The 141115-nt window shown below is 44.9% G+C and overlaps 1 protein-coding gene across 1 annotated transcript; it reads left to right on the forward strand.

Annotated features, from left to right (window-relative positions):
* Window positions 1-29954: 29954 nt before the first annotated feature.
* On the forward strand, window positions 29955-118037 carry AK4 (adenylate kinase 4; the record flags this gene model as incomplete). Its single annotated transcript, XM_080691180.1, has 5 exons — window positions 29955-30099; window positions 77337-77456; window positions 109604-109776; window positions 115658-115776; window positions 117923-118037. 5 exons carry the CDS (start codon window positions 29955-29957, stop codon window positions 118035-118037), a joined length of 672 nt encoding a protein of 223 aa, XP_080547306.1.
* Window positions 118038-141115: the final 23078 nt, after the last annotated feature.

The following is a 141115-nucleotide window of genomic DNA, read 5'->3' on the forward strand; positions in this document are numbered from 1 at the left end:
AGGATCTGGCTAAATTGCTGAGGCTGTCCTTAAACCGTCAGTCCTCTCAAGCACTAGGATTACAGGCATGCACCACCATGCCTGGCTATACAAATTGTAACCACACTTTTTTTTTTTTTTTTTTTGCAGGTCTGGGGATGGAACCTGGGGCATTTGACCTCCGAGCTACACCCCCTCCCCTATTTTTTTATTCTTTATTTTGAAACAGGGTCTCACTAAGTTGCAGAGGGCCTCACTAAATAGCTGAGGCTGTCCGTGAACCACGATCCTCTGGTCTCAGCCTCCCAAATGCGGGGATTACAAGCGTGCACCACCATGCCTGGCCAACATCATCATTTCAAATAAAATATACTTAAGTCACATAACAGAAAAAAAAATGCTAAGCCAGGAGTGGTGCATGCTTGTAATCCCCGCACTTGGGAGGCTGAGTCAGGAGGCTCGCACAGGTTCGAAGCCAGCCTTAGCTACTTAGTGAGGCTCTCAGCAACTTAGTGAGACCCTGTTTGCAAATAAAATAGAAAATAGGCCTGAGAGTATAGCCCAGAGGTAGAAAGTCTCTGGGTTCCACCCGCAGTACCACCAAGAGAGAGAGAGAGAGAGAGAGAGAGAGAGAGAGAGAGAGCGCGAGAGAGCGAGAGAGAGAGAGAGAGAGAGAGAGAGAGAGAGAGAGAGAGAGAGAAAGAAATGTGGCGCTGTACTTTTAGCTCATTTTGATTTATGGAAAAAGTCACCTAACGCAATTCAGCTGAATGATCAAAAGAGGGCAGTTGGGAGAAACCGGGTCCAGTAAGACACTGGGTTCTGGGCGGGGGTCGGGCCCAGTAAGACGCTGGGTTCTGGGCGGGGGGTCGCGCGCGGTGCACACCAGCCCGGGCCGGGTCGCGGGACCCTGGGCCCCGGGCCAAAATGTGCATAGCACACCAGACCCCTAGAGAAATGGGGCCCAGTAAGACGCTGGGTTCTGGGCGGGGGTCGCGTGGGGGGCACGCCAGATGGGGCCCGGGTCGCGGGACTCTGGGCCCCGGGCCGAACTGCGCGTAGTATGCCAGACCCCTGGAGAAACCGGGCCCAGTAAGATGCTGGGTTCTGGGCGGGGGTCGCGCGTGGCACACACCAGCCGGGGCCCGGGTCGCGGGACTCTGGGCCCCGGGCCAAACTGCGAGTAGCATGCCAGACCCCTGGAGAAACCGGGCCCAGAACAGAAAAAGATAAAGAAAAATATCAGAGAGGAGGTAAGAAAGCCATTATGGATGCCAGGACACTGGAGATGCAGACAAAACTTATCTAAATGCACTGGAACTTATGGAAAAATTCGCCGTGAAAGAGGACTGCTATTTCTCTATATTGTTAAGAATCTCAGACATCACCTGTAAGGAGAGAGTTTAGTGGAGACCAACTCTTTGTTCTCCGCGATGGTGGTGGAGACTTGTATTCAGGAGAAGCAGAAACCGGATCCTACCAACTTTATTTTTTTGGAGAAATTACACCAAATGTCAAATACTACCATCATGCATGCTTAGGAACACTGGACAACATTCAGAGTGGAAAAAGAGCCTGGGAAGGATTTGAAACGGTGGAGGCAGTGGCAATGCCAGTGGCCAATACTCAGGGGAGGCAGAGATCTGATACATTACACCTGGAACCTTTGAAATAATAACCACAGAGACAGTGATCGGAACCTGCTGAGGGGTTAGGCGGGCACGGGGGCCAGTGGCCGACATCGGAGCTGCTATGAGGCAAGGCCACTACTGAGGCCTCCGTGGCCAGGATTGGAAACTGCCGAGGGGTTTGACCGATGCTGGGGCCAGCGAGGCCGGCATTGGAGCCTGCCATGAGGCAAGGCTTGTGCTGGGGCCTCCGAGGTCGGGTCCGGAACCTGCTGAGGGGTTAGGCCGGTGCTGGGGCCAGCGAGGCCGGCATCGGAGCCTACCGTGAGGCAAGGCCGGTACTGGGGCCTCCAAGGCCAGGATAAGAGCCTGCCGAGGGGTTAGGCCGGAGCTGGGGTCAGCGAGGCCGGCATTGGAGCCTGCCATGAGGCAAGGCCGGTACTGGGGCTTCCGAGGCTGGGATAAGAGCCTGTCGAGGGACAGGCCGGTGCTGGGGCCAGCGAGGCCGGCATCGCAGCCTGCCGTGAGGCAAGGCCGGTGCTGGGGCCTCCGAGGCTGGGATAAGAGCCTGCCGAGGGGTTAGGCCGGTGCTGGGGCCAGCGAGGCCGGCATCGCAGCCTGCCGTGAGGCAAGGCCGGTGCTGGGGCCTCCGAGGCTGGGATAAGAGCCTGCCGAGGGGTTAGGCCGGTGCTGAGGCCAGCGAGGCCGGCATCGGAGCCTGTCGTGAGGCAAGGCCGGTGCTGGGGCCTCCGCGGTTAGGATAAGAGCCTGCCGAGGGGTTAGGCCGGTGTTGGGGCCAGCGAGGCCGGGATCGGAGCCTGCCTTGAGGCAAGGCCCGTACTGGGGCCTCCGAGGCCAGGATAAGAGCCTGCCGAGGGGTTAGGCCGGTACGGGGGCCAGCTAGGCCGGTATCGGAGCCTGCCGTGAGGCAAGGCCGGTACTGGGACCTCCGAGGCCGGGATAAGAGCCTGCCGAGGGGTTAGGCCGGTGCTGGGGCCAGTGAGGCCAGCATCGGAGCCTGCCGTGAGGCAAGGCTGGTACTGGGGCCTCCGAGGCCAGGATAACAACCTGCCAAAGGGCTAGACTGGTGCTGGGGCCAGCGAGGCCGGCATCGGAGCCTGCCGTGAGGCGAGGCCAGCATCGGAGCCTGCCGTGAGACATGGCCAGTGCTGGGGCCTCCTAGGCCGGGAATGGAACCTGCCGAGGGGTTAGGCCGGTGCTGGGGCCAACGAGGCCGGCATTGGAGCCTGCCGTGAGGCTAGGCCGGTGCTGGGGCCTCCGAGGCCAGGATTGGAATCCTGCCAAGGGGTTAGGCCGGTGCAAGGGCCAATGGCCAGCATCGGAGCCTGGCGTGAGGCAAGTTCACCCCTGCGGCCTCTGAGGCCGGGACCAAAGCCAGCTTAGTGGTTAGACCGGTGCAGGGGCCAGCGAGACCAGAACTGGGGCCTCCCATGAGGCAAGGCCGCTGCTTGAGCCAGCGAGGTCTGGATCAGTCCACTGAATAGCCAGGCCACTACTGGGACCATCAAGAGTGGAATCAGTACTTGCAACGCAGCATGCACAGAGAAATATCGCAGAAAATATAAATCAGACGCTTCTCTTAATCAGAAATAACTAGGAGGAAAAGGGCAACAGGAAGAGGTTGAGCTATAGAAAGGGCCCTATAGTGAAGCAACTAATGTGACCAATTAGAGGGTATGCAATACTGGAGGACAGAGCCTCTTTAAAACGCAGGAGGTACATAAACAAATGTATCAAAGTAAATCACCAAAGAAGTGTGGGATGGAGGGAGGGGGAGGGAATGGGATGGGGACTGGAGGAGGGCTAATTGGATAATGTGTGCTTGTATATCCTCTCAAGTCTTGTACTCCAATGTGATTGATATATGACTACAATGCACCAATTTAAAAAATAAATTAATAAAAAAAAGAGGGCAGTTGTCAAAGAAAAAAAATAGAGACATAGTTTTACAGATTCCCACAGTCAATGATACCTCCCCTTGATGAGTGTGGGGTTGCACGCTGGAATGATCCGATGGAGCAGTAGTGGCTTCAGGTACAATTGGGAGCCATTGGATAAAATAAAGACTTGGTAGAAACAAACAAACAAAAAAAAGAATAGAAAAAGTCACCTAACACCTAAATGGCAGAGTCAGCTTTCACCGTCAAATCAACAGACCAAATCAAGCTTTTTTTTTTTTCTGTCAGAAACATCTGACTACATTTTCCTAGTCAAATAAACATGTTAAAACATGTCCCCATGACAACCATCTCACTTCTGCATTCAGAGAGAGAGAGAGAGAACTTTGATGAGTATTTGTTCATAAAGTGTCATTCTCTTTAATGTTTTCAACCAATTCCTGTCTGTCTGTCTGTCTGTCTGTCTGTCTGTTTTCTTGCATCACAAGACCATCAGAAGTGAGCTTCTTATAAGGTGTGGTGGAGCACACCTATTATCCCAGTACTTGGGAAACTGAGATAAGAGAATTGCAAGTTCACAGCCAGCCTCAGCAATAGAGTGAGGCACTCAGCAACTTAGTGAGACTCTATTTCCAAATAAAATATAAAATAGAACTGGGTGTCACTTAGAAGTAGAATACCCTAAGCCAGGTGTGGTGGCACACACTTGTAATCCCAGCATTCCGAAGGCTGAAACAGGAGGATTGTGGACAGCCTCAGCTACTTAGTGAGGCCCTCTGCAACTTAGTGAGATCCTGTTTTAAGATAAAGAATAAAGCCGGGCATGGTGGCACACACACGCTTGTAATCCCAGTGCTTGGGAGGCTGAAACAGGAGGATTGCACAGATTTGAAGCCAGCCTCAACTACTGCGTGAGGCTCTCAGCAACTTAGTAAGACCCTGTTTCCAAATAAAATATAAAATAGTTCTGGGAATATAGCATGGAGGTAGAAAGCCCTGGGTTACACTCCCAGTACCACAAAAAGAAAGAAAGAAAGAAGGAAAGAAAGAAAGAAAGAAAGAGAGTCTGATAACAGTATTTCTTCCTCTCCCCCACCCCCCAGTGCTGGGAATTGAACCCAGGGATGCTCTACTCTGAACTATATCCCCAGTGCCCCCTTTTATTGATTGATTGATTGATTGATTGATTGATGGTCTACACTCCCAGACCTATTTTATATTTTATTTGGAAACGGGGTCTCTTAAACCAGCCGAGGCTGGCTTTGAACCTGCGCGATCCTCCTGTCTCAGCCTTCCAAGCATGGGGAATACAAGCATGCCACACCAGGCTTCCTTTTATTATTTTTAAAAACAGGCTCTTATGCCAGTTGTGGTGATGCATGTTTGCAATCTCAGTACTTGGGAGGCAGAGACAGGAGGATTGCAGATTTGAGGCCAGCTTCAGAAACTTAATGAGGCTCTCAGCAACTTAGCAAGACCGTGTTTCCAAATAAAAAATAAAATAGAAGCTGGGTGTAGTGGCACACAGTTGTAATCCCAGCATTTGGGAGGCTGAGACAGGAGGATCAGGGTTTGCAGACAGTGCAGCTACTTAGTGAGGCCCTTTGCAACCCTGTTTCAAAATAAAGAATAAAATAGGGCTGGGGATATAACTCAGTGGTAGAATGCCCCTGGGTTCCATTCCCAGTACTACATACAAATAAATAAATAAATAAATAAATAAATAAATAAATAAATAAATAAATAAATAAATCTGGGGGTAGAGTCCAAAGGTAGAAGTCCCTGGGTCCCGCCCCTAGTACTAGAAAATAAACAAACTCTGTCTCCCACTAATAATATTTTGGTACTGGGGATGGAAACCAGGGGCATTCTACCTCTGAGCTATACCTCTAGTCTTATTTTTAATTTAATTTTATTGTGGTATTGGGGAGTGGAACCCAGGGGCTTTCTACTTCCAGGCTACACCCCAGCCCTATTTTTTATACTTTATTTGGAAACAGGGTCTCACTAAGTTGCTGAGAGCCTCACTAAGTAGCTGAGGCTGGCTTCCAACCTGTGCGATCCTACAGTCTCAGCCTCCCAAACTGGGATTACAAGTGTGCGCCACCATGCTTGGCCTATTTTTTATTCTTTATTTGGAAATAAAGGGTCCCACTGAGTTGCAAAGGGCCTCACTAAGTAGTAGCTGAGGCTCTCTGTGAACTGCCATCCTCCTGTCTCAGCCTCCCAAATGCTAAGATTAGAAGCCTGTGCCACTACTCCCGGCTCCACTAATAGAATTTTGAGAGCTTGTTTAGAGCTTCTAGCAGGGGAGCGCAGCTACTCGTATACCCTTGACCTAAGACCTGTCCTCCTCTATTCGGGGAAGGTCCTCTTCAACCCAGCGCGTGCAGCTTCAGGAGGGACGCACAGGGAGCGATGAGGGAGGAAGGGACACCCGCCTAGCCAGCCAGATCAGCTGAATCAACCCTGGTGATCAATGGGGTGACAGATGTCGCAGTCAGATCTCCCTCATATCCCACTAATAGAATTTTGTCATGGGAAATGTTCTTGAGAAAAAAATGCCATAAGCTGAGTGTGGTGGCACCCGCTTGTAATCCCCGCGCTTGGGAGGCTGAGACAGGAGGATCGCACAGGTTCGAAGCCAGCCTCAGCTACTTGGTGAGGCTCTCAGCAACTAAGTGAGATCCTGTTTCCAAATAAAATATAAAATAGGTCTGGGAGTATAGCCTGGAGGTAGAAAGCCTCTGGGTTCCACCCCAGTACCACACACACACACCAAAAAAAAAAAAAAAAAAAAAAAAAAATTAAAAAATGCCATAAACTAGGCTGCTCAATTTGGCAGAAATAGTGGCCTGGGTGTCAGCTGGGACAGAGGACAAAGTCTCATCTACGATTTATTTGACTTGGGAAGTTTACTTAACCTTTTTGATCCTCAATGTCTTTACCTGGAACCTGAAGTCAAATATTCTCACCCTCTTCTCCCCAAACTGGACTGTAAATTCCATGAAGACTCACAATAAGCCTGGCGTGATGGTGCACGCTTGTAATCCCAGCATTTGGGAGGCTGAGACCGGAGGATCACGGTTAGCAGACTGCTTCGGCTACTCAGTGAGGCCCTCTGCAACTCAGCGAGACCCTGTTTCAAAATAAAGAATAAAAAATAGGGCAGGGTCAAAAATAGCTCAAAGGTCAAATGCCCCTGGGTTCTATCCCCAAACCCGTAAAAAAAAAAAAAAGACACATTGATAGTTAGTGTTTACTGAACGCTGCCCACATGTCTCTTGCAGTGCAGACTCTTCCACTGCTTTGCAAACCCAGACGCTTGCACTAGTTGTCAGCGATGCACTGCTACTCAGGAGGGGATTCACGCCGGGCAGTGGGTTCTCGGTGTCCACTCCTACACATGTGCTCTGGACTGTTGGCCTTATTCATCCCGTATCCCCAGGTCCTGGAAGAGCAACTGACACGTGGCTGCCAAAATTAAGTGCTGGATGAATGAATCTGTACTTTCTTGCAGTACTGTTGTAGGGAAGAAAGGAGTAGTATTTATTGGGTTTCTTCCAAGTCTCAGGCTCTTCTCTGGGCACTATCCAGCTTAACCCATTCACTCCCAAGTTTTCAATTATGCAAATATTTCAGCGAAGGAATTTGACACAGGTGCATTAAAATAGACCAGAAATAGCCAGATGTGATGATGCATGCCTGTAATCCCAGTACATGGGAGACTGAGATAGAAGGATCACATGTTGGAAACCAGCTTGAGCAATATACTGAGACCTTATCTAAAAATAAATAAGCCTGGCGTGGTGGCACACGCTTGTAATCCCCGCACTTGGGAGGTGGAGATAGGAGGATCATGCGGGTTCAAAGCCAGCCTCACTGGCTTAAGAGACCCTGCTTCCAAATTAAAAAAAAAAAATTATATATATATATATATATATATATATATATATATATATATATATATATATATAGTCTGGGAGTGTAGCCCGGAGGTAGAAGGGTTTCTAGGAATCCAGTACCACCAAAAAAGAAAAGAGCAGAAATAGCCAGGCATGATGATGCATGCCTGTAATCTCAGTACATGGGAGACTGAGCTAGAAGGATCTCATGTTGGAAACCAACCTCAGCAATATAGTGAGATCTTATCTAAAAATAAATAAACAAGTTGGGCATGGTGCTGCACTCTTGGCTTGTAATCCCAGTACTTGCGAGGCTGAGACAGAAGGATCTCATAGGTTCAAAGCCAGCCTCAGATACTTAGGCTCTCAGCAACTTATTGAGACCCTGTCTCCAAATAAAGTATAAAATAGGTCTGGGAGTATAGCCCAGAGGTAGAAAAGCCCCTGGGTTCTATCCCTAATACCACACACACACAAAAATAATAGGGCTGGGGGTGTAGCTTGGAGGAAGAATGCCCCTAGGTCCCATCCCCAGTACTGCAAAATAATAATAATAATAATAATAATAATAATAATAATAATAATATTGGTCTGGGGGTGTAGCTCAGAGGTAGAATGCCCTGCAATGCTCAGTGTATGTGAGCACACACACAATGTAAGACAGAAAGAATTATCTAGAGTTTATATAACCTTTATATACATTTGAATATATATGTGCTTTCATATATATTCAAATGTATATTTGTGTGTGTATATATGTATATATAGTCAAACTCTCTAATCATCCATGGATTACTTTTCTTAAAAGAATAAAACTTGCTGGGCGTGGTGGTGCACGCTTGTAATCCCTGCGCTTGGGAGGCGGAGACAGGAGGATCGAGCAGGTTCGAAGCCAGATGCGCTGGCTTAAGAGACCCTGTTTCCAAATAAAAATATAAAAAATAGGTCTGGGAGTGTAGCCCGGAGGTAGAAGGGTTTCCAGGAACCCCAGTACCACAAAATAAATAAATAAATAAATAAATAAATAAATAAATAAATAAATACTAAAATAGGGCTGGGGTATAGTTCAAAGGTAGAATACCCAGTACTTCAAAAAAAAAAAAAGAAAAGAAAGAAAAAGAAACAAGGTCTCCCTCCACGTTGCTAAGGGTCTTAGTAAGTTGCTGAGACTGGCCTCAAACCTATGATCTTCCTGTTTCAGCCTCCCAAGCTCTGGGATTAGAGGCTTGCACTACCAGGCCTGGCTCTCTGGCCTTTTTTGTATCACTATATATTCACCTATTGGGTGATCTTCATCATGGTTTTGGATTCAACGACCACTCCCAGGCCTAACCCACACTTTTTTTCTAAGTTCCAAACTCAGTTTTGATCACTTGCACACCTCTGCTTGGAAACATCACAGAAAGCCCAAACTCAATATGTGTAAAAATGTGCTCAAGCCAGGCGTGGTGGTGGCTCACCCTTGTAATCGCTGTACTTGGGTGGCTGAGACTGGAGAATCACAGGTTCAAGGCCAGGCTCAGCTACTCAGTGAGGCCCTCTGCAACTCTGTGAGAAATTGGGCGTGGTGGCGCATGCTTGTAATCCCAGCATTCGGGAGGCTGAGACCTGGAGGATCGCGGTTCGCGGACAGCCTCAGCTACTTAGTGAGGCCCTCTGCAACTCAGTGAGACCCGGTTTCAAAATAAAGAATAAAAAATAGGGCAGGGGGTGTAGCCCGGAGGTCAAATGCCCCTGGGTTCCATCCCCAGACCTGCAAAAAAAAAAAAAAAAAAAAAAAACAGAATAAAGAATAAGCCGGGCGTGGTGGGGCATACTTGTAATCTCCGTACTTGGGAGGCAGAGACAGGAGGATTGTGCAGGTTCGAAGCCAGCCGCGTGCGCTGGCTTAGGAGACCCTGTTTCCAAATAAATACGTAAAAATTGGTCTGGGAGTGTAGCTCGGAGGTAGAAGGGCTTCCAGGAACCCCAGTACCACCAAAAAAAAAGAAAAAAAAAAAAAAAGAAAAAAGAATAGAGAATAAAAAGAGGGCTGGGGATGTAGCTTGGAAATTGAATGCCCTGGGCTCAATCCTCAGTACCATTAAAAAAAAAAAAAGATGTGCATATTGTATTTTCTACTAAGTCAGTGTCGCTTATCATAGTCCACACCTAAATTAGAGGAATAACTTATTTGCCTAAGCCAGAAACCGGAAAGTCCCAAGATTCCCCCACTTCCTGCCCCTCTGTGTTTGGAGAGCCATAGGCAAAGCTGACTCTTTGTGCCATCTGCTTAGCTCCAACAGCCACTGCCTCATACTCTAGAGGCTCCCATACTCTCTCTCCCTCCCTTCCTTCCTTCATTACTGGGGATCCAACCCACCGGCCTTCTTCTTCCAAGCTACACTAGCTCTTTTAACTATTTATTTTTATTTGGAAACAGAGTCTCACTAAGTTGCCTAGGTTGTCCTTGAACCTGTGATCCTCCTGCCTCAACCTCCCAAAGACTGGATACAAGTGTGAGCTATCATTTTTAGCTTCCCAATTTGTCTCCCTGATTCCAGGATCTTATCCTAACTCTATCTTCTGCACTAACCATAGAATAATCTTTCTGGGTTTTTTTTTTTTTTGTCTTTCTTTCTTTCTTTCTTTCTTCCTTCCTTTCTTTTTTTTTTTTTTTTTTTTTTTTTTTTTGTCGGTCTGAGGATGGAACCCAGGGGCATCCAACCTCTGAACTACACCCCCTGCCCTATTTTTTATTCCTTATTTTGAAACAGAGTTTCACTAAGTTGCGGAGGGGGCTCACTAAGTAGCTGAGACTGTCCAGGATCCTCCTGCCTCAGCCTCCCGAATGCTGGGATTACAAGCCTGTGCCACCACACCCGGTTTAGAATAATCTTTCTGAAGTGACCCTGCCACTTCTATACTTAAAATTCTCCCCATTTCTACTAGATCAGAATCCATGTGTTCTCAGCAAAGAACACATATTTTTTGTTTTGTACTTTTTTGGTATTGGGTATTGAATTCAGGGGCATTCTATCTCCAAGCTATACCCCCAGCCTTATTTATTTATGTATTTATGTATTTATGTATTTATTTATTTTTTGGTGGTAATGGGGTTCCTGGAAACCCTTCTCTGGGCTACATTCCCAGACCTATTTTATATTTTATTTGGAAACAGGGCCTATTAAGCTAGCGAGGCTGGCTTCGAACCTGCGCTATCCTCCTGTCTCCACCTCCCAAACCAGGGGATTACAAACCTGCGCCATCACGCCCATTCCCCAGCCCTATGTTTTATTCTTTAGTTTGAAACCGGGTCTCACTAAGTTGCAAAGGACCTCACTAAATAGCTGAGGCTGTTGGCGAACCGTGATCCTCCAGTCTCAGCCTCTCAAGTACTGGGATTACAAGGGTACACCACCAAGCCTGATTTAAGGGCCAGATTTTATAGGACCATGTGGCTGGGCGTGGTGGTGCATGCTTGTAATCCCAGCATTCAGAAGGCTGAGCCCGGCATGGTGGCGCATGCTTGTAATCCCAGCATTTGGGAGGCTGATACAGGAGGATTGCACAGGATCGAAGCCAGCCTCAGCTATTTAGTGAGGCTCTCAACAACTTAGTGAGACCCTGTTTCCAAATAAAATATAAAATAGGTCTGGGAGTATAGCCCGGAGGTAGAAAGCCCCTGGGTTCCACCCTCAGTACCACCAAAAAAAAAAAAAAAAAATAGGGCATGGGGTGTCACTCGGAGGCCAAATGCCTTTGGGTTCCATCCCCACACCTGCAAAAAATAAAAATAAAATAAATAAATAAATAAATAAATAAATAAATAATAAGAAGGCTGAGACTGGAGGACCACAGTTCGCGACCAGCCTCAGCTATCAAGCCAACAGCCCAAGCTATTGCCTTGCTCAGTGTTGCCCTAGGATCTGCACACGTTTTTGCCATTCCCTCATACATCTACACTGACTTATTTCTCTTCCTCCTCATGTGCAGGCTCTTGGAAGCTAGCATCTGCACCTTTTGTCTTTGTCCCCAGAGCCTAGCTCGATGTATAGCACAAAGGAAGCATTCAATGAGTGTGTTGTTGTAGGAAGGGAGGAAAGAAAGAAACAAACACAACTGTGTTAAGGAGGGATGTGGAAACTAGGAACAAGATGAGACCAGAACCAAAGGGTAGAACAGATCGGATGATCTGAGGCAACTTCCAGCCTCGATGAGTCCTGAGCTAGGAAAACTCAACATTCATAATAAAATAGGACTCTTTTTTTTCAGTACCGGAATTGAACTCACTGAGCTATACCCCCTATCTACCCCCTGCGCTTTTAATTAATTGTGTGTGTGTGTGTGTGTGTGTGTGTGTGTGTGTGTGTGTGTGGTACTGGGGGTGGAACCCAGGGGCTTTTCTACCTCCGGGCTATTTTATTCTGTATTTGGAAACAGGGTCTCACTAAGTTGCTGAGGCTGGCTTTGGACCTGGGCTGTGGGTTCTTTGTTTATTTTTTTTGTGGTCCTAGGAATTGAATTTAGGGGCATTCTACCTCCAAGCTATCCCCTGGACCTATTTGTATTGTTGTTGTTTTCTTTTCTTTTTTTGATTTTCCTTAGACCTATTTTTGTATGTTTCTGAGTGGTACTAGAGATGGAACTCAGTGTTATTCTACCTCCAAGCGACACCCCCAGCCCTAGTTTTTATTTTTTATTTTGAAACAGAGTCTCACTGAGGTTGCAAAGGGTGTCACTAAGTAGCTGAGGCTGTCCTTAAACCATGATCCTTCTGTCTCAGCCTCCCAAATGCTGGGATTACAAGCATGCACCACCATGCCTGGCTATCCTTAGAACTATTTTTAATTCTTTATTTTGAAACAGGGTCTTACTAAATTGCAGAGGGCCTCTCTAAGTAGCTGAGGACGGCTACTAATCTTAGGATCCTCCTGTCTCAACCTCCCAAGCACTGGGATTAGAAGCATGGGCCACCATGCCTGGCCATACCTGTGGGTTCTGCATCCATAGATTCAAGTAACCTTGGATTGAAAAAATTTTTTTTTATCTGAGCCAGGAGTGGTAGCCCATGCCTGTGATTCCAGTACTTGAAGACTGAGACAGAGGTATTGCAGGTTCAAGACCACGTCAGCAGGTTAAAACCCTTGGTAATTTAGTGGGACTCTTTTACTCTTTTTGTTTTGTTTTGCAGTACTTGGGGATTAAACCCAGGGGCATTCCATCTCCGAGCTACACACTCAGCATTATTATTATTATTTTTATTCTTTATTTGAAACAGGATCTCACTAAGTAACTGAGGCTGGCCATGAACCTGTGATTCTCCTGTCTCAGCCTCACAAGTACTGGGATTACAAGCCTGCACTATCACGCGGGGCTTGGGACCCTGTTTCAAAACAAAAAAATAAAAATAAAAATAAAAAGGGCTGGGGTATAGTTCAGAGGTGGAATGCCCATGGGTTCAATCAACATTACCACCACTACAAAAAAAAAAAAAAAATCGGTACTGAACATGTGCAAACCTTTTTTGTGTGTGTGATACTGGGGATTAAACCCAAGAACAGTCTACCTCTGAGCTACATCCCCAGCCCTATTTTATTTTTATTTTGAAACAGGTTCTCACTAGGTTAATAAAAGTCTCACTATTTCCCGAGGCTGACCTTGCACCTGCAGTCTTCCTGTCTCAGCCTCTCAAGTGTTGGGATTACAAGCATGCACCACTGTGCCTAGATTGCAAACTTGTTTTGTCATTATTCCCTAAACAATACAGTATAATAACTATTTAAACAGCATGTACATTGCATGAGGTGTTATAAGTACTTTACAGATGATTTAAAATATATAGGGGAAGGAGGTATATAGGCTATAGGCTAATGTTTTACATTTTTATATAAGGAATCTGAGAATCTTCAGAATTTGGTTTCACAGACTCTCATAGATACTAAGGACTGTACATACCTTTAAAAGAATGATGTAAGTTTTAATGAAAAATGTCAGCATTTATATGGCTGGAAATTATACCCCTTGCAACATTTTACATTTACGATGTAGAAATTCTAACAGCCAACGTCAAAATGTGTCAGGGTACATGTTCTAAAATTGTTTTCAGAGGCACAAAACTTCAAAGGCTTTATATGCAAAAAGAATTCCCCATACCCACCCCTCCTCCATACCCAGTCCTCCTCTCTTGTGTTTTCTGGCTCCGTGAGAGGTGCCAATTCACTCACCCACAAATGTCAGAAACTGGAGCATCATCTTTACCCTCCCTCCCTCCCTCCCTCCCTCCCTCCCTCCCTCCTTTCCTTCCTCTCTTACTTGAGATTGAAGCCAGGGGCAATCTATCACTGAGCTACATCCCAAGCCTCCCCTCCCTTTTTCTTTTTTTCTGGTACTGAAGATCAAACCCAAGGGAACTCTACCTCTGAGCTATATTCCAGCCCCTTTAATTTTTTTTAAATTTTGAAACAGAGCCGGACGTGGTGGCACATGCTTGTAACCCCAGCGCTTGGGAGGCTGAGACAGGAGGATCACATGGGTTTGAAGCCAGCCTCAGCTACTTAGTGAGGCTCTCAGCAACTCAGTGAGACCCTGTTTCCAAATAAAATATAAAATAGGTCTGGGAGTATAGCCCGGAGGTTAAAAAAAAAAAAAAAGCCCCTGGGTTCCACCCCCAGTACCACCAAAAAAATAAAAAATAAATTTTGAAACAGGGTCTTGCTAAGTTGCTGAGGCTGGTCTTAAACCTGTGATCCTTCGTTTCAGCTTTCAAGTACTGAAATTGCAGGTGTGTGCACCAAGCCTGGCTCCCTTCCCTCTCTTACTTTCCATCTAACCCATTTATGTTGTTTCTTAGGCAAAGCTCACGTTTATCTTTCTTCTATCGCCACTGCCACTGACTGATTTCAAGCTGAGAGTCTCAATTTCAAGCTGAGAGTCTCAATAAGTTGCTAAGGCTTTTTTTTTTTTTTTTTTTTTTTGCGGGTCTGGGGATGGAACCCGGGGACATTTGACCTCCGAGCTTTACCCCCTGCCCTAGTTTTTGTTTTGTTTTGTTTTTTTTTTTTTGGTGGTACTGGGGTTCCTGGAAGCCCTTCTACCTCCGGGCTACACTCCCAGACCTATTTTTACATTTTTTTAAATTTGGAAACAGGGTCTCCTAAGCCAGGGCGCGCGGCTGGCTTCAAACCTACGCGATCCTCCTGTCTCTGCCTCCCAAGCACGGGGATTACAAGCCTGCGCCACCACGCCTGGCTCTGCCCTAGTTTTTTTTATTTTTTAATTTGCAACGGGGTCTCACTGAGTTGGGGAGGGCCTCACTAAGTAGCTGAGGCTGTCAGCAAACAGCGATCCTCCAGTCTCAGCCTCCCGAATGCTGCGATTACAAGCGTGCGTCACCACGCCTGGCGCTAAGGCTGATCTTGAACCTAAGATACTTCTGTCTCAGCCTCCCAAGTACTGGGATTACAGGCATGTGCTTCCATGCCCAGCTAGAAAAAGAAAATTTAATCACTTCTGTGTTGCAACAGAGTCCTTAAGAATGGATTCATGATATAATGCAGGTTATAGTCTATTTTTATTTTTGAGGTTCTAGGAATTGAATTCAAAGATGTTTTTACCTCCAAGCCACACCCACAGCCATCACTTATTTATGTTTTTATTATTATTTGTGGTACTGAGAACGGAAACCAGGGCTACATTCTACCTCCGAGCTACACCCCCGAGCCCTAGTTTTTATTCTTTATTTTGAAACAGGGTCTCACTGAGTAGCAAAGGGCCTCACTAAGTAGCTGAGGCAGACCGCGAATTGCGATCTTTCTGTTTCCCCCTTCTGAATGCTGGGATTACAAGCATGTGCCACCATGCCCGGCTTATTTATGTTATTTTGGTACTAGGGGGCATTCTATCTCCATGTTACATCCCTGGTCCCTGTTAAGTTGGGTCCTGCACTCATGTGACTTTGTGTCACATGACCTCTGCAGGGCAAGGGAGGGGCTGAAACCCCCGTGAGAATTGGGCGTTCCCGCGAGTAAACCCTCATCTCTTGAGATGCATACCTTGGAAAGGAGAGCCCGCGTCCTCAAGCTTCGGACAGGCGCGCGGGCCCCACAGTGCCTCGCCCTGATCCCCGGGAGAGCCGTGCCATTAAAACTTTACATGCCATGTGTACCGGACCTCTCTCGTGTTTTTCACACTCCGCCGTACTCACTTATTTTTATTTTACTCGCATTTAATTTTTTATTTTACTTATCATTTGGTGCCGAAACCCGGGAGAACTCTTGGGTTCCTCCCCATTTTTTCTTTTTTTTTCGTTTTTTTCGTTTTTTTCTCTTTTTCTTTTTACTCTCTTTTTGAGCCCCGGACTCTCCGACCCGCCAGCAGCTCGACTGTGAGGTCCCACACCAGCACTCCGCTTGCAGGCGTTGCTCCCACCACTGCTGCCGCTGCCGCCCCGTGCCTGCCCGGACCCGTAAGCCTTCTTCCCCAGCCCCGCGCTCTTCGGGAGAGCCGGCGGCCTTCTTCCCGCCCCGGGCTCTGCTGAGAGTCTGCGGCCATCTTTCCGGCCCCGAGCTCTGCTGAGAGCTCACGGCCATCTTTTCGGCCCCGCGCTCTGCTGAGAGCCGGCGGCCTTCTTCCCGCCCCGGGCTCTGCTGAGAGCTCGCGGCCATCTTTCCAGCCCCGCACTCTGCTGAGAGTCTGCGGCCATCATTCCAGCCCTGTGCTCTGCTGAGAGCCAGTGACCATCTTTTCCCGCCCACGTGCTCTCTTCTGGAGCGCCGATGGCAATCTTCCACTGCCACTGCGGCCGCAGCCACCACTGCCGGGGCGTGCAGGCTCTGCCGGCCGCCAGGCTGCCAGTTCCACCCGCCCGGAGCCAGGCTCCTTGGGTGATGCTGGCACCTGTTCTACTTGCTGACCTCCTGCACGGGCCAGGACCTCTGCCTGCCGCTTGGACCTCCTAAAACCGCCGTTCCCGCCTGCCCACGCCGCCCGCCGCTGGAATGGGACCACGCCGCCCGCGGACTGCGCCACACTGCGCGCCTATGTCTTCTCCGCGCCTGGCGTTGCTTAGACCCGCCTGCCGGGGCCGCCTGCCTCCTCCATCTAGGTGGCCGCCACTCTGCTAAACAGCCCCCAGCCCGCCAAGTCCAGCCCGCGCTCCAGCTGGTTCCTCCACTCGGACTCGCGCCCTGGCGCCCTTCACCCTGTGCCTGCCCACCCCTGCTGCCTGGGCCTGGCCATTCCGGTAAGCAGCCACATGGAATTACTGGGGGGGGGGCACCAGCTTTGGCCCGCCATCTTGGACACGTGGAATCACTGGGGGGCCACCATCTTGGCCCCACCATCTTTAACCCCTCCCACCTCATGGCCTCACTGGAGGCCTCGCCATCCTTAACCCCTCCCACCTCATGGCCTCACTGGAGGCCTCGCCATCCTTAACCCCTCCCACCTCATGGCCTCACTGGAGGCCTCGCCATCCTTAACCCCTCCCACCTCATGGCCTCACTGGAGGCCTCGCCATCCTTAACCCCTCCCACCTCATGGCCTCACTGGAGGCCTCGCCATCCTTAACCCCTCCCACCTCATGGCCTCACTGGAGGCCTCGCCATCCTTAACCCCTCCCACCTCATGGCCTCACTGGAGGCCTCGCCATCTTTAACCCCTCCCACCTCATGGCCTCACTGGAGGCCTCACAATCTTTAATCCCTCCCACTTTCCACTCCTAACCAATCCTAGGAGTCGGCGGCCATCTTTCTGGCCCAAGCCAGGCAGCTTGGCACTTGCTCTGCCTGCCAACCACCTGCGTGGGCCAGGACCTCTGCCTGCCACTTGTACCTCCTAAAGCACCGTTCCAGCTTGGTTCTCCGGTCACCGTCAGGACCTCTGGCCGGTTTGCCCCACCCGCCCCGAGCCAGGCTCACTGGCGGTGCTCCTCGGGGCCCAGCCTCAGCGTCTGGCATGTGCCTGGAAGCCATTTTGTCTCCACGCCGCGGGCCCGGCAAGCCATGCCGCCTGCGCACCCCCACTGATCCCACCTGCGCCAGCCGCCAGTGCCGTCCACACCAGCCACCGGCATCCGCGCGCCCTGGCTCCACCGCGCCCCCAGCAGCTTCTCAGCGCTTCTGTCACAGCCAGCGCTGGCCGACATCACTATACTCCGGTAAACTGCCTCCTTCCCTTGGTTAGCGGGTTCCGGACTTGGGTCTTCCGGTCCACTGGGACCTTAAAATCCAAGCGCTTGGTGACCCATTGTGCCCCGGTCCACTGGGACCACCCTGCGGATGACCAGGTCATCCTCCGGTTTTGAGAAGGAATGAAGACGTTCTTCCCTATCTCTTAACCTCTGTTTCCGAACGATTGAGCAGGGAAATCGGGGACGCCCATTTCCTGTTCTTCGTTTCCGCCCGTGAACCAATTATGGGGAGTCAAACCTTTATACTAGCAGATGCCCTGAGAGCCTGTCTGCCTTGATACGAGTTGGGAAATAGGTTGCGGTAGCCCAGGAACAGTTAGAAACTTTTCTAAGTGGTCTGGTATCCCTCCAAATGCTCTCCCCCATCAGCTTCCATTTATTTTCCCGCCAGCTGCCATTTTGTGATGGCTCATAGTCGCTGCCTGGTGATGTCACAGTCGCCATCTTGGCCCGCGCCAGACTGCAATTTTGCTGGGCGGCCCGCGTGGGCGCGCCCTAGGTGCTGTGGGAAACGCCGGGGCTGGGGCGACACCCTCTGCCCGTGGGGTGTCTGCGTTGCCATTCTTGCCGGACACCAGCCCCGGGACGCGCTCTTTGTGAGTATAGGTCCGTCACAGCTGACAGAACCTTAACATAGCATCTAAGTTTTAATTCCAGAGAGAAACAGGCGGAAATGGAGCGTACACTCCGACTTTGCCAAAAAGCAGATCCCTGGTAGCTGCCCTTCAGCTGGCGGTGGCGGCTCAGCCCTCTGGAGCGCCACCTAGGTGTGGAGGACTGCAACAACAACTACCTCCAGGAGCCTGCCTCAAGTGGGGCGAAGCCACGCCCACCAATCAGACTGTGCCCGGCGTGTGGCCAGGAGGGCCACTGGAACAGTGCCCTAGGAAAAGGTTGAGCCCCAGGTGCCTCAACACAGGGGGAGCACCTTTCCAGACCAGGCCCCGCCGCTGGCCCTACTCAGCCTGGCTGAAGACTGATGGCTCCTGGATCCCTCAACCTCCATCCTCTTTGCCAGCTCAGGGTAGCTCTCCAGGTACTGAGTAAGCCAGTCTCCTTTTTGGTCGCCTGCTCAATCTCATGATTTGTTTTTTTCTTTAATAGCCCTTGCCTGTTCAAGCCTCCTCAAGCGCACATCACTAAGCTGTCCAGGGTAACCTCCAATTCGCACTGCAGCTATGCACCCACCTGCACCCCCTTCTGGGGGACTGGACTCCCAACTCCTCCCGGCCTGGGGCCCCTGACGACGCCCCTTGACAGCAGGAAGAAGCTAGAGGGTCCAACGTCATCCATTATCCCTACCATCAAAAGGCCGGGATGTTAAGTTGGGTCCTGCACTCATGTGACTTTGTGTCACATGACCTCTGCAGGGCAAGGGAGGGGCTGAAACCCCCGCGAGAATTGGGCGTTCCCGCGAGTAAACCCTCATCTCTTGAGATGCATACCTTGAAAAGGAGAGCCCGCGTCCTCAAGCTTCGGACAGGCGCGCGGGCCCCACAGTGCCTCGCCCTGATCCCCGGGAGAGCCGTGCCATTAAAACTTTACATGCCATGTGTACCGGACCTCTCTCGTGTTTTTCACACTCCGCCGTACTCACTTATTTTTATTTTACTCGCATTTAATTTTTTATTTTACTTATCAGTCCCCTTTTCTAAACTTTTTTGAAGTGATTTTGGTAGGTTACTAAGGGTCTTGCTAAGTTGCTGAGGCTGGCCTTGAACCTATGATCCTTCTGTCTCAGCCTTTTCAAGTATTAAGATTCGAAGTGTGTACCACCACACAGGGCTTATTTTTTATTTTAAACAGGGGTTTCAGTAAATTTCTGAGGCTGGCCTTGAACCTATGATACTCCTGTCTCAGCCTCCAAGTAGTGGAGTTTCAGGAAAGTGCCATCAACCTGGCTAGTTATAATCTTTCTTTCTTTCTTTTTTTTTTTTTTTTTTGGACTGGAGATGGAACCCACGGCATTGTACATCTGAGCCACACACACCCAGCCCTATTTATTTTTTTATTCTTTATTTTGAAACAGGGTCTCACTGAGTTGCAAAGGACCTCACTAAGTAGCTGAGGCTATCCTCGAACTGCCATCCTCTTGTCTTGGCCTTGCTCATGCTGGGATTACAAACTTGCGCCGCCACACATCTGGCTTTAGTTATAATCTTTTTTTCTTTTTTCATGGTACTGAGGTTGGAACCCAGAGGCTTTCTACCTCCAGACTATACTCCCAGACATATTTTATTTGGAAACAGGGTCTCACTAAGTTGCTGAGAGCCTCATTAAGCATCTGAGGGTGGCTTCGAACCTGTGCAATCCTCCTGTCTCAGTCTTCTGGGTGTGGGGATTACAAGCGTGCGCCACCACGCCCGGCCTAGTTATAATCCTTATTGCCCTTGTCAGAAGCCCAAATTTGTAAAGCTTCCACAGGTGGGATCCCCTTTACCCACTGAGCCCTGATGAGTTAGACCTGGACAGAACTAACTTGCTACTAGAGTTCTAGGTCAGAAAGCTTCCTTGGAACATATAACATATTAGGTCTGCCCACCTGCCCCCCAAACCAAACACAAAAGGCAGTGGTGAAGAGTATGAAGGAATCTTCCATTGGTGAAACTACATCAGGAGGGTAAGGGGACTCATGTCCTTGTCCCTGTCTTCCAGGGAGGGACAATGACTTTGAGGTTTCAGAGAGGGAGAGGGAGAGAGAGAGAGAGAGAAGAGAAGAGGAGAGGAGAGGAGAGGAGAGGAGAGGAGAGGAGAGGAGAGGAGAGGAGAGGAGAGGGGAGAAGAGAAGGGAAGAGTTAGGAATTTGCATAGCTGGAGGCTTTTCACAGCTGCAAAAGCCAGACTTCCTGCCCAGGTATAGTCTGGTCCAACCCTATCTCAAATTGGTCAGCTGGGACCTTGTCTGCATAAGAAAGTTGCACCACTTGTAATCTCTGTTCTTTGGAGGTGTGGAATGGGAAGACCACAGGTTCAAGGACAGTCTTGGCAATTAGAAACCTAGAGAGACCTTGTTTCAAAACAAAAGGGAAAAAGGGCTGGGAGTGTAGCCTTCAGGATAGAATGCCCCTGGGTTCAATTTCCAGTAACACAAAGGCACAAAAAAAAAAAAAAAAAAAAAAAAGAAAAGAAAAGAAAAGAAAAAGTTGCTGCTGCCTGGGGTACCTTGGACATGGGGTTATAAGATGTTTATAGATCAGACCTTATTCCTGGAATCTAAGATGACTCAGATCACAGGAGAGGGATGCAAACTAGAGGCAGAGATGCCAAGTTGGACACTTGCAAGCAAGCGAAGAGCCTATGTGTTTGTTACAAGCTGGAGTTGGTGGCACACACCTGTAAGCCTAGTACATTGGAGGCTGAGACAGAAGGATCACAGGTGAGGGTTAGGGCCAGAAAATTAACAAGACCCTGTTTCAAAATTTAAAAACAAAAAGGGGTGGGGCCAGGCCTGGTGGCCTATGCTTGTAATCCCAGCATTTGGGAAGCTGAGACAGGAGGATTGTGGTTTGAAGACAGCCTCAGCTACTTAGTGAGGCCCTTTGCAACTCAGGGAGACCCTGTTTCAAAAACAAAGAACAAAAAATAGGCTGGGTGTGTAGCTTGGAGGCAGAATGTCCCAGGGTTCCATTCCCAGCACAAACTCAATTCAGTTCCAAATCCCTTCATCCAGTTTGGGTAGGAGAAAAAAGGCCAGATAGCTGACCTTGAACAGAGGAAAGACACACCCAAGCACTTTATTCTTTATTTTATTTATTTATTTTTTTTGTATTACTGGGGGTGGAACCCAGAGGCTTTCTACCTCCGAGCTACACTCCCAGACCTTTTTTATATTTTATTTGGAAACAGGGTCTCACTCAGTTGCTGGAAGCCTCACTGAGTAGCTGAGGCTGGCTTTGAACCTGTGCGATCCTCCTGTTTCAGCCTCCCAAGCGCGGGGATTACAAGTGTGCGCCACCACGCCCAGCTTACACCCAAGCACTTTAGATCTTCCCTCAAGCCTACTAACCCAAGGCAACCTCTAGAAAGAGTTTTGCTTTTAAACATGTGTGGGAAGAGTGGGTGAAAAGTGTCTTTGTTTTCTAGTGTTTCACAGTGGAAAAACCAAAGGTTGGAGTTCAATAGTTTCATCCCCTTGGAGTACCCTATTGTATACAGTTATTCTGGAAGGAAGGCTTTTTTTTTTTTTTTTTTTTTTTGGTATTAGAGATCGAACCCAGGGGTGCTCAGCCACTGAGCTGCATCCCCAACGCTTGTGTGTGTGTGTGTGTGTGCATGCATGCACGCGTGTGTGTAGTGCTGGGGATTGATCCTAGAGGCATTCTACTCCCTATCTACACCCCAAGCCCTATTTTTATTTTGAAACAAGGTTTCACTAGGTTGATGAGAGTCTCATTACTTGCTGAGGCTGTTCTCAAACCTGCGATCCTCCTGTCTCAGTCTCCCAAGTACTGGGATTATAAGCTTGCACCACCATGCCTGTTATCTCAACCCTTTATAATTTTTTGAGACAGGGTCTCTCTAAATTGTCCAGACTGGCTTTAAGCTTCTGATCTTCCTGTTTCAGCCTCCTGAGCTGCCAGGATCATAGGCATGTGTCACCTCGTCTGGCTTCTAAGAGGGATTTGCAAGTTATTTGTTACCCACGTAGAATAATGTGTCATACCAGGTAAATATGAAGAATGTTCATTGTTTCTCCCAGTTCTTTTTTTTAACTGCTTGGGGACTCATTTCCTTCTCTTTTCTTTTTGGTCTGAGAGAGGTGACTCACAAATGCTGCTGTTTCTTTTCAATATTGCTAAGAGGTTATTACGGATTAATAACCATGCAGGCTGGTAAAAATGGGCTAAAATGATTCTTTTACTTGTTAGAGCATATTTTGGTCACAAGTAATATCATGTCAATCTTTTTTTTTTTTTTTGAGGGTCTGGGGATGGAACTGAAACGGGGGTTCTTCTTCGGTGAGCGAAGAATGACACCCAAGAATGACACCCAAGAATGACACCCGCAGACCTCAGGAAGGGAAGTAAAAGGTTTATTGGAAACAGCAGGGAATGGGGCAAGGGTGGCTGAACACCCCCAAAGGGGCTGGAACTCTGGGTCCAGCAGCTGCCTTCAGGACAATACTTGAGAGTAGCCCAAGCCGAATTGCCTTCAGGTGCAGGCTGCTTTCTTCCGGAGTCCACGCGATCTGCCAGAAAAGAGGTACAGGTCACCCCTAGGGGCCTGGCCAGCCATGATGTCCAGCAGAGGCCTTCAGGTCACTACTCGAGAGTCACCCGAGCCACGTGCCCTCAGATGCACTCTGCCTTCTCTCATGGCCAACACGACCTGCAAGAGAGAGAACAGCTCCCCAAAAGGGGAGGGGGTCCTGAGCGGGAAAGTCCCCGCTTTTGCCAATGCTGTCCAATGCCTGACCACTTGCAAGTCCATTTGTGGTTAGGGTGACTTTTGGGATTCCAAGGAGAATTTGCATAGGACATTTGCAAGTCCTTTGAAGGGTCTCCTTTCAGGAATGCCAGACTTGTTCGGTGGGTTTGTTGATTAGGAAACTCAGGGTGGCTTTGTGAAGCTCTGGCCTTCTTATCTCCTGAGCCTTTGGAATTTCAGGCATTTGTCGCCCCTCAGGAAACTCAGGAAATTAACTTTTTTCTACCAAGGCCTTTTCCCTATCTGCCTATTTCCTTTCTGTCTCCTCAGAACCCAGGGGCATTCAACCTCCAAATACACAAGCTACACCCCCGCCCTATTTTTTATTCTTTATTTTGAAACAGGGTCTAAGTTGCAGAGGGTCTCACTAAATAGCTGAGGCTGTCTCTTAACCACGATTCTCTTATCTCAGCCTCCCAAATGCTGGGATTACAAGTGTGCTCCACCACGCCCAGCTTATTTATTTTGGGGTAGTAGGGAATTGAACCCAGGGGTATTCTACCTGCAAACTACACCCCCAGTGCTATTTTTTAGGGAAAAAAATATTTTGGTGGTACTAGAAATGGAACCAGGGGCTTTCTACCTCTGGGCTACACTCCCATATCTATTTTTAAAATTTTATTAGAGCCGGGTGTGGTGGCACACGCTTGTAATCCCTGCGCTTGGGAGGCTGAGACAGGAGGATCACACAGGTTCCAAGCCAGCCTCAGCTACTTAGTGAGGTTCTCAGCAAACTTAGTGAGACCCTGTTTCCAAATAAAATATAAAATAGGTCTGGGAGTATAGCCTGGAGGTAGAAAGCCTCTGGGTTCCACCCCCAGTTCCACCCCCAAAAATCTTTTTTTATTAGAAACAGGGTCTTACCAAGTTGCCGAGAGCCTCACTAATTACCTGAGGCTGGCTTGGAACCTGTGTTCCTCCTGTCTCAGCCTCCCAAGAGCTGGGATTACAAGTGTGCACCATCACGCCTGGCCTTTTGTATTATATTTTGAAACAGGGTCTAAGTTGTCTAGGCTAGCCTCCAATTGACAATCTTCCTCCAGACTAGCTGAGATAACAGGCATGTGTCACCAGTATCTCAGTTGTTACAGCAGCAGAAAGCTGACTGACACACTCCTGTTCACAGTGGCTGCATCTTGCTCTTTATGGCCTCTAACCAGCTTGGGATTGAATATAGCCCTTACAGCACATTGAGCAAAAGCTGTTGAAAGAATAACTACTGCCGGGTGTGGTGAAGCACGCTTGTAATCCCCACGCTTGGGAGGCGGAGACAGGAGGATCGCGCAGGTTCGAAGCCAGCCGCGCGCGCTGGCTTAGGAGACCCTGTTTCCAAAATGAAAATGTAAAAAAATAGGTCTGGGAGTGTAGCCCGGAGGTAGAAGGGCTTCCAGGAACCCCAGTACCACCAAAAAAAAAAAAAAAAAAAAAAAAAAGACTAACTACTGACTGACCACTGAATAAATGAGTGGATAAAGATATTTCCCTCTGTGCTTTCTGTGAAGCTTCTCTGAACAGACGAGAGAAAAATTACTGCTCAAGATGCCAAAATTCCAACCAGGCGCAGTGGTGCATATCTGTATAGGTTTGAAGGCAGCCTCAGCTACTGAGTGAGGCTCTCAGCAACTTACTGAGACCCTGTTTCCAAATAAAATATCAAGTAGGTCTGGGAGGATAGCCCGGAGGTAGAAAAGCCCCTGGGTTTCACCCATAGTACCACACACACAAAAAAATAATAAATTAAAAAAAAATAGGGCTGGGAGTATAGCTCAGAGGTAGAATGCCCCGGGGTTCCACCCCTAGTACCAATAAATAAATAAATAAGAAAAAAACATAGGGCTGGGGGGTGTAGCTCAGAGGTAGAATGCCCCTGGGTTCCATCCCGAGTCACATGCAAAAAAAAATTATTAATTAAAAAAATTAAAAAGGGCTGGAGATACACATCAGCACTAAAACACCCTGGGTTCAGCCTCCAGAAATGCAAAACAAAAACAAAAATCCAAATACAACAATTCCAAACCTCTCATTTACAGAATAACTTCGAAACACCTGGCAGCCTACTATGTGCTTTGTTATACAGTTATTTATTTTTACAGTTCAGGAACTAAGCTCAGGAAGGACAAATATTTGATCCAGGGTTAATAATGGATAGTGTTTGTAATTGAATACTAATGATTTGCACTGTGCTAAGCCTTTTTTGCATCTGGTCTCATTAACGCTTCTCCACAGGCCTGTGAGGTGGGTATTGTTTCCCTGTTACAGATAAACTAAGGCTCACAGAGACCACAGCATTAGTGAATGATGCTGTTGCATTTGATTCCACCTGTGTGTGACTCCAACTAATCCTGTTTCTTTCTCTTTTGTACTCCTCTAATTCAGCAGCTGAGCCAGGGGACCTGGGATGGCTGTGCCCAGGGGTGGTCCACTGAGGGCTCTTTGGTGAAATGCTATGTTCTAAACTTGGCTGGATTTCTCTAGTGTGTTTACCTTTGTCAAACTTTTTTTCTGTTACCTAATGCAAGCATAAAGTCCTAAGACCATGTGGGTGGCTAACACTGTTCCAGGATACTGTAAGGTGAGGTTGGTAAACACATTTCAAAAGTAGGCAAAAAGCCGGATGTGGTGGTGCATGCCTGTGAAATTCTTTCTATAAAAATTATGCATAGGCTGGACATGACACACGCTTATAATCCCAGTACTTGGGAGGCTGAGACAGGAGGATCGCAGGTTCACAGCCAGCCTCAGCTACTTAGAGAGGCTCTTTGCAACTAAGTGAGACCCTGTTTTAAAATAAAATGTAAAACATGCCGGGTGTGGTGGCACACGCTTATAATCCCCGCGCTTGGGAGGCTGAAACAGGAGGATCGCACATTTTCAAAGCCAACCTCAGCTACTTAGTGAGGCTCTCAGCAACTTAGTGAGACCCTGTTTCCAAATAAAATATAAAAAAAGGTCTGGGAGTATAGCCCGGAGGTAGAAAGCCTCTGGGCTCCACTCCCAGTAACACCAAAAAAAAAAAAAAAAAAGTAAAACAGTGCTGGGGTGTAGCTTGAAGGTAGAATGTTCCTGGGTTCAATCCCCAGTACCACAAAAAATAAAAACAAAAGTAGGCGAAAGGAGGAGATAAGGCAAGGCAGGGCTGTGGTTCGTCTAGTTTTCTTCCTTTCCTCTTCCTTCCTCTCCCATCCTTCCTTCTTTTTTTGGGAGAACAAGGGAAGGATTGAACCCAGGAGCACTTTACTACTGATCTATATTCCCAGAGCTTTTATATTTTTCTCTTTCTTTCTTTAGTACTAGAGATGGAGACCAGGGGCATCCTACGTCCGATTTTTTATTCTTTATTTTGAAGAGTTTCACTAAGTTGCAAAAGGCCTAAGTAGCTGAAGCTGCCTGCAAACCCTGATCTTCTTGTCTCAGCTTCCCATATGCCGGGATTACAAGTATGCACCACCACCCCTGGCCTTTTTGTATATTTTTTTGAGTCAAGGTCTAAGTTGTCCCACCTGTTTGAAACTTGCAATCCTCCTGCTTCAGCCTCGAGTAATTGTGGTTATTGGGTGTGCCACTCTGCCTGGCCAGAATCCATTCTTGATGCATATAAGATCTTCTGGATTTACTGAACCCAACCTCACTGTAGAGGGCAGTGTTTTGGTCAGCATTCTTTGTGCTTTGACCCACAACCCTTAAGACCACAACTTAGAGGAAGGAACTTTATTTGCTCATAGTTCCAGAGATTTCAGGGGTTCAGTCCAGGTTAGGCCAAGTTATATCTGCAGAGCTCAGGGCTTACTGACAGGAGGTAGGGAGACAGACAGAGAGAGAAGGGAGGGAGGAACACAAGAGTTCTTCTCTCATATCAGAGAGCCGGGCTCAGATTCAAGAGAGAGCAAGCAAGGGGATTCACGGACATAAGCACAGTCCCCAAGGCCACACTTCTGGTGATCCACCTCCTTCAAACACAGCCCACTTGCTTAGGTTACGATCCAATAAATTCATTATAATGGATTTATCCACTGACGATAGTGCAGTTTCATGATTTTATCAACTCTAAACATCAATACATGAATTCTTTTTTTTTTTTTTTTTTTTTTTTTTTTTGTGGGGCTGGGGCTGGAACCCAGGGGCATTCAACCTCTGAGCTACAGCCCCTGCCCTGTTTTTTATTCTTTATTTTGAAACCGGGTCTCACTGAGTTGCAGAGGGCCTCACTAAGTAGCTGAGGCTGTCTGCGAGCCGCCATCCTCCGGCCTCAGCCTCCCAAATGCTGGGATTACAAGCGTGAGCCAAAACGCCTGGCTAATACATGAATTCTTTCAAGGCAACATTCTATATCTAAACCCTAACAGCCATGCTCAGTAATGTATAGTACATATACTATACATATGTATTATACATAGCAATATATATGTCTATATATACCTATATATGTGTATGCATATATATGTAGAGAGAAAGATGCATTTGATATGAGATCTCAGTATATTACTCAGACTGGTCTGAAGTCCTGGGCTCAAGTGGTTGTCCTTCCTGGGCTTCTGCTGAGGGGACTACAGCCCTGTGTCACCATTTTCAGCTCAGCAGTAGTTTATTTTTTTTAAAATTTTTTTAAATTTGAGGGTCTGGGGATGGAACTCAGCGGCATTTGACCTCCAAGCTATACCCTTTGCCCTATATTTTATTCCTTATGTTGAAACAGGGTCTCACTAAGTTATGGAAGGCCTCACTAAGTAGCTGAGGCTGTCTGGAACCGCAATCCTCTGGTCTCAGTCTCCCAAATGCTGAGATTACAAACGGGGGCCACTAGGCCAGTTTCAGCAATATGTTTTAACAATTCCTTCAGGTCAGTCATCCTTCCTTACTTCCTGCGGCCCTGCAAAGAAGAATCTGCTCTGTTTATACAGCATATGCCAGGAAGAAGAGGGGAGATGTACGCATCCTCACACACTCAGGCCCTTCTCTGTTTCCCAGTGAAGGGCTGAAGGGGCTGAGTTAAGGTCTCAGCACATATTTTAGGAGATGAGTCTCTGTAACCAGTGCTGGCATAGGGGTTGGTGTCCTGGGTGGCAATTCTGTGAGTGGTAGATAAAACAGGAGAAAAAGGTGGGAGCAGGATTTTTTTTTTTTTTTTTTTTTTTTTTTTTTGTGGGCCTGGGGATGGAACCCAGGGACATTCTATCTCTGAGCTATACCCCTTGCCTATTTTTTTTTTTATTCTTTATTTTGAAACTGGGTCCCACTGAGTTGCAGAGGGCCTCACTAAGTAGCTGAGGCTGATCGCGAACCCCGATCCTCCCATCCTCCTGTCTCAGCCTCCCAAATGCTGGAATTACAAGCGTGCGCCACCACGCACGCCCGGCTCATGGAGCAGGATATTATGTCAGCCTCTGTCTCCTGGCCCCAAACAGTGGCCAGGAATCTAGGGGTTCTTCTCCACGCTGACCCCACTGCCTGTGTGAGGGGTGCGGACCGCATGCAAAGCTTCTAGAAGGCACCTCTGAGTCCGACTGGGCAATGTTGTGTCTCCCCTCTCCCCCAGGAGTGGGGAAATAATAGAAACTGATTTTTCACTTAGCAATATTTCCAACAACTGCGTGGAAAACGAAATGGCAAGGAAGACAGAGACATAAAGGCGATTATCACGGTAGTTGAGAGGGGAAAACGAGGGCCAGGTGTAAAGTGGGAATTGGGTTCAGAGAAAACCGTTTGGGATACGCGGGGGAGGGGCACAGACAGCTAGCTTTAGGGTTTGGTGAGGTGTGGGTGCGGGGCCCACATCCTGGACGCGGAAGTCCCGGAGTCCGCAGACTCTGAGACTGTGATACACGTGTGGCAGTGACAGCTCCCTTCCCGCTTCCTCCAGGCTCCTGGGCTTTGGAGTCAGTCGGTCAAGAGTTCAAGATTTCCGCTGGAATTTAACCGCTATCAGCCCAGGATTACGACCACCTGTTCACAGCTCTATGCTGAGCGCGCCAAATGGTGTCTGGCATATCACGGGCGCTCACAAAACACTGCAGAATGTATGAATCGATGAATCAAAGGTCCCACTCCAAACCTCATCCGGACCTAGGAAAGTGGCTGAGTGATGAAATCGCATAGCCTCTAACTTGGCGTACAGCAGGCGCTCAACAAGTTGTAATTTTCCTTCCCCTCCCGACAGATCACGTCCCTGGGCTTCTCTCGCGAGCGCGGTCTCCACCTCCCTTCGCCCCGCGGGGGTCTCGGGGGCGCGGGGCGCGGGTCCCGGGCTTACGTAAGGAGCGAGTCCCGCGCTGCGGCGGGGCTGGGAGCCCGGGCGGGCGGAGGCGGCGCCGCCCAGCAGGATCCGGGCTGGAAGTCCCTGGCTGCGCCGCTGCCAGCCGAGGTGTGTGTTTATTTGCTTTGGGCGGAGAGGCGCCGGGCTCGGGCTCCGCGCGCCCCGCGGCTGGGGAGCGCATCTGCCAACCCGGGCGGAGCGGGGCCCCTCGGATTGCGCGCGGGCGGCGGGGACCTCAGGGAAGGTGACAGCCGCCGGGGAGGGGCCGCGGGGACCCCAGGCCGCCCACGTGCGGGGGCCGACCGGGCTCGGCTCGGGACGCGGCTGCGCTCGGAGGCACCCCCAGCCCAGCGCCCCTGGCTCGTAGGAGACCGGCTGGGGCGGGGGGATGCCCCGCCGCCCGCTCCCTCCTGGGACCAGCGTGGGGAGTGAGATCCAGGGGAGGGTCGAGATGCGACCTGCAGGGCGGGGGCACCCGAGTGCTCCCTAATCGCAGGCTGGGGGCGGAGGGCGGGGCTGCGGGAGGGTTGTCTTAAAAGTCTCCGCTTCCCCCTGCAGGGGCGGCAGGCGAGTCCCCGCGCGAGCGAAGGGCGCCGGAGGCAGGGGCCGAGAAACAAAGTTCCCCGGGCTGCGGTCCGGGCTGCCGGTGGGGCCGCCCTCCTGCTCGCCGAGGTTATGGCTTCCAAACTCCTGCGCGCGGTCATCCTCGGGCCGCCGGGCTCGGGCAAAGGCACCGTGTGCCAGAGGATCGCCCAGAACTTTGGCCTCCAGCATCTCTCCAGCGGCCACTTCTTGCGGGAGAACCTCAAGGCCAACACCGGTAAGGGGCTGCGGGGGGCGAGGTGTGTGGGTGAGCCCGGCGGGGCTGGGCTAGGCTGGGGAGAGACGGCCGGAGGGGGCCGGGTCTCCGCGGCCCCCGGTGCCCTTCCCCCGCCCGCGTGTGGCGGTGCAGGCTCGTACGTGCCGGCGTGCATGCAACCGGAGGCCCGCGGCCGCGCGGCTTAACCGCGCCCGGGGAGGAGGCCGAGACTCGCCGGGAGGATGGAAGGAGGTGCTCACAGCCCCCCTCTGCACCCCGCTCCTCCTGCCTGGGAGAAAAGCCTGTACCCACCGGGCCGAGGGAGCCTGAGCCAGGCAGCAAATCTTGAGGTTCGCCCTCCCGCTGCCTCCTTCGGCAGAGCGGGTTGCCAGCTCCTCTCCCCTGGGTCCCCGGTGAGCCGCGCGTCGGCTCCTTAACCCCGGCTCCGGGGGCCGAGCGCCGCCCACCTGTGGGAGTCCCGCGCGGCTCTGCGCTCCGGGGAACCTGTGGCGCCGGGGCTCGCAGCCTGGCGACCCTGCAGCCCCTCTGCTCCGCCTTGGGCCTGGGGGCTGAACCTGGGGTGGCTGTGAAAGGCCTGTGTGTTCGCTGCTGCTGAGCTAAACTCTCCCCATCAACCCTCCCTCCTCCCCAAGCCCGGGCCTGGCCGCCAGGAGACCAGTGGAAGATTCGCTCTGATAAATTACATTTTGAATCTAGCCTTCCTGGAAATGGCTCCTCGAGAAGGCCTGTCTCAGCTGGCGAGGCTGGGGAGATGGATCGCCTCATCCCTTAGGCTGTCAGTGTTCCGTGGGCCCCCTTAAAGCCTCTCCTCACCGCACCAGTACCGAAGCATTGGCTTTGGAAGGCGAGAGGGAGCATCTGGGGGTGCTGCGAGGTGCAGGACCCTTCTGCGCAGCCCATGGGTCATCTTTAGCGACTCCCTCTTGGAAACGTGTTGTTGCGAACCGGGTCTTGGATTCCCAATATTGTAAAGCTCCTCGCTGTCCAAGGTGGTTATTGCCCATTATGGGCTAATTTTCCCGGGACCTGCATTTCAGAAGCACAGATTAGTGAGCTGAGGTGGTTGGAGGACCTGGCTGAAAAAGAGAAGGGAAGCTTAAAAGCAGGGAATTAAGTATCTCCCGGGCAGTGTATTCCTTCCCTCTTAAGCGGGTTGTACAGGCTAGCTTTTATTGTGAGTCTCGACAACACTCTTCCCCTCACCCCCAAGACTCAGATGGGAGCCTTATGTGTAGCAGATTGCACTTTCAATTTTCTCCTGTGGATATTGTTACCTCAAGTGGGCCTGTTTAATTTTAATACCACATTCAAATGCGTCTTATTCTTTGTGTTTGGAATGCGGGTTCGGGGTGGGTGGGAGCAGCCTGAGGGTTCTGGTGAGGCTGCTTTGTGGTGGGGACGTTGAAACTGTGACAAAGCGCCCATTTCATAGCATCCTTTATACCTGGCTTAGTGGCTGGTTTCCTCCTTTGTGGCATGAAGAGCTTCACACTGCACCTGCTGACGATGGATTAGTGTTTTTTAAAGTGCCTGCGATACGAAAAGGGCTGCTTCTGTACTTTCTTAGGGGTTGTGAAAACTCTCCACTTGGCTGTTTTCCCTTGTTCTCATTGTTTTTTTTTTTTTTTTTTTTGTGAAACTAGGGATTGAACCCAGGGCATTCTGCCTCCAAGCTACACCCCCAGACGTGTGTGTGTGTGTGTGTGTGTGTGTGTGTGTGTGTGTGTGTACGTTGTGCTGGGAATTAAACCCAGGGGCATATACCCCCAGCCCCAATTTTTTTCCCCTCTGTGGGTCTGGGGATGGAGCTGAGAGGCATTTGACCTCAGAGCTACAACCCCTGCCCTATTTTTTATTTTGAAACAGGATCTCACTAAGTTGCGGAGGGCTTCATTAAGTAGCTGAGGCTGTCCACAAACTGGGGTCCTCAGGTCGCAGCCTCCTGAATGCTGGGATTACAAGCGTGTGCCACCACACCTGGCTCCCAGCCCAATTTTTTTTTTTTTTTTGGTGGTACTGGGGTTCCTGGAAGCCCTTCTACCTCCGGGCTACACTCCCAGACCTATTTTTACATTTTTATTTGGAAACAGGGTCTCCTAAGCCAGCGCGCGCGGCTGGCTTCGAACCTGCGCGATCCTCCTGTCTCTGCCTCCCAAGTGCGCGGGGATTACAGGTGTGCGCCACCACGCCAGGCCTCAGCCCAATTTTTTATTCTTTATTTTGAAACAGGGTCTAAGTTGTGAAGGGTGTCAGCTGAAGAACCTGGATCTTCCTGTCTCAGCCTCTCAAGTACTGATATTAAAAGTGTGCCACACCTGGCTCATTTTTTTAATGGCTTTAACTTTGTTCTGAACTTTAGTCTGTTTCTTTCTTTCTTTCTTTCTTTCTTTCTTTCTTTCTTTCTTTCTTTCTTTCTTTCTTTTTTGAGTAGCTGAGGCTGGCCAAAAATCTGTGATCCTCCTGTCTCAGCCTCCCAAATACTGGAATTACAAGTGTATGCCACCATGCCCGCTTGGCTTTTTTTTTCATGTACCAATTTAAACACTACCAAAAAAAGCCGAGTGTGGTGACGCGTTGCTTGTAATTCCAGCATTTGGGAGGCTGAGACCAGAAGATCATGGTAATCTCAGTTACTGAGATTGCCTGTAATCTCAGTTATTGGAAAGCTGAGACAGGAGAATCGCAGGTTTGAGCAAAACCTCAAGTAGTGACTCTTTCTAGGTGCTGCCTATGGAGGTGGCAGCCATCTCCCACTTGGCAGAATGGCTCACCTAACAGCTCTTGTGAGGTCTAAGATTGTCAAAAAAAAGGACCGAGAAGTTCATCCAGCACCAGTCAGATATATCAAAATTAAGTGTAACTGGCAGAAACCCAGAGGGTTTTTTTTTTTTTTTTTTTTTTTTTGTGGTACTGGCGATGGAACCCAGGGGCATTCTACTTTCAAACTACATCCTCAGCCCTATTTTTTATTCTTTATTTTGAATATAGGGTCTCATTAAGTTGCAAAGGGCCTAAGTAATTGAGGCTGTCTGTCAGCAAACCACAGTCCTCCCATCTCAGCCTCCCAAATACTGGGATTACAAGCGTGCGCCATCACACCTGGCAACCCAGAGGTATTGACAACAGGGTGCGGAGAAGATTCAGGGGCCAGATCTTGATGCCCAAGTTGGTTATGGGAAACAAAACAAAGCACATGCTTCCCAGTGGCTTCTGGAAGTTCCTAATCCATAAGTTAAGGAGCTGGAAGTCCCCTGATGTGAAGCAAATCTGACTGCGAAATTGCTCACAGTGTCTCCTCCAAGAGCTGCAAAGCCATTGTGGAAAGAGCGGCCAAGATAGCCATCAGTCACCAACCCCAGTGCCAGGCTGTGCAGCCGAGAAAACCAAGACGCCTCACCCTCACAAGCATGCTTTTTGCATGTGTGCTTAAAAAATCCACAAAAACTAAAAACAAAAGAACAAACCCGAAAAACAAGTAGTGGACTCTCAATCTAGCAAGACCTTGTTTCAAAAAAGAAGAAAAGAAAGCTGGGTGTGGTGGTACATGCTTTTATTTATTTATTTGTGGTACTGGGGTGAAACGCAGGGGCTTTCTACTTCCAGCTATACCCCCGACCTATTTTATATTTTATTTGGAAACGGTCTGACTAAATTGCTGAGAGCCTCACTAAGTAACTGAGGCTGGCTTTGAATCTGTGCAATCCTCCTGTCTCAGCCTCCCAAGTGCTGGGATTACAAGTGTGTGCTACCACACTCGGCTTGGTGCATGCTGTGTGTGTGTGTGTGTGTGTGTGTGTGTGTGTGTGTGTGTGTGTGTGTGGTACTGGGGATGGAACCCTTTCTACCTCTGGGCTACACTCCCAGACCTATATTTTTTTATTTGGAAACAGGGTCTCTTATTAAGCCAGTGAGGCTGGCTTCGAACCTGGGCTGGCTTCGAACCTGGCGATCCTCCTGTCTCCGCCTCCCAAGCTCAGGGATTACAAGTCTGTGCCACCATGCCCGGCATGGTGCATGCTTTTAATCCCACTACTAGGGAAGCTGAGACAGAAGGATCGCTGGTTCCCGGCCAGCCTCAGCTACTTAGGCCTTCCAAAATACTGAGACCCTGTTTCAAAATAAAAAAATAAAAATAGGGCTGGGGGTGTAGCCTAGAGGTAGAATGGCCCAAAAAAGGGGGGAGGGCGAGTGGTGTAGTTTGGACGTAGGAAGCTCCTGAGTCCAATCTCCAGTACAAGAAAAAAATTAGCTTGTGCTTGTTTTCAGTGGATGTGGACAGTTGATGATCTTATTTTTCACATTCAGGGGTCTAAATTGGGTTGGGCACAGTGGCATACACCTGTAGTCCCAGCACTTGGGAGGCTGAGGGTGACTTAATCTTAGAGGTCCATTGCCTGGTAAATAAAATATTCTGCAGTATTTCTTTTCCTGTTTGTTACCTGCTGTTTGCCTCTGGCTAATTTCCTGGTGGAGAAGCACAGCAGCCTTCTGTGTCTGCTTCTAGAGCTGAAGGTTGGAAGGAGATGATGAAGTAGAACAAAACCTCAGGAAATAGAACCTTTGTGGGTTCTGAATTGGAAAGTAGCTCGGGCCATCTGCTGCAGCCCGTAGCTGGCATGCTCCTTATGGCTTGGCCGATGGCTCCTCTTCCTGCAGCCATGGCCTGGTGAAAGGCTGCCCTTCAGGAAAGGGCTGCTCTCTGACTTCAGTGCTTCCACGAAGTGTGTCTTGCTCACACGCCCTGGCAGAATCCCTCTCTTTCCCCTGTACATGCCTTATTGTGTCGCTGCTGTCGCATCTAGTTATGATGCACAGTGATGATTGTCCGGGGCACTCAGGAGGTATTCACCCAGTAGCTGCTGTATATCAGGCAGAGTTCTAGGTGCTGAGGGGCATTAGCATAGAGGCGTTTTCACATGCTGGCCACGTGCTCTATGGCTGAGCTGAGTGATACCCCACCCCAGTAGCATTGTTTAAGCCAGTCTTTTGCTTCTTATTATCCGGTCCACCTGTGCTATGGTTAGTTTCCACTCTAAAACTGGGATCCAGTAAACTACCTAGTGAGTTCCATGGGATTCAGAGATCTGTGTTGAAGCGTGGGCCACCGATTCTGTCCGCATCCTCCCCAGAAGTCAAACAGCCCACAGCACGCTGCTATTCTGTTTAGTTAGCTCTGATCTGTGGAAGTAGTTTGTACTTAGGACAGATCTGAGATTAGTTTCATGATAGCTGTCAACCTGAGGCCCTTCCAAGGCTGCCTGGAGCTAGGCAGGCTGAGGCTTATCAAATACCTCATTTGAAGGTCCACCCTCAGATCTTTGGCTGAATTTTCCTTAACACAATGGATGGCGAAAGAGAAGGGAGTTGTCTTAGAGTGCCAGGGCCCCAGACTTTGTCACTGGGAATATTAGCTTTTTTCCGTGTGTGTGTGTGTGTGTGTGTGCGCGCGCGCGTGCGTGCGCACACACACACACATGAATGGGTATACTGAATACACACATGACTTGCACTTTTTTTTTTGCGGTACTGGGGATGGAACCCAGGGGCATTCTACCTCAGAGCTACACCCCAGCCCTATTTTTTTATTCTTTATTTTGAAGCAGTGTCTCACTGAGCTGCAAAGGGCCTCACTAAATAGCTGAGGCTGTCCTCGAACCATGATCCTCCTGTTTCAGCTTCCCAAATGCTGGGATTATAAGCGTCCACCACCACTCCCAGTTGGCTTGTACTCTTATTTTTTTTTTTTAATTTTTTTTTTTTTTTTTTTTTTTTGTGGTGGTACTGGGGGTGTAACCCAGAGGCTTTCTACCTCCAGGCGCCACCACGCCCGGCTTGGCTTGTACTCTTGCAAGTCCTGTTAAAAGTTCTGGTATGCTGTGCATGGTGGCGCACACCTGTAATCCCAGTATGTGGGAGGATGAGACGAGAGGATTGCAAGTTCAAAGCCAGCCTCAGCAATGTAGCGAGGTGTTCAGTAACCTAGTGAGACCCTGTTTCCAAATAAAATTGGGCTCAGGGTGTAGCGTGGAGGTAGAATGCCTTGGTTCAATCCCCAGTACCACACACACACAAAAAAGTTTTGATATTTGGGCTAGGAATATATAGCTCAGTGGTAGAGTGATTGCCTAGAATTGTGAGGCCCCGAGTTTGATCTGCAAAAAAAGATGAAAAGAAATCAAAGTCTGAATCTAACATCTAGTGAAAGCTTCTCTTATTGGGTCAAATCTGAAGGACATGAGACTCCCGCTATAAGGGTTGGACAAATAGTATAAAGAAGTTATGCTGTTCTATACTAGATCTGTATCAAGTGCAGGAAGACTGGCAGTTGCCCATTTAGATACATCTTGGACTCGATTGAGAGAAGGTGTCCAACAAACTTGTTTCTGCTCTTAATATTAACTGCAGCTCTTGCTGGGATGTTGCAGGCGGGACTTGCATTTCACATTAGACTGTGGGATGCTCCTCTTTGAAGAGATGAGGTTGGTCAAAGGGCTCGGGGCTTTGGGGTACTTATTAAGTATAATAAATACGTGTCTTATGTAAGAATGAACCTTTCTGAGAACTGGATAGAAATTGTATGAGACTTGCGTTCACCAGTGTACCTGTCAACTTTAGGTGGTTAACACTTTTAAGGATTATCCAGTGTCTTAGATGAACCAAGATTCCTAGAGTAGACTGTATTACATTTTCTCTCCAGCTTGGTGAGACTTAGTCTCTGTCCAGTCCACAGGTCTAATCAATTTTTTTTTTTTTTTTTGTGGTACTGGGGGTAGAACCCAGAGGCTTTCTACCTCCAGGCTGTACTCCCAGACCTATTTTTATATTATATTTGGAAACAGGGTCTCACTAAGTTGCTGAGAGCCTCACTAAGTAGCTGAGGCTGGCTTCGAACCTGTGGGATCCTCCTGTCTCAACCTCCCAAGCGCGGGGATTACAAGTGTGCGCCACCAAGCCTGGCTCCTATTTTATTTTATTTTATTTTATTTTATTTTATTTTTTGTGAGTTTGGGGATGGAACCCAGGGCATTTGACCTCCGAGATACACACTCTGCCCTAATTTTTTTTTTTTTTTTTTATTCTTTATTTTGAAACCAGGTCTCGCTGAGTTGCAGAGGGCCTCACTAAGTAGCTGAGGCTGTCCGCAAACTGCGATCCTCTGGTCTCAGCCTCCCGAATGCTGGGATAACAAGCATGTGCCACCACGCCTGGCTTTCCTATTTTATTTTTAATTTGAAATAGGGTCTTACTTGGTTGGGTCTCACTACTTGCAGAGGCTGGCCTCCCAAGTACTGGGATTACAAACATACCACCATGCCCGGTTTATTATTTTTTAGTTTGAGGGTTTTTACAAGCATTTGAGGAGTGCTGTTTCTGACTTGAATAAGGCCTCCAGGACAGTAAGTCTGTCTTTCTTAGCTGTGTGCATATCTCAGTCTCTACCTTCTTTTAGTACTCTTTTTTTTTTTTTTTTGGGCAGGTCTGGGGATGGAACCCAGGGGAATTTGACCTCTGAGCTACACCCCCTGCCCTATTTTTTATTTTGAAAAGGGGTCTCAGTGAGTTGCAGAGGGCCTCACTAAATAGCTGAGGCTGTCCACGAACTGCGATCCTCCAGTCCCAGCCTCCTGAATGCTGGGATTACAAGCGTGCGCCACCATGCTTGGCTTTCTTTTAGTACTCTTAAGTTTTTATAAGCAGCTTTTTCTGACCAGAGTCATGCCTTGTATTAAAAAAAAAAAGGGAAGAAGTAGAAGGAATTAAAGAAGTAAGCTGGGTATGGTGGCACACATTTGTAATCCCAATATTTGGGAGAGTGAGACAGGAGGATCACAGGTTCGAGGCCAGCCTCAGCAACTTAATGAGATCCTGTTTTAAAAAAAAAATCCTGTTTTAAAACAAAAAATAGGGCGGGGGGTGCTCCTTTGGGTTCAATTCATAGTATATAAAACAAAGAAGTAAAAATTATCCTCAATACCCTCCAACACTTACATGTTAACAGAAGTTATTTTTTCTATTGCACATTTGCTCCCCCAACCCTAATTCTAACAAATCTGCTTGATGATATTGTTATTTATGTGTCACTAGAGCTTGAACTCCTCATTCTCCCTCTGAGGTATACCTCCAGCCCTGTTTTATTTTTTATTTTGAAACAGGGTCTTCTAAATTGCTGACAGCCTCAGTTGCTGAGGCTTCCAACCTGAGGTCCTTCTGTCTTAGCCTCCTAAATACTGGTGTTACAAACATGCGCCACCACACCTGGCTTCCTGAATTTCTTCTACCTCTTCCCAGGGGCATGGCCACTCTTGGGCTTGTAATCCCAGTACTTGGGAAGCTGAGACTAGAGGATCTCAGGTTTGAAGATAGCCTCAGCAAATAGGCTCTATCAACCTAGTTAGATCCTGTATGAAAATAGAATAAAATAGGGCTACAGGTGTAGCTCAGAGGTAGAATGCCCCTGAGTACAATCCCTAGAACCCCTTTCCCACAAAGATAACTTCCTCCCCTCCTGTTGAGGTATATCATTACTGTGAGCATTTTTCTGTGTTATTCAAGAGTCTATAAAAACATTTTTACATCTGTATAATATTCCCCAGGAAGTGAGAGTCCTAGGGGGTGGCGGGGTGGGGCCAGGAAAGTATGGGGGGGTGCATGCTGTGTGGGAAGGAGGTGGTGACGGGCTAAGGACTTGGGTTATGGTGGCTGTGCTAGCTGGTGTGATGGGAAGGCCTCTCTGGGGCCTGGCAAATGTGTCCTCCAGTCACGCTGTAGGGGAGGAGCACGTGATGACTTAGGGGCAGAGCGTGCCAGAAAGGAAGGACAGCCTGTGCAAAGCCCTAGGTGAGGCTGTGCACATTTATTTGAGAAACAGAAAGGAGCACTGGGAGCAGAAAAGGCATGGAAATGGGATGGATCCAAGGCAGGAGTAGGTGCCAGGGCAGGTTGGGCCTCCAGGGTCCAGCAGAGGATTAGATTTTAGGCCAAGAACACCAGGAAGCCATTGAAGGGCATTTTTATTTTTAGTTTTTGGGTGGCACTGAGGATTGAACTCCAGGGTCATTCTGCCTCCAGCCTCCCAAATGCTGGGTGCACCACCACGCCCGGTTTTAATATTCTTGCTAATTTCTTTAATGAGTTGCTTCTTTAGAAGAAAGCTGGGTTAGGCCAGGTGTTTTGGCACATGCTTGTAATCCCAGTACTTGGGTGGCTGAGGCGGGAGAATCGTGGTTCCATGGACAGCCTGAGCTACTTTTTGAGGCCCTTCCCAACTTAGTGAGACCCTGTTTCAAAGCAAAAAATAAAAAATGGCTTGGAGATAGACTGCCCCTGGGTTTAATCCTCAGTAACACACACACACACACACACACACACACACACACACACACACAAAAAAAAAAAAAAAAAAAACAACAAAAAAACCTGGGTTGTCATTGGTTCTTCAGTCTGTGGTGCCTAATTTTTGTCAAGGCACACTTTATGTTAGTACTAGAGATTGAACCCAGGGGTGCTTTGCCACTGAGCTACATACATCCCCAGCCCTTTTGATTTTTAGTTTTTATTCTGAGACAAAGTCTTGCCAAGTTGTTCAGACTGGCCCCAATTTTGCAATCCTTAGTAGCTGGGATTACAGAAGTGCACAGGGCTTTGGTTAAAGCATTTGAAAACTACCTGGCTCTACACAGATGTGTATTTAGAGGGAGGGAGTTCCTGGGCCCTTAGGGGTTTTCAGGTGACTCGAGGAGACCTGTGACTTCACCAGAACCGTCTTGATGAGCACTGCGGTTATTGACAGTACCTTGGTGTACAAAGCAGGCTGCACTGAATGTCCTGATAAATACATCTCATAAATGTTTGAGTGCCAAGAGGTGCCAGCTTGTGAGATTCAAAGTCTGTTCTCTGAAGGAGCCGCTAAGTCTATTAGGCAAGGGAGACACACAAACAAGTAGGAAATAAACAATAACAATTCTGAGACTTGCGAGCCTGGTCTGGAGGGATGCAGGGAAGAGCACTCAGCACCTAGCAGGAGGTGGGGCCGGGGAAGGCTTTTAGAAGAGGTGACCTTGAATTTGGTAAATGACTCAGCTATTGGGTGAAGACAAAGGAGGTCACTGCCATAGATGCCTGGGACTCTTTCTCTAGGGTTGTCTGTGGTGGTACCCTGGAGGTCATGGGTACACTTAATGTATTGCCATTTTACTTTTTATTCATTTCTGCTATACTCTCAAAGGCTTGGATTACTTTATTATTGTTGTATTGGGGATTTAACCCAGGGCCTTGTGAGTACTGACCACACAGAGCTCCACCCACGGTGTGGGTTATCTGCTCAATGTCACCTCCTCCAGCTCCCAGTGTTCCTACTTTCTTTCAAGATACACATGAGGAGCCAGGTGTGGTGGTACATGCTTGTAATCCCAGCATTTTGTAGGCTGAGAAACAAGGATTGCAGTTCCTGGACAGCCTTAGCTACTTAGGCCCTTTGCAACTCAGTGAGACCATGTTTCAATTCAAAATAAAGAATAAAAAATAGGGCTGGGGTGGAGCGTGGAGGTAGAATGCTCCTAGGTTCCATCCTCAGTACTGAGGGAAAAAAAAAAAAAAAAAGATACACATGAGTCTTGTACGTGGTGGCTCAGGCCTTATAATCCCAGTACTTGGAACCTGAGGGAAGAGGATTGCAGGTTTGAGGCCAGGCTCAGTAAGACCTTGTTTGAAAATAAAATATAAAATAGAGCTGGGGTGTAGCTTAGAGGTAGAATGCCTGTGAGTTCGATGCCCAGTAAAAAACACACACACACACACACACACACACACACACACACACACACACATACACACAGTGTTGTATAGTTTATAGAGCTTTTAAACTGTGCTTCAAACTTTCTGAAACATAAATAATGGCAAATAATCACAAAACCAGTTAAGTTTGGCTTCAAACTATTAGTTATAAATTCAACCTGGTAGCCGGGCATGGTAGTGCACACGCTTGTAATCCCAGTACTGGGAGGCTGATGCAGGAGGATTGCCATTTGTGGACAGCCTCAGCTACTTAGGCTCTTTGCAACTCAGTGAGACCCTGAATAGGGCTGGAGTTGGAGATCAGACGTAGAATGCCCCTGGCTTCCGTCCCTAGTACCATAAAAAACAAACAAACAAACAAACAAACAACCTGGACACGTGGGAGGCAGAGACAGGAGGATTGCAAGTTTGAAGGAAGTCAGCAACTTAGACCCTGTTTCCAAATAAAAAATTTAGTTTGGGGATGTAACTCAAGGTAGAATACTCCTGGGTTCAATCACTAGCAAAACACACACACCCATTCAGTATGAAGTACGTATAGAATTGGTTATTCCCTTTAAATTGTGTGTGTGTGTGTGTGTGTGTGTGTGTGCGTGTGCGCGTGCGCGTGTGTGTGTGCCTGTGTGGTGCCTGGGATGGAACCCAAGGGCATTCTACCTCCAAGCTATACTCCCAGCCCTATTTTTTATTCTTTACTTTGAGACAGGGTCTCGATGAGTTGCAAAGGGCCTCACTAAGTAGCTGAGGCTGTCCGTAAACCATGATCCTCCTGTCTCAGCCTCCTAAAAATACAAGCATGTGCCACCACACCTGGCTTCTTTTACTTATTTTGAAACAGGGTCTCACTAAGTTATAGAGGGCCTCACTAAGTTGCTGAGGCTAGCCTTGAACCTGTGATTCTCCTGTGTCAGCCTCCCAAGTATTAGGATTACAAGCGTGTACCACCATGCCTGGCTCCCCTTAAAAATTTACCAAGTAAATCATTAAATGGCATTATATTATACTAGTCCATTCTGTGTATTGATCTATGCTGTAAGACGATTTATGGACTTGAAAATGTTTTCCTGATTTTATAGCCCAGTGCAGTGGGTCAGAAATCCCAACCATGTATTTCCATCGGCAAACTTTTTTTCTTTCATACTGGGTATTGAATCCAGGGCCTCACACATGCAAGGCAAGTACTCCACCACTGAACTACATTCCCAGCTCCCAAACTAAATGTTTTTAAAAGTATAGTAGAGCTGGATATGGTGACACACGCTTGTAATCCCAGCATTTGGGAGGCTGAGACTGGGGGATCGCGGTTCGCGGACAGTCTCAGCTACTTATTGAGGCTCTTTGCAACTCAGTGAGACCCTGTTTCAAAAAAAAAAAAAAATAGGGCTGGGGATGTAGCTTGGAGGTAGATGCCCCTGGGTTCCATTCCTAGTACCACAAAAATAAATTAATAAAAAATAAAAGTATAGTAGATAGTAGAGGCGTTTGGAGAGAAAGTTCTAGGGATCGAGTATAGGGGCATTGTACTTTTTTTTTTTTTATAGTGTTCAGGATTGAACCCAGGGGGCATTTTATTTTTATTCTTTATTTTGAAACATTTTCTTACAAAGTTGGGAGGGCCTCACTAAGTAGCTGAGGCTGGCCACAGACCTGTGATCTTCCTATCTCAACCTCCCAAGTACAGGAATCACAAGCCCCCTGCCCCCCTCTTTTGGTGGTACTTAGGATTGAACTTCTACCTGTGAGCTGCATCCGCAGTCCTTTTTTATTATTTAGGAACAAGTTCTCACTAAATTACTGATAGTCTCAATAAGTGCTGAGGCAGGCTTCAAACGTGCGTGATCCTCCTGTCTAAACCTGGGGAATTACAAGGGTGCGCCATCATGCCCAGCTTGGCATTCTACTTCTGAACTACACCTCTAAGCCCTTTTTTTTTTAAAAAAAAATTCAAAACAGGGTTTTACTAAAATTGTAGGCTCTGGCCTAGAACCTGTGATCCTCCTATCTCAGCCTCCCAAGTACTAGACCTGAATACACTACCATGCCAGACAGTAGAGACTTATTTTTTTTTTTTAGTAGTACTGGGGATTGAACCCAGGGGCATCCAGTCTATTTTTGAGCTACACCTCCAGCCCTATTTTTTTTTTTTTTTTTTTTTTTGCGGGTCTGGGGATGGAATCCAGGGACATTCGACCTCTGAGCTATGTCCCTTGCCCTATATTTTATTATTATTTTTGAAACGGGATCTCACTAAGTTGTCGATGGCCTCTCTATATAGCTGAGGCTGGCCATGAACCTGTTGTGATCCTCTGGTCTCAGCCTCCCAAATGCTGGGATTAGAAGTGTGTGTCCCCAGGCCTGGCTCAACCTCCTAAACGCTAGGATTACAAAGGAGAACTTCTGTGTCCCGCCCCACCCCCACTTCGGTGTTCTCGGGTTGGCCTTTAGGACAGTACGGGTCTCATTTGCACAGCTTCACGAAGCTCAGCGTAGATACCTGCTGTTATACTTTAACAGTCTCACATCCGACCTAAGGGAATTCTTGCGCTAGTTAAACAGCAGATCTGGCAACTGTGTTCCTTACAGAGCCAGCCAGCCAGAGAGATGCCCGGACTCCTGCTCCTCAGATTCTGAAGCAGCTAGAAGACACCTGTTTCCTAGCTTTCAGCACTTTCTTTTGGGCAATATTAACCTCTGACTTGACACAGCTATTGCTCTCGTGGCTTGGTTATATATAATTAACAATTATAACCAAGCGGGTAAAGCATTTGCCAGGCCTTAGGCTGTCTATTATGTGCCTGTTATCTCTCTAACCCACAAACAAATCTACTGAGCAGTTATTAAATAATTTAAGATAAATAAGTGGCCTCAGAGGTTGAGTAACTTGCCCTAAGTAAAATAGATAGTTGAGAATAAAATAACTAGTAGATAATAAAATAACTAGTAGAGAATCTAGCACTCAAATCTGGGACTCCAGGTTTGACTAAACTTCATGAATGTATGTGTATATGTATATAAACATGTATGTATATATGTGTATATAAATATGTTTATAAAATGTATGTTTTGGGGGTAATAGGTATTGAATCCAGGGACAGTATGCCTCTGAGCTACACACCCAGCCCATTTATTATTTATTTATTTATTGATTGATTGATTTTTGTGGTGCTGGGGATTGAACCCAGGGGCCTTCTACCTCTAAGCTACATCTTGGTCCTATTTTATTTTCTATTTTGAAACAGGGTCTCACTAAGTAGCTGAGAGCCTCACTAAGTTGTTGAGGCTGGTGGCAAACCCCTGATCATCCTGTCTCAACCTCCCAAGTATTGGGATTACAAGTGTGCATACGCCTGGCAAGGCTTCTTAAAAAATTGTTTATTTGCAGTACTGGGAATGGAACCCAGGGGCATTCTACCTCCAAGGTACACCCCCAGCCCTATTTTTTATTCTTTATTTTGAAACAGGGTCTTACTGAGTTGCAAAGAGCCTCCCTAAGTAACTGGGGCTGGCCGTGAACCGTGAGCCTCCTGTCCCAGCCTCCCAAGCGCTGGGATTACAAGCGTGTGCCACCACGCTTGGATATATTATTCTTTATTTGGAAACAGAGTCTCACTAAGTAGCTGAGGCTGGTTGTGAACCCAGATCCTCCTCTCTCAGCTTCCCAAGTACTGGATTACAAGTGTGTGCCACCAAGTCCTGCTGGCTTTTTTTTTTTTTTTTTCTGTACTAGGGATGGAACCCAGGGGCAATCTGCCTTTGAGCTACACACCCAGCCCTATTTTTTTATTCTTTATTTTGACATAGGGTCTCACTGAGTTGCAAAGGGCTTCACTAAGTAGCTGAGGCTGTCTGTGAACCGGATCCTTTTGTCTCAACCTCCCAAATGCTGGGATTACAAGCATGTGCTGCCATGGCCCGGCTCTTTTTTTTAAAAAATTAAATAATTAATTAAAAAATTTTTTTGGTACTGGAGATGGAACCCAGGGGCTTTCTAACCTGGGCTACACTCCCAGACGTATTTTTTAATATTTTATTTGGAAATAGGGTCTCACTAAGTTGCTGAGAGCCTCACTAAGTAGCTGAGGCTGGCTTGGAACCCGCTCAATCCTCCAGGCTCAGCCTCCGAAGTGCTGGGATTACAAGTGTGCACCACCACTCCTGGCTATTTTTAATTTTTTAATTTTTATTTTACTTTATTTTTTGCGAGTTTGGGGATGGAACCCAGTGGCATTTGACCTCTGAGCTACACCTCTTGCCCTATTTTTGATTCTTTATTTTGAAACAGGGTCTCACTAAGTTGCAGAGGGCCTCATTAAGTAGCTGAGGCTATCCTTGAACCTCCAGTTTCAGCCTCCCGAATGCTGGGGTTAGGATTACAAGTGTGCGCCACCATGCCCGGCTATTTTTTTTAGTTTTTTAAATAGGGGATTTAATCCCATTTCTAAAACAATTGACCTCATGACCTAATCACATCTTTAAGTTCCACCTGTTAATACTATCTTGTTAGTAGTTGAATTTCAACTTTTGAACTTCTGGGCTGCCTTTAGACCGCTGCATGGTGGGAAATTGGTGCAGCTCTGTTATGCACAGATAAGTTGAGGTTCAGGAAGCTCTTTAAGGGTGGGCTAGAGGTATGTGGCATATTTTTGTTGTCTTCCCAAAACATTAAAAAAAACTATAAAAAGGCTTTGACACCTTCCCCTCCAAAAGGGACTCAAAAAGGTCTAAAATAGAAACCATCTGTGGTTGTGAGGAGGTAGAAATTGCTTCTTATCATAATGGCATGAGTGTTGGAAGCCTGCCTGAGCACAGTGTTGTTCCTTAGTCACTGGACAGATGTTTCTGTGCCTGCCTCCAGTCTGGGGAGGTATGCAAAGGTAAAACTTGTTTTCTGCCCTGAGGTGCTTGCAGCCTGGGGTTCAAGTGCCAGGCTTCATCCTGCTCCCAGGGGTGCAGTGGGGCATGTGCGCTCAGATGCACCTCTCGTCTGGAGAGCCCTTCTCACTCGTGCCAACCAGTCTATTTTCAGTCTCCTGGCTCTCTATTGTGAACCCAGATCTTTCTGAGGCGGGGATGTTTAACCTGAATTTTAAATGGAGGTAGCAGTCCATTGTGTGTGAATATTTGTGGGCAGAGTACACAGCATTCAGAAATACTGGCCCACCCTCTCTCTCAGCCTCCCTCCCTTTCTTCCTGCCTTCCTTAGGGCTCTGTACATGCTAAGCAAGCACTCTGTCATTGAGCCATACCGCCATGCCCCTTTTTTGCAGTGCCTGAGTAGAGCCCCCAGGGTCATTCTACCTCTGAATTGCACCCCAGACCTATTTTTTTTTTTTTTTTTTTGGTGGTACTGGGGTTCCTGGAAGCCCTTCCACCTCTGGGATACACTCCCACGGGCTACACTCCCAGACCTATTTTTTAACTTTATGTGGAAACAGGGTCTTAAGCCAGTGAGGCTGGCTCCGAACCAGCGCGATCCTCCTGCCTCCGCCTCCCAAGCACGGGGATTACAAGCGTGCGCCACCACGCCCGGCGACCTATTTTTTTTTGAAGGTCTGGAGATGGAACCCAGGGGCATTTGACCTCCAAACTATACCTCCTGCCCTATTTTTTTGGTTTTTATTTTGAAACCGAGTCTCACTGAGTTGCAGAGGGCCTCACTTAAGTAGCTGAGGCTGTCTGCGAACTGCGATCCTTCAGTCTCAGCCTCCCAAATGCTGGGATTACAAGCGTGCGCCACCACGCCCGGCTCAGTCCTATTTTTTTTATTCTTTATTTTGAAAAGGGTCTCACTGAGTTGCAGAGGGCCTCACTAAGTAGCTGAGGCTGTCCGCGAACTTCGATCCTCCAGCCTCAGCCTCCTGAATGCTGGGATTATTACAAGCATGCACTACCATGCCTGGCTTTATTTATTTTATTTATTTTTATTTTGGCAGTACTGGGGATGGAACCCAGGGGCATTCTATCACCAAGCTATACCCCCAGCCCTATCAAATCAGACAACAGGTAAACTGTTCATCTTGGCAATGTCACAACTTTTTTTTTTTTTTTTTTTTTGTGGGTCTGGGGATGAAACCCAGTGGAATTTGACTTCCGAGCTACACCCCTTGCCCTATTTTTTGATTCTTTATTTTGAAACAGGGTCTCACTAAGTTGCGAAGGGCCTAAGTAGCTGAGGCTGTCTGCAAACCACGATCCTCCTTATCCTTGTAATCCCAGCATTTGGGTGGCTGAGACCCGGAGGATCATGATTTGCAGGCAGCCTCAGCTACTTAGTGAGGCCCTCTGGAACTCAGTGAGACCTTGTTTCAAAATAAAGAATAAAAAACAGGGCTGGAGGTGTTGCTTGGAGGTAGAATGCCCCTGGGTTCCATCCCCAGTACTGCCAAAAAAGAAAAAAAAAAAAAAATCCTTAATGTACTGAACTGCTGCTTCATCTGATTTTGACTTTTTGCTTTTTTTTTTTTTTTCAGTGCTGGCATTGAACCCAGGTACACTCATCACTGAACCCTTTTCATTTTTTAGTTTAATTAATTTAGGGGATTAATGGGGATTGAACTCTTGAGTGTTATGCCTCTGAGCAGCACCCCCAGTTCTTTTTTTATTTCTAAGTTAAATAATTGCTAGGTTTATAAATTTTATCTATAAATTAAATAATGGCTAAGTTCATAGACCTTGAACCTGGGCTTCTCCTATCTTAGCCTTCCAAGTGTTGTGATTGCAGGCCTGTGCTACTGTAAGCCAGCTCAATTTTCTTAAATGGTAACTATAAATACCATTTCAGGATCTAATTAGGTTTTTCCAAAGACAGATTATTGTTTGACCTGCATTAATTTCAGCAACTTAATTTTGAAAGTCTCTTAATTTGGAGAGAAAATGCAAGATCTCTGTTCCACGGAGCTCAGAGTTTTGTTTTGGTGTTCCAGGGCCCTGGGGGCCTAGATACTCTGCATAACAATGAATGTGTTAAATTGAATTATTTGCTCCCGTTCTTAAAGTCTTAGAATTGGAAGGGATTTTAAGGCCTCTGTCCAAGTGGCCCATTCTGTGCTGGATCCCCTGGTCGCAGTTGACAGCTAACTTTCCTCCCCTGAAGAGGCGCTTTCATTGCTGGACAGGTCTAGTTGTTGGAAGACTTTTTTCCTTAGGCTGTGATGAAAGCCTCCTTGAAACTGTCATCAATAAACTGCCATCCATTTGTCCAGCTCCCGTCTTCAGTGTCACATAAATTAAACCACTCGCTCTTCAGATAATTGAAAATAGTTTCAAGGCACCGCTTTGCCAATTTAAGTTGTCTTTTTCCTCCCCAAGAAAAATGGCCCTAGTTCCATGCACTATTGTTCCCACGATCACATTTCCTGGTTTTTATTTATTTTTCACCGTTTGCCATGACCCCGCGGCGATGACCACCACCACTACCAACCGGCAGGCGGTACATGCTGGCGCAATTAGTTTTGTAAAAGCCTATGGGACTTAAGAGTGATGATGGGCCCGGAAGCAGTGGTATACACCTGCAATCCCAGCACTGGGGAGGCTGAGACAGGAGAATCGCAGGTTTCAGACCAGCCTCTGCAATTAGTAAGCTCTGTTTCAAAATATAAAAAGGGAGGGAGGGTATAGCTCAGAGGTAGAATGCTTGGGAATTCCCCAGAACGGTGAACAAATGTACAAGATGTGTACATAGGTCACAGTTTTCAGTGAGAACTCAGGTGATAACTACAACAACAATAAAAAACCCTCGATGACCAATATTGAGTTTAATGCAATAAAATGAACAAAATGCCAACAATTCATTTTTAATTAATTTTTAAAAATTTTAAGTTAATTTTTTTTTAAAATTAAGTACCGGAGATTAAACCCAGGAGTGCTCTACCATTACTGGGATAGAACTTGGTGATCACCATTCCTGGCTTTTTATTTTCTAATTTGGGGGGGGGGTGCAGGTGTGGTGGTACACGTCTGTAATTCCAATACCTGGGAGGCTGCCATAGGAGGATCACAGGTTTGAGGACAACCTCAGCAAGTAGTGAGACTCTCATCAATCTAGAGAGACTTTATTATATAAAAATAAAATCAGGCTGGGGGTATAGCTCAGTGGCAGAATGCCCCTGGGCTAAAATAAAATAAATAATAAGCTGGACGTGGTGGCACATGCTTGTAATCCCAGTACTTGGGAGGCTGAGATGGTAGGAACTGGGTTTGCAGCCAGCCTCAGCTACTTAGGTCCTCCGCAACTTAGTGAGACCCTGTTTCAAAATAAAGAATAAAAGATCGGGCTGGAAGTGTGTAGCTCAGCTAGGAGGTAGAGTGACCCTGGGTTTAATACCCAACATCACACACATAAACAATTAAAATAATAATAGTAAAGAAAAAGGAAAAGAGCTGGTGTGTGTGTGTGTGTGTGTGTGTGTGTGTGTGTGTGTGTGTGGTATAGCTTAAAAGTAGAGTTTCTTGGGTTCAATTCTCAGTCCTAATAAGTAAACAAATACCAGCTCCAACAACTGGGACTAGGGTAAGGTGAGAGAGGTAGGTGGGCAAGTGCAGGATTGGATCCTATTTGCATTTGGAAATTTGGGCTCTTTTCGTGGCGTTGGGGATTGAATCTGGGGCACTCCATCACTGAAGTACACTGGGATGCCGTGAGTGGGTGATCGCTGTGAATGACCGTAGTTTCAGCTACTTGGGAGGTAGAGATGGGAAGATCTTTTGAGTCCAGGATTTTGATGCCATCCTGGGCAATATTGTGAGACCCTATCTACAAGAAAAATAAAATACTTATAATGTGTGTGGTACTGAGGATTGAACCCACAGCATTCTACCCCCAAGCTACATACCCAGCCCTATTTTATTTTATATTTATTTTATTTTTTATTTTTTTGCGGGTCTGGAGATGGAACCCAGGGCCATTCTACCACTGAGCTACATCCTTGCCCTATTTTTTATTCTTTATTTTGAAACCGGGTCTCACTAAGTTGCAGAGGCTGTCCGCGAACCACGATCCTCCGGTCTCAGCCTCCCGAATGCTGGGATTACAAGCCTGTGCCACCACGCCCGGCTCCTATTTTATTTTTTATTTGGAAACAGGGTTTTGCTAAGTTGCTGAGAGCTGAGGTTGGCTTTGAACCTGCAATTTCCTGCCTCAGCCTCCCAAGTATGAGGATTACAGGCATATGCCACCATCCCCGGCAAAAATATTTATCTTGCTTACTGCCTTTTTAAAAAATTTCTCTTTTGGTGCCCTTTTCCTCCTTCTGGCCAAGGTGAGTCCGTGTCTACCTTCCCCTAGTCCCAGGCCAATGTGTTGGTGTTAGTAATAGATTGCTATGTTTTTTTGTTTTTATTTTTAATTTTTACATTTTTTAAATTAAAAAAAAATTTTTTTGCAGTACTGGGGATTGAACCCAGGGTCACTCCATCTCCCAGCTGCACCCTTGGCTCTATTTTTATTCTTTTTTTTTTTTTTTTCCGGTAATGATGATGAAACCCAGGGGCATTCCACCTCGGAGCCACACCCCAGCCTATTTTCTATTCTTTATTTTGAAACAGGGTCCCACTGAGTTGCAAAGGGCCTCACTAAGTAGCTGAGGCTGTCTGAGAACCATGATCCTCCTGTCTCAGCATCCTGAATGTTGGGATTGAACCACCACGCCCGCTCTATTTTTATTCTTTAATTTGAAACAGGCCCTCACTAAGTTGCGGAGGGCCTCACTAAGTAGCTGAGACTGGCCATGAAGCTGGATTCCTTCTATCTCAGCCTCCCAAGTATTGGGATTAAAAGTGTGCGCCACCATGCCCAGCTCTTTGTTTGTTTTTAGAGGAAATGGGTTTTAAGAGCTTCCTAGGATTTTGTCCCCAGCATAGATGTTTCTGTTGTCTTAGAATTCAAGTCCAAATCTCATAACAGGATCAGTTTTAGAATAATCTTTCTTGATTTCTACTAGAGATCTTTGGCAGGAGTGCAAACCCCAGAAAATACATTTATTTATTTATTTATTTATTTATTTATTTATTTATTTATTTATTGTACTGGGGATGGAATCCAGGGGCATTTTACCTCCTAGCAACACCCCCAGCCCTATTTTTTATTCTTTATTATATTATTATTATTATTATTATTATTATTGTGTGTATGTGTGTGTGTGTGTGTGTATGTGTGTGTTGGTTCGGGGATGGAACCCAGAGACATTTGACCTCCAAGCTACCCCCCCTGCCCAATTATTTTTTAATAACAAATCTTCAGTTTATTTGAAGCAATTGTTTCAAAAACTTTAAGTTACAGCAGTCATTGAAAAACAGGGCATAGTCAGAATCAATGAAAGAATGATCAGGAGCAGTGATTTTGTCTTGGTTCTTAACACTGTCATGGCTTTATTCAAAACACAGTTGCACAAAAGTATTAACTTCAAGGTTTTTAAGGAGAGATTCTTTTATTTTTTTCCTTTTAAATTTTTTTATTGGTGCATTATATTCAAACATCATATTGGGGTAAAAAACTTGTGTGTACAAACATGTACACATCGCTAATTTAACCCCTACCCAATTCCCACCCCATTCCCTCCCCGTCCCTCCTTCCCTCCTTCCCTTGCTTGGCTTAGTGATTGACTTTGATATGTTTAAGTACATTGTGTGTTTTAGAGCTTTTCCTCTTCCCCCCTCCTTTCTCCTCCTTTAGGTTGTCTTGTTTGCTCCTCTATAGGATTTCCTTTTTCAAGAGTTCCTCCTATGACCCATTTCTCCCTAACTCTCACATATTAGGGAAAGCATCTGATTTCTTATTTTTTGTGACTGACTAATCTCACTTAGCATAATATCCTCCAGTTCCATCCATTTTCCTGAAAATGATGTAATTGAGTTTTTTTGATGGCTGAGTAAAATTCCATTGTGTACATATCCCATAGTTTTGTAATCCATTCATCTGTTGATGGACATTTTGGCTGGTTCCATAGTTTGGCTATGGTGAATTGTGCAGCTATGAACATAGATACACATGCATTAGTTTGGTAGTTTGGCTTCCTATCTTTTGGGTAGATACCCAGAAGTGGTATTGCTGGATCAAATGGTAGATTTGTTCCCATTCTTCTGAGGATTCTCCACACTGTTTTCCAAAGTGGTTGCACTAATTTGCAATCCCACCAACAATGTTTTAGAGTTCCCATTTCTCCACATCCTCGCCAGCATTTATTGTTGTTTGTGTTTTGAATGATTGCCATTCTAGTTGGGGTTAGGTGAAATCTCAGGGTAGTTTTGATTTGCATCTCTCTGATTGCCAGTGATGTTGAGCATTTTTTCATGCATTTATTGGACATTTGAATTTCTTCTTTTATGGAGTGTTTATTTAGTTCATTTGCCCATTTTGTTATTGGATGCTTTGTTTTCTTAGTGTTGAGTTTTTTGAGTTCTCTGTATATTCTAGATATTAGTCCTCTATCGGTGGTGTAGGTGGCAAAAATCTTCTACCATTCTATTGGCTCTCGATTGAGGTTCTTGATAGTTTCCTTTGCTGAACAGAAGCTCTTCAGTTTCATACAATCCCATGTATTCTCCTTTTAATTTGTTGTGCCTTTGGGGTCTTGTTGAGGAAATGTTTATCTGTGCCTATGTGTGGCAGTGTTGGACCTATGCCCTCTTCAAGGAGCTTCAAGGTCTCTGGTTTAATTTCCAAGTCTTTGATCTATCGTGAGTTGACTATTGTACAGGGTGAAAAAAGTGGGATTAATTTCCAATTTTCTGCATATGGTTAACCAGTTTTGCCAACACCATTTGTTGAAGAGGCTATCTTTTTTCCAGTGTATGTTTCTGGCCTTTTTGTCAAAAATTAATTGGCTGAAAGTGTGTGGACTTGTTTCTGGGTCTTCTATTCTGCTCCATTGGTCTATATATCTGTTCTTTTGCCAGTACCATGCTGTTTTTATTACAATGGCTTTGTAGTATAGTTTAAAGTCAGGTATTGTGATTCCTCCTGCGTGGTTTTTGTTGCTGAGAACTACCTTGGCTATTCTGGGCTTTTTGTTATTCCAGATAAATTTAAGGACTGATTTGTCTATGTCTGTGAGGAATGATCTTGGTAGTTTAATGGGCATTGCATTAAATCTGTAGATCACTTTTGGGAGGATGGCCATTTTAATGATATTTATTCTGCCAGTCCATGAACATGGAAGGTCCTTCCATCTTCTAAGATCTTCTTCAATTTCTTTTTTCAGTGTTTTATAATTTTCTTTGTAGAGATCTTTTACCTCCTTGGTCAAGTTTATTCCTAGGTATTTTATTTTCTTGTGGGAGATCCTGAGTGGAAGTGTTTTCTGAATTTCTTTTTCAGTGGATTTATGGTTGGTGTATAGGAAAGCTTCTGAGTTTTTAAGATTGATTTTGTATCCAGATACTTTGCTGAATTTGTTGATCAGTTCTATAAGCCTTTTGGTTGAGTTTGTTGGGTTTTCTAAATATAGTATCATGTCATCTGCAAATAGTCAAAGCTTGAGTTCTTTTCCTATTAAGGAGAGATTCTTGAAGAACTTAATACACTATATACATACTGCCATACAAAGAGCATTAAAATAGGACTTGAACTTCTACAAAATATAAAACCCACCCTTACTTATTTGTATGAAAATACCACCTGGGAAGCTTCATAAGTCTGAAAGTTATCTGAAGGCTCTAAGTGTTGTTTTAATTATTTTTTTATTCTTTATTTTGAAACAGGGTCTCACCGAGTTGCAAAGGGCATCACTAAGTAATAGCTGAGGCTGTCCTCGAACCGCGATCCTCCTGTCTCAGCCTCTCAAATGCTGGGATTACAAGTGTGTGCCACCACAGTCCGCAGAAAATGCCAAATATGTGTGCTCGCTGTAGCTGTCAGGAGCCTCGCCTAGCCCAGCAGCTCCTCCTCAGTGGCTGGGGTTCTGAAAGACGAGGCACAGATGGCATCCCAGCTCCGCTAGAATCACTGCTGGTGACGCGCGATGCTCTTAGTGGCAGAAGCCAGGAGCTCAGTGGGGCTGGCAAGTGGTGTTTTTAGAAGTTAAATTATGATGATAGAATCTTTCTGTAATTCTGGATCTTCTGTTTGCTGGTAGTTATAATTTCAGTGTGACTTGTGACTATTTGTCCATGGGAAGGAAGGTTAAAAAAGCAAATGTTTAAAGCCTTGCCCTTCCCTGGATGGTCTAGGTGTTATCTAGGCTGAGCTGCTGTCTCCTTCTGTTAGGCAGCTAGCCCTGATATAGTGGTTTCCTGTCTCGTCCCTCCTCCTCCTCCTCCTCCTCCTCCTCCTCCTCCTCCTCCTCCTCCTCCTCCTTCTTCTTCTTCCTCCTTCTTCTTCTTCTTCTTCTTCTTCTTCTTCTTCTTCTTCTTCTTCTTCTTCTTCTTTTCTCTCTCTCTCTCTCTCTCTCTCTCTCTCTCTCTCTCTCTCTATTTATCTAGCCAGGCTTGGTGGTGCACACTTACAATCCCAGCATTTGGGAGGCTGAGACAGGAGGTTTGTGGTTCATGGACAGCCTTAGCTACTTAGTGAGGCCCTCCGCAACTTAGTGAGACCCTGTATCAAAATAAAGAATAAAAAGTAGGGCAGCTTGGAGGTCGAATGCCCCTGGGTTCCATCCCCAGACCCGCAAAAATAAATAAATACATTTATCTGATGTTGTCTTCGCAAAATCGTAGATAGTAGATGCTATTAAAGGTTGGGTAACAGGGCAAGGTGGTGCACACCTGTGATCCCAGTACTTGGGAGTCTGAGATGGGAGGATTCCAGGTTCAAGGTCAGCCTGGTAAGAACTTAGTAATTTAGCAGAGACCTGTTTCAAAAGAAAGAATAAGCTGTGTGTAGTAGTGGCACACATTGTAATCCCAGCTTTAGGGAGGCTGAGACAGGAGGATCTAGGTTCATGGACAGACTCGGCTACTTAGCCTTTATGCAAGCCAGTGAGACTCTGTTTCAAAATAAAGAATAAAAAATAAGGCTGGGAGTATAGTTTAGTGGTAGAGTGTTCCTGAGCCATAATCCCTTGTACAGTTAAAAAAAAAAGGAAGAAAAATAATGTAAATTGGTGGTTGCTGTGGGGAAAATATGTAGGGCTCAGTAGACTAATCCCATAGAAGTTACCATTTAATTTTGGTTAAGTTTAATTTTACCCCAAAGAGACTGGTTGTGGTGTCACACACCTGTGGTCCTAGCACTTAGGAGGCTGAGGCAGGAGAGTCAGTAGGCCAGCCTCAGTAATTTGGTGAAACCCTGTGGCAGCTTAGTAACACTTTTTTTTCTACACGTACTAGAGGTTGAGCCAGGGCGTTCTACCTCCAAGTTACATCCCCAGCTCTATTTTATTTTTATTTTTAAATAGACTCTTGCTAGGTTGATGAAAGTCTGACTACTTGCTGAGGCTGTCCTCGAACAGGTGTCTTTTCATATATAATAAGAAAAAAGGACAAGCTGGGAGTGGTGGCACACGCTTGTAATCCCAGCATTTGGGAGGCTGAGACAGGAGGATCACAGTTTGTGGACCTTCTCATCTACTTAGTGAGGCCCTCTGCAACTCAGTGAGACCCTGTTACAAAATAAAGAATAAAAAAATCAGGTTGGGGATGTAGCTCTGAGGTAGAATGTCCCTGGATTCCATCCCCAGTACCGCAAAAAAAAAAAAAAAAAAAAAAAAAAAAGCAAAAAAAACAAAAACAAACACACACAAAAAACTGAGCATGTTTGTAATCCTAGTACTGGGAGGCTGAGACAGGAAGATTGTAGGTTCTTGGTCAGCTTCAGCTACTTAGTGAATTTAGTGAGATCCTGTTTCCAAATCAAGAATAAAAATAGGACTGGAGCAGAATGCCCCTGGGTTCAATCCCCAGTACTGCAAAAAACAAAACAAAACAAAAAACAAAAACAAACCTAGGTGTGATGATGCATGCCTGTAATTCTGTATATTAGGAGGTTGAGACAGGTTTGGGGCCAATGTGTGATAATTTAGAAGATTCTTTTGCAGAATAATCCCTAGTATTGTACTGGTGGAAAGAAAGTACTTGTCTTGAGAGAATGTGTTACGTTTTTGTGGGGGTTGGGGGAGAAAGGGTTGAACCCTAGGTGTGTGTGGGGGGATTCTACATCTGAGCTACATTCAACTCTTTTTATTTGAAAAAGGGTCTTGCTAAATTACCAGTGCACTGGCCTGGGTCCTGCGATCCTCCTGGCTCAGCCTCCCACATGCTGGGGTCACAGGCCTGCACCACCCACCTGGCAAGAATGAGTCACCTTCTCTATACTGACTTCTAGAGAGCAGGCAGGAAGCTCTGAACTCCACACCTGCTCTATTTCTCTCCTTTCATTTGGCAGATGGAGACAGTGAACATTTTGAAGTACTCTAAAATTAGTATGTATGGTGGAGCATTCGACCTCACGACTGTGCCATTGAAACAGCAGCATGGGTTGGAAGAAACAGCAGTGACTTGGGCACAGGATAAGTTTAGGGGTTGAAATCAAGGGGCTGGGAACCTGCAGGTTGTTTTTATGAAGGAAATAAACACCCTCAGGTATCTAGGAACGCCTTGGAATAGAAGTAACTGGGAGGAATACATTGTCTTACCCAAGAAGCAAGCTAGGTTTCCTGTTGGGTAATGTACTAGCTCATCTTTAGTGAGCTACAAGATGAAGTCCAATGTTCCCTCCTTTTTTCCCTCCTTCTCCGTGCTATTTTTGCTTCTGGGCCAGCTTGGACAAAATTTTCAAGAGATTTTCAAACCATACCATGAATTCTGTTCGTGTGTTGAATTGTTATATTTAGCATAATATGATGTATTATGTAGTGACTGCTGTCTAAGAATAGATGCATTGCTGCAGTGGGGGCGATTGGTGACCTTGTTAACAGTATGAGATGATTCCTTATCACGAACATATTAACCCATTATGGCCCATTGTCCTATCTCTAGGACACGTATAGAAACTTAAATGGAGATTGGCATGATGGTGCATGCCTGGAATCCCAGTACTGGGGAGGTTTAGACAGGAGGATTTTAGGTTCAAAGCCAACCTCAGAAATTTAGCAAGACTTTCAGTAACCTAGCAAGACCTTATTTCAAAACAAAAAATTAGCTAGGAATTGTGACACAAAGATTGTAATCCCAGTTCTTGAGAGGCTGATACAGGAGGATCACGGGTTCAAGGCCAGCCTCAGCTGCTTAGTGAGGCCCTTCACAACTGAGTAAGACCCTGCATCTTGAAAAAGGGGGGGCTGGGTGTGTAGATCAGAGGTAGAATGCATCTGGGTCCAATCCCAGTACCACAACAAAGCTAAATAAAAAAATAAAACAAGGGCTAGGGGTGTAGGTCAGAGGTAAAAAGGTCCTTGGGATTCAGTTCCCTAGTACCACAACCAAAAAACACCTTAAACTGAGCAATTTTCTAGGTGTCATATAGGCATCCTTTATATAGGATGATGGGATATCATGGGTTAAGCAGGGAAATGGCTCTACAGGTCATCCTGCCTTCTCTGTTGAATTAGAAATCTGCAGGCCCTCATCCCTTAAGGGGTGGAAACAAAACTGTCTATGCTGCCACCAGTACTGGGGACTCTGTCTTGTCACCTCTTCCTGAGATTTCCCGAGTCTCTGGAATTCACTTCTGATTTGCACTGTTTTTTGTCAGGCCTGCCCGTTCTGCCTGGCTCCATCCCGTGCTGGACACCCGTTCTTATTCTTCCCACTCCCAGAGGACTTGTGATAATGAAGTAGTTGTATTGGATGTTTGGGGTGGTGGGGATTCGAATCCGGTAGGAGCCACATCCTGGCCTGGCAGATCAGACACCATAGTGGTCTCAGGAGCCAATGAGCGACGCCAACCACCACTTGGGGCTCAGCTCCTGAGCTCCAGGCTCTTTTCCTTCTGGAGACTGTGCTCATTTTCTGTTTTCCAGCTTTCAGGCCACCCAAACCTGCTACTTTCTTACCCCAAACAGTTTCTCTCTTCACCAGTAACCTCAAACCCTACACTGTGTTTGCAGATCCCAAACCGCTTTCACTTGCTTCCCTTGCCCAGAAAAAAATCGCAGGCAGAAGCTTTGTAACACTTCAATTTTTTTCCCTCCCTAATTAAAATTTTAGACAATTTCTTTCCCCTAAATGTCTCCAGGAGCGAGAAAGAGGCACATGATAGAGACGGAATTTCCTTTTGGCTAGGACAAACCTCTTAGTGTCGGGCTTTATTATTATCTTTTGTAGCTGCACTTTACTTTTTTTCTTTTCCCTTGGGAGGGAGGCTGAGACGGGAGGATCACAAGTTTGAGTCTAGACTTGCAAGTTAGTGAGACCCTTAGTAATTTAGGGAGACCCTGTCTCAAAACAAAAGGGATTTGGGATATAACCTAGAAGTAAAATGCCCCTGGGTTCAATCCCTATTACCAAAAAAAAAAAAAAAAAAAAAAAAAAAAAAGGGCCCGGAGATAGAGCTCAGTGATAGATCCCTCTCCCCACTCTGTTCAACCCCCAGTACTGTAAAAATAAGTAAATAAAAATTAAATTACATTAAATAAAAAAAGAGTATGAATGAACTCTTGGATCCCATTGCCTGGGAAGCCAGCCAGGCGAGTTACTCAAAACATTTTTTATTTCCACTGCTGTACCCACAAACTAAGAATAGTACCTGTAATGTATACTAGGGATTAGGAAATGGCTGGGCTCAGTTTAAAAAAAAATTACTCTGGGGATTGAAGCCATGGATTCTACCTCTTAACTATTATCGCCACCCCCAGCCCTTTTAATTTTTATTTAGAAACAGGATCAAGCTGGGTGTGGTGGCGTATGCCTGTAATCCCAGTACTTGGGAGGCTGACACAGGAGCATTATAGGTTTGAGGCCAGCCTCAACAACTTAATAAAACTATCAGTAACCTAGTGAGACCCTGTTTCAAAACAACAACAACAAAAGGTGGGGAGTATAATTTGGAGGTAGAATCCCACTGGGTTCAATCCCCAGTACCAAAAAGGAAAGAAACAGGACTTGCTAAATTACTGAGGTTCTTCTTGAACCTTCCATCCTCCTGTTTTAGCCTCCCAATTACTGAGATTACAGTTGCATGCACCATGCCCTCAAGTCACTCTTTTGTGGTGTGTGTGTGGTACTGGGGGTGGAACCCAGGGGCTTTTCTACCTCCAGGCTACACTCCCAGACCTATTTTATATTTTATTTGGAAACAGGGTCTCACTAAGTTGCTGAGAGCCTCACTAAGTAGCTGAGGCTGGCTTTGAACCTGTGCGATCATCCTGTCTCAGCCTCCCAAGCGCGGGGATTACAAGCGTGCGCCACCACGCCCGGGTCTAGTCACTTATTTTTAATGTGACCCATAGTAGGAATTAGCCTAAAACTAAGCAGGTACATAAATAAAGCTGAGACACATTTTAAGATGTATTAACTTTGTTTTGTCTACAAAATACTTTTTAGTTAAAGAAACACCCACACTTATGACAACAACTTGTTTAGGGTTTCAGTGTCTGGTGTCCATTGCCCTGGGTTTATGATTGCTGTTCTTGCGGAGGACAGAGGGGGGATTGTGTGATGGCCCCTTCTTTGGGCTGTGTGGACCACTGTGAGCTGAGGAAACCCTGAAGGGTGGCCGCATCACTCCTCCCTTAGAAGGCTGGTGAGCGGGACACATTTTTGGTCCCTCATGGTTCTCCATCAGAGCTTTGTCAGAAAGGGGAGGGAGAAAGGGAGAGAGGGAGAGACCCGCCAGGAGCAGTCGCCATCCATCCTGTCTGAGCAGATGGCCCTGGAAGAGAACAGCCGCTCCTCTCCCAATGATCAGCAGTCAAGATTCTGCGCAGGGAGGCAGCCTGCAAGGTTCAGCGCACAGCCAGCTCCCGAGATGGCCAGGAATGGCTTTTCTTGTGTGTTGTTTTAAAAGCAAAATTCCTCCCTGTCCTCTCAATGGGGCTGGTGATTGGACTGTGATCGGGTTACAGGGAGGCCATTCTGTGGTCTTGGCAGGGAAAATCTAGGGAGCCCCAGAGATTTGAGGGGCAATCCTCTTCCTCAGGGCTGCCGGTGGTGCCTGGTGCAGTGAATACGGAGGCAGATTTGCAGACCGCGATCCCCAAACGATTCTTCTGAGTTTTGGCGAATGCTTCCATTACTTGCCTTTTTCCTCCTTGTTTCCTTGCCTGACTTCTCTGTCTCGATCCCAATCTGCTTTTTTTCTCCTCTGCTTGCTTATGTAAGGCAGCGTGTGGTACTACGCCAGATGTTCATGGTGTGTTTATAAGTGCCTGCGTTCCTATTCCAGGCCAAGAAAATCCTCCTGACATGGGAAATCAAAAAATTTTTGGCATATGAAACTCAAATATCTCTTCATGATTTAAATATATTTTCATGTAGTTTTAAAGTGAGGTTAGTGCACTTTTTTTGGTGTGTGTGGTACTGGGGATGGAACCCAGGGGCATTCTACCTCTGAGCTACACCCCCAGCCCGAATTTTTATTCTTTCTTTTGAAATAGGGTCTCAACTGAGTTGCAGAGGGCCTCACTAAGTAGCTGAGGCTATCTGTGAACCTTGATCCCCTTCTCAGCCCCCCAAATGCTAGGATTACAGGGGTGCACCATCATGCCTGACATTAGTACACTATTTTGATTCCCTGAGTCAGGTTGATCTGCTGGTGGGATGAGGAAGCTCAGGGTAAAGAATCTGCTGGCCAGGCTAGCCGCTTCCCTACTCCAAGCTATGGCTGTGGTCCATGCATCTTTTATTTTTTTGTACTATGGGACATTCTACTTCTAAGCCATACCCCCAGCCCTATGTTATTATTTTAAACAGGGTCTTGTTAGATTGCTGAGAGACTCACTACTTGCTAAGTGTGGCCTTGAACCTGGGATCTTCTTGTCTCAGTTTCCCAAGTACTAAAATTACAAGCATGCACCACCATGTGCGGCTCCATGCTTTTTTTTATTTTAAAGAAACCTTGGCTATTGTAGGAACATACCCACTCCAGCATATTTCTGAACTCAAAATACAAAATTAAAGTAAGTGAATGTGCATATCCAGTGCGACTAAGGAGAAAAGAAGAAAAAGACTTAGCAGAGCCTGTGTTTAGGCAGAGCATGGCGGGAAGAACACTAGTGGACACCAGCAGGTGGCTCAGGCACCCCGAGTTCTGGTCCTCACTCCACTCCCCCCATCCAGAATAGTGGTGAAGAGCCTTGACCGCTCAGGAGAGCAGGAAGGACTTCTCCTTAGGCTGCTGTCACCCAACTCACGTGAAACCTCCAGTGGAGGAAAGGAAGCGGAGGGGTTCTGAGTGAGGCATGCCAAGCACCCGGCCAGGAGAAGGGAACTGAAATTCCACCACTAAGAAGGGTCCAGCTGAGCTGGGTGGGGTGGCGCACACTGTAATCCCATACTTGGAAGGCTGAGACAGGAGGGTCACAGGTTTGTGGCCAACCTCAGCTACTCACAATTCTTAATTTCTTTCTTTCCTTCTTTCTTATCTTCTTTCTTTCCTTATTTTTTTCCTCCCCCACCCCCCCCCCTTGTACTGGGATAGAACCCAGGGGCATTATACCTCCGAACTACATCCCCAGCCCTTTTTTTTTTTTTTTTTTTTTTTTTTGGCAGGTCTGGGGATGGAACCCGGGGGCATTTGATCTCTGAACTATACCCCCTTCCCTGTTTTTTGTTCTTTATTTTGAAATAGGGTCTCACTGAGTTGCAAAGGCAACTGAGTAGTTGAGGCTGTCCACGAACCATGATCCTCCCAAATGCTGGGATTACAAGCACCACCACGAATACAATTATGCCACCATGCCTGGCTCAAATTCTTTTATTTTGGGTCTTACAAATTAGTGATAGAGATACACATTTGTACTTTATGTAAATTTGGGCTCATGGGTTATAAACAAGTTTTTTCCAATGATTAATCTAGAGGATAAAAAATTATATAGGTCACAGATTTTGGATAATGTTTGAATATCCTAGGGGATAATCAATTGCACAAGCAGCTGTTAAACACCAGCAGTAGTTTTCCCCATCATGAGCTAAATAGTCCAGCCTAAGCCAAGCCAAGCAGTGACGGGAAGGTATTGAAGCCTGTGGTCAATGGTGTGATCCCATGGGGTCTTTGTCTTATGTTAAATGAACAAAAAAGAATAGGATTAAAGTCTTTCAAGTGTGTGTTTGTGTGTGTTTGCGAATGAAACTCAAGGACATTCTATCTTCAGCCTATACCCCTAGCCCTGTTCTATTTTTTATTTATAAACAAGGCCATCGCTAAATTGATGGGAGCCTCACTAAGTTGCTGAGACTGTCTTCAAACCTGAGTCCTACTATCTCAGCCTCCCAAGTACTGGAAATACAGGCATGTGCCACCATGCTCTGCATTTTTAAGTTTTTAAAGGTGTGTGTGTGTGTGTGTGTGTGTGTGTGTGTGTGTGTGTGTGTTAGTTATTTGTGGCACTGGGGATTGAACTAAGGAGCATTCTGCCTCTGAGTTATACCCTAGATCTTTTCTTTTTTTCTTTTTTGTGGTACTGGAGATGGAACCCAATGGGCTTTCTATCTCTGGGCTACATTCCCAGACCTATTTTTTAAAAAAATTTTATTTTGAAACAGGGTCTCGCTAGGTTGCTGAGAGCCTCGCTAAATAGCTAAGGCTGGCTTCGAACTTGTGTCGTCTTCCTGTCTCAGCCTCCTAAGTACTGGGATTATAAGCTTGAGCCAACGCGCCTGGTTCATTTTTTTTTTAAAGGCACTAAGAATTTAACCCAGAGGCACTATATTTCTGAGCTATACTCCCAGCCCAATTTTATTTCTTGCTTGGAAACAAGGTCTTACTAGGTTGAGACTTTCCCTACTTGCTGAGGTTGTCCTTGAACCTGCAATCCTCCTGTCTCAGCCTCCCAACTACTGGAATCAAAGGCATGCGCCACCATGCCTGATTTTTAATTATGAAATTATAAACATCTTTATTACCTTCAGAAGAAGTTCACAAGTCCCTATTGAGTTGTGGTTTATTAGGAAATTCTTAGGGAAAAGCTGTGGGACAGCTTGAAGAGAGGCAGCTGGGGTTTTGGCAGTCTAGCCAGTATAATTCAGAGACTGCATCTGAGTTTGAAAGTGGTAAATTGAGTCAGGCACAGTGGCGCATGTTTATAATCCTTTTAAGCAATTAAAAGGTTAAAAGGATTGCAAGGTTTGCGGACAGCCTCAGCTACTTAGTGAGGTCTTCTGCAACTTAGACCCTGTTTCAAAATGAATAAAAATAGGGCAGGGGGTGTAGCTCAGAGGTAGAATGCCCCTGGGTTTCATCCCCAGACCTGCAAAAAGAAAAGAAAAGAAAGAAAGAAAGAAAAAAGGATTGTAGGTTTGAGGCCAGCCTCAGGATCATTTTGTGTGTATGTGGTAATGGGAATGGAACCCAGGGGCGTTCTACCTCCGAGCTATACCTCCAAACCTATTTTATTGTTTTGAAACAAGGTCTCACCAAGTTATGGATGACCTCACAAGTTGCTGAAGCTGGCTGGGAACCTGCCAGCCTTCTGTCTTAGCCTCCCAAAGTACTGGGATTACAAGTATGCACTGCCATGCTTGTCTCTAGCTTCAGGAACTTAATGAGGACCTTAACAGTTTATGGAGACCCTGTTTGAAAATAAAAAATAAAAAAGGGCTAGGGGTGTAGCTCAGAGGTAGAATTTCCCTGGGTTCAATCCTCAGTATTGCAGACAGAGATGGAGAGAGGAGAGAAAGAAAATATTACATTGTATCCTTAATGCTAAACTTCCTCTTCTGTTAGAGATTAAGTTGGAGTCTTAATCACATTGTTTAAGACTTGGACTCCTACACATTTGTGCGTGTTTAAGAATGTCAGAGTGCCTAGGAAGAGCAAGTGAATACTTGCAGAGACCCATCCTCTCTTGTTGAGGTCAGGCTTGAGATAAAAATGCAGCCAGTGGAAATGATCTTTCTAAATGAGCTTGAATAGACTGTAAGCAGTCGTCTTCTTGAGAACGGATGTGTCAAATGTTTATCTGCGTAGTCTAATCTGGTAGCAGAATGCTCCTCTGCTGGCTTCAGTAATCTACTGTGCTCAGTTGTTCAAAGCTTGTCAAAGAATTAGAGTACTTAAAACATCATAGAAGATTATGTTTGAGTCTTACTGTATGAATGAGAAAGCTTTTCTGGGTCTTAATTGCCTTAAAGTCATGACTAGCTGTCAGGACTCTTGAACCACACAATAGATTTGACAAGAACTGAATCATTTGAGGGCCCTGTGGGTGGGAGGGTGGAGAGATTAAAGATGTGATAGTTCTTTTTCTCAATTGGAGTGGCTCTTATGGATAAAATGAGGTGGGCTCTGGCCTCAAGGAGATTATAATCATCCCCCAGTCAATGAGAAGAGTGAACTGTCAGGTAGAGGTGCAGGGCCAGAACACCCTGGGCAGACTGACCTGCTGGAGTCTTGTGGCTGCGAGGTGAGTGGGCTCGCAGTCCGGCCCTGGTTCTGCCTCTGTGCTCTCTTCCCTGGCACCCAGCCCAGTCAGCTTGGAGGAGCAGCGTCCTTTGGAAGTGCATGGACACAGCATCTTTCTTGTACACAGCTGGGTGCCCCAGGCCTGCCTTTGCCCAAGGGAGTCACTTTCGAGTCTGAGCAGAGAAGACCCCATGGACGATCCCAGTGAATCATAAGGAAAAGGGCTTCCTGCTCTGCAGTAAGAGATCTCCAAGAGAGTGCCACTTAGGTGGTTTTTAGTGTTGGCCCTGGAGAATAAAAGTGACTTTGGCGAGTGCAGAGTGAGAGATGGAGTCACTGTACATGGGTGGGAAGAAGCAGGCCTGGGAGGTGGTCAGAACGCAGACAGCTTGAAGGCTGGGAAGCTTTCTATGGGCCCGAGGTCAGGATGGGTTCCTTCCTGGGACCTACCTCCATCGCGGCCCGCCTCTCTTCTGCCTTGTCTGTGCAGGCTTGACTCTATGCTGGACACAGATGGGGTTAACGGTTGGCCATAAAGGGACTGGTGGGAGGTGAGGTTTGAGAAAGAAGTTTCAGCCAGCTCACAGAGGCTGTGAAGGGCCACCCCTAGGGATAGATCATTTTGTAGGCAAGGGAGTGCATTGCTGGCCTTGGGAGGAAGCAATTTGTGCCTATCTGTGCTTTTGGAAGGTCCCTATTGGGGATGCATGGGGCCGGATCAGGGGAGGGGAGGGGGCCATGCAGAGAGGAGAGGAGGTTGACAAGACTGTGGGTGTTTGATTTTGTGGGGTGGCTGCACAGGAAGGTGTGCTGCTATAGGTTATTTTTATTTATTTATTTATTATTATTATTATTATTATTATTAATTATTGTGGTACTGGGGATGGAACCCAGGGGCATTCTATCTCTGAGTTATATCCTCAGCCCTATTTTTTTTTTCTTTTTTCTTTTTTTGGTGGTACTGGGGATGGAACCCAGAGGCTTTCTACCTCTGGACTATACTCCCAGACCTTTTTTATATTTTATTTGGAAACAGGGTCTCACTAAGTTGCTGAAAGCCTCACTAAGTAGCTCCTTCTGTCTCAGCCTCCCAAGTGCGGGGATTACAAGTGTGTGCCACCACGCCCAGCTAGCCCTATTTTTTTTTTTTATTCTTTATTTTGAAACAGGGTCTCACTGAGTTGCAAAGGGCTTCACTAAGTAGCTGAGGTTGTCTGTGAACCAGGATCCTCCTGTCTCAGCCTCCCAAATGCTGGGATTACAAACTACCATACCCGGGTTAGAATTTTCTTAATAGCTACCAGTAGCAAGCAAGTGCCAGGGAATGATGTAAAACTTCTTGAGCCGGGTGTGGTGGCACACACTTTTAATCCCAGTATTTGGGAGGCTGAGACCAGAGGATAGCGGTTCACCTACAGCCTCAGCTATTTAGTGAGGCCCTCTGCAACTCAGTGAGACCCGGTATTCAAATTCAAAATAAAGAATAAGAAATAGGGCAGGAGGTGTAGCTCGGAGGTCAAATACCCCTGGGTTCCATCCTCAGACCTGTGGGGGGGGGTGGGGAGGTGGGATGGGGGGGAAGCCGGGTGCGGTGGTGCACGATTGTAATCCCCCGCGCTTGGGAGGCAGAGACAGGAGGATCGCGCAGGTTCGAAGCCAGCCATGCGTGCTGGCTTAGGAGACCCTGTTTCCAAATAAAAATGTAAAAATAGGTCTGGGAGTGTAGCCCGGAGGTAGAAGGGCTTCCAGGAACCCCAAAACAAACAAACAAACAACAACAAAAAACAAACAACAACAAAAACTTTTTGATATAAAGGAACTTGAGTGAGGGCAGTTGAAGGGTGGATCCTGGACATCTCAAATGACTTCTTTGGGGTTAAGTGCCAAAATGCCTTAAATTTAGAAATTTCTTCCACGATTTCTACATCTAAAGGACTTTGACATCTATGTTTTGACCAAGAGTGTGTGTGCGTGTGCGTGTGCGTGTGCGTGTGTGTGTGTGTGTGTGTGTGTGTGGTGTGTGTGTATTATAAATGGTGTTTTGATACCTTGGGTGAGCAGAACTATTCTATTCTCTTCCTTTTAATTCTCTAGTCTGACAGGCACTTTCAGGCCAGGGCAGCTTCCTGACGCGACCGGGCTCTTCTACGGGGGCCTTTCCTGCTCAGCATTTTCTAGCTTGAACAATGAAAAGAGCATTGAGTGATTATCTGTTGATGGTGAGTTAGCCAGGCATCTTGGGAATTTGCTGCTTCATGAACATTTGTCCAGCTCTGTCTTCTGTATCCAGTTTTGCCCTCGTTTGAACAGAACAAAAAGGGCGTGGGTATGTGTGCTTAAAGGATAGCAGCTGCGCATCCACTGCCCAGCCGGAGACACAGAGCATCACCACAACCTTGGAAACCTCACGCGTTCTTCCTCCATCCCTGCCCGGCCCCGGCCAGCTACAAGCTGTTCTGCATCTTGTGGTCTTGTTTTCTTACTCTACCATGTACTTCTAACATATGTGTACCCCTCAACATTACACTAATTTTGTCTGTTTTTTTTTTTTTTTTTTTTTTTTTTTTTTTTTTTTTGCGGGTCTGGGGTTGGAACCCAGGGGCATTTGACCTCTGAGCTACACCCCCTGCCCAATTTTTTATTCTTTATTTTGAAACAGGGTCTCACTAAGTTAGGAGAGCCTTACTAAATAGCTGAGGCTGTCCAGGAACCACTATCCTCCAGTCTTTGCCTCCCAGATGCTGGGATTAAAAGCGTGCGCCACCATCCCTGGCTTATCTGTATTATTTTAAAAAACTAAACAGGCAGACTCTTTAGGCAGAGAAATAAAATTAAATCCTCATTTATTTTATTTCGTTTGTGCCAGTAAAAGGTAGAAGAATATTCTTAAAACTTTGTTTTGAAAGGAGGCCAAGTTGTCAGCTGTTTGGTGCCTGCCCAGCCACCAGGCATAGAGAACTTCCTCCCTTTTCCTTGCAGTATTGGGGGTTGAATCCTGTTATGCTCTACGTTGAGCTACATTCCCAGCTCGTTTTTATTTTGAGACAAGATCTTGCTAAATTGCCAGGGCTGGCCAAGAACTTGTGATCCTCCTGCCTCAGCCTCTGAGTACAGATTAAAGCTTAGAGTAGATGCTTAGTGAACATTTTTTTAATGAATGAGTGAATCATTATTATTAGTTTTTGGAACTGGGGATTGAGCCTAGGATCATTTTACTTCCAACCTATACCCCAACCCTTATTTTTTGTTCATGCCTGGCTCTGTAATTTTTTTTTTAAAATCTCTTTGCAGTAGAGCTAAATATGTAAATCCTAGCTGGGAAAGATATCCCACCAGGCACAATGGTATACACTTGTAATCTCAATACTTGGGAGACTGAAACAGGAGAATACCAGGTTTGAAGCCGGCCTCAGAAACTTCAGTGAGGCCCTCAGCAATTTAGCGAGACCTTGCTTCAAAACAAAAAAATCAAAAGGGCTGGGAATGTAGCTTTAAGGTAGACTGGCCCTAGGTTCAGTCCCAGGACCACAAAAATAAATAAATAAAGGGAGTAAATAAATAAGTAAAGCTGGACATGGTGTCTGAGCCTTTCATTCTAGTACCTAGAAGGCTGAGATAAGCCAGGTGTGGTGGTGCATGCCTGTAATCCCAGTACTTGGGAGGCAGAGACAGGAGGATCACAGGGTCTTGCATGTAGGGAGACTCTCAACAACCTAGTGAGAACCTGCTTCAAAACAAAAAATAAAATAGGGTTGGAGGTGTAGCTCAGAGGTAGAATACCCCTGGGTTCAATCTCTAGTACTATGAAAAAAATAAATGTGGAGACAAGGATCACAGGTTCAAGACCAGCCCCAGCAATTTAGCAAGACTCGGTAACCTGGCTTTGTTCAAAACAAAAAAATTAAAGGTGCTGGGGGTGTGTAGTTCAGAGGCGGAATACTTCTTGATTCAATCTCCAGTATAAATACAAATAAATACAAGCCGGGCGTGGTGGCACACGCTTGTAATCCCAGCATTCAGGAGGCTGAGACTGGAGGATCACAATTTGCAGACAGCCTCAGCTACTTAGTGAGGCCCTCTGCAACTCAGTGAGACCTGGTTTCAAAATAGAGAATAAAAAATAGGGCAGGGGGTGTAGCTCGGAGGTCAAATGCCCCTGGGTTCTATCCCCATACCCGCAAAAAAAAAAAACCAAACACACACACACACACACACACACACACACACACACACACAAAAGAAATAAAGATAATAGGGCTGCAGATGAATCTTAGGTGTAGTATGTTTTGGGGTTCAATTCCCAGTACCAACGAAAGTACATATGTACATCTCAATGTAAATTTTTAATCTGGCGTACACATTAGTGGTTGTGTTGTTACAAATAGAAGTTCTCTGGGAATTCTCCAACGGAACTTGGAAGGAATGGCTAATCTTGAAACGCACATTGCACATGTGCTTTGTATCAGGCTCTTCACCGTATTCCAAAGATGGTGATGCACAAGACAGACATTATCCCCTGCTGTCTAGTGCAGAAGACTGACACGAAAAACAAAACGCAGATGTTACGTGCGCCGCAGGCGGGAAGCAGGGCACGCTGGGCTGTGTACGGTGCAGGGGAGGCAGACAGAAGAGGGGCCCTGGGGCTGGGCGTGAGATGAGGTGAAGGCATGTGGGTGCAGGCATGGGCCAGATCTTGGAGGGGCTGGGAAGCCACTGCGCGGGCAGTGGAGCCCTTTTGAGCATTTTATGCAGTGGTGTGATGCAGTCAGCCCTATTTTGTGTTCTTTATTTTTGAAATAGGGTCTAAGTTGTGAAGGACCTCAATAAGTAGCTGAGGTGGGCCATAAACCTGCCATCCTCCTGTCTCAGCCTCCCATGTACTGGGATTACAAGCGTGCACCACCACACCTAGCACCACATACTTTTTAAAGTAACTAACCTGAGCCAGGCATGGTGGCACACTAATCTCAGGGTTTGGGAGACGGGAGGATTCACGGTTCACGGACAGCCTCCGGTATTACTTAGTGAGGCTCTCTGCAACTCAGTGAGACCCTGTTTGAAAATAAAAAATAGGGCTGGGGATGTAGCTCAGAAGTAGAATGCCCCTGGGTTCCATCCCCAGTACCACAAAAACAAACAAACAAACAAATAAAAATAAAGTAACTAACCTGGCAAGTGCCTGCATAAGGGTGATGACTGTTTTGTGGGACAAGTAAGAAAAACCACAGTGAGAAAGTAACTGTGCATTCATCTGCCAGCACCCTGTGGGAGCTCCCAGAACACCCCAGATCACTCCCAAAGTTGCTGCCGTGGCTCAGAACCATGGGGTGGGATCCTCAGAAAAGATTCCATCTCTACACTCCTCTGTACACTAATGCGTGCCAGGCACCGAGCAAAGCATTCCAGGTGCAAATGAGGGCACCTTCGAGCAGATCCACAAACAAATAATTATGGAAAACATAGATCGGTTTCATCTTAGAAAATAAGCAGCTTCAAATAGAGTCGAAAATTAGGCTACCAGAATCCTGAATGTCATTGTGCCTCGGGTAGAAATCTCAAACCAATCTTTCCTATTAAGAAAAAGCTTCAAAAGATTGCATTAAATATTCAGTAGCTTCCTTCTAATGCCAACTTCCCTCCGGTCCCCTGGCCTCTTTCTTTCTGCAGTCAGTGGTTTAACTGGCTGGTCTCACTGCAAAATGGAGGATAGAAAATTGATTTTGATTTTTCTTAATATATTTACATGGGGGTAATATATCTCTACATAATCTTTGTTATCTTATTGTCTAACACTCTTTTCCTTCCTTCCTTCCTTCCTTCCTTCCTTCCTTCCTTCCCTCTTTCTCTTTTCTTTCCTATGGATGGAACCCATGGGCATTCTACCACTGAGCTACACCCCCAGCCCTATTTTTTAGTCTTTATTTTTGAAACAGGGTCTTAAATAGTTGAGGCTGTCTGCAAACTGCGATCCTCCTGTCTTAGCCTCCCAAATGCTGGGATTACAAGTGTGCGCCACCACTCCTGGCTTTTTTTATTCTTTATTTTGAAACAGGGTCTCACTAAGTTGCCGAGGGCCTCACTAAGTAGCTGAGGCTGGCTGTGAACCACTATCCTCTGGTCTCAGCCTCCCGAATGCTGGGATCACAAGAGTGCTGGGATTATAAACGTGCGCCACCACACCTGGCCCTTCTTTAATTTTGAAACAGGGCCTCATTAAGTAGATAAGGCTGCCCACGAACCTGTGATCCTTTGTCTTAGCCTTCCAAGTACTGGGATTACAAATGTGTACCGCCAGGCCCAGCTTTAACCTTTCCTTTTTTATTTTTATTTTATTATTTTTTTTGTGGCGCTATGGATTGAATCCAGGGGCATTCTACCTCTGAGCTACACCCCCAGCCTGATTTTTTTTTTTAATTCTTTAATTTGAAACAGAGTCTAATTTGCAGAGGGCCTCATTTTCTTTTGGTGGTACTGGGGTTCCTGGAAGCCCTTCTACCTCCGGTATACACTCCCACGGGCTACACTCCCAGACCTATTTTTTAACATTTTTATGTGGAAACAGACTCTCTTAAGCCAGCGAGGCTGGCTCCGAACCAGCGCGATCCTCCTGTCTCCGCCTCCCAAGCGTGGGGATTACAAGCGTGCGCCACCACGCCGGCAGAGGGCCTCATTAAGTAGCTGAGGCTGGCCTAGAACCCGTATCCTCCTGTCTCAGCCTCCCAAATGCTAGGATTACAAGCGTGTGCCACCATGTCTGGCTTACCTTTCCCTTTCTGAAGAAAGTTTTTCTGTATGTGACTTTAATGACTGGTGTTCTGTTTAATAAATACATGATTTTATTTCATGGTTGATGTGAAGGTTGAAAAAAAATTGGATTATTTTTGGTACCCTAAATTTGTTTCTTGTTTGCTTGGTTTTTTTTGAGTTACTGTAGCTTGAAAGCAGGTCCTTGTACTTGGTAAGCGAGTGACCACCAAGCAGCACCCCGTCTCACGCTAAATTTATTCAAGTGTATTAGTTTCTTTGTGTGTGGTATTGGAGATTGAACCCAGAGTCGTTCTACCTCTGAGCCACTTTTATTTGAAACAGCGTCTGGCTAGGTTGCTGAGAATCACACTGTGAGCAAGGACCATTCGCAGACCTCTGATCCTCCTGTCTCAGTCCCCCAAGGACTGAGATTACAGGTGTGCACTGCCATGACTGGTTCTTATTAAAGTCTCTCAATCCTCTTGGTGTTTTATAAATTATGTGTGGTGTACACACATACTAAGGATGTGTAAGACATTGTATGTTCATAGCCTGTCTTTAGAATATTACCTGAGAAATTGGCCCAGGTATATATTTTATCCAAACATGCTATCATTAGCAATTAATGATACAGCTCTTGCTTCTAAGCAAACTTTCTAGGGTTGATGAAGGGCCTCCGGTTTTCAGGAAAGAGCCTCTCTTCCAACACGGTGGTTTGCGATTCTAACGCAGTTGGAATCTTGGGTTTGGCTGTTGATTCTGTGTCTGTGGTGGGGCTGGGGAGCTCAGTTGGAATCTGAGCTCTCTCAGGTCAGCAGACGTGTAACCTGTCCTCCTCCACAGAGGAGCAGGGCTGCCAGGAAGAGTGGGGAAAGTATGTTGCCTGTAGATATTTCTCTTAATTAGTAAATTGGAGTGGGATGGCTCTGGAAGTCTTCCACAGGGTTATTTTAAACTGGAGGTTGCGGGATGAACTCCAGGTATTCATTCTCATATCACTGTATTGTCTGTCTCTTCTTGGCAGATGAGGGTCCCCCTCCATTGCCTTCTCTCCTTTTAGGATTGTCTTCCTTTGCCTTTACCCCACCAGCACCCCCATCCCAGTGTCTCATTTCCCTGGGTAGGCGACATGTGGTTACACAAGGCCCTGCACTTAGGTTAAGACTTCACAATAGTCAATCCTGAAATTTGAAATTTTCTAACAAGGGGCCCCATGGTTTTAATATATGTTAAGCCTGCAACCTAAGTAATTAGTTTTTGGTTCTGGGAACATCACTTCTAAGACTATCATCCATCTATCTATCTATCTATCTTTTGGCACTTGGAATTGAGCCCATGGTCATTCTACCTCTGACCTACATCCCCAGCCTTTTTTCTCTCTTAAATTAATTTTTAAAATTTTTTATTTTATTTACTTTTTAATTTAATTTGTGTGTGTGTGTGTGTGTGTGTGTGTGTGTGTGTGTGTGTACTTGGGACAGAACCCAGGGGCATTCTACCTCCAAGCTACACCTCCAGCCCTATTTTTTATTCTTTATTTTGAAACAAGGTTTTACTGAGTTGCAAAGGGCCTCAGTAAGTAATGGAGGCTGGCCACAAACCCAGACCCTCCTGTCTCAGCCTCCCAAATGCTGGATTTACAAGCATGTACTACAGTGCCCAGCTTTTTTTTTTTTTTTTTTTTTTTTTTGCTTTTTAAAAAAATTTTAAAACAGGGTTTTGTAGGTTGCTGAGGCTGTTCTTGAACCTGTGGTCCTTCTGTCTCAACCTCCTAACTACTAGAATTACAGGCATGCACCACCATGCCTCTCTTAAAACATCTCCTTTAAGGTCCTTCCGGCGTCCGTGCTCCTCACCCCACCTTGCTGAGCCGGGTCTGTCACTAGTGAGTTCTCTGGATGTTGTACAGGTATCATGTTCACATAATAGCTTCTATATTAACATTCAGTGCAGTGTCATCCATAGTAGTCACAAGGTAGAACCAGGGCTCAGAGCGTAGCTCAGTAGCACAGTGCTTAGCACTGTGTGTTCCTGGGTTTGATCTCAAGCACTATATAAAATAGAAAGAAGCTGAGCATGATGGCCCACGTTCATAATCCCAGTACTTGGGAGGCTGAGGTAGAAGGATGGCAGGTTCAAGGTCAGCACAGCACATGGTAACTTGGCAAAACCATTTCAAAATAATAAGCTGTTCGTGGTGGTGCATGCTTATAATCCCAGCATCCCATAGGCTGACGAGGATCGCGGTTCGCAGCCAGTCTTATCTACTTAGTGAGGCCCTGTTTCAAAATAAAGACTAAAAAATAGGGCAGGGGGTGAAGCTTGGAGGTCGAATGCCCCTGGGTTCCATCTCCAGACCCTCAAAATATAAAATAAAATAAAATAGGAGCTCAGTGGTTGAATGCTCTTGGGTTCAATTCCTAGACACACACACACACACACACACACACACACAAGAAGTAACTGAGATATTCATCAACAAATGTATGTCCAAACAAAGTTTGATATAGTCATACAGTATAATATTTAGTCATAAAAAGGAACGAAATACTGACACTAATTCAACATGAGTGAGCTCTGAAGACATTATGTGAAGTCAAAGAAACCAGAAACAGAAGAACACGTATCGAATGATTCCATTCATAGGACATATCATAATAGGCAGATAGAAAGTAGCTTAGTAGTTTCAGTGGGAGGGGAGTCAAGGAGGGAGGGAAAGAGAATGAGGGGTGACAGCTAGTGGGAAGGGAGTTTTTTCCTGGGGTATAAAAACGTTTAGAAATTAGGGAGTGGCCATATTGCACAACATTAAGAATTCACTAAAAGCCACTGAGCTGTACATTTCAAAATGGAAAAGTTACTGAGTGTGAACTTATTGGTACTTTTTGACAGCTTGATTTATACCACTATCGAGCCAAGCATGCTGGCGCACGCTTGTAATCCCAGTACTTGGGAGGACTGAGACAAGAAGACAGCCTCAGCTACTTAGTGAGGCTTTTTGCAACTAAATAGAAAAAGACTAAGAAGTGGGGCTGGGGATGTAGCTTGGAGGTACAATGCCTCTGGGTTCCATTCCCAATATCCCCCCCCCCACCAAAAAAAAATTAAAATGTAGGGCTGGTGGTATAGCTTGGAAGTAGATGTCCTTGGGTTAAAAAAAACAAACTGGGTTTGTTTTTGTCCCTGGGTTCAAAAACAACAACAAAAACCAACCCCCCCCCCCAAAAAAACAAACCAATAGCATGTTTTATCTGTGAAGGTGAGCTTCTTTTGAAGAGTAAATAAAATAACGCATAACATGCCCAAAACATAGTGCCTGGGACATAACATAGTATACGCTCAGTTAACGGTTGTTGCTTCTCTTGGTGAACATAATACTACCTCACTATCTATGAACTGGAACTTTTGTTCACAGCTACTGCTCTAGAAGATTACCTGTTATATGTTGTTTATAGTGTGGTCAGTAATACTTTGTTTTTGTGGTACTGGGGATTGAACCCAGGAGCATTCTACCTTTGAGCTAGACCCCCAGCCCCAATTTTTTTTATTCTTTATTTTGAACCAGGGTCTCACTAAGTTGCAGAGGGCCAATGTAGGTGAGGCTGGCTGCGAACCCCCAATCCTCTTGTCTCAGCCTCCCAAGTACTGGGATTACAAGTATGTCACCACGCCTGGCAGTAATAACTTGCGGAACAAGCACGGCTCCCTTGCATTCATTCAAGTTCAGCCACGCTCACGGATGCACCTGTCTCTGGGGCTCTGTCTTGTCGCATGCTACTGAGTGCGTGAGGCAGGCTTGTGTGAGCTGCCTGGGCAGTGGGAGCCTTTGCAGTCTGTGTTTGTCTTAACCTATGGATGAGGCGCACAGACAGTTCCAGTATACAGTTTGGGGAAACCACAACTCTACCCCAGTTCTAGGTGCAAATGGGGTCACAGCGATTCTAGTGCTTCCCCCCCAAACCCCAGAAACACAATTCCACTTTGTGTTATCATAAGAACTTAATTAGCTTGAGACTGTGTTCTTAATGGCTCATGATCAGCTCCCTAGAGACACAGGACTTCATTCTTATTAAAAAAAAAAAATCCAATTCTGAGAAAGACACAGATTTAAACTGATGATTTGTCCTGCTGAACTCAAGTCACGATTTCTACTCACGAGCAACTGTTATTTTAAACTAAAGACAGAAGCAGCATTTCCTCTGAAAGTGGCTTTTCAAAATTCCCATCCCTTTCTGAACTTAGCATCCCGGCAGCGCTGAGTTGCCTGTGCCACTCAAGGTGCTGCCTCCCCACTGTCACTGGGGCTCCAGAAGGGAACGAGCCGATCTGTGTTCTGGAGACCAGCGGAACTTTTCCTTTTGGTCTTTCCAAGGCGTGATTGTGCTTCTCAGCTTACCATGATCTGCTGGGAGGCTTGGTGCTGGTGGGTGGCTCATCCCTGGGGAGCATTTGGGCTTTTTTTTTTTTTTTTTGGTGCTGGGAATGGAATCCAAAGGCATTCTACCTCTGAGTTACACCCCTCACTCTTTGTTTTCATTTATTTATTTATTTATTTATTTATTTATTTATTTATTTATTTATTTATTTTGGTGGTGGTACTGGGGTTCCTGGAAGCCCTTCTACCTCCGGGCTACACTCCCAGACCTATTTTTACATTTTTGTTTGGAAACAGGGTCTCCTAAGCCAGCGCGCGCGGCTGGCTTCGAACCTGCACGATCCTCCTGTCTCTGCCTCCCAAGCGCGGGGATTACAAGCGTGCGCCACCACGCCCGGCTATTTTATTTGATTTTTTAAATAGGGTCCGTGGACAGCCTCAGCTACTTAGTGAGGCCCTCTGCAACTCAGTGGGACCCAGTTTCAAAATAAAGAATAAAAAAATAGGCCAGGGGGTGTAGCTCTGTGGTCAAATGCCCCTGGTTTCCATCCCCAGACCTGCAAAATAAATAAATAAATAAATAAATAAATAAATAAATAAATAAATAAAGTCTCACTAACCAGGTGTGGTAGTGCACCCTTGTAATCCCATGTTCGAAGCCAGCCTCAGCAACTTAGTGAGACCCTGTTACCAAATTATAACCTGGAGGTAGAAAAACCCCTGGGTTCCACCCCCAGTACCATCCAAAAAAAAAAAAAAAAAAAGCGTCTCACTAAATTGCCGAGGCTGGCCTCACACCCTTGATCCTCCTTTGTCAGCCTCTCAAGTATTGGGATTACAGGTGTGTGCCACCATGCCCGGTCAATACTTCTTTCTTAGCCTTTTATATATCGCCCTCCTTCTACGCTCTGCACTTTAACTTTATTTTCTACTTTTATTTTCACCTTTGCCTCCTGCACTCCAGCTTTATTTTCTCCCTCTCTTCCATATCTCTGGTATTATAATACTAGGGATGAACCTAAAGAATATCTACCTCTGAGCTATACACCCTATTATTATTGTTTTTTTTTTTTTTTTAAGAGGGTCTCAACCTAGTTGAGACTTCTCTAAGTTGCTGTAGCCGTCCTCAAAACTGCAATCCTTCTGTCTCTGCCTCCCAAGTACTGGGATTATAGGCATGCACCACCATGCCTAGCTATTTTCTACACTTATTTCTATTTATTTTTCTCTTTTTCCTCCTTCCTTTCATGGTTGTGCTTATTTCTAAGTGTTGCTTTTTATTTATTATAATTTTTATTTTTTATTTTTTGCAGGTCTGGGGATGGAACAGGGTCATTCGACTGCCCCATTTTGAAACAGGGTCTCACTAAGTTGCAGAGAGCCTCACTAAGTAGCTGGAGCTGTCTGTGAATCGCGATCCTCCAGTCTCAGCCTCCCGAATGCTGAGATTACAAGCATGTGCCACCACACCCGGCTCCTTAGTTATTTTTAAAAATATTATTTAGGAGACAAGTGTGTTTAATAAGCAATGATGTCATCATTATTGAAACTAATATAAAAAAAAAACACCATACCTTTAAATTTTTCTCAACTGGGCATGGTGGCGCATGCTTGTAATCCCAGCATCCGGGAGGCTGAGACAGGATTGCGGTTCTCAGCCAGCCTCAGCTACTTAGTGAAGCCCTTTGCAACTCAGTAAGACCCTGTTCCAAAATAAAGAATAAAAAATAGGTCTGGGGATGTAGCTCGGAGGTAGAATGACCCTTTGTTCATCCAAAAAAATCTTCTAAGGAGGACGCAAAAAAGGCAAAATGGTTAGAAAAAGGATTGTGAGCTTTGTTCCCCTTTGGAAGCTTTCTTTGAGCGTTTCTTTCCTCTTTCCAACAGAAGTTGGTGATGTGGCGAAGCAGTACCTAGAGAAAGGCCTTTTGGTTCCAGATCACGTGATCACCCGGCTCATGATGGCCGAGCTGGAGCTCAGGAGCGGCCAGCACTGGCTTCTGGATGGTGAGTGGCTGTGTGTGAGCCGGGCTTCTGGGGAGAGCCGTTATGATTCCCTCAAACACCTACTTTATCTCTCCCACATCACAAAGTGCTCCCTCCCCTCAATGTCTATGGTGTATTTCGTGTTAGAATTTGGCAACCTAGAAAATGCAGAAGGCTTCTGTGTAGCAAAGGAGACCATCAAGGGTCTAAAGAGAGAGCGTGTGGAATAGGAGAAGATCTTTGCCAGCTCCTTTTCCAATAGAGGACCAATATACAGAAAACGTATAATTTAACACGAAAAAGCCAACCCAATTCAGAATTGAGCTATTCAGCCAGGTGTGGTTGTACACACCTGTAATTCCAGTACTTTGGAAGCTGAGACGGAAGGTTCTCAGATTCAAGAATAGGCTTGGCAAACCCAGTGTGGTGACGCACACTTTTAATCCCAACATTTGGGAGGCTAAGACAGGAGGATCATGGTTCGTGGGCAGCCCCAGCTACTTAGTGAGGCCCACTGCAACTCAGTGAGACCCTATTTCAAAGTAAAAAAGAAGAAATAGGGGTGGGGGTGTGTGGCTCAGAGGTAGAATGCCCTGGGTTCCATCCCCAGCACTGCATCATTAAAAAAAAAAAAAAAAAGCCTTGGCAATGTAGTAGGACCCTGTTTCAAAATAGAAAATACAAAGGGCTGGGGGTGTAGCTTGGAGGTAGAATGTTCCTTGATTAAATTATCGTACCAAAAAAGAAGGGAGGGGGTGGCAATTGAGCTGAATAGATGCTTCACAAAAGAAGAAATACAGGTGCTGGGTATATTGGCGCACCCTTGTAATCCCAGTTTGTAATCCCAGCATTCAGGTGGCTGAGACTGGAGGATTGTGGTTCCCGGACAGTCTCAGCTATTTAGTGAGGCCCTTTGCAACTCAGTGAGACCCTGTTCAAAAAGAATAAAATATAGGGTAGGGGGTGTAGCTCAGAGGTCGAATGCCCCTGGGTTCCACCCTCAGACCCAACCCCCCAAAAAAAGACAGATGGCCAATACATGTATGAAAAAATGATTGACATCATTAGCAGTCAGGGAGATACAAATCAGATTTACATTGAGATTCTATCTACTTGCAGTTAACATGGCAATCATCCAGAACACAATAATAAATGCTGGCAAGGAGGGAAATAGGAACCCTTATACACAGTTGGTGGGATGGTAAATTCGTGCAGTTGCTCTGGAGGTCAGTGTGGAGGTTCCTCAGAAGACCGGGAACGGAACCATCATATGACCCGATGTACCACTCCTCAGTATTTTCTAAAGGAATCGAAGCCAGAATATTAGATACAGTGCACATCCATGTTTCTAGCAGCAGAATCCACAATAGCCAGGTTATGGAACCAGCCTGGCTAGGTAACCATCAGCAGATGAGTAGATTACGAAACTAGTACATATACACAATAAAATGTTGCTTAGCTGTAAGAACACAATTATTTCATTTGCGGAAAAATGGATAGAACTAGAGATTAGCCAGGCACAGAACGTGAAGGATCATATGAATTCTTTCATATTTGAAGCTGGAAAGAAGTTGGGAAACAAAAGAGACTCTAAAGAAACGAAGGAGGAGAAACGCCAGTGGAGCAATGGAGGAGGTCCAGGGGATAAAGTGTTGGGGTCGGGAGATACAACCGATGAAGCAAACACTTCAAATAATGGCTTGTAGTGGGACGTGGGATTGCACACCTGTAATCCCTGTACTCGAAAGGCAGGCTTGAGGCCAGCCTCAGCAATTTAGGAAGACTTTCAGCAGCCCAGTAAGACCCTGTTTCAAAACAAAAAATAGGGCTGGGGCTATAGCCTGGAGGTGGAATGACCTGGGTTCAATCTACTGTATCACAAAAACAAAACAAAACAATCTCAGTCACATAAGGGAAGGGGAGGGAGTGGGGCGGGGCTCACCCAGTGCTGTGTGCCTGTCACTCTGAACCTCACTGTGATGTATATTCAGTGCACCAAAAAGATATATTTTTAAAAATAAACCAATTATGGTGAAGCTACTGGTGTCCGTTTCTAGACCAGTATTGTGAGAGCCACTGACCTGAAGTGTAGACATTTATGGAATTGCTGGTATTTTAGCTTTGTTGGTGCTGTTTCTGTAATTAAGTCACCCTAAGTGTATTCGAGGCTCTTTCTAATTCAATGGAGGCCTCATACATTAAAACTGTGAGTCACTGGGGTTTTTTGGTACTGGGGATTGATTGAACCCAGGGGTGTTCTACCTCCAGGCTACATCTACAGCTCCCCTTAAAAAAATTTTTTTTTTAACTTTGAAACAGGACCTCCCTAAATTTATTCCTTCCTTCCTTCCTTCCTTTCTTTCTTTCTTTCTTTCTTTTTTTTTTTGTGGGTCTTGGGATGGAACCCAGAGGCATTTGACCTCCGAGCTACACCCCCTGCCCAATTTTTTATTCTTTATATTGAAACAGGGTCTCACTGAGTTGCGGAGGGCCTCACTAAGTAGCTGAGGCTGTCCCTGAACTGCAATCTTCTGGTCTCAGCCTCCCAAATGCTGGGATTACAAGCACAAGCGTGTGCCACCATGCCTGGCTTTTCTCCCTAAATTTCTGAAACTGACCTCTAACCTCCAATCCTCCTGTCTCAGCCTCCCATGTATTGGGATTACAGGCATGTGCCACCATACCTGTCAGGAGTCATCAGTTTTTACCTGGTAGATTATCATTTCCTTAGTTTATAGGAAACATGTGTTGTAGCATATAAAATGGACAGCCTTTGAAGAGCAGTGAGTGATGGGTGGACTTTTTGATCTAGCATGGGTATTCATTAAGCATTTCTGCCTGGATTTTTCTCTCCTTCCCTCCCTTCTTTCTTTCCTTCTTTCTGTTTTCCCCTTTCCTTCCTTCTTTCCTTCCTCTTTCTTTCCTTCCTCTTTCTTTTCTTTCTTTCTTTCTATCTCTCTTTCTTTCTTTCTTTCTTTCTTTCTTTCTTTCTTTCTTTCTTTCTTTCTTTCTTTCTTTCTGAGTGGGTATTGGGAGTTGAACCCCAGGGACATTCTTCTACCTCCAGCCCTATATTTTTTTCCTTTATTCTTTTTCTTTTTGGTGGTACTGGGGTTCCTGGAAACCCTTCTACCTCTGGGCTACACTCCCAGACCCATTTTTATATATACTTTTTTGAAACAGGGTCTCTTAAGTCAGCGAGGCCGGCTTTGAACCTGCGTGATCCTCCTGTCTCCGCCTCCCAAGCACGGGGATTACAAGCCTGCGCCACCACGCCCGGCTTCTCCAGCCCTATTTTTAATTCTTTGTTTTGAAACAGAGTCTCACTAAGTAGCTGAGGCTGACAGTGAACCTACCAGAATTTCAAGCATGCATTACCCCTCCTGTTATCTGTACCCCAGGCTTTTCATTCTTCCTGGATGTCGCCACCATCCTCTCACTTTTCAGGTGTGTCCATTGCTCTTGCATTTAGCTCCGGCAGCTAGCTCCCCAGCACTTGTGTATTTGTCTTGACTGAGGAACTCTAGCTTTGCCAGCACCCGACAGTCAGTGCTTTATTTAACTTCTTGGCTGGGCTTTTCCTCCTGTAAAATGAACCTGTGCCATTTTTGTGAGCTTAAAGATCTGTGTAAAGAAAGGAAGTGTTTATGGTCACCTTTCCTGTGGAAAGATGGTTAGTGTAAGGGACTGTGGACCCCCGAGTGCCAGGCTACTGGATTTGAATCCTAGCTCTTGGGCTTTCTGGTTGTGTTTGACCTTGGGCAGGTCACCTGCCCTTGGTGTGCATCGATTCTTCATGGAAGATGGATTACAAAAGAGTTTTTGTGCAAATGAAGTGAGGGAGCACATGTCGAGTGCCGGAAAGAGTGCCTGCCACATAGCCATTGCCATGCACCTTTGGTCATTAGTGTGAGGGTCCTGAACTTTTGGGGATGACTGCATGGAGTGTTAAATAGTTTGGAAAGTTTGGTTTTGGTTGTGAAATGTTTTCTCTTTCCACTGCCTGCTTTTTCCATAACTTCTCCTTGCAGGGTGAATAGCTGAAGTTTTTTTTTCTTTCTTTCTTTCTTCCTTTTTTTTTTTTTAACATCACAGGCCTGTTTTTAGTAACGCGCGTCAGTCTCCCAGCTAACTCAGCTTGCCTCATTCTCCTTGAAAACCCATCTGGTCACTTTTCGGTTGTGATTTTTCTTTAAAGCTCTGGAATCAGTCCATTTGGCACAGCAAGGAGTGTAAAGATGCCTGGTTCCTGCGTTCAGCTCCTCATGTTCCGGCACATGCTTACACTCTGAGGAGGACGTGCCTGTTGGGTGTGCTGAAGGTGACTGAGCAAGGGAGCTTAGGGAGTTCTGGATGAGAGAAGATGCCTCGTCTTGGTCCATATGGCTACAGAGAGGCATTCTGCTGATGGTGGGTGGGAAAGAGCTTGAGTGGATGGAGTCTGGGGAGCAGAGAGGGGGTAAGTGCTGGGCGGCTTGGTCAGCACCACCTTACCTCAGTATCTAGGTACAAAATATTGTGAGAGTGTGTGTGTGTGTGTGTGTGTGTGTGTGTGTGTGTGTGTGTGTAGGGAAAGAGGAGAGGCAGGGGGATTTTCTACCTTTTTTTCCCCCAGTTATTCAATCAGAGGATAATAATATACAAGCTTTGTAGTTTTGTTATAAAATTTTTCTCCTCCTCCTCCTCCTCTTCTTCCTCCAGGGTGTTACTAGGTAATCTTGATGTGAAATCATAACTAAAGGGAACTATCAAGCTATTTAAAACATAGAAGCTGTGCTGGGCGTGGTGGCGCACGCTTGTAATCCCTGTACTTGGGAGGTGGAGACAGGAGGATCGCGCAGGTTCGAAGCCAGCCTCAGCTGGTTTAAGAGACCCTGTTTCCAAATAAAAAGTATAAAATAGGTCTGGGAGTGTAGCCCGGAGGTAGAAGGGCTTCCAGGAACCCCAGTACCACCAATAAGTAAATAAATAAAATAAATAAATAAAATAAAACATAGAAGCTGGGTGTGGTGATGCATGCTTGTAATTCCAGGATTTGGGAGGCTGAGCAGGAGAATCGCAGGTTCACGGCCAGCTTCAGTTACTTAGGCCCCCCAAAACTTAGATGCCGTTTCAAATATAAAGAATAAAAAATAGGGCTGGGAGTGCAGCTTGAGGTAGAATGCCCCTGGGTTCAGTTTCAATACTATAAATACATACATACATACATACTAAACAACGTAGGAGCTGGGCATGGTGGTACCTGGGATGTTGAGACAGTAGGATTGCAGGTTTGAGGATAGCTTCAGCAACATAGCAAAATTCTTTTTTTTTTTTTTCTTTTCCTTTTGGTGGTATTGGGGAATGGAACCCAGGGGCCTTCTACCTCCGGGCTACACTCCCAGACCTATTTTTTATATTTTATTTGGAAACAGGATTTCTGAAGCCAGCTCAGGCTGGCTTCGAACCTGTGTGATCCTCCTGTCTCAGCTTCCCAAGTGTGGGGATTACAAGCGTGTGCCACCACGCCCGGCTGCAACATAGCAAAACTCTGAATGACCTTGAGACACCCTGTTTCAAAGAAAAAAAGAAAAAAATAGGTCTTGGGTGTGTAGTTCAGAGGGAGAATGTCCCTGGATTCAATCCCCAGTACTATAGATAGATAGGCTGGCTGGTTGGGGGGATAGCTCAGGGGTAAAGCACTTGCCCACCTTACACGAGGCCATGGGTTCAGTCCCCAGTATCACAAAAAGGAGAATTAGTGGGGACACGGTGGCTCACACCTATAATCTCAGTACTTGGGGAGGTCGAGACAGGAAGATCACAGGTTTGTGGCCAGCCTCAGCAACCTTGAGAGGCCCTTCACAACATAGTGAAACCCTATTTAAAAATAAATATTAAAAATAGGGCTGCATGTGTAACTCAGAAGTAGAATGCCTCTAGGTTCAGTCCCTGTCCCCAACCCCCTCACACATACACACACCAAAAGTAGAATAAAACATATGCAATTATAGAAATGTCTTTACTTTTTTTTTTCTTTTTAAAGTGAGGTCAGGCCAGTGGGAAGGTATGTTAGTAGCAGGTTTTTCATTTCTAAATTTGATGGTCAGTATATTTAAATAGAAACCTGCAAGGCCTCCCCCACCCAACCCTAAATTTTTAGGTGCTAGCTGTCAAAATGTTTACAATTTGGTACAAATGTTTGATGTGTTGAAGTTTTCATTGCTGCAACAAAATAATTATGTTGGGTCACTTGTAAAAGGAAAAAGGGTTATTTAGTTCCAAGTTCTGGAAGTCTGAGTGCACAGCGTTGGCCCTAGTGATTGTCGCCTTTGGCTGCATTACATCATGGCAGATGGCAGGCCCGAGGAAGAGATGCCACGGTGAGACTGGGAGACAGAATAGAAGTCAGTCTTGTTCTTTCACTCTTTACAAGTCACTAATGGGAATTAGCTGTGTTCCCAAGAAAAACATACCAATCCCTTCCAAGGAAGGGTCTTCATGACTTCCCAGCAGGTTTCCACTTTATAAGGGTCTGTCACCCCACCCCCTACTGCCACACCAGGCTTCCAACACGGGAACCTTTGGGGGACACAATGGGAACCATATCCAGATCATAGCTTATTTTCCTGGAAAGCAGCCCTAAGTACTGGGTATATAAATGGAATATAATTTGAGCTTTTTAATTAGCGATAAAGGTAACTTTAGGACAGTGGTCATCATTTGATCCATAGTTGGATTTGGGTTATGGTTTATTTGTTTAGTCTTCACAGTGTTGAATGCTAACTGTTGCTTTCTGAAGGTATTTTTATTTTCTTTTAATTAATTCCAAAGTTGGAGCTGCTTGAATGTGTATAGTGTTTGTTTTCCCTGAGACTTTTTTTGGGTGTGTGGATCTGTGGATAGAACCCAGGCACATTCAAACTCTGAGCTACATCCCCTGCCCTATTTTGTATTCTTTATTTTGAAGCAGGGTCTCACTGAGTTGCAGAGGGCCTCACTAAGTAGTTGAGGCTGTCTGAGAACTGGGATCCACCTGTCTCAGCCTCCCGAATACTGGGATTACAAGCGTGCGTCATCGCGCCCGGCTTCCCTGAGACTTTAAGACCTCAGACCCATGATATTCCAGGGTGCCTGCTTACTCAGAGCCTCTGGGCACCAAGAAGGAGGTATATGACTAAAAGCCAAACTATGGATGCTGGAGCTGGGCATGGAGTTTGCCCTGATTTGCAAATGTGTATTTCCACACTAGACTGGCGCATAACCACTCTGACCTTACCCTCTGCATATTTTTCTTTGTGAAGCAGATCTCTGAAGAGTGTCACATCCCACTGGGTAACATATGTCTCCTGAAAAACAAACAAAAAACCCTAATAATACATTCTGAATCGCGTCCTTTAGGGATGCCAAGGGCATTTTTTGTTGTTCTTTTGGGTGAATACAGGTTGTATTTCAAGAATAAAATGTATAATGTGTTTAGAATGTCACTGAAAAATTCTTTGGAATTAAGAAGTTATCAGAGCCCAAGCTAAGACCAGCCTAGGCAACTTAGAGGACCCTGTCTCAAAAGAAATTAAAAAATTAAAAAAAATTCAAGCCCAAGCCGGGCGTGGTGGTGCACGCTTGTATGAGAAGCTGAGACAGGAGGATCGCACAGGTTCACGGCCAGCCTCAGCTACTTAGTGAGGCTCTCAGCAACTTAGACCCTGTTTACAAACAAAATAAAAAGTAGGTCTGGGAATGTAGCCTGGAGGTAGAAAGCCCCTTGGTACCCCCCCCCCCCCAATCCAGCTGTTCTCATGGTGTGTGTGGGGAGCGGGGGGGAGAAAGGGAGAAAGAAGGGGGTGACTTGTATTTCCAAAGTATAGGTCTGACTGCACAGTGATGGTATTAGTGAAGGAAAAGGAAATATTTTCTGAGAAGAGGGAGTAGCAATTAGACAAAGCTCCTCCTGATACAGAAAGGGTGGAAGATGTGTCTTCAGCCAACCATGGTTAGGTGAGGTGACATCTGTGTTCTGGAAGGCAAATGGAATACTTTTTATAAGCGAAGAGTGGTATTCTTGGCCCCAAATGACCATCTAAAAAATACGGGTGTATAGTTAGATTGGTCTTGTGCCACATTGCTGGAAACCTCACCCATGCCCCAAACAGTGTAAGTATACCCGACAAGTTTTCTGCCTCCAAATTCTCATTTGAGGAAAGAAATTGAGCATTGGCCCTTGAATAATGTTGTTCACCTCATTTTCCTCATGGGCACTTTTTTTTTTTTTTTTTTTGCAGTCCTGGGGATGGAACCCAGGGGCATTCTACCTCTGAGCTATACCCCCCAGCCCTATTTTTATTCTTTATTTTGAAACAGAGTCTCACTGAGTTGCAAAGGGCCTCACTGAGTAGCTGAGGCTGTCTGTGAACCAGGATCCTCCTGTCTCAGCCTCCCGAATGCTGGGATTACAAGTGCGCCACCACTCTGGATACTTTTTTTTTTTTTTTTTTTTTTTGCAGTACTGGGGATGGAACCCAGGGTCTTTTTACCTCTGAGCTACACCCCCAGCCCTATTTTTTTTTTATTCCTCACATTTTTTTTTGTTTGTTTTGGATTTTATTTGGTTTGTTGTTTGATATGTGTTTGGGTTTCATGCAGGATCAGCAACTACTAGCTGGGTTCTATTGTGTGTGTGTGTGTGTGTGTGTGTGTGTGTGTGTGTGTGTGTGTGTGTGTGTGTGTATGTGGTGCTGGGGGTGGAACCCAGGAGCTTTCTTCCTCCGGGCTATACTCCCAGACCTATTTTATATTTTATTTGGAAACAGGGTCTCACTAAGTTGCTGAGAGCCTCACTAAGTAGCTGAGGCTGGCTTTGAACCTGCGAGATCCTCCTGTCTCAGCCTCCCAAGCGCGGGGATTACAAGCGTGCGCCACCACGCCCGGCTTAGGGTTCTGTTGTTTTAAAAGTTATTTTTGTAGCCAGGTAGCCACAATAATGGCATTCCTTACAATGGTGTATCTTTTGGATTGTACTTTATTTATTTATGTATTGCACTACTGGGGATTGAAACCAGGGGCATTCTATCTCCAAGCTTCACCCCCAACCCTATTTTATTTTATTTATTTTTTATTTTTATGTTTTGGTGGTACTAGGAGTGGAACCCAGAGGCTTTCTACCTCCGGGCTCTACTCTCAGATCTATTTTATATTTTATTTGGAAACAGGGTCTCACTAAGTTGCTGAGAGCCTCATTAAGTAGCTGAGGCTGGCTTTGAACCTGCGTGATCCTTGTGTCTCAGCCTTTCAAGCGCCAGGATTACAAGCGTGTGCCACCATGCCCAGCTTCTATTTTAAAAATGCCCTATTTTAAAAATATTTTAAAACAAGATCTCACCAAGTTGTGGAGGGCCTCACTAAGTAGCTGAGGCTGGCTGCAATCTTGTGATCCTCTTGTCTCAGCCTCCCAAGTACTGGGATTACAGTTTTAGTGTTTTTAAAAACTATATAGCTATATATCTATATCTAATAGATATATAGAGATATCTATTAGGTTTTTGTTGTCGGTACTGGGGATTGAACCCAGGGGAATTCTATGTCCAAGCTATGCCCCCAGCCCTATTATTTTATTTTATTTTGAAAAAAGTCTTGGTCAATAAGAATTTCACTACTTGCTGAGGCTGTCCTTGAACCTGCAATCCTCCTGTCTCAGCCTCCTAAGTACTGGAATTATAGTTGCCCACCACAGTGCTGGGCTGGATATTTTTAAATGAACAAATTTGCAGGCATATAATTGATTAAATCATATATTGGAGAGTGCATGGCTTCACCAAGGGAATGTGTGTACCTCAAATGAGGCTGGGTAACAGTTTTCTAATAGTAGTGTTGACTGAATTATTTATTATTTATTTATTTATTTATTTATTTATTTATTTATTTATTTATTTTTGCAGCACTGGGGATGATGAACCCAGGGGCATTCTACCTCCAAGCTACACCTCCAGCTCTATTTTTTTTATTCTTTATTTTATTATTATTATTATTATTATTTTTTTTTTTTTTTGCGGGTCTGGGGATGGAACCCAGGGGCATTTGACCTCTGAGCTATACCCCCTGCCCTATTTTTTATTCTTTATTTTGAAACCGGGTCTCACTGAGTTGCAGAGGGCCTCACTAAGTAGCTGAGGCTGTCTACGAACCATGATCCTCTGGTCTCAGCCTCCCAAATGCTGGGATTACAAGCGTGCGCCACCACGCCCGGCTTATTCTTTATTTTGAAACTGGGTCTCACTGAGTTGCGGACGGCCTCACTAAGTAGCTGAGGCTGTGTATGAACTGTGATCCTTCTGTCTCAGCCTCCTGATTCTGGGATTACAAGTATGCACCACCATGCCTGGCTTGAATAATAATAATTATTATTCTGTGTGTAGTACTGGGGAATGACCCGGGGGGAATTTTACCTCTGAGGAAACACTCTCATCCCCATCTTCCTTCCTCTCCTCTCCTCTCCTCTCCTCTCCTCTCCTCTCCTCTCCTCTCCTCTCCTCTCTTTTCTTTTCTTTTCTGTTCTTTTCTTTTCTTTTCTTTCTTGTACTGGGGATGGAACCCAGGAGCCTTCTTCTACCTCCAGGCTACACTCCCAGACCTATTTTATATTTTATTTGGAAACAGGGTCTCTTAAGCCAGCTGAGGCTGGCTTTGAACCTGAGTGATCTGCCTCCCAAGCCACTACACCCGGCCCATATTTTTATTCTTTATTCTGAAACAAGATCTTACTAAGTTGCAGAGGGCCTCACTAAGTAGCTGAGGCTGGCCGCGAACCTGCGACCCTCCTGTCTCAGCCTCCTAAGTACTGGGATTCTGAGCATGTGCTGCCACGCCCAGCTCTGTTGGATGAATTATACAGGGAAGAGTTACCAAGAGACATTTTGATGACACCAGATCTGAAACTTTAGCGCACTCCTCTCTTGAGATACGTTTTATCCAGAGAGCATAGTGTGTCAAGGTTTTGGATCTAGGGCTGAAGGTGTAGCTCAGCGTTAGAGCGCTGGCCTGGCTGCTGATTGCACTGAGTCTATTGCAGTCCCTTTGTTCATGTTCACAGGTGCTTGTGTGAATTTCTCCCGGTGCTAAGTACTCATAATATTTTGCACAACAGAATTTATTTATGTATTTATTGAGTACCAATTTATATTTGTGATACTGGGGCTTCTGGAAGTCCTTCTACCTCCGGGCTACACTCCCAGACTTATTTTTTATATTTTTATTTGGAAACAGGGTCTCTTAAACCAGTGAGGCTGGAGGCTGGCTTCGACCCTGCGTGATCCTCCTGTCTCCACCTCGCAGGTGCGGAGATTACAAGGGTGCGCCACCACGCCTGGCTATTGAGTACCAATTTAGTGCCAGGCAATGCCTACGCTATAGCTATAGTAAAACAACCAAGAGAGTAGATAGGAGCGTCCAACACGCACACACACATGCGCGCGCGCGCGCACACACACACACCCCAGCATCTAGTGATGACTCGGCATTTCCATTCTACACCAGGCAGTGAGGGTTATATTTAACTCTTTAACTTCTTGGATGTAATCCCAGTGCTTGGGAGGCCGAGGCAGGATTGCAGGCTTGAGAGCAGGACTGCAGGGTGGAGAGCAACTTAGCAAGACCTAAGTAACCTAACAAGACCCTGTTTCAAAACAAAAAAATAAAAAATAAAAAGGGCTGGCGGTGTAGCTCAGAGGCAGAATGTCCCGGGGATTAATCCCCAGTAACACACACATACACACCAACCACAGTAACTCAGATTTTTATCATACTGACTTTTCCTATGGTCAGCCCCTTTGCTGCTAGCTCAGTGTCACTGACTGAAATATGTGCTAAAGCCTCGGGTTTCTTCCTCAATGAATATGGTCTCTCTCCTGAGACCCTGTCCTCCATATTCATTTATGGTAGCTTTTCTCTGCTTGATCTGACCACAGTCTTAACTATAGTATACATAAGGGTGACTGTTTATTCTATGTGTCCTCAGAGAAAGACTAGATCTTCATATTAAAAGGTACCAAGGGCGTTCAATCCTAGTACTTGGGAGGCTGACACAGGAGGATCACACGTTTGACGACAGCCTCAGCAATGTGGGAAGGCCCTTTTTAAGAATAAAAAGGGCTGGAGTTATAGCTTAGAGGTAGAATGCTCCTGGGTTCAATCCCTAGTGCCAAAAAAAAAAAAAAAAAAAATTAAAGCTGGGAATGTAGCATGAGGTAGAGTGTCAGGTAGCGTGCCCCAGGACCAAGAATGAAAATAAAAAGGACTGGGGATATAGCTTGGAGGTAGGATACCTCTAGGTTAATAGGTAGGATAATCTCTAGACTGACTGACTGAATGAATAAATAATAAATAGCCTTATCAAGGTCCAGACAGAAAATATACATAGGTGAAAAAACCTACAGGGATCCCAAAACAAATTGAGTGTCCTGATGAGCTAGGGATGGTTGGTCCCAGGAGGGAGAGCACAGTTCCTAAGCTCATGGTTCAGGAGAGATGAAAAATATGTCATATAGGATCTCAGGAACACCAGTGGAAGGAGTGACAGGCCTCACATGAGGACATGGCTAGCTTTCTTTGGGGTGTGAGGGACGCAGCCAGTAGGAAGCTGAAAAAGACGACACTACGCCATGGTGTGTGTGTGTTACTGGGGATGGAATCCAGGGGCATTCTACCTCCAAGCTACACTCCCAGCCCTATTGGGTTTTTTATTCTTTTAGTTGGAAACAAGGTCTCACTAAATTGCTAGTAGCTGAGGCTGGCTTTGAACCTACGCAATCCTGTCTCAGCCTCCCAAGTACTGGGATTACAAGCGTGCACCCCCATGCTCGGCGCACCATGTTCTGAAGGTGAGAAGGATGCACATTGTATAGGAGCATATGCAAGATGCTATGGAGGCATGGGGCAAGGAGACTGGTTCTGGGAACCCCCAAAGGAGCCACAAGCTGGTAGTGGAGCCAGGAATAATGAGCACACAGGCTGGAGAAGTGGGGGAAGGCAAGGTCAAGCCCTCTGCGAAATCCAGAAACAAGGAGTTGAATAAGCATCAGTGTTAATATTAAGAATAAGTTAAAGGGAGGTTAAAAATAAATTTAAATCCTGGAGTTTGACATCATGAACAATTTATTTTTTAACTTTCTTCCCAACTCATACTTAAAAATTAACTGATTTTTTTAAACAATTAGATACAATCAGCCAGGCATGGTGTCCCCTGCCTATGGTCCCAGTGTTGGGAGGCAGAGATGGGAGGACCACAGGTTCGAGGCCAGCACACAGTAACCTGTTACAAAATAAAAGGGCTGGGGTGTAGTTCATGTTGAATGCATCTGGGTTCAATCCTTCCCACCACTGAAATTAATAAAAAGTTTTGATATATTCTATACACTCAGGCATGGCCTCTGTTTATCATGGCCTGTCGTACCCTTTCAGATAATCCTAAAGCATTGCTACTTAATTAGAAGCCTACAAAATAAGGCCCAGGATAAAATTGTCTTCAAATCCTAGCTTTAGATGTTTGGAGAACCTGATTCCCTCGTTTAAGGAACAGGCACCTTATTAATTAACATATGCTACCAAGCTTCATCCACAGTATCTTGAGTTATTCTTTGCTAGCTTAATAATTGTGCACAAGACTCCATGCTAAGAAAATATAGATGTGAGCCATGTGTGGTGGTGCATGCCGGTAATCCCAGTATTTGGGAGGCTGAGACAGGAGGATTGCAGGTTTGAGGACAGCCTTAGCAAGTAGTGAGACTCTCATCAACCTAGTGAGAACTTGTTTCCAAATAAAAATAGAGCTGGGGATGTAAAATGGAGGATAGTTGTCCCTGGGTTCAACCCCCAGCACCAAAAAAATTATATATATATATTAATTTATATATATATATAAAATTATATATATATTAATTTATATATATAAAATTATATATATATATATATATATATATATATATATATATAGAGAGAGAGAGAGAGAGAGAGAGAGAGCGCGTGCGCACGAGCACGAGCCCGTGAACGAGCAACCGTGAGAACTCAGAGGTAGAACATGCCTGGTTCAATCCCCAGTTCAGAGCCCTCCTACTTGGTTTCACTCAAAGTTAATAGCAAAAATAAGTGAACCTGGAGAAATTATTGAACTTCAGGTAAATGTTTATCACCAAGGATACTCTTTCTCCTTAGGAACAGTTTAAGATTAAGAAATGCATTCGGAGAGTGACGTGTGTTTAATAATTTCAAGTCCAGACATCTGGTCTTGCCTCTCTGTAATAAACAGCAGGGGATTCATATTCTTTCTCGTTTTTCTCTTCTTACTCCCAGTATTTGTTAGATTTCATTGTTAACTTTTGTAATTTTCTTCTTTTTGTGGTACTAGGGATTGAATGCAGGGGCATTCTATGTCTGAGCTATACCCCAGCCCTGTTTTATTCTTCATTTCAAAATAGGGCCTCACAAGTTGCTGTGAATCTGTAATCCTCCTGTCTCAGCCTCCCTACTACTGGTATTATAGGTATATACCACCATGCCTAGCTTTTTTCTTAAAGTAAATAAAATATTTACAGTTGGCAATTTTTAGTTATTTTTCTTCTGTTCATGGTATATCCTGTTGGTTAGAGAAACTCAGCTAGCCAGGCATGGTGGTACATACTTGTAATCTCAGCATTGGGGAGGCTGAGCCAGGAGGATCACAGTTTGTGGACAGCCTTAGCTACTGCTTATTGAGGCCCTTTGCAACTCAGTAAGACCCCGTTTCCAAATAAAGGATAAAAAATAGGGCTAGAGGTATAGCGCATAGGTAGAATGCCCCTGGGGTCCAACCCCAGTAACACACACACACACACACACACACACACACACACACACACACACACATACACACGAAATCCAGCTCTTTTCTTTTAGGGAAATTTCATTGTATTACCTCTTTTTGGTCCATTTGTTGGTTTTCTCTTTTTTTCCTCCAACTATATTGGATAGTAATTTGGCTATTAGATTGAATAATCTTGTGTTTGATCTATTTCTTCAATTTTTTTTCATTTTCCTTTGTATTTAGGTATCTTTGATCTTTTATTTCCAGGTCTGGAGAGAACTTTTCCTATTATTTAAGTTGGTACTGTGGGTTGTGGGGGTTGAACCCAGGGTACTTTACCACTGAACTGCCTTTTGATTGGTACCAAGAATTGCACGCAGGGGCATTCTACTTCTGAGCTACTCCCCGGGTCTCTTTATTTATTTTTATTTATTTATTTATTTATTTATTTATTTATTTATTTATGGCACTGGGATTCCTGGAAGCCCTTCTACCTCCGGGCTACACTCCCAGACCTATAATATATATATATATATATATATATATATATTTTTTTTTTTTTTTTTTTTTTTTTTTTAATTTGGAAACAGGGTCTCTTAAGCCAGCAAGGCTGGCTCCGAACCAGCGCGATCTTTCTGTCTCCGCCTCCCAAGCGCGGGGATTACAAGTGTGCGCCACTACGCCCGGCAGGTCGGTTTATTTTGAAATTTATGTTGTTGAGGCTGATCTTGAACTTGTGATCCTGTGTCTCAGCCTCCCAAGTACCTGAATTCAAGGTGTGTACCATCATGACTGCTCTGAGCCGCCCTCTTTCTTTTTTGTCTTGAGAGCGGGTCTGTAAGTTGCCCAGGCTGGCTTTGAACCTTAGATTCTCCTGCCTCAGCCTCCCATGCAGCAGGGACGTGTGCTGGGGTCCAACCCTTTTCCTACTCTGTGACTACTTCATAATTTCTCCGCCTGTGCCGCGCACTGCTGTGGGCCTCTCTCCCAGCAGTGCTTCCTGCATATTGTCGAATTCAGATCACCACCCTGCATCTTCTCGGGGTATTTCTTGTCCCATTCTGTCTTCCTGTGATATTCTTTCTTCTAATGCCACAACCCTATGACGTCACTTTTTCTGCATATTTGGATTTTCACTCCTCTCATCCCTCTATCCTCCTGTGGGCCCAGGAAAGCCGAGCGTCTGTTCATGGCTGTATTGCCCATACCTACGTGGGTGCTGAGCGTGTGCTAAAGGCTGGTGAATGGACGTCCAATTATAGGCAGGTCTCACGTGTAGCTAATTGAGCCTGTTTAAGGAGGACTCTTACTGTTGTTTCCTTTAATTTTTTAAAAAAAATTTTTGTGGTACTGGGATGCCCAGGGGCATTCTGCCTCCAAGCTACACCTCACCCAGCCCTATTTTATTTAATTTTTTGTGGATCTGGGGATCGAACCCAGGGGCATTCGACCACCGAGCGACACCCCCCTGCCCTATTTTTTATTCTTTATTTTGAACCAGGTCTCACTGAGTTGCAGAGGGCCTCACTAAGTAGTTGAGACTGTCCACAAACCGTGATCCTCTCGTCTCAGCCTCCCGAATGCTGGGATTACAAGCGTGTACCACCACACCCGGTTCCTATTTTATTTTTATTTGGAAACAAGTTCTCATTAGGTTGTTGAGAGTCTCACTAGTTGCTGAGGCCATCCTCAAACCTGCAATCCTCCTTTCTCAAACCGGTATTCTTCCTTTCTCAGCCTTTCAAGCATGGGGATTATACCTGGGTTTGTTTATGGAGACTTATGTTCAAAGAACAAGCAAGCAAGCAGAATTGTTAGCCTTTAAACAGATTTACAGATGATAGCTCCTCCTTTCATGAGTATGCATTGCCCCTTATGGGAAAAGGGTGCAGTAACATCAGTGTAACTCAAGAACAGGTGTAGTGGAATAGTCATTTCATCTGTGACTTTACACAGGAAATATCACAATGATGCCAGGAGACATCCACCCTGAAATTCCATTCTTCATTTCACAAAGCCACTTTGAGAAGGCGTGTGTGTGTGTGTGTGTGTGTGTGTGTGTGTGTGTGTGTGTGTTTTGCGGTACTAGGAATGAAACCCAGAGGCATTCTACCTCCAAACCACACCCCCAGCCCTAGTTTTTTATTCTTTATTTTGAAACAGAGTCTCATTGAGTCGCAAAGGGCTTCAATAAGTATCTGACGTATCTGACGCTGTCTACGAACCTGGATCCTTTGCTCAGCCTCCAAATGCTAGGATTACAAGCATTTGTGGGTGTGGTGGTTCATGCCTGTAATCCCAGTACTTGGGAAGCTGAGACAGGAGGATCGCAGGTTTGCAGCCAGCCTCAGCAATTTAGTAAGACCCTGTTTTAAAATAAATAAAATAGGGCTGGGGGTGTAGTTTAAAGGTACAGTGCCCCTGCATTCAGTCTGCAGTATAAACCCATGCGCGCGCGCGCGCGCGCACACACACACACACACACACACACACCTAAAACAAAAACTTCTGGGTTGTCGTCTGTTTATCGGTTGATCATTAAGTACTGTGGATTAGCATGTCTGAATTTTTTAAAATTTTATTTAAACTGGGCATGGTGGTGCACGCTTGTAATTCCAGCATTTGGGAGGCTGAGACAGGAGGATTTGGGTTCACGGCCAGCCTCAGTTACTTAGCGAGGCCCTTTGCAACTCAGTGAGATCCTGTTTCAAAATAAAGAATAGAAAATAGAGCTAGAGGTATAGCTCAGATGTAGACTGTCCCTGGGTTTCATCCTCACAAAGCCTCTAATGTTTCAAAGCCCAGGTTACTTCCATGTGTCCCGGGAAAGTTTCAGTGATCAGAAGGTAGGTCCCAGAATGCTCCGCACCATGGGAAACTGCTCGCAGCTCCAGTTGCTAACATCTGGATCACAGCTGCTGCTTATTCTTTTTACCATCTGTTAGTAGGTACTGGATAAAGCAGAAAACGGAGGTCTTAGATACAAGTATGAGTAAACACTGAGTAAACAGATTAGGTAATTATAAGATTGGGAGAAAAGGCCTTCATGAACGGGTTTTTGATTGAACCCAGGGGCATTCTACCTCTGAGCTACACCTCCAGTCCTCTTTTTTAAAATAGATTTATAAATTTATTAAAATTTGTAATATTTTAATTTTATTTTTTTACCCCTTTTGAAAGAAGGTATTGCTCAATTGGTGAGAGTCTCACGATTTGCTGATGCCACTCTGAAATCTTCCTGTCTCAGCCTCCCAAGTGTCTGCCAAAAAGCCTGGCTGTGGCCAGAATTTTTTGTTTGGTTTGTTTTGTTTTCACCGGCACTGGGAATTGAACCCAGGGTCATTGTACCTCTGAGCTAGACCTCACAATCCTTTTTGTTTGTTTGGTGTGTGGTTCTAGGGATGAAGCCCAGGGGCATTCCTCTAGGGTACACCTCCAGCCCTATTTTATTCTTTTATCTTTAAACAAAGTCTCATTAAACTGCAAATGGCGTAAGTAGCTGAGGCTGTCTGAGAACCACGATCCTCCTGTCTCAGCCTCCCAAGCGTGTGCCACCACGCCCGGCTTTGAACAGGTTTTGGAGGTGGTAAATCTTTACTTGCTACCAAGGATCCTGGCTGGTGGAGTCCCTGCTTGCGTTCAACATTAGTTAATCATTTGGTGATTAATGGCAGCGCACAGTGGTTTGCATTCGTAACTTGGTTCCTGCTTTCCCAAGGACTGGGAAGAGGTGGGTGGTCGGAGGCAGTGCCATTGGCTGCAGATCTTGCTGGAGGTGGGGGTGGGGTGAGGTTGCCCGGCCTTTTCACAGGCTGCCAGCCCCTGGCGGATGTTGGATGTTGCCCTTGAGAACTGCCCATTAATTTCCATCAGGCAGGGAGCCTGCTTTGCTCCCTGGGAATGTGGCTCTGCACCTTTGCATGGAATGAATGCACTCCAAATTAGAAAAGCAGATGAGTCCTACTTCCGTTCCCCTTTGCTGCCTCAGCCCATCGCTGCGGCACCTCCTGCTTCGGCCGCCCTCCCACAGGCTGCTGGCACAGCTGTGAGGAGCAGGTGCCAAGGCCCAGTGGCCAGCGCTGCTGGGAACAGCACCACCAGGCAGGAGTTAAGCGACATTTTACTGTGTCCTGTGAATCCTTTGGGGATCTAAAAAATGGAATCTGTGGGCACCATAATTAATGATATAAGGCGACAGATTCTGGAGAAATTTCAACTTGATGAAATTTCATATTCAACCCAGATTCTCTGTTAGTGTGAGCAGGACAGAGCGGTTTTTTCTTGGCTGGGCTAGAGGACAAAAGCTACGTAGGGATGGCTTAATATGGAAGCATGGAGTAGGTGTTCATATGCCCGAAGAGAAGCCAGGCCATGGGGTAGCCCCATCTGTCTAGTCAAAGGGAGGAAGGCAAAGTTTGTTATTTAGTATGCTCTGTATTCTACTTGAACTATTTGCTTTTCCACTTTTTGGACAATTCGCGGATATATTTACTTGGATTAGGCTGTCTAATTAAGGAAGCTAGAATACTGCTATCCAGTCTGTTAGAAGGCCTGCCTTTGAGGGCAACATTTTAATTAATTTATTAATTAATTAATTTATTATTTATTTACTTATTTGTTTGTTTATTTGCACTAGGGATAGAGTTTAGGGCATACCACCTCTCAGCTCTACTCCCAGCCCTTTTTCTTTTGAAACAGGCTGTCTAGGTTGATGAGCGTCTCACTACTTTGCTGAGACTAGCCTTGAACCTGCGATTCTCCTGTCTCAGCCTCCCAACTGAGATTATAAGTGTGTGCCACCATGCCCAGGAGAGGACTGCTTTTAATAAGTTAAAAGCACACAACTTTGATTACCTCTCAATGGAAAAATTACAAATGCTGCCACCTGTTGACAAGATGTGAGATCTGCACGTGCGTCCAGTCCACCTACCCAGTGATTGTCTCCCACAGGGACCTTATTCTTCTGTCCTGGGCACTTTGGCCCCAGCACTTCCGCTGCTCACAGGGGCTACAAGCCAACAGGATCCTGCAGCTAAAGTGAAAGGTTCTTCTGTGGCCCAGCAATGTAGCCAGTAGAGGCCTACAGTTGTGTGTATGTGTGTGTGTGTGTGTGTGTGTGTGTGTGTGTGTGTGTGTATTGGGTATGAAATCCAGGGCCTCATTCTCTGCGCCTGAGCTGTAGTCTCAGCCTCCTTAATGACTATTCTTATTTAAATACAGATTTTGTTACCAGACTCTCATACATATATATACACATATACATATATATATACACACACACATACATACATACATACATACATACATGTGTGTGTATGTATATATAACTGGTTTTTTTTTTTGGCGGTACTGGGGATGGAACCCAGGGACATTCTACCTCTGAGCTCCACTCCAAGCCCTACTTTTTATTCTTTATTTTGAAACAAGGTCTTACTGAATTGCAAAGGGCCTCACTAAGTAGCTGAGGCTGTCCATGAACCACCATCCTCCTGTCTCAGCTTCCCAAACGCTGGGATTACAAGCATGTGCCACCATGTCCGGCTCATGGATCATATTATAACATACCACTTAAAATTAGGAATTTCTTTCAAGAGCCAATATCCTAACAATTCAGTGTACCAGAGAATTAAATCTTATTCAATTTCAAAGTTAGCTCTCCAGAGGAGAACTTAGGTTAATGAATGTCAAGTGATAACTAAATATATTTGAAAGCAAAATGCCTGTATTACTTTCTGCACAAAGTCAATATGAACATCTCATGCTCCTCTGATATGTTCTATCTATCATCTATCTATCTATCTATTTTTCTTGGGAGGCTGATACAGGAGGATCATGACTAGTGGCCAGCCTCAGCTACTTAGTGAGGCCCTTTGCAACTCAGTGAGATCCTGTTTCAAACTAAAGAATAAAAAATAGGGCTGGATGCCGGGCGTGGTGGCGCACGCTTGTAATCCTGCGCTTGGGAGGTAGAGACAGGAGGATTGTGCAGGTTCGAAGCCAGCCACGCTGGCTTACAAGACCCTCTTTCAAAATATAAAAAAATAGGTCTGGGAGTGTAGCCCGGATGGGCTTCCAGGAACTCCAGTACCACCAAAAAAAAAAAAAAAAAAAAGGGCTGGGGGTGTTGCTTGAAGGTAGAATGCCCCTGGGTTCCATCCCAGTACCTCCCAGCACTTGGGAGGTAGAGACAGAGTGATCACAGGTTCAAAGCCAGACTCAGCAACCTAGTGAAGCCTTCCGCAACTTAGTTAAGACCTTGTTTCAAAGTAAAAAATAGGACTAAGGGTGTAGCTCAGAGGCCAAACACCCTGAATTCATTCCCCAGTAACCCCCCCCCCCCAAAAAAAAAAACCCCACATGGCTGCATAATGACACAGTGCCACACATAATTTAAGAAGTACAGGTATAGCTGGGCATGGTGACTGCATGTTTAGAGCATTTAGGAGCCTGAGACAGGAGGATCACAGTTTGAGGACAGCCTCAGCTACTTAGTGAGGCCCTCTGCAACTCAGTGAGACCCTGTTAAAATAAATAAAGAATAAAAAATAGGGCTGGGAATGTAGCTCAGAGGTAGAATGCCTCTAGGTTTCATTCCCAGTAACACAAAAAATAATAAAAGTAAATAAAAAATAAAAAGTAAAAAATAAAAAGTAAATAAAAATAAAAAGCATGGTAGTGCACACCTCTAATCCTAGTACTTGGGAGGCTGAGATTGGAAGATCTGAGGTTCGAGGATAGCCTGAGCAAGTAGTGAGACTCATCAGCCTAGCGAGATCCTGTTTCAAAATAAAATAGGACTTGATGGTATAGCTCAGAGAACTCAATCCCAAGAACTACCCAAGAACTCAATCCCAAGTACCATCCAGAACTCAATCTCAAGTGCCACCAAAAATAAATTAATTAATAAATTAATGAATTAAAGAAGGTATGACTGTACCTTGATTGTACTTTTTCTGATGTTCTGCTCTTAGCAATTGATTGACATGAAAATTTTATACTGAATTATTTGATTAGCTTAGCCCATCTGAAGGCATTGTTGTAAATCAGTTTTTATTTATTTTTTATTTTGTACTAAGGATTGAACCCATGGGCATTCTACCTCCAAGCTACACTCCCAACCCAATTTTTTTTTGGGGGGGGGTCTGGGGATGGAACCCAGGAACATTTGACCTTCAAGCTATACCCCGTGCCCTGTTTTTTATTCCTTATTTTGAAACAGGGTCTCACTAAGTTGCAGAGGGCCTCACTAAGTAGCTGAGTCTGCCCACGAACCTGTGATCTTCCTGTCTCAGCCTCCCAAGTACTGGAATTATAAACCACCATGCCCAGCCGGGCGTGGTGGCGCACGCTTGTAATCCCCGCACTTGGGAGACAGAGATAGGAGGATCGTGCAGGTTCGAAGCCAGCCGTGCGCACTGCCTTAGGAGACCCTGTTTCCAAATAAAAATGTAAAAATAGGTCTGGGAGTGTAGCCCGGAGGTAGAAGGGCTTCCAGGAACCCCAGTACCACCAAAAAAAAAAAAAAAAAAAAAAAAAAACCCACCATGCCCGGCTCATAAATCAATTTAAAGAATGCTAAAGGTACCATACAGAATCCATAGTTTAGTATGCTGTTTCATATTGTCAGCCCTGAAGCCGTAAGAGTAGATCTTGGGCTGACTAATATTCATGTTTTAAGAATCTTCTAGAAGCCAGGCATGGTAGTGCATACTTGGGGAATAATCCCAGTACTTGGGAGGCTGAGACAGGAGGATTGCAGGTTCACAGCCAGCCTTGGCTACTCAATGAGGCCCTCTCTGACTTAGTGAGGCCCTATTACAGAAATAAAAGAATTAAAAACTAGGGCTAAGGGTGTAGCTCAGAGGTAGATGCCCCCGGGTCTAATCAATCCCTAGTACTGCCCCCCAAAAAAAATTTTAAAAAAGAAAAACATCTTTTAGAGAGATTAAATTCTGTTGATTGCTTTTGGAGCCCTGGCCCTTTTGCCTCATCAGAGTGACAAGAGCCCCTCTCCAGGACTTGAGACACCCTCCAGGGAGTGATGGCACCCCACGTTTAAGTGGTGCCTCAGTCGATCCTGGAATAACGCTGTGCAAAGCCATGTGCCCTTAACTGCCTTTGTCTATGTAATTCTTCACAAACCAAAAAAATGAGCCCGCCCAGTGTGCCTACCTCTGCTTCCATTCCTTCACCGATCCCTTCTCACTCCACCCTCTGGACTCCTCTTCCCTGACTGTCGCCCTCCCCTCCAGGGACACTGCTCTCCCACGCTGAGGCAGAATCCGCGTGTCATCTGCCTTGGACGCCTGGCTCTCCCCGGGGGAGGCTGCTTTCATTTCTGTGTCTTCTGCAGCAGAGCAGCTCACTCTGCCGTGTAAAACCACCCAACCGCCTGACCGTGGCGATGGTGTGATGCCGGCTCTTCCGTGTCGCTTTTGTCCTTTTATAAAAGCTCAGATTTATCTCTAGGCACATCTTTCTTGTCATTGGGCCTGCTGTTTTTTTAAACCTTCAATCTTACATTGCTTTTATTTTCTCCCAGGATTGGCTTTCTCCCTCTCCATGAGGTTTACCCCAGTGCCAGTCACCATGATGGAATTTAAATATACTAATTAAAAGAAATTCTTTTTTTTTCTTTTTCATTTTTTATTTTTTTTATTTTTTGTGTGTGTGTGATACTGGGGATGGAACCCAGGGCCATTCTACCTTGGAGCTATACCCCCATCCCTATTTTGTATTCTTTATTTTGAAACAAGGTCTCACTGAGTTGCAGAGGGTCCCACTACGTAGCTGAGTCTGTCCTCGCATCTATGATCCTCCTGTCTTAGCATCCCAAATGCTGCGATTACAACTGTGTGCCACCATGTTGGGCTTAATATTTTTCTTTTTTTAAAATTTTTATTTAGTACTGGGGATTGAACCCAGGGGTGCTCTACCTCTGAGCTACACCCTCAGCCCATTTTGTTTATTTATTTATTGATCGATTGATTGATTGCTAAGATTGAACCCAGGGGCATTCTGCCTCCAAACTAGCCCCCGCCCTTTTTTTATTTGAACACAGGGTGTGGCTAGGTTGCTGTGGCTGATCTCAAAACTCCCATCCTCCTCTCTAAGCCTCCCAAGTACTGGAATTATAGGCGTGTATGCCACCATGCTTGGCTTATTTTTTATTTTGAAATAGAGACTCACTAAATTGCCCAAGCTGTCCTTGAACCTGTGATCCTCCTCTCTCAGCCTCCCAAGTACTAAAATTACAGGTGTATGCTACCATGCCCAGCTCTAATGCACCTATTTCTCACACCACCTTTTTTTTTTGTGTGTGAAACTACAGATTGAACCCAGGGGTATTCTACCTCCGAGCTATACCCCCAGCCCTATTTGCTATTCTTTATTTTATTTTCTTTATTTTATTTTTATTTTTTGGTGGTACTGGGGTTCCTGGAAACCCTTCTGCCTCTGGGCTACACTGCCAGACCTATTTTATATTTTTATTTGGAAACAGGGTCACTTAAGCCAGCGCAGCTGGCTTCGAACCTATGTGCAATCCTCCTGTCTCTGCCTCCCAAGTGCAGGGATTACAACCGTGCGTCACCACGCTCAGCTTATTTTATTTTTTTGTGGTACTGGAGATGGAACCCAGGGCCATTCTACCTCTGAACTACACCCCCAGTCCTATTTTTTATTCTTTAGTTTGAAACAGGGTCTCACTGAGTTGCAAAGGGCCTCCCTTAGTAGTTGATGCTGTCCATGAACTGCGATCCTCCGGTCTCAGCCTCTCAAGTGCTCGGATTACAAGTGTGCACCACTACGCCTGGCTTTTAATTATTTTGATACAGGCTCTCACTAAGTTGCAGAGGGCCTCATTAGGTAGCTGAGGCTGGCTGCAAGCTGTGGATCCTTCTGTGCTTCCCAAGTACCATGATTACAAGCCTGTGCCACCATGCCTGGCTTACACCAACTTTCTGAAACAGATATTAGCACCCTTATTTTATAGCCACAGACAGGGCCAAGGTAGCAGGCTCTGAGGTGTGCAAGTGGCCTGATGGAACCTCTGGCCAGGTAGTTTATCTGTTTGACTGCACTTACTGGAGTAAGACTGGAAACCATGTAGATGTGCAGAATACTGCACATCTGTCTGTGTGTGTGTCTGTCTGTGGAAGAAAGTCTGGCATGTCTGCGCCCACAATGCTGGACCAGTCTGTTCCTGGAAGCCACGCAGGAATGGGCTTCCGGAGCCACTGCATGACATCAGGATCAGCTGTCTCTCCCTGTCTGAGAATTTGCTTCTCGCAGTTTATGTTCCTCTATCTAAGAGGAAGACAGCATGGTGGGATACAGGTCACGTGATGCCGAAGACCCACAGCATTTGCTTTATTATTATTATCATTATTATTATTATTATTATTATTATTATTACTAAAACCACAGCATTTGCTTTATTATTATTGTGGGGGGGTTATTAGGGGCATTCGACCTCTGACCTATACCCCCCACCTTGCAGAAGGTGAGTTGTGAATATCGAGGTGATAGCTATTTCTTCCTTTGTTCCACAGATATTTATTCAGCATCTGCCATGTACCATGCACTGGTATCCACATAGGTTAAAGCAGCAAATAAATGCTGAGACCCTCATTTAGCTTACATTCTGTTGATAATGAAACACAAAGTAAATCATATCTATGAGATGGCAAATGGTAATGAACACTATAAAGAAAAAAGGGCATATGCTGGAGAGTGGAGTTGCTGGGTGAGTTGGAGGCACAGTGTAACCAGGAGGCTGGAGAAGCCCCCAGTGGTGAGGCGCCATTTGAGCCAAGACGTTCGTTGCTGAGGTAGGTGCATATCTGGAGTATTCCAAGCAGAGGGGACAGGAGCGGTCAGTGTCCTGGGCGGGAGCATGCCCGCTTGCGTAAGAAGAGCAGTGACAGCGTGGCTGGTGCAGAGATGGACAGGGAGACAGGTGGCAGGAGCAGGGCCCAGTTGGATAGGCCTGTGAACATCTGCCTTTTTCTCAACATAATATCCCTGGCACATCAGGGATGCTCACCAAATGGTCATTAGGATGATAGTGATCTCATGATGCTGCTGTGTACTTTTGATTGGTAGAGGAGAGATAAATGGGGTGATATTTTAGGAAAAATGTTTATAGCAGCATATTAGAATAGAAGGAGCATTCAAAACCAGACAGCCGATAGTTAAATCTGAGTTCTGCTGTTGCCCCTCAATGAGTTCGCATTTATTCATCTACGAAATGGAAATGGTCCTTCTGTTCCCCCTCCTCACAGGACTGATGTGAAGTAAAGGAAATAAACCTATGTAATTGCTTTATGAGAGTAGACTACAATAGGTATAAAGTATAAGGGCTGTGTTTGCTGAATTATTGAATCATGGGCTTGGAAAGCCATTTATCCATTTATCCCAAAGCAACAGAGTGATCTTGTCTGTATGAATGTGTTAAAAAATGAGGCACTGGCTAATGGGAAATACTGCAAACCTCTGGACCTTTCTGGCTTCGCCTCCTCGGTCACAGTTCATGTCCCCTGCCGTAGGTGCATTGGGACATTGTATCACTGTGTGCTGAAGCGTAAGACTGAGGCTTTGAGCTCAATCTCTCATCCTAAAATCCAGATTAAAAACAAAAAACAAGGCCAGGCGTGGTGGTGCACGCTTGTAATTCCCGCGCTTGGGAGGCGAAGACAGGAGAATCGCGCAGGTTTGAGGTCAGCCGCACTGGCTTAAGAGACCCTGTTTCCAAATAAAAATATAAAAATGGGTCTGGGAGTGTAGTCTGGAGGTAGAAGGGTTTCCAGGAACCACAGTACCAAAAACAAACAAACAAACCAACAAAAAACAAAACAAAACACTATGAGCAGGTGTTGAACTGGACCAGAGGAGCAGGAGCTTGATCACTAAAAAGTGAAAGCCAGGCGTGGTGGCATGTGCTTGTGATTCCAGTAGTGGGGAGGCTGAGAACCTCCCCAACATAGTGAGACCCTCTTTTTTTTTTTTTTTTTGTGGGTCTGGGGGTGGAACCCAGGGGCATTCAACCTCCGAGCTACACCCCCTGCCCTATTTTTTATTCTTTATTTTGAAACCGGGTCTCACTGAGTTGCAGAGGTCCTTACGAGGTAGCTGAGGCTGTCCGCGAACCGCGATCCTCCTGTCTCAGCCTCCCAAATGCTGGGATTACAAGCGTGCACCACTACGCCCAGCTGTGAGACCCTCTTTTAAATTAAAAAAATAAAATGAGCCAGGCCTGATGGTGCACTCTTGTAATTCCAGGCTGAGACAGGAGGATCGCCGTTTGCAGATGGCTTCAGCTACTTAGTGAAGCCCTTTGTAATTCAGTGAAACCCTGTTTCAAAATAAAGAATAAAAAATAGGGATCAGGAGCCCGGCGTGGTGGCGCATGCTTGTAATCTCAGCATTCGGGAGGCTGAGACCTGGAGGATCGTGGTTTGTGGACAGCCTTAGCAACTTAGTGAGGCCCTCTGCAACTCAGTGAGACCCTGTTTCAAAATAAAGAATAAAAAACAGGGCAGGAGGTATAGCTCGGAGGATAAATGCCCCTGGGTTCCATCCCCAGACCCACCAAAAGAAAATAAAGGGGGGGGGTGTGTAGAGGTCAGAGGTAGAATGCTCCTGGGTTCAATCCCTAGTACTGAAAATAAGTAAGTAAATAAATAAATAAATAGGGACTGGGAGTGTAGCTCAGAGGTAGAAGGTTCCTGGGTTCAGTCCTCATTAAAGCGAGCGCGGGCGCGCGCGCACACACACACACACACACACACACACACACACACACACGGCGGTAAATGAAAAGGGCAAGCAAAACTAACAAGGGAAGCGTCTAGAAGTAGCTCTCTGCTGTACCTAGACTGAGCTATGGTGTGTGTGTGTGTGTGTGTGTGTGTGTGTGTGTGTGTGTGTGTGTGGTGGAGGTGGGAGCAGGAGTGATGGTACTGAGGGATTGAACCCAGAGGCATTCTACCTCCATGCTGTACCCCAGACCATTTTCACTTTTATTTTAAAATGATCTCACTAGGTTGCTGATTCTCACAAATCCTCCTGTCTCATCTTCCAAAGTACTGGAATTGTCACAGGGGAAGGGTTCATTCCTGGACTCAGGATTGGCAGGATCTTTGAATTATATGACCAAAAAGAATTGCAACGTGCACCAATGTGAGACATAGAATTTATTTAGGAATGTAGGGAATACACATTCATGGGAGAGTTCGCAAGTCACCCGAAGGATGAGAGAAGTCCCTTTGGAAGTGAGGGCTTCTCTTTATAGGGGCCTTTCAGAGGGGTGAGCAGAGGACGACCTCAGTCTGGCCGCTGATTTAGGGGTCTCCTGGTGTCCGCGCTCACTGTCTTAACAGCAGGTGTCCTTTTGAACTATTGGAGGACAATCAGCAGGTTGAGGCACTTGCTCTTGTGTAGTGCCCAAGTAAATTCCTTTTTCTGAGCTCTCTCATCCGGTGAATAGATGCTTCCTCAGTCGTGGTTTTCAGTATTCATTTTCTTTTCTCTATTGACGTTTCATTTTCCTAGTTCTCTCTTACGTGTGTCACCGACTTTTGAAACAGAGTGATGGGTGCTCACATCTTGGACATCTGGTCCCTGCCAGGGGGTGAACGGGTCCATTCCAAACCTCAGGAACTCAGGACCCGTGAGGTCCTTGGCTTCCATGGCAGAAAATAATTTAAGCAGTTAAGAGACAAAGATTTATTTAGGAAAGTAGGGGATGCATGTTCAAGGGAGAATGCCAGCCATCTCAAGAGGGAGAGAGCCCCTTTGGGGTTGCACAGGTTTTTGTTTTTGTTTTTGTTTGTTTGTTGAGGTTCTGGGGATGGGAACCATAGTCATTCTACCTCTGAGCATTGTTTTTGAAACAATGGTACAATCATGTGCCTCCATGCCTGGATTTTTCCCCCGCCTTTTGGTACTGGCACTGAACCCAGGCATTCAGCTTCCAAGATACACCCCCAGCCCTATTTTTTAATTCTTTATTTTGAAACAGAGTCTCACTGAGTTGCAAAGGGCTTCACTAAGTAGCTGAGGTTGTCCACGAACCATGATCCTCCTGTCTCAGCCTCCCAGATGCTGGGATTACACCACGCCAGCTTGGTGGCTTTTTTTGTTTTTTTGTTACTGGGAATCCAAACCAGAGCCTTGAGCTTGCACAGCAAGTGCTCTGCCACTGGGCTACATCCCAGACCTTTTTTGTTTGTTTATTTACTTATTATTTTTTATTTTTTTGTACTGAGAATTGAAACCAATGACTACCTTTGTCCTACACCCAGTCTTATTTTTTTTATTGTGAAATAGGGGTCTTCCTAAGTTGCTGAGGCTGGCCTCAAACCTGGTTGATCAGGCCGGGGCGTGGTGGCGCACGCTTGTAATCCCTGCGCTTGGGAGGCTGAGACAGGATTGCACCGGTTCAAAGCCAGCCTCAGCTACTTAGGCTTTCAGCAACTTAGTGAGACCCTGTTTCCAAATAAAATATGAAAAAAGTCTGGGAGTATAGCCCGGAGGTAGAAAGCCTCTGGGTTCCTCCCCTAGTACCACCAAAAAAAAAAAAAAAAAAAAAAAACAAAAAACCTGGTTGATCTTCATTGTCTTGGCCTCCCAAGTACTGGCATGTGCTACTGTGCCTGGCTTCCATGTTTTTTTAAAAACATAATCTTGTTCTAGGATGAGAGGACAAGGTAAGCAGCCATTGTCCAGGCATCCAAGCTAACTAAGCATTAGCACCTCTGAGTGGGAAGGCTCAGCAGGTAGGTACTGCTCCAGGTGTTTTTCAATGTAGGCCTGCTGAGGTGTTTATTTTGTATGCAGTTGCATTTCTCACCTCTAGAGGGCGCCAGAGGTCAGAAGGAACTGGGGAGCTGAGCAGCTGGGCCTAGATTCTCTTATAAGACTACTAACCAATCATATTAGAGTTCTTAGTTTTTGGAGATTCTAGCACTATATTCTCGCTGAGCTCCTTATTTTTTCCTAATGCCCCTCTTCAGCCCCCAAACTTTACCCAAAAGATCATTTTTTAAAATCTTAAGTAGCAACTAGTAGGAGAGGAACACTGGGCAGGGGTTGTATCTGAGAACTTAGATCTTTTTGTTTATTTGTTTGTTTGTTTTTTGTGGTACTGGGGATTGAACTTCCATGAGGGTCTTGTCAGGAGCCATTTCTTTAGAATGGGGCTGGGGTTTGGGAAGAGACTGGAAGTGACCCTGGCTGTGTTGGCTGCGGGCACCCTTTTTAAAACTCCATCTTGAAGTTGTCTTGATGAGAGGGTTCCCCAGGGGAAGGCAGGGCCCACAGTCAGGAAAGGGCGACTTCCTGTGCGGGGCCCACAGGCCGCGAGGGAGGCTCTGGGAGAAACACTTGGAGCATACGGCTGCGGCTGGCTGCAGCATGTGTCCGAACTGGAGATGAGAAGGTCTCTGTGTGGTTTGGTTGCATGCATCCCCCGCCACCCCCCCACCCCCCCCCCCCGCCAAGTACCCCGAAATCATGTTGGGATTTCGCTTTGGGAATTCAGTCCAGTGTTTGAGCAACTCACTTTTGAAGCAGGGAAAGGGGTTCTTTGAATTTTCAATGTTTCAGGGCCACCCGAGCCCATTTGAAGTTGTCATCTTGATCCTTCCGTGGATGAGAAGATAGAGGTGGGCTGGTGTCCTTATCTGAAGTGATTTAAGCATTTCTCTGATTGATGTTGGATCTCTTCGTATTCTTTTGGCTTGCTAGCTGGCTAGCTCTTTTACCAAATCAGAATATGAAGACCTGTAAGAAGTGATAGATACAGAAAGTTTTTTTGGCCAGAGCAGACAAACTGGAGTGACTGATTTCAGAGTAAAAGGCAGTACTGGGTAACCACATTCTAGACATACCTAGACCTATGTTTGAAATAGGTCTGTCCCTTGGAGTGGCAATGAGATTTGGGATTGTGAGATAATATCTTGAACTTGAAGAATCAATGTCCAGAACCCAAATTTTATTTATTTTTTTGGTGGTGGAATTGAACCCAGGGGCATTCTACCGCCAACCTGTACCCCAGATTTTATTTTTTATATATATATATATATATTTACTTATTTATTGTGGTGGTACTCAGGGGCTTCCTACCCCTGTGCTATACTCCCAGACCTATTTTTTTATATTTTACTTGGAAACAGGGTCTCACTAAGTTGCTGAGAGCCTCACTAAGTAGCAGAGGTTGGCTTCGAACCTGTGTGATCCTCCTATCTCAGCCTCCCAAGTGCAGGGATTACAGGCGTGTGCCACCACGCCCAGCTCGCTCTTTCTTTCTTTCTTTCTTTCTTTCTTTCTTTCTTTCCTTCCTTCCTTCCTTCCTTCCTTCCTTCCTTCCTTCTTTCTTTCTTTCTTTCTTTCTTTCTTTCTTTCTTTCTTTCTTTCTCTCTTTCTTGTACTCAGGATGGAACCCATGGGCTTTCTACCCCTAGGCTACACTTCCAGACCTATTTTATACTTTATTTGGAAACAGGGTCTCACTAAGTAGCTGAGGCTGGCTTCGAACTTGTGCGATCCTCCTGTCTCAGCCTCCTGAATGCTGGGATTACAAGGGTGCGCAACCACGCCTGGTATATATTGGGAAGCTTAATAATTAGGTATGATTTCTGTGTGTTTGGTGAGAATACTTAAGTGATTCTCTTTGGATTGATGTGGTGGCACATACTTTACAGTCCCTGCTACTCCAGAGGCTAGGACAGGAGGATCACTTGAGCCTCTAGAGTTTGAGGCTAGCTTGGGTAGCATAGCAAGATCCATCTCTTGAAAATAAACAAATGAGTGAACGGGCTCTTCACATTACAGTTGTCTAACACAGAATTATTAGCCACAGCTGCCACACTGTATGTGAAATTGCCTACCTTGGTTAAAGTGCATGCAAGAGAAGGATTTTATTTCCATTAATTCAGGCTTTAAAGTACATGTATATAAGTATGGGCACCTGAATGCTATATTCATAGGCTATTAGAGCGAAAAGGACACAGAAACAGTTTTGCCCTTCTTTAGCAGAAGAGGAAATGGTGATGCTGTATCTTGTCCAAGGTCACACAGATATTAAAGAACAAAGCTAGGACAAGTATACAGACTGGTTTAGTGGCTTTTTAGTCACTAAACACATCATACTTTTATTCTGGGACTCCATAATCTCAGTGCTCTTTCAGAAGCTAGGTCATAAAATAGCATGTTTTCTTATAGTATCAAATTTACAAGGGTAGGTATAAATTCTTGGTTAAAGCTCTTTTGCAAATTGGATTATTATGTCATTTTAAATATTTCGAGGACTCACTGGGCAACCTTTGAATTTGACATGTTCTTTTTTGGCTTTTAGGTTTTCCGAGGACACTGGTACAGGCTGAAGCCCTGGACAAAATCTGTGACCTGGATCTAGTGATCAGTTTAAACATTCCATTTGAAACGCTTAAAGATCGTCTCAGCCGACGCTGGATTCATCCTCCTAGTGGGAGGGTCTATAATTTGGATTTCAACCCACCTCATGTACATGTAAGAATATACCAAATGCTTTCACAAACTAATGAGACCAAAAAAAAAAAGAAAAAAAAATCAACTGAAAAGTGAGTAGAGGATATGGACCGACTGTTCAACAACAATAAAAAATTTTCTCTAGTTGCAAAAACTCTACAAAAGAAGTATTCAAATTAAGTAGAAGGAAATTTTAACTAAAGGAGATGTCACATTATTTATTTTATATTTTATATTATTTTATTTTTTTGCGGGTCTGGGATGGAACCCAGGGGCATTTGATCTCCGAGCTACACCCCCTGCCCTATTTTTTTTTTTATCATTTATTTTGAAACAGGGTCTCACTGAGTTTCAGAGGGCCTTGCTAAGTAGCTGAGGCTGTCTGCAAATCGCGATCCTCCAGTCTCAGTCTCCCAAATGCTGGGATTACAAGCGTATGCCACCACGCCTAGCTATTTATTTATTTTTTGAATTGTCAGATGTCACTTTAAGAAGATATAACATGTATTGTTGATGGGGATCGGGGGAAAATGGCACTCTCATACTTGTTTGATAAAATATTAATGGCTGTGTGTGTGTGTGTGTGTGTGTGTGTGTGTGTGTGTGTGTGTGTGAGAGAGAGAGAGAGAGAGAGAGAGAGAGAGAGATTGATTGATTGATTGATTAGGAATTGAACCCAGGGGCATTCTACCTCTGAGTTATGCCCCAGCTCTGTTTATTTTATTTTATTGTGAAACAAGGTCTCACCAAGTTGCTGAGGCTGGCCGAGAACCTGCCATCCCATCTATCTCAGCCACCATGCCTGGCTTAGGCTTTTTTTTTTTGTGGTACTGGGGATGGAACCCAGGGGCCCTCTACCTCTGGGCTACACTCCCAGACCTATTTTTTATATTTTATTTGGAGACAGGGTCTCTTAAGCCAGCTGAGGCTGGCTTTGAACCTGCATGATCCTCCTGTCTCAGCCTCCCAAGCGCAGGGATTACAAGCGTGCCCCACCACGCCCGGCTGGCTTTTTAAAAAATTTTTTAATTTTTTAATTTTTTGCAGGTCTTGGGATGGAACCTAGGGGCATTTAACTTTTGAGCTACACCCCTTGCCCTATTTTTTATTCTTTATTTTGAAACAGGTTCTCACTAAGTTGCGGAGGGCCTAAGTAGCTGAGGCTGTCCCTGAACTGTGATCCTCTGGTCTCAGCCTCCCGAATGCTGGGATTACAATGTGCGCCACCACACTCAGCTCTATTAGGCTTTATTTAACTCCTTGATAAAGACAGGTTGTATTAAAGAACTAGTGCATTAATGCAATCTGATAATGCATAACTCTTGTTATGTGGCAAATAGTATTTTTTGTTATTCAAAGGTGGAAGGCATATCTTTGTATGTTATTTGGTAAATCTTTATGGAAAAGGCCAGACTTGAAGCGAATATGGTGGTACCTGCCTGTAATCTCAGTACTTGAGAGGCTGAGACTGGAAGATTACAGGCTCAAGGCCAGCCTCAGCAGTTTAGGGAGGCCTTGTTTGAAAATATAAATAAAATAGGGCTGAGGATGTAGCTTGGAGGTAGAATACATTTGGATTCAGTCCCTAGTTTCTGCTCCCCCCAAAAAATTTGGACTTGAATATAAATGGAGGCAGGAATTACTATAAGAAATTACTTTTGAAAGGCTAAAGATGGCTTATCTACCCCTGGGTAACATTGTGTCAGTAATGTCTAATTGAGTTAAACACTAGTGTCTGTCTTTCTGTCTGTCTCTTTCTCTTTTGTAGTGGAGGTGGGACCTGTGGGCATTCTACCTCTGAGCTACAACCCCGCTACCTTTTAAATTTTGAAACAGGTCTCATTAAGTTGTTGGTGGCCCTGCTGAGTTGCTGTGGCTGGCCTCAAACCTGCAATCCTTCTGTCTGAGCCTCCCAAGTATGGGGGTTTACAGGTATGTGCCCCCACACCCGTTTCTTTCATTCTTTGTCTTTTAGATAGAGGGTTTCACTGTTGCCAGGATGGTCCAGCCTTCTCAGTGACCAGGATGGTAGGCAAGAGCCACGGAGCTTAGCTCCAACCCTTTCCAATTTTCATCTCAGGAAGCTACAATAGGAAAATGAAAATGAGTTCTGAAAATACAGATAGGAACACTGAATTCTGCTACATTGCTTCACATTTTGACTTTGTCCATACCTGCGAGTGCAGATTCTCTAAAATTCTGTAAAGCTTTACTACTGAGTTACTTCCCAAAGCCCAATTTCCCCTAAAAGAACATGTGCAGTTATGACACTGTCTCCAAAGAGCTCACCTGGCCACCCCACCAGCCGCCCTGGCCACGCTCCCAGGAAAGAGGGATGCCCTTGCCCGAACATCATTCTGGAAGCTGTGTTGTATTTACTGGTGCTCTGAAATCCTTGAAGTGAATTCTGAGTGCTGTGGTTACAAGTAAAATAAAGCAGGGAATCTAGGTGATGTACAGCCTCTCCCATCCCCTTCTCTCCTGTCATGTCAGACTAACCACCATGGAATACACATGTGATAATTATGGGGCTCACCGGTAAATCACAAGCATAACTCATATACCCAAGGCTCTGAGCTGTAATGGAATTTTAGTGTGTTTCAAATTTATGGCCAGTTTCTGATTATCCTTTTGAGTTGCCTCAGCCTTTTGGTTCTGCTCCAGCCTGCCTTCGACAGATTTATTTCTTGTGACTCTCCCCTGGTGAGTAATAGCCATGGACATGAGGAAGCACAATTCTGAAATGTCCATTGTCCTTTTTATAAGTAGGTATGCTTCCTGGGACCATTAAAAGATGTTGAAAATTAGCTTAAAAATTTTTTTTGGTACATTGTGTGATACATCTTAGTGGAGTACAAGAAGGTAGAGACACACATGCAGGCATCACTCATTTAGCCCTTCCCCAATTCCCACCCCATTCCTCCTCCTCCTTCCTTCTCATGTTTGGCTTATGATTGAGTGACATGTTTATGAATGTACATCATGTGCATTCGGGAATTTCCTTATTCTCCCTCCCAGCCCCCTCAGTTCACCTTATTTGTTTGTCTATGGTTTCTTTTTCTTTGTCTAGAGTTCCTATGAAGCTTTTTCTTCCGAGCTTCTACATATTAGAGAAAGCATCCAATTTTTTACTTTTTGTGACTGACTAATCTCACTTAGCATAATATCCCGTTCCATCCATTTCCTTGCAAATGACATAATTTTGTTCATTATGGCCGAGTAAAATTCCACTGTGCACATATCCCATAGTTTTGTAATCCATTCATGTGTTGGTGGACATCTTGGTTGGTTCCGTAGTTTGGCAAGTGTGAATTGTATGGCTGTGAACATGAATACACATTCATTAGTTGCTGTTTTGGTTTCCATTCTTTTGGGTAGATACCCAAAAGTAGTATTGCTAGATTGTATGTAGGTTCATTCTCATTCTTCTTCTTTTTTTTTTTTTTTTTGTGGGTCTGGGGATGGAACCCAGAGGCATTTGACCTCCGAGCTACACCCCTGCCCAATTAAAAAAAATTTTTTTTTTATTTTTTATTGGTGCAATGTATTCATACATCATAATGGTATAAAGAAAATACTTTTGTAGACATACATGCACACATCGCCCAGTTAGCCCCTACCCGATCCCCACCCCGTTCCCTCCCCATCCCTCCTTCCCATGCTTGGCTTAGTGGTTGACATCTAGTTTTATAGCAATTTATCCAATATTAACAATGATACTCTCACAAAACAGTTTCATTTGTCTGATACCAAGTTTTTGATGATTAAAAGATAACAGTTCAATATTTCTTTTTGCTTTCTTTCTTACCAGAGAATATTTTATTCTTTTTTTTTTTTTAGGTGAAGCTATCATACATTTATTTATTTATTTTTCAGAAAAAATCTATCCTGATATGGAATATGGACTCTAGATACCCAAAACAATCTCGAAGAAGAACAAAGCTAGAAGATGTATATTTTCTGATATCAAACCATATAAAGCTACGATAACTGAAACAGTGTAGTACTGTTCTAAAGGCAGATATATAAACCATTGGAGTTAAATAAAAGCCTAGAGATACATTCTTCCATATATTGTCAAGTTATTTTTGACAATGTTTCCACGAACATTTGGTGGAGGAAATACTAATCTTTTAACTAAATATTGTTGAAAAATAATAATTACATGAAAAAGAATAAAATTGGACCCTTACCTAACACATATACAAATATTAACTCAAAATAGATAAAAGACCTAAATATAAATCTTAATACTATAAACTTTTAGAAGAAAATCTGGGTCATAAAACCTCACAACATTGAAATTGGCAGTGATTTCTTGGATATGATTTCAATGGCACAGGCAACAGAAGAGTATACAAACTCCCTAAAAAATAAAAAAAAATTGTATATCCAAAGACAATGTAAACAGAGTTAAAAGTTACTGATAGAATGGGATAAAATATTTCCAAATGCTATATCTGAAGGTATATTAATATTCCAACTAGAAATCCTAAAAATTAGCAACAATAAAAGCAAACAATACAATTTAGAGATAGGTAAAAGACTAACATAGATAATGAATCTCCACAGATAACCAATCTTAGTTGTCTGTTGGATGGAAAATCTTGTTTCTCTGGTTCTGGTGTGTGTTACCTATTTCTTCTTTTTAGTTAATCTCTTTGAGTATTTTCTCTAGCGCTGGTTTTGAAGACATAAATTCCTTCAGTTTCTGTTTGTTGTGGAAGCTTCTTATTTCCCCATCTAATTTGATAGAAAGTTTTGCTGGGTAGGAAACTTTTGGCTGGAAGTTGTTTTCTTTCAGAGTTTGGAATATGTTACTCCAAGCCCTTCTGGCTCTCATGACTTGGTTTGGGAAGTCTGGAGTGATTCTAATTGGTTTGCCTCTGAATGTCAGTTGGCCCTTTGTTTTTGTTGCCTTTAAGATTCTCTGCTTGGCTTCCACAGTGGTCATTTTGACAATTATGTGGTGTGGGGGTCCTCTTCTCTGATCCTCTCTAACGGGAGTTCTATAAGTTTCCTGGATCTGTGTATCGACCTCTTGCTCTATGTTTGGAAAATTTTCTGCTATTATTTCCTTGAAAAGATTGTTAATCCCTTTGGTTTCACCTTCTTTTCCCTCCTCTATTCCAATTATTCTTAGTTGCTGAGAGCCTCACTAAGTAGCTGAGGCTGGCTTCAAACCTGCGCGATCCTCTTGTCTCAGCCTCTCAAGTGCTGGGATTATAAGCATGCACCATCACGCCCGGCTTGAAACAATGTTTTAGAAATATCTGAGCAGTTAGTAAAGATTTAATGAAGCTGGGTGTGATGGCACATACCTGTAATCCCAGTGCTTGGGAGGCTGAGACAAGAGTTTCACAGTTTAGAAGCCAGCCTCAGACACTTAGCAAGACCCTGTTTCAGAAATAAGATGGCTTTGGCATGGTGGTGTACACTTGTAGTCCCAGTACAAGTTAGCATTGTGTGAAACCCTCCCTCTCTCCCTGTCTTCCTTCCTTCCCCCCTCCATCCTCTCTCTCTCTCTTTCTTTCTTTCTTTCTTTCTTTCTTTCTTTCTTTCTTTCTTTCTTTCTTTCTTTCTTTCTTTCTTGTGGTACTGGGGATTGATCCAGCAGTTTTCTACCTCTGAGCTACACTCCCAGCCCTGTTTTATTTATTTATTTTTTTAAATTTTCTTTTGGAAACAGCTTCTCAGTAAGTTGTAGAAGGCCTCACTTGGTTGCTGAACCTGTGATCCTCCTATCACAGCCTCCCAAGTCCTGGGATTACAGGCATGAGCCACCACACCCAGCTGAAACCTGCTGTTTCTTACTGGACTACGCGGGGTCTTGCACAGAGAGGTTCTGACATATGGAATGGTGCAGCTGTTGGCCGCAGTAACAGGTCTCTCTGGTCTTTAGGGGATCGATGACATCTCTGGTGAACCATTAGTCCAGCAGGAGGATGATAAACCCGAAGCAGTCGCTGCCAGGCTAAGACGGTACAAAGATGCAGCAAAGCCAGTCATCGAACGATACAAGTAAGTGTTCCAGTGTTTTCATTGCAGAGATGTGATGAGAAAGCTGTGGAGTTTACTGGCCAGGACACCGGACGGAGGCATGGCGAGCTTTCTGCAAGCTAGATAAACTCTAAATGCCCACTGGCTCCCCAGAAGGCAGAAGAAATGCCACAGTTGTGCATGGGTGATAAAGTCCAGGACTTTATCCTGAAACTGTTAGAACATCTGAAGATTTAAGCCCAGTTGTCTCTAAAAATTTCATCTAGGTTTAGCTCCATTTTTTTCTTTTGCCCTGTGTTTCAAACCCAGGGGATGCACATGCTGGGAAAGCACCCTGCTACGGAGCTACACCCCAAACCCTTCCTTCTTCCTTTATTAGTGGCTGAGATAATGATCTATACTTTGACATTTCTCTATGTAAAATATATGATTTGGAAAGAAGATTAAGCCTGAATATGTCTGTAGGGAGTTTAATCAAGAAAAGTTAAAACCATAAACTTGAGATTATGAATTCAAATCGCAATAAAATGAGTTTATAAATTTAAACTCAGAAGGGGCCAAGCCTGTAATAAAAATTTGTCTTAAAGCTGAGCGTAGTAGTGTTTGCCTTGAATAGATGAGGTCCTGGATTTGACCCACCCCCTCCCAAAAAAGGAAAAGGAGAGCCTTATACCTGGTGAGAGATATGACTAGCTGGGTGGTAGAGTGGAACAGCTCCTAGGTTGATCTAGCCCATCCTTACCACAGGGACACAGACCCAGCATGGCAAGGGATTCCCGTTTTTAAGCAGAAGGAGGAATATGGCTCTGCCTGGAAGAAAATAAATCTCATTTTTTTTATTTTGTCAACAAATTAAAAATTTTTAAGCAGCATGCAAGCCAAGCAAACCCATATGTTGACAGTACTTTTCTGTTAAAAATCAATTTCTTAGGCCGGGCGTGGTGGCGCATGCTTGTAATCCCCGCGCTTGGGAGGCAGAGACAGGAGGATCAGGTTGGTTCGGAGCCAGCCTCGCTGGCTTAAGAGACCCTGTTTCCAAATAAAAAGTATAAAATAGGTCTGGGAGTATAGCCCGGAGGTAGAAGGGCTTCCAGAAACCCCAGTACCACCAAATAAATAAATAAATAAATAAATAAATAAATAAATAAATTTCTTGCCTATAGCCCTCAAATTCAGCAAACCTTGAGATCAGATATTATGATCATAATGTTGGCATACATGCTGTGTTCCATGATTGACTGTTGTAAATAATGATTTCAGAGTACCAAAGTTTGTCAGAGATTTGCTTTTGAAAAATGTTACTTTTACTGGGCAGGGTGGCACATGCTTGTAATCCTAGTACTTAGGAGGCTGAGACAGGAGGATAGTAGGTTCAAGGACAGGCTCAGCAATATAGCAAGGCTTTCAGAAACCTTTTGAGACCCTGTTTCAAAACAAAAAATAAAGCTCAGAGGTAGAATGCCCCTGAGTACTGGGTTTTGAACCAGGTGCATTCTACCTTTGAACTACTCTCCCAACCCCCCACCCTGTGTGTGTATGTAGGGGGGTACTGGATATGGAACCCAGGGGCATTCTACCTCAATGCTACACCCCCAGCACTATTTTTTATTCTTTATTTTGAAACTGGGTCTCACTAAGTTGTGGAGGGCCTTACTAAGTAAAAATAGGTGAGGTTGGCTGTGAACCTGGATCCTCCTGTTTCAGCCTCCCAAATGCTTGAATTACAAGCATGTGCCACCATGCCCGACCTATTCTTTATTTTTGAAATAGGGTTTCACTAAGTTGTAGAGGGCCTCACTAAGTAGCTGAGGCAGGCTTTGAACCTGCCATCCTCTTGCTTCAGCCTTCCAAGTACTGGGATTACAAGCATGCACCACCACACCTGGCCTCCTCAAGCCCTTTTTATTTTTTATTTTGAAACAAGGCATTACTAGATTACTGAGGCTGTTCTCAAACCTGTGATCCTCCTGTCTCAGCCCAGTATCACAGACATGCACCACCACACCGGTGCACTCACGCATTTGACGGGGACAGCTTGGGTACTTGGTGATGTGAGATAGAGACCCTGAGATCATGTTCTCTTAGTCCCACATCTTTTTTTGTTCTGATGTCATATTCAAGAGAAACCTAAAACCCCTCTCCTGTTTGTTGGACTTTTGTTTTTCAGGAGCCGAGGAGTGCTCCATCAGTTTTCTGGGACGGAGACTAACAAAATATGGCCTTATGTTTACACACTTTTCTCAAACAAGATCACACCTCTTCAATCCAAAGAAGCATACTGAGGCTGTCCAGGGGAAGAGCCAGGAAGACGTGGTCATTCATTCAATCATGTGTTTAGTATTGGTGCCGTGTCCAAATTAGAAGCTAGTGAGGTAGCTTGCAGCATTCTTTCTGTTTAAATGGTGAATTAATAGGAAGACTAGCCAGTAGGAAGAGTTCATGAAGAGGCCTGCCTCAGCCTCTCCCAAGAAGGCGACTCTGCGTGGATCAAACCCTTCACGAGAAACAGGTGCAGGCTGGATTTCAAGAGGTGTCTAACCTGGGCTCTGACTGGGTTTTGGCAACCATGTTGTTGCTATAGCAGCCTTTTGGCAGGTGATGATGGTGGTCTCCAGCTCTCTCTGCCCTCCAAAGGCTGTTGAACCAGGCACCAGTAAGCCTGAGAACACCAGAGGCTCTAGCCTGGGCTTCACCCCAATTCTCTGCTCTCTGCTCCCTGGGTGACAGTGGAGTTGAAGCTCATCTTTCTCAGTAATTTCTCTCTCTTGAGTGACTGTGTCTACTGTTCATCTTTTTCTGATAAGAGTAACGCCTTCTTCTCCGCAGCCATGTTCCATGGAATCCATCCTTTGCAGACATCCCTGTGATGAAAGGATTTGGCTTCTGCCAACTGTATTTTCTTACACCTGTTTTTTCTCTTCTTAGGCTATTAAATAGAAGTTGTTAAATAATACGATTGTCACTGAATTTTTCCCTTTTGAATTCCCCTCTATGAACTGAGAGCTGCAGGACTGTATTGAATCTCTTCATACACTGGGAACTGAGCCATGTAGAAGGCCTTATTTTGAATGGCTGGCCCGACTCTCCTGATCTCACCCTGCTTCTCTTATTGTGAAAAAAATGAGGACCCCCACCTCCAAATCTTTGGGGGGAATTCTAAAAGAAAGGGCAAGAATACTCACCTATGGAAATGTTGAAAGAGTTACTTTATGGATAGACACAAGCCCTAAGACCACTTGGAATTACTGGACTCATAGAATAGTTAAGATTTTTATTCAAAACAATATGAATTTTGAACATGCTGCTAAATATCGATCCTGACTGTGTTTTTCTCCTGTGAGTGACCTGTGCAGGCAATAAGTAGTCTAGTCGGTTAGGGAATAGAGCTCGTGGGGTTGAGGAAAGCGCCTCACTAGCTGCACCGAGATTGAGCACGACAGCTTTATGATGGTGGGAGAACAAAGTCTTTTTGTTTTCCCATTCCAAAGATGCAGTCTATGGGGTGGCCATAAATTCTTGAAATATATACTAATATTTTATCATCGATTGCATCCATAAACCATTTATTAAGATTTGCTTGGTTTCCAGACTTGGTGGCCACTTTGTATAGTTCTTGCTCTCCTCTAGGAAGAATGAAATTGATTCCTGCTGCCTTAAAATGATGTGCCCCTCCTCCATGCATCATACCTGTCCCCCAGGAGCATCTTTACTATTCCTGGGAGTGACTTCTGTCTAACCCTTCATACTGGTGAGAAAAAGGAAGTCCATTTCAGCCCTTCAGTGGTGTTGAAACACATCCTTTACTTTCTAAAGGTTTCCCGTGTGTCCCCTTCAGTTTACTATCATATCTGTTGTGTGCTAATGAGCCCATCTTTATACTACTGCCCAAGCTCTTGCCAGTTCTCTTCATGTGAGTGTTTCTTAGCTTTGTGGAAGTACAGAACAATCTCCCCATCTTGATTACAGAGAAGATTGCTCACTTTTTAGATTTATTCAGTTCAAATGCCCAGTTCAGGTCTATGAAATGAGTGTGCATGATTCTCTCCATTCTGAGGGCGTTGGAAGGGTCGCATTTGTGGATGATGATGGGGATGGAGTGAAGACCAGATATGTAGTTGAAGCTCAGATTTCCTGGGGAATCAGGCATAGAGAAAAATAAGTATGATGTGTGGAAGGCCTTGAAATTTAGAGTAGCGTTGCCATGGAATTGATTTCCAAAAACTAGGAAAAGTGGAGGGTCAGAGTTATTACAGACAATTCAAAAGAGGAAAGGGTGTGCTTTGCTGGAAGGAGAAAACCCTTCAAACTTCTTTTACTTTTCCTTCAATGTACTCACTGCGTTTAAAATTTGAGAGAGAGAGATGCATGGGGAACCGCTGGATATTCAGTTGCTCACTCTCCTCCATCCTTCATTCTTTCACCCTTGCAGCTAAATAGATGATTGTAGCTGATGTTGGGTCACTCTGTAGGTCTCAACAGTGTGGTTGTAGAGATTGCCCTGCATTGAAGATCCTTTGCTAGGTGAGACGACATGGGACAAACACTTTTTGTGTGTGTGTGTGTGTGTGTGTGTGGTACTGGGGGTGGAACCCAGAGGCTTTCTACCTCCGGGCTATACTCCCAGACCTTTTTTAATATTTTATTTGGAAACAGGGTCTCACTAAGTTGCTGGGAGCCTCACTAAGTAGCTGAGGCTGTCTTCAAACCTGTGCGATCCTCCTGTCTCAGCCTCCCAAGCGCGGGGATTACAAGCGTGCGCCACCATGCCCGGCTGGACAAGCACCTTTTTTATGTTCTTTGAAAAGATGATGCTTGTTTTGTGATCAGTGGCCTTAAACAAATCTAATTTTCGGTTTCCCTTAAGTGATTTTTTTTTAATATAAATTAGCTGAATGTGGTGGTACATGCCTATAATCTGAGGATTTGGAAGTTTGGGACAGAAGGGTTGCAGGTTTGAGGACAGCCTCAACAACATAGCGAGACTTTCGGCAGCCCAATACCGTCCTGTTTCAAAACCATGGTGTTGCTGGGTGTGGTGGCACACTTTTGTAATCCTAGTACTTGGGAGGTTGAAATAGGATTACAGGTTAGTGGCCAGCCTCAGTTACTTACTGAGGCCTTCCAAAATTTAGTGAGACCCTGTTTCAAAAATACAGAATAAAGAAATAGGGCTGGGAATATAGTTTGAATCAGATCCCAGTACTTGGGAAACTGAGGTGGGAGGATCGCAGGTTCGTGGCCGGCCTTGCCTACTTAGGCCCTCTGCAACTTAGACCTTGTTTCAAAATAAAAATAAAATAGGGCTGTGGGTTTAGCTCAGATGTAGAATGTCCGTGAGTTCAACCCCCAGTACTGCAAAATAAACAAATCTCTTTTCAACGGGACTCGGTTTAGTATTTGACTTCAGCTGTTGTCTCAAGTTTAAGCCTGTTGGAAATTTTCGGTTGAACTGTAAAAGACCACCTATTTCCAAATGGTACAGTATGGGCAACTCTTGGCAGTTCCATGTCAAGTGTCTCTTGGCAGTAGTAGTGCTAAGCATTGTCTAATTAAATCATCGATAATTATCCAATATAATAGATATTATATTTATTATCATCTCCTTATATTTAAAGACCGAAACAGTCTCATTTATTTAAACATGTGCTTTCAAGTATGTATAGGGATTCATCAGGAAATTCCAAAGGGACTTTTCTGCACTTTTTCCACAATTAAGTTTCTCATTCTCATGAATAGGTAAAACCATGCATCTGTCCTAGCCGGAAATCTTCATTTTAAGGGAACTGGTGCTGAGGTAGAAAATTGTGCTCGGTGTCAATGGTGGTAGTTGCACACTGTATATATGGATGGGACCTCAAGAGGCAGTTGTGTATATCTGATGAGTTTTGCCTAACTGCCTTGAGTCCTCACTGCATTTATTTGCCAGAGAGGCGAATCGTAACCTATAGTCCTGTTGATAGTGGGAGTTGCTTTCTCACCATCTCCCTCCAGTTTCAATAACTCCTGGGTCTACTTGGTGGCTCAGGAGAAGTGGTTGGTGACTTCTTTCAGTGGTCTGGTCATGAGCTGTCTTTCCTTCCCATACCTAACTCATCCAACCTGGTTTACAGAGAAGAAGTACAAGACTCAAACGTTGGGGGATCATGAGCCATATTTCATTTAGCTCTGAAAGAAAACTGCTTCCTGCATGTGTTGAGACGTTAAAATTAAAATACATGCCATGCCTTATCTTGTAGCAAATTGCACAGTTCTTGCCAAAATAAATGCTATTATCCGTATGCTTCAGGAGATCCCTCAGTTTGATAATTGTGTGTGTGTGTGCGTGGTGTGTGAGATAGAGAGGGTAAAGCATTTCCAAAAAGGCAAAAGTTCATATGGCATGGACATAAAACTCCTTCCTCCAGTAATGGTTGGGCTATCCTTGGAAGTAGTGTCAAGCTTTAAATATAAGGTTTCCTGTTTAAAACATTTTTTTTCCCCTCAAGGAGCAGTCTACCTTGAAGATTTTCCCTGGGCTTCAACCTATTTTGTATTTAACATAAGGGGAGAAAACCGAGAACTCATTCTTTCTATAAGCTCCAAGGAATATTAGTGCTCAGAGGGCTTTTCTAGTTTTATGAGACTTTGTACTACTGATTTTTGTATATTCGTATTTTAGAGTTGAACAGATCTCTGGAGAGACGGTTGAGTTACAATGGCGTTTCACTGTGATCCCTCTCAAGCTCAAGCCAGTGTCTGTTTAACCCAGCGATGGTCTATCTCTCTGTGTCCCGTGAAATGTCAGCTCAAGTCATTGTGCTTACAGTGAGTCAGTGCCTCGTGCTCAGTATGACAGTGGTCTCCCTCTTGGTTTTGGTGTCTGTGCTCAGTTCAAAACATCTATGCTGTAGACTGTGCCATAGATGCTATCCTAACTGTTGATTGTATAAATGATTATTCTGGTTATCTTGCTTAAAGATGGATTCATACTTTCCAATTTGATAAAAATAAAGGTCTTTTTTCTGCTAACGACTGGTCAATTCATTTAATATTTGGATGGGTCCTCACACATACAGTATTGGTGCCTTCATTTAGGCCCGAAACATTATCAATAGTTATCTCCAATTTGCAGACAAGGACAATAAAGCACACAGTGTTATCCCAACACGGTAACAGTTGGTAGCAAGCAAGATTTGAACCAAGAGTTACGGTCCCCAGTTCCACTGGTCCTTCTACATAACATTGCCTCGCGGTATGCTTGTAAATTCATTGCTTAAAAAAGAAAATAAATCCTTTGTCTAGCACTTTATTCATTACTTTTTTGTGGAGAGGTTACTGGGGTTTGAACTCAGGGACATTCTACCTCCGCGCTACACCCCAGTCCCATTTTATTCTTTATTTTGAAACAAGGTCTCACTAAGTTGCAGAGGGCCTCACTAAGTAGCTGAGGATGTCCATGAATCCACAATCCTCTCTCAGCCTCCGAAGCACTGGTATTACAGGCGTGCTCCACCGCCCCTGGCTTTATTCACTTTTTTTTTATGTGTGTGTGGTACTGGGGATGGAACCCTACTACCTCCGGGCTACACTCCCAGACCTATTTTATATTTTATTTGGAAACAGGGTCTCTTAAGCCAGCAAGACTGGCTTCGAGCCTGTGTGATCCTCCTGTCTCTGCCTCCCAAGTGCGGGGATCACAAGTGTGCACCACCACGCCCAGCTTTAGTCACCATTTTTAAAACAGAATCTCAAGCCGGGCGTGGTGGCGCACGCTTGTAATCCCTGTGCTTGGGAGGCTGAGACAGGAGGATCGCGCAGGTTCGAAGCCAGCCTCAGCTACTTAGTGAGGCTCTCAGCGACTTAGTGAGACCCTGTTTCCAAATAAAATATAAAAAAGGTCTGGGAGTATAGCCCGGAGGTAGAAAGCCTCTGGGTTCCACCCCCAGTACCACCAAAAATAAATAAGTAAATAAATAAATAAAACAGAATCTCAGTAAAGTTGGTGAGGGTCTTGCTAAATTGCTGAGACTGTCCTTAAACCTACCATCCTCCTGTCTCAGCCTCCCAAGTACTGGAATTACAGGTGTATGCCACCATGCCCAGCCTCATTTCTGACTTTAATGTACATTTTTTTTTTTTTTTAGTTTGATTCTGGAAATAACGTGTGAGCAGATTTCATCCCTGTAATAGAATAGCAAACTGGATCACCTCATATGCCTGTAAGGTCAGCACCTGTCCAGGGCTACTCAGCTGAAGGGGAAACTCCAGCTGATTGGCTTGGTGAGATGGGAACTGGAGCCATGGAGGAAATACAGCCTCCCAACAGGAGAAACCTGAGAATGAGGGAAGGGACACACCCTGGCCTCTCCCAGCCTCTTACTCCTCCAGCCCAGGGCAGCTTCTCATTAGCAGAGCCCAGCCAGAGGCCAGCTGGCACAGGTGCCTGAGAAACAAGTTCCAAAGACGTCCATGGCCCTGAAAGGACAGAAAAGGGGAACTGCATAGAATAGCAGACACCCTCATTTGGGGAGGAATTCACATCCCTTTCTGGGGACACAGGTTAATTGTGCCACTTTTTTTGGGTGGTGATGGTACTAGAGATTGCACTCACAGGCTTTTTGCCTCTGTGCTACACCCCAGACCTTTTTATTTTATCTTTGTGTGGTACTGGGGATTGCACTCAGGGGCTTTCTACTTCTGTGCTACACCCCAGACCTTTTTGTTTTTATTGATTGATTGATTGATTGATCTGTGTGGTACTGGGAATGGAACCTAGGCTCATTCTATCTCCGAGCTACACACCCAGCCCTAGTTTTTATTCTTTATTTTTAAACAGGGTCTCAGAGTTGCAAAGGGCCTCGCCGAGTAGCTGGGGCTGTGTGTGAACCGTGATCCCCCTGTCTCAGTCTCCCGAATGCTGGGATTAAAAGCGTGTGCCACCATGCCTGACTCCTTTTTAGTTTTAATATTTATTTAGTGGTACTGGAGGTTGAGCCCAGGGGTATTCTACTTTTGAGTTACACCCAAGTCTTTTGGGTTTTTTTTGGAAACAAGATATGACTTAAGTTGCTGAGGCTGGCCTCCAACTTTGTGATCCTTCTGTCTTAGCCTCCTTCCAAGAGCTGTTATTCCAGGCATGAATTACTACCCGGCTAAATTGTGCCACTTTTGAGCAGAATCCTTAAGAGCCAGAACATGGTCACTGGTGTCTCTCCATCAACAGAGAGGCTGGCAATGTTATGGGGCTTTTACAACCTGGCTCCTAAAGCCTTGGAGCAGAGATAATGCCCCCCCCCCCCATGGATATGTTCCATTTGTGAGTAAGACTTTGCTTTCCTAAATCACTGAGATTTGGGCAGAGGTCTTTGTTTTGTTTTGGTGGTACGGGGGTTCCTGGAAGCCCTTCTACCTCCAGGCTACACTCCCAGACCTATTTTTATACTCTTTTATTTGGAAACAGGGTCTCTTAAACCAGCGTGGCTGGCTTCAAACCTGCACGCTCCTGTCTCTGCCTCCCAAGCGCGGGGATTACAAGCGTGCTTCACCACGCCCGGCTTGGGCAGAGTTTTTTAGCCCATGCCATCTGATGCCACTGAGCCTTAGTAGTATATCTTGTCATTCAGTTATAGCTTTGATTTGAAAGTCAAATAGGCTCCAAAAATGCAGAGATGACTATGATCTAGCTGTCACCCTTAAATTAACTTCCTCTCTTGGAGGAGAGGGGTATGCCTAGGTAACTACAGAACTACTGGAGTCAATCCATGCACTGAGGGTACAGAGTAGAGGCTCTTGGCCAAGAAGAGAGCAAGAAGTGAATACCTAGTATTTGAGCTAAGCAATGCTCAAAGAGCCCAGGCAAAGATAATGGGGTGTCAGGGAATATGAGCGTGTACACCAGGTGGAGACCAAGCCTGCTGGAGACTCACGCAGTGTTTGCAGGACTGGGAAGACGAATGAGGAGGCCTGGTCTTTGGTGGTAGTGTTGATCCTATGCTGAAATGACTTCAGACGTGTGTGACAAACTATTCCTACCACAGATCTGAATAAAATGTGGTAGAATCATAACAGGATTGAAAAACTGAGTGCTTCCAGGAGAGGAGCCAGGAGCCCTGGGAATAAAGTGTTGGGATGGCAGGGAGAGGCTGGCTAGGAGGTACATTGGGGTACATTGCTTACCGAAAGGGAAGTCTAGCCAGGCGTGGTGGCGCACGCTTGTAATCCCAGCGCTTGGGAGGCTGAGACAGGAGGATCGTGCAGGTCCAAAGCCAGCCTCAGATACTTAGGCTCTCAGCACCTTATGAGACCCTGTTTCCAAATAAAATGTCAAATAGGTCTGAGAGTGCAGCCTGAAAATAGAAGGCCCCTGGGTTCCATCTTCAGTACCACATACAAAAAGCAAGTGTAGCTGTTGCCATCTTAGGAACGGTGGCCCAGTGTAGCCCCAGTCATTCAATTTGTCAAGAGACACCAGAAGCCTGTGTTATTGTGTGAAGTCTTATTTTGTGATTTAAACTTTAAATATTAAGCAGGTTAAAAAGAATGAATCCTTATAGGCCAATTTAGGACTTGGCCTCTATGAAAGGAAGAAGCAGGAAGTAAGAGGAGGTCTTGGTGAAATGACTATGAAATGAAGGCTTGGGATGTGTAGGGTTACAAATGGGAAGATTTTCTAGCTTTAACAAAAAAATGTAGAGTTGCTGGGCATAGTAGTACTTGAGAGGCTGAGATAGGAGGATCACAGTTTCAAGGCCAACCTAGTGAGACTCTTAGCAACTTACACCCTGTTTCAAAATTTTAAAAAGGCTGCCAGGCGTGGTGGCTCACACTTAGAATCCCCGTGCTTGGGAGGCCGAGACAGGAGGATCACACAGGTTCGAAGCCAGCTGTGCTGGCTTAAGAGACCCTGTTTCCAAATTTAAAAAAAAATATAAAAATAAGTCTGGGAGTGTAACCCGGAGGTAGAATGGTTTCCAGGAACCCCAGTACCACAAAATAATAATAATAATAAATAAAAAATAAATTAAAAGGCTGGGGGTGTAACTTGCAAGTAGAATGCCCCTGGGTCCAGTCTCCAGTACAAAAACAAAACAAAAAGAATGCCGAGTTATTTGTAATTCTATGTAATTCTTTATCAGCACTGCCTATTTGAATCTCTTGGCCTCCTCATTTCCTCCAGTGTTTAAATGAGTGTGCTATTTTCTATATTAATTTCAGCCAGTGAATATGGGACCATCCAGTGATAAAGTGAAAACCAAGCCCATTCTTGAGGAAGGTCACCTAAACTCTATGTGGACACAGATGCATAGGTAATAGAAGATGGTGGTTACAATTTTATTAAGGGTTTACTCTGGTGCCAGGCAGTGGGGCAAGCAACGCAGGATGAACCAGAGAGGAGACTCAAGACGGCCCACCCTGTAACAGCAGAATGAAGACTTCAGCTCCAGTGCTCACTTGCGATCAGTCAGGTATCCTTCCTCATTCTGACCCTCATTACCCAGAAATGCAGAGGGATCATAACAAAGGCACCCGTGGTCCTCAGTAGCCCTTGGTCAGGACTCCTAGGTGTGGAGTCCTGCCGCTCAAGGTCACTCAGCTGAGCAGTGCTGAGTCTCTCCTGCGGTCACCTCTTCTCTTGACAGGATCCTGGGGCCAATCCCTTTAACAAGAGGAGATGTCTTGGGGTGACATTCAGTCTCACATCCCTTTAGGAGGTGACACCCTATAGCCCTCACCTAGGCCACGCAGCCTGAGAGAGGAATAGGATTTTCTGACAAAGGGGAATCGGATACAAAAATGAGCTGTCCATACCCAAATCAGTCGGGATGGACCAGCCACTCTCCTCTCATGGTGGCCCCCACACCCTGACCCCTCTAGGGGCCTGACTGCCATGTACATCAGCCATCATGACAGCACTGCCATCTCAGACATACAATGCTGTGCAAAGTGACCCGCAGGACGAGCTGCCTGTGCTGGACACTGACCATACGCATCTGCCACAGATGGAAGCCTGTCAGTCCAACAGACTCAAGGTGCTTAGAGACCTGAATTAACTATCTTCTGTATTTGATCTGTATGATGAAGTTTGTGTTTCCTTATTGTGAGGCCAATAAAAAAAGCCAATTGTCTAGTGCTCATAGGAAAGCCTTACCTAGAAATTTATAAATGCTGGCACTTATAAATTCAGGCTAGATAAGGTGGGCCAGGTGGAACACACCTGTAATTTCAGTGTTTAGGAGGCTGAGAGACCCTTAACTTAGTGGTAACTTAGTGAGATCCTGTTTCAAAATAAAAAGGGACTCAGTGTTTGGGTCAGTCCCCCACCCCTCTCATGAGAACTCTGAAAACAATGACAGGTGTTTAAATTTGAATCTACTCATCTCCCAAACTTCATACATATCAACAAAGACAGGAAATAAAATTACATTGAATTCATATCTACCACATAACTAGGAAATGGAATCCTACAAACTCTCATTTAGTTTGAGTGGGGAAATAAATACCTAAAATTAATAGGAACAGCAGTGAAGCCCATGAGGAAGTGAAGGATTAGGCAGGAATTGAGAAAAAGAGGCAGTGGGACCCAGAGACACATTAAATGAGGAAATACTCAGAACAGCCATGCTGAGCAGATTATGGTGGTACATACCTGTAATACCAAGTACTTAGGAGGCTGAGACAGTAGGAACACAGTTTGAGGACAGCCTCAGGAAAATAAGAAGACTAAGCAACCTAGCAAGAGGGGGGGGGAGGGAGAGAGAAGAAGAAGGAGGAGGAGGAGGAGGAAGAGGAAGAGGAGGAGGAGGGAGAGGAGGAGGAGGGGAGAGAGGAGAGAAAGGGAGACTGGCTACTGGGAAATTAAGCAAACCAGTTTAAATAGGCTAAGTCTTGAAAGGACTGAAAGAGAACAAGGTGACTTGGAAGGAGGAGGCATCTCTTAAAGATTTGGTGAAGAAGAGGGGTAGAATAGAGAATTTCGGAGTAACTAAGACTACTGCAAGCTGAATGTATAATCCCAGTAAGTGGGAGGCTGAGACAGGATCTCAGGTTCACAGTCAGCCTCAGCTACTTAGTGAAGCCCTCCACAACTTAGACCCTGTTTCAAAATAAGAAATACTGGGGTTGTAGCTCAGAGGTAGAATGTCCCTGGGTTAAATTCCCAGTACCACCAAAAAAAAAAAAAAAGAGAGAGAGAGAGAGAGAGAGAGAGAGAATACTGCAAACCAGGTATAGTGGCACACAGCTGTAATCTTAGTAACTGGGAGGTTAAAAGAGGAAGATCACAGGTTTGAGGCCAGCCTCAGCAGTTTAGCAAGACCTTTTCAAAATAAAAAAATGATAAAATAGGGATGTGGGCATGTAGCCCAGAGTCAGAACACCCTTGGTTCAATCCCCAGTAACACACATACACACACACACACACACACACACACACTCTCTCTCTCTCTCTCTCTCTCTCTCTCTCTCTCTGTCTCTAACACACTGCAGAAATAAACATTCCATGAAAATTAAGACAATTATATTTTCATTAACATGGCCTCCAAAAAACATACTGTTCATGAAGAAATTCATCTCAGTGCATCAACTGAAGAGGGTGCTCTTGAGCTAAGAAACCTAACAAAATGCTCAAACCCTCCAACCCCATCTGTATAAACACCTGGCCCAGGGCAATCCAAGTCTTGAGCAGAAAAGGCAGTAGCAAATATCCAAATATATATCTATATCCAAATACCTGTATATATCTATGTATAGATAGATACTGGGAATTGAACCCAAAGACATTCTATCTCTGAGCTACACCCCAGCTTTTTTATATTTTTTATTTTGAAACAGAGTCTTACTAAGTTACTGAGGCTAGACTCAAACCTGTGATCCTCCTGTCTCAGCCTCCCAAGTACTAGGATAACAGGTGTGCACCACCACACCCAGCAAACAAAATTATTTCTTACAGGAAATAAATTGAGAATCAAAATTCTATTGGCTAGTGAAAATACTCAAAACCCAACCTCAAAACAGAGAAAACTGTAGTACAATATTTCAACTTGAATTAAATAGAATTAGAAAAAAAATAACTGATAAGAAAAAAAAACCTCAGCAGTGCAAAATAAAAGTGGACATGGAACCAAAAGGTGTGAAATGAGAGTTGGCTGAACACAGAAAAGTAAAGACAACGATCTTCAAAACTAATTTGCAAGAGCCGGGCGTGTGGCTCACGCTTGTAATCCCAGGGTTCGGGTGGCTGAGACAGGAGGATCACGGTTTGCGGAAAGCCTCAGCTACTTAGGCCCTTTGCAACTCAGTGAGACCCAGTTTCAAAATAAAGAATAAAAAATAGGGCAGGGGGTGTAACTCAGAGGTAAAATGCCTCTGGGTTCCATCTCCAAACCCACAAAAAAAAAAAAAACCAAAAAACTGATTTGCAAAGTAGACAAGAGAGTACAGATTCAACAAAGTACACAAAGGGGACATGGAAAAGCAGAATGAAAATTTCCCAGAGAGGCCGGGTGTGGTGGCGCACACTTGTAATCCCCACGCTTGGGAGGCTGAGACAGGAGGATCATGCAGGTTTGAAGCCAGCCTCAGCTGGCATAAGAGACCCTGTTTCCAAATAAAAAAATATAAAATAGGTCTGGGAGTGTAGCCCAGAGGTAGAAGGCCCCTGGGCTCCATCCCCAGTACCACCAAAAAAAAAAAAAAAAAAGAAAAGAAAAGAAAATTTCCCAGAAAGTTAAGACAAAATAGAGAAAAGGTGAAAAGCTCCAAAAGAAAATGCTAGAAGTCACACATAAATCCCAACACAATAATACTGGGAGACTTCAACACACCTCTCACAATACTAGACTGATTTTCCAGACAAAGGGTCAGTAAAGATGCCTCAGAACTAAAGAACACCATTAACCAAATGGACCTGTTGGACACATATAGAATATTTCACCCAACTACAGTGGAGTTTACATTTTTCTCAGCTGCTCACGGAACCTTCTCCAAAATAGATCACATCCTGGGACACAAAATGAGCACTAGCAAATTTAAAAAATGTTACATACTTCCCTGTGTCATTTCAGACCATAATGGAATGAAACTAGAAATCAACTATAAGAAGACCCAGAGAAACAACATAAACATGTGGAGACTGAACACCACACTTCTGAATGAAGAATGGGTCATAGAAGATGTAAGAGGTGAAATCAAGAAATTTCTAGAAACAAATGAAAATAAAGATACAACATATCAAAACCTCTGGGAAACTTTGAAGGTAGTATTGAGGAAAATTTATAGCACTGAGTGCTCACATAAGAAAAACAGAAAATCTTCAAATAAATAGCCTAACAACACACCTCAAAGCCCTTGAAAAGCAAGAACAATTGAACCCCAAAGCCAGCAGAAGACAGGAAATTACTAAAATTAGAGCAGAAATTAATGAAATAGAGAATAAAAAAAAACAATACAGAAAATCAACAAAACCAAAAGCTGGTTTCTTGAAAAATTTAACAAGATTGATAAACCACTAGCCAACCTAACTAAAAAAAAAAGAGAATCAACCCAAATTATGAAGATAAGGGACGAAAAAGGAGACATTACTACTGACAGCGTAGAAATCCAGAGGATTATCAGAAACTACTTTGAAAAACTATACTTCAACAAAATGGAAAATCTGGAGGAAATCGACAACTTCCTAGATCAATACAACCTTCCTAAACTGAGTCAAGAAGATATAGAACACTTAAACCAACCAATAACAATCAAAGAGATTGAAACAGCAATAAAGAGCTTACCATCAAAGAAAAGCCCAGGACCAGATGGTTTCCCACGTGAATTCTATAAAACCTTTATAGAAGACCTAACCCCAATACTACTCAAATTATTTTGGGAAATAGAAAAAACCGGGACTCTCCCAAATACATTCTATGAAGCCAACATCACACTAATACCCAAACCAAATAAAGACAGTTCAAGGAAAGAAAACTACAGGCCTATATCTCTGATGAACTTGGATGCAAAACTATTAAAATACTAGCAACATGCATTCAAAACCACATCAAGAAAATCATTCACTATGACCAGGTAGGGTTCATCCCAGGGATGCAAGGCTGGTTCAATATATGAAAATCAATCCATGTAATTCATCATATAAACAGAATCAAAGACAAAAACCACATGATCATCTCAATAGACGCCGAAGAAGCATTTGATAAAATTCAACATCCATTTATGATAAAAAACACTGCAGAGAATTGGAATAGATGGAACATATCTCAAGATTATTAAGGCAATCTACAATAAGCCCACTGCCAACATCATATTAAATGGGGAAAAACTTCAAGAATTCCCCCTAAAAACTGGGACGAGACAAGGATGTCCACTATCACCACTTCTCTTCAATATAGTACTAGAGACTCTAGCCAGAGTAATAAAGCAAGAAAAGGAAATCAAAGGAGTACAAATAGGAAAAGAAGAACTTAAGCTTTGACTATTTGCAGATGACATGATACTATATTTAGAAAACCCAACAAACTCAACCAAAAGGCTTATAGAACTGATCAACAAATTCAGCAAAGTATCTGGATACAAAATCAATCTTAAAAAATCAGAAGCTTTCCTGTACACCAACCATAAATCCACTAAAAAAGAAATTCAGAAAACACTTCCACTCAGGATCTCCCACAAAAAAAATAAAATACCTAGGAATAAACTTGACCAAGGAGGTAAAAGATCTCTACAAAGAAAATTATAAAACACTGAAAAAAGAAATTGAAGAAGATCTTAGAAGATGGAAAGATCTTCCATGTTCACGGATTGGCAGAATAAATATCATTAAAATGGCCATCCTCCCAAAAGTGATCTACAGATTTAATGCAATGCCCATTAAACTACCAAGATCATTCCTCACAGACATAGAAAAATCAGTCCTTAAATTTATCTGGAATAACAAAAAGCCCAGAATAGCCAAGGTAGTTCTCAGCAACAAAAACCACGCAGGAGGAATCACAATACCTGACTTTAAACTATACTACAAAGCCATTGTAATAAAAACAGCATGGTACTGGCAAAAGAACAGAAATATAGACCAATGGAGCAGAATAGAAGACCCAGAAACAAGTCCACACACTTTCAGCCAATTGATTTTTGACAAAGGGGTCAAAAACATACACTGGAAAAAAGATAGCCTCTTCAACAAATGGTGTTGGCAAAACTGGTTAACCATACGCAGAAAACTGGAAATTAATCCCACTTTTTCACCCTGTACAATAGTAAACTCACAATGGATCAAAGACTTGGAAATTAAACCAGAGACCTTGAAGCTCCTTGAAGAGGGCATAGGTCCAACACTACAACACATAGGCACAGACAAACATTTCCTCAACAAGAACCCAAAGGCACAACAAATTAAAAGGAGAATCAATACATGGGATTGCATGAAACTGAAGAGCTTCTGTTCAGCAAAGGAAACTATCAAGAACCTCAATTGAGAGCCAATAGAATGGGAGAAGATTTTTGCCACCTACACCACCGATAGAGGACTAATATCTAGAATATACAGAGAACTCAAGAAACTCAACACTAAGAAAACAAAGCATCCAATAACAAAATGGGCAAATGAACTAAATAGACACTTCACAAAAGAAGAAATTGAAATGGCCAATAAATGCATGAAAAAATGCTCAACATCACTGGCAATCAGAGAGATGCAAATCAAAACTACCCTGAGATTTCACCTAACTCCAACTAGAATGGCAATCATTCAAAACACAAACAACAACAGATGCTGGTGCAATCTTTGCAGCGAGGATTGGGATGTATTAGCTGGGATGCTAATGCAATCAGTGTCATACAAACGAAGCCCAGGCCCAGAGCGTCTTGCTTGGCTGCTACATCCTGGTGTGATGGCTGCAGTGTTGGTTCCTCTAAAGATATTAGGGGGACTTTTTTCACCAGAGTTGTGTGGTAGAGAGCTAGGATGGTGGGAGTTCTGTGCAAAACCAGTGAAGAATTGCTGAACATGAGCGTGTCCTGGGAGTAGACCTGGGTCTCATCATTGTGTCCTCATGGGAATCTATGTTTCCCCCACCTCCCATTGGGACTGAGACCACTCTGTACTCAGTGGCAATACGTGGTATATTAGTTTCTTCTATCATGTTTCTTCTGCTTGGTATCCAGAAAATAACCAAGCATGGAAAAATAGCACCAATGAACCAGGTATGGTGATGCATTCCTGTAATCCCAGTGATTTGAGAGGCTGAGACAGGAGGATTGCAAGCTTAATGCAGCCCAAATGATTTAGTAAGCCCTGTCTCAAAATAAAGAAAAAAGAGGCTGGAGACGTAGCTTAGTGGTAGAGCACCACTGGTTCTCCAGTCACCAGAATATGGAGTTAAAAAATGCGATCCTAACAATTTGATGTTGGCAATCTGCATGGATACATTGGATATATTTATGCTGGAACCTCTGAAAGAAATTATATGAGCAGGGTGTGATGTGCGTGCCTGCCTGTAATTCCAATACTTGAGAGATGGCAGGAGTGTAGGTTTAAAGCCAGTCCCAGTAATTTGGGAAGACCCTCACTAACTTACTGAGACCCCTTTTTAAATTAAAAACATGATATAGGACTAGGGGTGTAACTCAGAGGTATAATGCCCCTGGGTTCAAGCCTAAGACACACACACACACACAGAAATTAAATGACTCAGCTTCGGCCTCTCCAGTATTTGATTCGTTTAATGAGGCAGATAGTCACTAAATGGTTGTGCAAAGAGCTTTTATTGAAGTTAGGAGGAAAGAACATGTTATTATGTTTAAAATGTCAAGTAATATGATGTTTCAGGTCTGCTTTCTCTTCTGAATAATGATTCCCCCAGTTCCAAATACACACGCACATTTCCAATTCCAGTGTTTGAATAATTTTAAAATGTTTAAATGCAGCCAGGCATGGTGGAGCACACCTGTAATCCCAGTACTTGAGAGGCTGAGACAGGAGGATTTCAGGTTTGCCGCCAGCCTCAGCTACTTAGTGAGGCCCTCAGCAACTTAGTGAGACCCTGTTTCAAAATAAAGAATAAAAAAATAGAGCTGAGGGTGAATGCCTCTGGTTTCAGTCCCCAGTACTGTTAAAAAAAAAAAAAAAAAAAAAAAGCTAAAATGCATATAGAAGCCGTGCGTGGTGGCGCACACTTGTAATCCCAGCATTTGGGAGGCTGAGACTGGAGGATCGCGGTTCGCGGACAGCCTCAGCTACTTAGTGAGGCCCTCTGCAACTCACTGAGACCCTGTTTCAAAATGAAGAATAAAAAATAGAGCAGGGGTTGTAGCTCAGAGGTTGAATGTCCCCCCGCCCCAGTTCCATCCCCAGACTTGCAAAAAAAAAAAAAAAAAAAAAAAAGCATATAGAAACTAAGGCTGAGAATTTTTTCGTGTGTTTTGGGAATTTATGCACTTTGTCTGTTATTTAAGTTAATTAGGTTAAAATGAGAAAACTTGTGTTTGCCTACATACTTTTTGTAATGCGGAATATTTTAAGTAATGAGCACTTGGGACTTGGCACTGTGCGTCACTGTGTGGCAGGTGACGAGCCGGTGGGAGGGAGCTGGCTCTGATTGTCGTCTTTAAATTGATCTGCTGAGCGTGGCAAAAACATTTAGCTTAATACAAAGACACAGTTGGTTCACTTTCTCTTTGTTCCTTCTCAGTTTTACCACACAGATGTGATCACATCCAACCTATTGTTGTGATATCATTAGGACGGTCCAGAACGTTAATCATATTAATGCTAATCCCCAGTGTTATTATTATATAATACAATAAATCATACAGATTTTTTTTTTGTGGGTCTGGGGATGGAACCCAGGGGCATTTGACCTCCGAGCTACACCCCCTGCCCTATTTTTTATTCTTTATTTTGAAACAGGGTCTGACTGAGTTGCAGAGGGCCTCACTAAGTAGCTGAGGCTGTTTGTGAACCGCGATCCTCCGGTCTCAGCCTCCTGAATGCTGGGATTACAAGCGTGCACCACCACACCTGGCTAAATCATACAGATATTACTTTTGCATCTTCTGAAACAAAATATTCTTAAAACTCCTTAAGAAAAAATATTTAGGACATGAATATTTGTGGCATTTTCAAGTATAAAACAATTTGCTTGTAATTGCTAGGGGTTTTGAGTGTTACTTTTTCATATTTATTGAACTATTTAATAGAACACACACGTGTCTCATCTCCCTTGCTTTGAAACCTTTATCACAGAAGTCTGTGGTTTTGATTGACATTTTGAAAGTCGTTTTTCTCCTAAGACAGTTGGTTCCTTGCATTTCCTCACAAATAAAGCACTAACATCAGAGCAGGACTGGTCCTGTTGTATTAAACACATCAATCAGAAGTGTAAAGAGGACGATGCTTCTTAGTCTCCTCAGCAGCATTTCCCTCCTGTCCTAAATAAATCATCACCTAACTTTCTTGTGCTATTCAAATTCTTTTATTTCTTTGTACATAAGACTTATTTTTGGAAGTGTAGAATGAATGAAAAAGTCTGTATGGTTATTGAGATGATTGCTATTTTTGATAAATATTTGTTATAGGAATCCAAAATTAACTATTCTAATCATCTCAATATATACAAGATGCTTTTATTTCTCAAATAATCAGAGTTCTAGCCAGAAAGAAAATCTCCATGTGGAAGAGATTTTTTTCTCTTTCTTTCTTCTTCTTTCATTCATTCTTTGTGTGTGTGTGTGTGTGTGTGTGTGTGTGTGTGTGTGTGTGTGGTACTGGGGATTGAACCCAAGGACATTCTACAATTAACTTGCAACATTTTTACTTTCACAGTCTGCCATATATAAAATAATGGCTGCCATTTATTGAATACTTTCTAAATATTTTGCTATGATGGTCAGAGAGGTTAAATAAGTTGTCCAAAGGTTGAGTGCCCACCCACCAACTCACAAAAGAGGGGCTAGTCCAGTATGTCCATGTTTCAAACACTTTTTGTTAGCCACTTAAAACTTTTTCGCAAGATGATAGTTCAGCCTGTTTGGCTATCATCATAGGGTATGATACTCAGTAGATGTTCAGTGTACATTAGTTGAAGGAGAAAGGATAATCTAAGAATGGGGGCACACCACAGAAAAAAAAGAAGAGTTTAGGAATAGAATGTACCCTAGACTCTGCTGTGGCTTTAGATCTCGAAGCCCAATGAGCTGGGTGTGGTTGCAGACTCTTGTAATCCCAATATTTGGGAGGCTGAGACAGGAAGGTGGCAGGACAGCCTCAGTAAGTAGTGAGACTCTCATCAACTTAGCAAGACTCTGTTTCAAAAAATGAAAATAAAATTGGGCTGGGGATGTTGCTTGGAGGTAGAATGCTGCTGGACTCAATCCTCAGTACCACACACTAAATAAATAAATAACTAAGCCCAAGAGGTAAGAAGCATAATTCTAGAACAGCACATGTCCAGTAGAACTTTCTGAGCTGGACGTGGTGGTGCACACTTGTAATCCCCGCGCTTGGGAGGCTGAGACAGGAGGATTGTGCAGGTTCAAAGCCAGCCTCAGCTACTTAGTGAGGCTCTCAGCAACTTAGTGAGACCCTGTTTCCAAATAAAATATAAAATGGGTCTGGGAGTGTAGCCCGGAAGTAGAAAGCCTCTGGGTTCCACCCCCAGTACCACCAAACCAAACCAAACCAAACCAAACAAAACAAAAAAACGAACTTTCTGCAGTTTTCTGTAACTGATACTGATGTCCAATGGGTAGTTACTGGCCATATGTGTCTATTGAACACTCAAAATATAGTTAGTCCAGCTGAGGAACTAGGCATTTAATTATTCAACTTAGAGTCCCAGTACTGGTGTGTGTGTGTGTGTGTGTGTGTGTGTTATTGGAAGTGGAACCCAGGGGTTTTTCTACCTCCAGGCTATATTCTAAGACCTATTTTATACTTTATTTGGAAACAGGGTCTCACTAAGTAGCTGAGGCTGACGTCGAACCTGTGTGATCCTCCTGTCTCACCTTCCCAAATCCTGGGATTCCAAGGGTGTGCCACCATGCTTGGCTTTATATATATATTTTAATATATATTCAACTTAATTTTTTGTGTGGGGGGAGTGCTGGGGATTTAATTCAGGGGCATTCTACTTCTGAGCTACATCCTTACCCCTATTTTGTCTCTGTTTAGAAACAGGATCTCACTAGGCTGATGAGAGTCTCACTACTTGCTAGACTGTCCTCAAACCTGAAATCCTTCTGTTTCAGCCTTCCAAGTACTGGAATTGTGGGCAGGCACCACCACGCCCAGCCTTTCAACGTAATTTTTACATATGGAGTTTAAATTTTAATAGCTACATGTGTGTGTGTGAATACAGCATTGGATAATGTAGCTCTAGGAGCTTTGCTTTCCCGTGTACTCCTGACTGCAGGGAGGGAGCAGACCATGTGGCCTGAGCGCCAAGGGCATGCCGGGCAATGGCTCTGCTGACGGACTTGGATGGAGTCAGTGCTCTGGCGCAGCTGGGAGGTGTATCTGGCTGGCTGAGCAGTCAGAGGCCACATCAGCAAAACTCTCTTCTGAAGGTGTCAGAAACTTTAACCAGTTGTTAGGATACCAGGTGGCTCCTGAGGCAGATCACCCAGAATGGAATTGCAAAGCTCTCCAGGGAAGAACTTGTGGCTGAGAGGCTGTATGAGCTACTGACCGGGTAGAACCACCCATTGGTTATGGCTTCCTGGGGTCACTGAGTTCATGGGGAAAAACAGAAACCCAGAAGGTATGTGAGACTTTAGGAGGGTTTACTGACTTAATGCATGTCACAGTTTTCTCCAATCTTGTCTACAAGGATTCCCAAGTCCCTGCTATCCACTCTTGTGCTATCTTCTTCATTACACACACACACACACACACACACTCTCTCTCTCCTCCCTCTCTCTCTCTCTCTCTCTCTCTCTCTCTCTCTCTCTCTCTCTCTCTCTCCGTCCTCCTCCTCCTCCTCCTCCTTCTTCTCCTCCTCCTCCTCTCCTTCTTCTTCCTCTTCCTCTTCCCCTTCCTCTTCCCCTTCCCCTTCCCCTTCTTTTTCTTCTTCTTTTTCTTCTTCTTCTTCTACTTCTCCTCCTTCTCCTTCTCCTTCTTCTTCTTTCCTTCCTAAATTGCAACATGTCCCAGAGAAGCATCTTAACTAAATTGCCGAGCTTGGCCTCTGGAAACAGGGTAAGCCAATTTAAAGATGTGGGAAGTGAACCTCAGAGAAATTATGTGATTTATATAAGGATATTAAATAGCCAGTAAGTTAGACTCCATCCAGGTCTTTAATGCCGAGCCTGTGCCATTTTCCCTTTACTCAGTTGGGGAGAGAGGCTCAAGACTTGGAGAATAGTATGTACTTAAAAAGGCTTCTGATGGCTTTAATTTCTAATATTTTTGTTGGAATGATAGTATCCTTCCTGTGCCTGGACCCATATTTATTATTCCCTACTTAGGGATGAGGTGTGAGCTGGGTATGGTGGTGTATCCTTACAACCCTAGTACTTGGGATGCTGAGATAGGAGGATTGCAGGTTAAAGGACAGCCTCTGTAACTTAGTGAAGCCCTCAGCAACTTAGCAAGACCCTGTCTCAAAAATGAAAAATAAGGCCGGGCGTGGTGGCGCACGCTTGTAATCCACTCACTTGGGAGGTGGACAGGAGGATCGTGCTGGTTCGAAGCCAGCCTCACTGGCTTGAAGAGACCCTGTTTCCAAAAATAAAAAGAAAATAGGTCTGGGAGTGTAGCCCGGAGAAGGGCTTCCAGGAACCCCAGTACCACCAAAAAAAAAAAAAAAAAAAAAAAAGAAAGAAAAGAAAAGAAAAAGGGCTGGGGGTGCAGCTCGGAAGTAGAATACTCCTGGATTCAATCCCTAGTACCCCTTTCCCACCCCTAAACACACACAAAGATGAGAAGTGGTCTTGAATACACTGTATCTGAACTCTAATTATGAGAATCTGGACAGGGAGGGTGAATAACAGAGTCCCTCAGGCATAATAAAAGAAAGACACACTATTATTTATTTAGTTAGTTAGTTATTTTTAGTACTGAGGATTGAAGCCAGGGGCATTCTACCACCGAGCTACACCCCTAGTCCTATTTTATTTTCATTTATTTGAAGCAGGGTGTCTCACTAGGTTGATGAGAGTCTCACTACTTGCCGAGACTGTCCTTGAACCTGCAATCCTCCTGTCTCAGCCTCCCCAAAACTGGCATTTTTTTTCAGTATTGGGGATGGAACCCAGGGGCATTCTGCCTTCAGGCTACACCCCCAGCCCTATTTTTTATTTTTTATTTTGAAACACGGTCTCACTAAGTTGCATAGGGCCTCACTAAGTAGCTGAAAGTAGCTGAGGCTGGCCATGAATCCGGATCCCCCTGTCTCAGCCTCCCAAATGCTAGGATTACAAGAGTGTGCCACCACACCCAGCCTGAACTGGTATTTTTTTTAAGCTTAAGCAATTTTATTATTGCAAATTCAGAAAGAAGGAACAGAATTATTAAAGCACTATATCAGGGGGATGACGTAGTTGAGTGCCTTGAAAATAAGACACTCCAAGAACTGGTATTAAAAGCATGTGCCACCCTGTGTGTCTGAGATACAGATTTAAATCATAAAATTTGTAAAAAAAAAAAAAACCCACATCTAGACCTTCTCATTTTTCTCCCTTTAAACACAAACATCCATTTATGTATTCATTGCAAAACATATGCTCTTTCTTTTATCTATCACTGCCTCTCTAGATGGACATAGTATTAGAACAAACTACCATTTATTGAGCCTATTTGATCTTGTACATATAGCAAAATGTATCACAACTATGAAGTAGTGCTATCTACTGGGGATGGAGCCCAGGAGCATTCTACTTATGAGCTATACTCCCAGCCCTATTTTTTTTGTGTGTGTGTGTGAGTGTGTGGTGGTACTGGGGGTGGAACCCAGAGGCTTTCTACTTCCGGACTATACTCCCAGACCCATTTTATATTTTATTTGGAAAGAGGGTCTCACTAAGTTGCTGAGAGCCTCACTAAGTAGCTGATGCTGGCTTCGAACCTGCGCAATCCTCCTGTCTCAGCCTCCCAAGCGCGGGGATTACAAGTGTGCGCCACCACACCCGGCCCAGCCCTATTTTTTTATTCTTTATTTTGAATCAAGTTCTCACTAAGTTGCAGAGGGCCTCATGAAGTAACTGAGGCTTTCCGCAAACCTGCAGTCCTCCTGTCTTAGCCTCCAAAGTATTGAGATTGCAAGCAGGCACCATCACTTCCAGCTACCATTTTCATTTACAGGTAGAAAAATCAAAAGGTAGAGGTAGCCAAGGTGGCCAAGGTTACACAGTTAGTTAAGTGGTAGAGCCATGATCCTCACAGCTCTGCCTT

This window comes from Muscardinus avellanarius (genome assembly GCF_963383645.1).
Source record: "Muscardinus avellanarius genome assembly, chromosome: 3".
Taxonomy (NCBI): Eukaryota; Metazoa; Chordata; class Mammalia; order Rodentia; family Gliridae; genus Muscardinus; species Muscardinus avellanarius.